This window comes from Ambystoma mexicanum, chromosome 7q, assembly GCF_040938575.1.
Source record: "Ambystoma mexicanum isolate Mex_15411 chromosome 7q, UKY_AmexF1_1, whole genome shotgun sequence".
NCBI lineage: Eukaryota > Metazoa > Chordata > Amphibia > Caudata > Ambystomatidae > Ambystoma > Ambystoma mexicanum.
In genome coordinates this window covers 578273826-578418004 of record NC_090941.1, presented here as the reverse complement: position 1 = coordinate 578418004, position 144179 = coordinate 578273826, and positions in this window count along the sequence as shown.

The window sequence follows — 144179 nt, the reverse complement described above, 5'->3', positions numbered from 1 at the left end:
CCCAAAACACTTGGATAACACAGAATGCAGTGTCTAGCACTTATAGAAAACCATAGCATACTCAAACAAAGAAAATTGCACCAAAAGGCCTAGGTATTGTATAATGAATGTCTGAAGAGGCTGATATTTAGTTCCTTCAGTAAAATTAAGTAGTTTGCGATGCATCTCATGTGGAGGAAGTTTGTGTGGGTCTCTCACCGGGAAAGCTGTGCCGCTCTTTTAGCAAACCTGGCCTTTTCTGATGATTGGATATCTTACGTAGCAAAGAAACCACATTTTCAGGCGAGGAGAAGAGGTGAGTCCCTTAACGATCAACATGTTAGAGAAGGCAGCAGTCAACACAAGATTGTGTACACTGCTGCGGGATGGGTTAGGAAAGTCATTGCCTAGTGGTGTGATGCCACTGCAGTATAAAATTGCTTTTCTTCCTGCTGTGAGAAGCAGGGACCTTCAACTGGCCTGGGTGCGGGTGTCCCCACCAGCCCCCTGTAGCTACTTTCCTGGGAACCAGAAAAAAAGTTAGATACACGTGACAGTGGCTCAATCTCACTGAGCAGACGTGACGGTTTGTAATTCATGGAACAGAGGTGGGATGTAACTCTGTGCATGTGTGCAGGGCAAGAAATGTCACAGGCTTCAGAGGGACATGTGGAGATGTTGACCATTAGGGTAATAGGAACATTACATGGTGAGTGGATCTCATTGACAGGATCACGGGATACGCACCTCTCTCCATGCCCAGACTTGAGGTGATAGGACAAACACTCATCCTCTGGTCCATCAGTATGGCAAATATGATCAGGACCCCATCCGATATACCTTCACTACAATAGAGTCCCTGATTACACACCATGACTTTAAAACAGACCTTGCCCACCCTGGTAAGGCACCTAAAGACTGGGGCAAACTAAATCCATGTCTCTTCATATTTAGGAGGCACGCGGGATATCTAGCCTCACTACTCACATGTCGTTCAGAGCCTGAAGCCTGACACTAGTGACCAGAGACGTGCCCCTGACACACAGGGCACTCTTTCACAATGTTGTGACATTCACATGTGACCAGTGAAAGAAGTGTACCAAAAAAGTAGTGGACAGGGGGGCGGGGGACAGAGTAGGAAGGAAAGGAGCAAAGTGCAACACATTTTTCAAGGGTTGCAGTCTTGCTGGTTGACAGTGAATGTAAGTGTCCCCAGAAACGCACCCCTCTTATTGAGAGGCAATGAGGGAATGAGACCAATACCAAGTGCGGGTTAGATGAAAAGGTTTTTATCTAAATCAATATGGGGCATGCAAAGGACTCTGCAAACTCTGAGAGCGCTCTGTCTGACAATAGCAAAGACAGGCCTACTTATTTACAGAACAACGTCATGGGTGACACAAGTTATAGGGGGCACATAATCGTGGGGATTGGGTGGTGATGTCTAGGGGGTATACATTGTAGACAGTTGCTCCTTCAGGATTGGTGGACGTTGGTGCATGGCCACATGGGGTTGGAAGGTCAGCTGGGCTCATCGGGGTGGAGTGCCGGGCCGGACATGCCTTGTAGTGATGATTGGTAACTAAACTGACATTTGCCCTTGTGGCCACACATTCACACCCATTCGTTACACTTCATGCTTCCGTTGGCTTATAACTCTTGTAGCACTGATCTTAGATCAATAGGCAGGCAGGAACATTGATATGCAATAGGAAGTGTCCCAATACATCAGTTGTAAAGATACCTTAGGTTCAAACAGGGTAGTCCCATGTGCATGGTCAGGGGCATGGGAGGGGTTACTCGATCACCCTGTCTTGTTAGATTCGGTGAGGGATGGTATTACGATCTGTTAGTACAAGGGTGAGCGCCCCCCTTTTGAGGGCCATTAACTTGGGGTCGGCGGAGATACCACTGGCCCGTGGGGAGCATGTAACTGATTTAGGACCAGGTAGCTCGTAAGTCATGGAGCCAGGCTGTGGCGGCCTCTGACATGGGGGAGGCGGATGCTTGAAATGTGTCCAGCAGGGTCGGGAGGGGAGGCGAGGCTGTGCTGTTCGAACACCAGCTATCTCTGGATGGCCTGGGTGGGAGGAGGGGGAGATGGCCTTGCAGCTCAGTGCATGGCACCCTGCACAAAGCAGTGTACTGTCCCTTGGGTGAGGGGCGAATAACATGATGTGGACTCTCTAGGATGACTTATATACATTTGCATTAGAAGGGATACTAACTGGGGGCCATACCTTTTAGCACAACATTTCACATCAATAGTTGACATACGAACATGAGGGATTGTTAAGCAGGTGTATGTGTAAAGAGGGCAACACAGGTTATTGTATATTGTTATCAGTTAGCCAGTCTTCGTACAGCTTCTTATTATAAACAATATATGTTGCATATTACTCTTTACCCATTCTTCTTCACATTAGCAGCGAACGTTAGTCAACACGACATATTACATAAATGGTTTCTACACATTACAAGAGTTCTCGGGGTAGGCAGGGGTATGGGGCACCACACAGTCTAACGCCGGGGGCTTGGTACAGGATCAGGGCATGTAGGTTTTGGGCTGGTTTCAGTTACTTCCTAATGTTCCCGTTCATGGCTGGGGAAATGATGTACTGCGGAAGGTTAACAGCTACAGTGTTTTATTTTGTTGTTTGTTCGTGTCTGGTAGCTCGTGAGAACGAGTCCTCAGCAGATCTGCCATGCGGCAGGGGGTGGGGGAAGTGTGGGCCTCTGGGAGCGCGTCGAGTGGGGGTCAAGCTGCAGCTTTCAGTGTGCACGTTGGCTCTGTCTGGGTTAGATCTAAACGTTTTAACAAAATGGAGTTGGCTTAGTATAAGATGGCGTCTGTGCTCTGCCACATAATGTGGTGGTGCAGCCTCACGTGTCGGTCTTCAGCCGCTCTTCCGCCTGGGCCCGGGGGCCGGTGGGCTGCCGACGAATCATGAGTCTTCACCAGGGTGGGAGATGTAGTGGGAGGGGGGTCCTATTGACCTATCCTCCCCTACATTTCCCCCCTTTCGTTACTTAAGTAACAAATACCTTAGCTCCCGCAACCGCTCGCGCTCCTTCTCTGCCAACACTGCCTCCTCCCAGGCCGGTGTTCCTTTTATTGGCATCCAAGCTCTGCAAACTCCCCGGAGGCTTTCCCTCCTTCTGGCATACTCATCTGGTGTGCAGGTCATATATATATATACATCCCCCATCTCCCTCCAGGTCCACCCATACCTCTGTGTACCATTTAAGTTGCAAGGGCTCTTTTATTGTGGTATGATATAACCTATCCACTATATCCCCGTCATAATATATGGGTACCATTCTAAACTTGGGTTCTAACTCCTCACCAGTTTGTACGTGTGCTTCCTGTTGCATTCGTGCCCCTCCTCTGGCGTTGCCCATTGTCACCATCATCATTGTTCCATTTGGGACTGCGTTTGCGCAGCATCGAAGACCCAGCTGGCACACACAAAAAATCACAAGCAAAAACACGATGAGGGGCATCAGTAGTTTCACGGCGAGCCCCATCCAGGATGGTACCCATGAAAAAATATTGTCAAACCATGTGCTTGATTCTGTACCACCTTCTTTCTTTCTTGTGTTCCCCTAGGTTGTGCACTGCGGCGATGACGTGCAATATTATCAGCATCTTCACAGGGTACAAAAGTGCAACAGGCAAACACCTCCATCCATCGCCGTCAACAGGTCTAAGACATACCTGTTTTGCATTGTCATTAGTCTCAGAGCCCTTAGCTCCACCTTGATCACGTTGAACCCTTCTTCAGTGTCATTAGCCAATTGGATCAGCTCCCACCGTGTTATCTGCAGCCACTTTGCATTTATCTTTGCCTGAATGCTTGGGATGAGGGAGGCGAAGAAGTTTTTGACTGAGCTGAACAACCTGTACCTGTCTAGGATCTGTGCCAAGAGTTCTGAGGAGGCCCTTGATATGTAGTTTGACGACCTCCGTTTTCTGGATATGATATGGCTCTCTGCAGCTGTTGTTGGTCCCACACTGTCATAAGCTTTTCGGACGTCTGTCAAATGTATCCAATATCTCAAGCCCTTCACTTTCACCGCTGTGGGCATGCAAAACACTACTTCGTATGGGCCATGAAATCTTGGAGCTTTCCACCTACGAACGAAACTCCTGACATAGACCATCTCACCTGGTTCTAGCTGGCCTGTGGGGTTTCCTTGTTCTGGAGTAGTTATTTCACTCGCCCCCTCACTTGTGAATGGCGGTGCGAGTTTTGCTATCATGCGGGCTGCCTTAGTGAGTTTTGTCAGGTATTCATTGAATTCTTCTCCTAGTACAGTGGAGCTTCTGTGTGCATCCGAATGTCTGTCTGCGGCGAGGTGAGTGTGCTGTGTGCATTCGTCTCCCTGTCACAATCTCATGTGGTGACAAATGGTGTTCTTTGCTGGGCTGATTTCTCAGTTCAAACAAAGCCAAGGGAAGACAATGAACCCAGTTTTTCTTAAGAGTGAAACACAATTTTGAGAGTCTTGCTATAAGTAGTCCATTTATTTTTTCTACCATGCCGTTACTTTGCGGGTGATAAATCGAGCATAATTTGTGTTTGATTCCTAGCATTGATGTTACTACTTTGAAGAGATCGTTCACAAAATGTGTGCCATTGTCAGAGCGAATTACGTCACAAATTCCCCAGTGGGGGAATACTTCCCGCACTAGAAACTTTGCAGTGCACTTGGCATCTGGGCGGGCACAGGGACCTGCCTCTACCCATCGTGAAAAGGGGCAAACTACCACTATCATATACCTTGCTCCGTTGCACCTTTCACCCATGTCTGCATAATCTATATGCAGCTCTCTGAACGGACCTACCGGCTTGGGTATCGTTCCCCTCAGTGTCCTTAGAGTCATGCCGGAATTGTATATCTGGCACGTTGTACATTCCATTGTTGGAGAGTTGTTCCTGTAACCCTGGAATGAACCAGTGTTCCTGTATCTCGTCAGCGATGTGTTGTCTTGCATTGTGCACTGGGAAGTGTAGCTGCTGGAAGGCTATTTCTAATAACTTAGTCGGCATAACTACCTTACCTGTGTTGTTTTGCCGCCATAATAAATCAGTGGCTGACTGGCTACACCCCCTTTTTGTCCACAATTCCTGATCGTCCTCAATTGCCCCTTCCTGTAACTCCAATATTTGAGACACTGGCATGGCATTGTACCCGTCTGGAAAATCGTCCTCCAATTCTTTCCGCACTAAGTACTCACCTGTTCTTTCTTTTGTTAGATATGACGCTTCTTTGGTGGCTGCGTCTGCTGCCACGTTTCCCAAAGAGACAAAGGGCCTGATCACGACTTTGGCGGTAACCCTTAAATCCGGCAGTCGCGCTATTACTGCCGGATTTAAGGGTCTGCCAATCAGGACTTTGGCGGATTTCGCCCCAGCTCTTGGCTGGGGGGAAATCCGCCGAAAATTCACACTATTACTGCCGGCGGGAAATCCGCCGGCGGTAAGAGTGTGAATTTTCCCCATTGAGCCCAATGAGGAATGGGGCATTCCCGAATGGGCGGAATGGGGAATTACATTACCACCGAACTCGTGATCCGGCGCTATTAGCGCCGGGGAGTTCGGTGGTAGGGCTAATACCGCTGGCGTTACCGCCAAAGTCGTGATCAGGCCCAAAGTCTGTATTATTGGTGTGGGCCTGGCATTTTACTATTGCTACCATGGTGGGTTCTTTCAACGCTTCTATGAGTTCCTTTAGCAGTTCTGCATGTTGTACGGGTGAACCGTCTGCCCTGTTGAACCCCCTTCTTCACCACCTGGCAAGCCCTCCGTGTACTGTTGTGGCCATGTATGCTGAATCTGTGTAAATTGTCACGGCGCACCCCTTTGCCGCACGTAGTGCTTCAATTAGTGCTACCAGTTCTGCTGCCTGTGCTGAAAAATGGGCGGGCAGTCGCTGTTGTATTAGAACCTCATACTCACCTTCTTCCATTTGCACAACCGCCACCCCTACATGCTTTTCTCCTGTTTCTGAATTTATGGAAGCTGACCCGTCTATAAAAAATACCTCACCTTCGGCCAGTGCATTCTCACTTACTACAGTTGTTCCATTTTCCTCACCCTGATATGTTGCACAGTCATGTGCTTGCACATCCTCCACAGTGCATGGTTCTGAGATGAATCTTGCGGGGTTGACCACCTTGCACCTCACTATATGTATATTGGCGCTTGACAGTATTACCTCATATGCAGTGACTCTTTGTGTGGTTAACGTGCTTTTTGATCATTCTAATATGGCAAACAATGAATGTTCTACATACAGTGTCAGTGAGCATCCCATTACTATGGTGGCACTTTTTTCAATGGTGAACGCGGCGGCTGCGAGGGCCTGTTCGCATGCGAAGTGTCCATGCATTACAGCGTCTAGTGTTCCACTGTAATATGCCAGTGGCTTATGTCCCAATGATGTCTTCTGTGTTAGAACTGCTGTCATGAGTGTCCGTTTACAGTGTGAGAACAGGTAGAACTCGTGTTCATAATCTGGGTTCGCGAGTACTGGCGCACTCGATATGAGTTCCTTGAGTGAGGTGAATGCGTTACACACTTCTGCATCCCACTGAATCTCTGTATTTTCTTTCTGCGCTTCTTTGAGTGCCTGAAGCAAAGGGCGTGTGTATGCTGCATAATCTAAAATCCATGCACGGCAATAGTTGCACATCCCTAGGAATTTTTGCATGTCTTTCACTGTTTTTGGTCTCCCTACAGCCGAGATGGCTGCCACTCTGTCTGGAATTATTTTCTTGCCATCTTTTGAGATCAATTGCCCTAGGTACAGCACTTCACGTTGACAGTATTGCAACTTTACTTTGTCAAATTTGTACCCCTTTTGGGCTACTAATGTCAAAAGGGCAATGGAGTCTTTTCTAAATTCTTCCTCGTTTTTGCTCCAGATCAACAAATCATCCACGTACTGTATTATCGTGCTGTCTGCTGTCATGTTCCCAAGATCTTCATGCAATATTCTGTTCAATATGCTGGGACTTTCGCAATAACCCTGGGGCAATCTACAGTGTTCATACCTCCTCCCCCCTAGGGTAAATGCTGTCAGGTATATGCATTCTTCTGCGAGGTGTATTGAAAAGAATGCATTTTTCAAATCCACCACTGTGAAGTGGGATGCTTCTTTTGGGGTGCTGCATAGAATAGATGCAGGGTTTGTGACCAAAGGGAACTCTTTATGAATGACATAATTTAGTGGGCGTAAGGTTTGTGACCAAAGGGAACTCTTTCTGAATGACATAATTTAGTGGGCGTAGGTCCTGGATCATCCTCCAGGCCCCTCCTTTTGCTTTTTTGATTGGGTAAATACATGTGTTACACAGGGAGTTTGAGGCTACTATTATCCCCTTTGTGAGTAGGGCATTTATTGTTTCTTTTATTCCTTCTTCTGCTTCCCGGGACAGGGGGTATTGTTTTACCCAGGGCAGGATTGCTCCAGGCTTAAGGTTGATCTTCACTGGTGTGACTCCGTGTAGCAGTCCTACGTCATGTAGACCTGTTGTCCACAACCACCAGGGCACCGACTGCATGTCATCATTAAAGAACGAAGGTGGGGCCCCCACTACCGCCATTAGCTGTACTGGCACCTGTCTCTGCTGTATCATTATTTCACAAGGGATGGCTATTTCCATAATGATTTCTCCATCACTCTCTGAGTCTGTGAAAAGTTCCTCGTTTGATAAATCTTGGAGTGCAATGTCGGCGTTTATGCATAATACTGTACGCCACTCACAGCCGTGTATGTCCATTGCAATTACAGCTATTCTTTTGGCTGCGATTTGTACTGCATGTATGTCTAGTGACATCACTGTCCCTGGCATTATCTCGGGCGGGCTATTGGGCAGAAAACAAATTCTGCTGGCACTCTCCACTCCAGTTTTTTCAACTCTGGGACTACCAGGGCCAATGTTTTTAACCCATGGAGGAACATGTCTGGGTTCACTGGTAAGCCGCGCACCTCCGAGGCACGTGGCTCGTGAATATATCACTAACATTACTCGCATTGGGCACATTCCTGGGGTGGAGCATACGATTCCTCCTCTTTTGGTGAACAAAATAGTCATGTTGAGCTTGCTTAGTAGATCCCTCCCCAGTAGGTTAACAGGGGATTGCTCATAGTACAATAGGGGTGCCCTCACTGTTTGTCCCCCCACTGTCACATCCAAATCTTCTGTGTAAGGAACTTCGACCACCGCCCCAGAGAACCTATGCGTCTCCAATTTACGATTAGTTAGCCGAAACCGGCCTTCACGTAAACATGACTTCTCGGCTCCCGAATCTACCATAAAGATGAATTGTTTATTTCCTATCTCTGCCCCTATAAATGGTTCCTCGCTTGTATTGAAGGTTGTCGATAGGATTGGACACGCGAGTGCTCACTGTGGGCTGTCCTATGCCGATGCCTAGTTGTACCCCCCTGGCTGAAAACATTACCTGAAACCACCGCTACTCCTCCATATGGGGCAGGCGCGCCATTTGATGTTGTGGTGAAGGGGTTGTTTTGTGTGTAGGGTAGGTGCTCTCTACCTTGAGGGTGTTGTTGAACGTTGTGTGGTCGTTCCCTGTATTGTTCTTGCCCCCTTTGGTCTTTCTGTTCTCTTCCCCCGTCCCGGGGCAATCCGTATGGGCTTCCTGGATGGGGGTGCCCGTAATATCGGTCATCTTGGTAAACTGGGTTGGGTCTGCTTCTACACTTGCGTGAGAAATGTCCCCACCTACCGCAATTCCAACAGTTTCCTTGTCCCCCGTTGGATTTCGGCCCCCCATTTCCGCCATTACCTCCGTATCCCTGTCCACCTCCTCGTCGCCCTCTGTACCCACCTCTTCTGTTGCTGGGGTGCCACACTTGCCACTGCTGCCCTCTGTAATCCTCCTGTCCATTCCACTGTCTTTGCCCGTTGTCTGACCAATTTGCAGCCATCCTCCCCTGTATCACTACCAGGCCCTCCTCCTCCTCCGTGCCTCTATCATGTGGGAGTGCTGCTACAGCTGCAGCGACCTTCACCAGCTTCGTTTGTACTAGCTTGGCCTCATCTGCCAGCCTTTTTTGTGCCACTTCCTTCTCCCTCTTTGATTCTTTTGCAATGGTGCACTATTATGCTCTGTATCTCTGGCCATCCTTTTGCTTCAATCCCTGCTATTTTGTCAAGCGCTTTTTGCACTTCTTTTGGGAGCCCCCTCTTTATTATGAAGTAAAATAACGAGGTCGCCTGGTCATATGGTGTACCCATTTCAGCTCTCCACATCTCCTGTACTCGAAAAATGTAATCCATAACCTCTTCCCCATCGTTCATAGTGCATTGCATCACTGACTGTAAATCTGGCGTGTCTGGGAATGTTTCCCTTAACGCGTCCCAAATGCGCGCACGCACTGTATTGAAGGCAGCGCCATCATGTCTGTCACTATCCAATGTTATTCCCCAGAAACCTGCTTTTAGCGTATACCCGGTCTGATTGGTCACCTACTGCTGACACGAGTAAACTTTTAACATCTCCTATGGCCAGGGGCACTCCTGCGGTGTGCTTCTCAAAGGCATATATCCACTTGCTAGCTCCTCCTGATAGCGGGGGCAGTGAAGTTAGTAGGTTTGCCTTATCCATCTGTGCCCAGGGTATATAATTTGGTCTTCCCGCTCCCCGATGTATTAGTGGGAGTTGTAATCGTCCCTTACTTCCTTTTCCAATACTCACCTTTGTTCCTCTTTCCCACCATAGCTATCCTTCCCATCCTGTTCCTTAATCTCCCTGTCCACTCCTGTTCCATTGCCCTCCCCAGCGGTGTCTCCCCGAACTCCACTAAACTTCCCCCTGCAGCCATTCCCAATCTCCCAGCTTCCTGCTCGTCTTCCTCTGTCACACCATAGCTCTTCTCTCCGATCACCGTCCACTTCTCCTCCTTCCACACTTCCTCCGGTATTATTCGCTCCTCATTCTATCTGGGTGGGCTCCTCTTGTATCCTGAACAGTATCTCCCCTTTTTTCCACCCTTCCTCATTTGACTTATCTAAGGCGTGTGATCGGGACAGTCGCTCTGACCTTGTCGTACCGGGCTCACCTTGTTCACATATACTTTGTATCCTCGACAACTCTTCTCTGGCTATCGAGAGCCTGGGGCATCTAAGTCTTCTGTTAACTTACATATGTTTACTGATGGGGTACTTGCCTGTCCATTTGATCGGGGTCAATCATATGGGAGTGCTGCTGTTGGCCGTGCTGTGGAGGCAGGGGTACTGTTGGGCACATATGTGGGATCACTATAACCCTCAGCCGGTGCAGGCTTATTCAAGAGCGGGTATAATCGGGTTACCTCTACCGATCCCTCTTTCCCCCCGTCCTCCTTACCACCTTCTGCCCTTGCGGATGGGGTAGCAGTGAGGGCGGGTTGATCGAGAGTGGTGTCTGTTTTCTTTGGTGGGGGTATTTCCTCGAATAATCGCCATAGGTCTAGTATCTCTCTCCTGTTATGAAAGTGTTTCCCCTTATATTTTAAGTATATACATGTTGCTGCCATATCCAAAATTCTCTTATCAAAGGACTCTCTTTGTGGCCAAACATGTGGGAGTCGTTCCCCTTTTAGCTCCGTCACCCACTGGTCATGGTACTTGGTTATTCTGTCTGCATGTCTCGGTATGCTTCTACAAATGTGCGCTAGAGGTGTCTCCGCCCCCATCGTCGGATCTGTTTTGCTCTATTCTCTTGAGTCAATCCCCTCTATCACTCTACGTGTGTAATTGTGTATGTGGGGCTCTGCTTACCGTCAGCTCCTGACGATCATTTTATGTTTTGCTCAAATGGAAAACATTTCTTTGTCAAATCTTACCAGGCCACACTTACATTGACCACTTCACCTGAAGATCACTTAAATCAACAATAATTTATATAGACATCAAATTGCAAAAAACCATAAACACACAATGTGCACAACAGATGTTCATCATACCATAATATACACGCATAGCATCCTTACACTCCCTACCTGGCCCTTCGCCTTGTTCTACGGTGATACCCCCTAACCCTCACACAACTTTTTTTTATTTTTTATGCAGACCTTGTTTTACTTCTAATAGGAAAGAGAAGAGAAAGAAAGGCTAGTTCTAACTTATTTTTCCGTGTCTCTTTATCTAGACACCCTCAATTTATTTTTCCATCGTTTCAGTCATTCCCAGCACTAGTCGAGATAGCACTACGCGGCGCCGCCTTCTACCCCCTTGCAGAGTTAGGTGCCCGTCCTCTTTTCCCTTTTTCACTTTTGTATCCTAATGGCCATATGCAGAGAAAGAGAAAGTATTAGAAATTAGAAGTCCCCTCTATGTTCCCAACTTATTTACCCTTGTCCTCTCAATTAGTTTCCCTTTTAGTATCGCTCGCACTTAATACTCACGTGCCCGTCTTCATCCGAGACTCTCCGGATTTGGTCCGTCCAAGCGGCGCAGCCTTGCACTCAATGGCTCCACCCGGCTCCGGCGAGCGGTACTAAGGGTTTTTTCAAATGGGACCCGTACCCTCTCGCCCTAACTGCATGCGCATGACTCTGCGTACCAGTTGCGGTAGGTGGGCGGCTCTGTTGACGCGGGCGCGCCGTGCCAGTTTAAGAATATTAAAAAACAAATCACGTCTATGGGGTCACCACTGAATGTAAGCGTCCCCAGAAACGCACCCCCCTTATTGAGAGGCAATGAAGGACACACTCCAGGAGGGAATGAGACCAATACCAAGTGCGGGTGAGATCAAAAGGTTTTTATCTAAATCAATATAGGGCATGCAAAGGACTCTGCAAACTCTGAGAGCGCTCTGTCTGACAATAGCAAAGACAGGCCTACTTATTTACAGAACAACGTCATGGGTGACATAAGCTATAGGGGGCACATAATCGTGGGGATAATCGTGGGGATTGGGTGGTGATGTCTAGGGGATATACATTGTAGACAGTTGCTCCTTCAGGATTGGTGGACATTGGTGCAGCGCCACGTGGGGTTGGAAGGTCAGCTGGGCTCATCGGGGTGGAGTGCCGGGCCGGACATGCCTTGTAGTGATGATTGGTAACTAAACTGACATTTGCCCTTGTGGCCACACATTCACACCCATTCGTTACACTTCATGCTTCCGTTGGCTTATAACTCTTGTAGCACTGACCTTAGATCAACGGGCAGGCAGGAACATTGATACGCAATAGGAAGTGTCCCAATACATCAGTTGTAAAGATACCTTAGGTTCAAACAGGCTAGTCCCATGTGCATGGTCAGGGGCATGGGAGGGGTTACTTGATCACCCTGTCTTGTTAGATTCGGTGAGGGATGGTATTACGATCTGTTAGTACAAGGGTGAGCGCCCCCCTTTTGAGGGCCATTAACTTGGGGTCGGCGGAGATACCACTGGCCCGTGGGGAGCATGTAACTGGTGCCTAAGAGATGGTGGGATTTAGGACCAGGTAGCTCGTAAGTCATGGAGTCAGGCTGTGGCGGCCTCTGACATGGGGGAGGCGGATGCTTGAAATGGGTCCAGTAGGGTCGGGAGGGGAGGCGAGGCTGTGCTGTTCGAACACCAGCTATCTCTGGAGGGCCTGGGCGGGAGGAGGGGGAGATGGCCTTGCAGCTCAATGCGCGGCACCCTGCACAAAGCAGTGCACTGTCCCTTGGGTGAGGGGCGAATAACAACATGTGGACTCTCTAGGATGACTTATATACATTTGCATTAGAAGGGATACTAACTGGGGGCCATACCTTTTAGCACAACATTTCACATCAATAGTTGACATACGAACATGAGGTAGTGTTAAGCAGGTGTATGTGTAAAGAGGGCAACGCAGGTTATTGTATATTATCAGTTAGCCAGTCTTCTTACATCTTCTCATTATGAACAATATCTGTTGCATATTACTCTTTACCCATTCTTCTTCACATTAGCAGCGAACGTTAGTTAACCCGACATATATTACATAAATGGTTTCTACACATTACAAGAGTTCTCGGGGTAGGCAGGGGTGTGGGGCGCCACACAGTCTAACGCTGCGGGCTTGGTACAGGGTCAGGGCATGCAGGTTTTGGGCTGGTTTCAGTTACTTCCTAATGTTCCCGTTCATGGCTGGGGAAATGATGTACTGCGGAAGGTTTACAGCTACAGTGTTTTATTGTGGTGTTTGTTCGTGTCTGGTAGCTCGTGAGAACGATTCCTCAGCGGATCTGCCATGCGGCAGGAGGTGGGGGAAGTGTGGGCCTCTGTGAGCGCGGTCGAGTGGGGGTCAAGCTGCAGCTTTCAGTGTGCATGTTGGCTCTGTCTGGGTTAGATATAAACGTTTTTAACAAAATGGAGTTGGCTTAGTATAAGATGGCGTCTGTGCTCTGCCACATAACATGGTGTGCAGCCTCACGTGTCGGTCTGCAACTGCCCTGTCGCCTGGGCCCAGGGGCCGGTGGGCTGCCGACGAGTCATGAGTCTTCACCAGGGTGGGAGATATAGTGGGAGGGGGGGGGGTTCTATTGACCTATCCTCCCCTACAACAGCCAATTAAGTTGAAATAGATTTCAGATTAGCTGTAACGGATATCGCTTGGCAAAGTGGAGAAGTGTGCTTTAACGTCATAAAGAACAGTTCCGTAATGGTGAAAATGGTTGCAAAAAGTAGTGGGGCTATTAACAGTAAAAAATAAAGGTAACGCAACACTGCTCCTGACCGTTCCTGCTCACTTCGACCACTATATGTGACTGGACGGGTTTGCATGCCTCGACATCTCCATGTATCAGGCAGTCTTTCGACATCCTCACTGAGGTAGATACAAAGAATCCTAGTGAGGAGCTCCCTCTCCCAGAGTTGACAACCAATGGGTTTCTCTTGCACCTCCTTTCCCACACAATCAAAAAGCAGATATTCAACCAGCCAACCAGCGAATACCTTCCAGGAATCAACTCTTGGACAAGCCTAACCACCCTGAGACTACTGCAGCGGGGATTTGATAAAGAATAAAAACGACTAACAAAACATCAGGATCCTAAAATGGACCTTGCAGCCATGGTTACTATTGATTGTATGGGCTTTACTAGTTGCATACAAACATGAGAATTACATCATGATCAGCATCATGATAAGGTCTATTCGGGAATACAATCCATCGAACCAGCGCAGCAAATCATTTACACCAAGCACAATATCACATGTAAATATGCTTTAAACAGTGTCAGGATGAAAAAAAGATTACAATAATGAATCAGCACATAAAATGAAAAAGTAATAAGCTCCCATAAATAAGTAAAAAAATAAATACTACTTTTAAAACAATACGATTTCATTCCACTCTAGTATAGATATTCACAAATACATACACATTAAAAATCCCTGAGTTTCAAATCTATAAAAAGCATACCAGTAAATAATACAGCACAAAATCAGAATGATTAGACTACCAATCTCAGAACTTTACTGCTCAGCCGCCATGCCCTTTAGAGGAACTTGGCTACTCCTCTAGTCACTTTGCAAATAGCCGTCTTTCTACACAACATTAAAGCACCAGAAATGAAGTGTGAGCCAAATCCTTCTAGACAAAAAGTAGACAAAAAAACATAGTGCACATTATTGCCCTTAACATAAGGCAATGGGGACAAAAACCAACATTATTTCTAGACCAGCTCGCCGTGAATGGGGGAAATGGGGAAAATACCCAGCCTGAATGTAATGTAAAGGGACCTGGCATAAGGTGGCCGAATAAATTCCACCTGCGCATCAAAATCAGGTTGGTCCTTACATGCCAAATACTTCATAAAAAGGCTACCGGCACTACAATTACAAATACGTTCCTTCATTTACCAGTCACTATAACATTGCCCTTTCTCAAGAAGTGGACTGTTTAGGACGATCAGAACCACAAATGTATTTGCTCCTCTAGCCGATCATAAATATTGATGGGGTTTTCTACTAGAAAAGATCTCCCATCTGCTTTGTACTCTAACACAATACAACAGGGTCCTCAACGTAGTGTGAAATATCACTCCATGATAATAAAACTCAGGGAGACCTAGGATACATTTGAAGAGCTTGCGTTCTTGTTGCTCCAGTCCACAGCAGTTAAAAATGCCCCAGATCGACACGCTAATAATGGCGATCAGTAGCATGGGCTCACAATCATTTAGTAAAAGAGGCACTGGCGCGTCCTCGCCTAGGCATAATCAGGGAACTTTGAACACTTGGATAGTTCACTTTAATTTGCAACTATTCCTTCTTTAATAGAATCAAGACAACCTGTGCAACTAGCAGGGGTAATCTTCATTATAACAGGGTATGCATTTTGTTTTTTGTAGATTAAAGATGAAACCCTTGTAATGAAAGATGTCATAAAATGTCCTTAGTTGAAACTGTAAGACCATTGCCATTTTAGAAATAAATAGTGTCATCAGAGAAAAGGAAAATACCGGACTGTTCACTAGCCAGAGATGTACCATCAGCCTCCAAGCACAGACCGCTGTGTGATACGTTTTGCTATAGCAAATGAGCGGATGGTTCCTCCTCCTGGCTCCCCAGTGAACAGTTGCATAGTTATTACTGTAGATGCCCTTTACGGCAGAGACGAAGTCATCTGAAATAGCTAGACCTTTCAGTGTTTCCACCAACGGTATCCGTAGACATTTTTTGAAAAAAAACATAAGATGTAATTGTTCAAATTTCGGCTGTACTAAAATTTCATACAGCTGAATAATTCGAACAATTACATCATGCGTTTCCCCCACACCCTTGTTTGCCATAATGACATTGGGAGTTGAGGGGGTGTCCACTACTTTCTATAAAATGAATTATACAAAGAAAAAGAAAAAAGGCCCCTGTGGCGCGGGCTCCCGTCCACGCAAGTGAAGGGAACTGGCATTGCAGGAAGATAGGGGAGTGGGCGGCACACAAACGACGTGTGCTGCCAAAAGGTAAGTAGGGTGGGAGGGGTGGAGGGGGTAAGGGAATTTGGGGAACTAATGCAGGATTTCACCGAACTTTCAAAATTCGACATTTTCAAGTTTGTGATTTTGAGAAGCAGTGTAATCACGTATATCCTCCCTCAACAGCAAGTGGGGTACAACAAGTGGGGTATGGTCTCCAAAGATGATTTAATATCGAGATATAACCGATAAAGGGGTTCATTACCCAACTGGAAGCATTTCTGAAACAACAGATTTCATCCAAACACTTGATCAACAGTTGACACACTTTTCCTAAATCCAGGCTACACATGAGAAAGAGCTTCCTCAATTTAGAACCAGTTCTCGAGCGTCCTAATTGAAATGTTACCAAATACATCTGAAAGAGTCCAAAAGATAAATGGGACGGTAATTCATAGGCTCATCCATATCGCCTTTTTTGAAGATGGGCACGATCTTGGCACCCTTCCAGCTGGGAGGATATGAACATCGGATGTTCATGCCATGAAACGGCAGCCACATTATGGGCTCTTGTCTGAGAAGGTCAATAGCATGACCTGCAGGTGTTCACATGCCCCAATGTCGGGGTCTGACCACACCTACTCCGTTTCCACTTCTCAGCATCCACATCAGGCTGTCATGCTCTTTTGGGATAAATGAATGGCACCCCTCCATTCAATATGTCCAATTTGAATCAGGTTTTCCCACAGACAGAAATATTATTTTCAGCCTTTATTTCGGGACTCACATTTACACTGAATGTACATTTGCAGCAGAGATATGTGAAATCCCAGAGATCCAACTGGCCAATGCACCTCGACTGTGCCAGAGAGCACATTATCATTATAAATGGGCAATATCCAAACTGGCTGATCAACCAGTCTGACAAAGCAGGCCAGCCCCTGCACCCTAGAGCGAGCTATGGGTGATTACTGTTACGTATGTGGACAGTTATACACAGTTTGTTATCAATCTCTTTATTATTACTGTTATAAATGCCAATTGTATAAATGCTCTTTATCAATCATATTTCTGGTAACTGAAATAAACAAACATGTTTTAGGTACAGTTAACTGAAAGTATAAACGTCTTATGTCTAAAGCAACTTTAAAAGATGTTATTTGTTGACCTTGTTGCCATAAATGGTGTCAGTGGCCCTCATTACGACCCTGGCGGAAATCGAAAAACGATGGCGGAAATGCAATACCGCCATCGAATAGCGCTCGGTGCGACTATGACCCGTCACCGCAAAGTACGAAGCCATTAGCGACACCGTAGTGAACGCCAACGCTAACTGCACCAAGCACGCGCGCGCGCGCCATGCCAAACCGCAAACACCACCATGGTGCAACGGTACGCAAATTCCGACCCTAGCGGACATGTACCTAACGCCATCAGGCATGGCGGAATGTACCATTCCGCCATGGCGAGAAGTACGGCATCGCGAATCAACCGTAAACGGCCCCACTGAGTGCCTGTACACCGCTCCCTGCCCACAAAGTACAACTCCCGGTAGGTGCAATGAAGTCACAATGCAACCATTGAAATGTACAAAGCACCCATGCATGCCAACGAACAAAAGCAACACAAGAGGGGCCAATGGGAGCTGCAGGTCACAGATGGCACGAATACAGAAGCCATCCCAATGGACATGACCACAGTCCCCCACCAAGAAACGCACGCAAACACAGGCACCTGTGCCCAGCAATATTCCGAAAATCACATCATTCCACCAGTCCACCTGGCTGACCGGCATCTGTTACACAAAACCCAATCCCCCGCCCCTGAGCATGACAACATTCAAACTGTCATATAGGCAGCCCCCATCCCTGACCTCACGGGCTTAGTAGGCAAACGCGCCCAGTACAGTACCACGCAACTAAACCCCGAAGCTGGAACCCAATGCAGATCTCCTCACAATACATCGCCCCCCAAATAGGCATATGCCACATCACTTGCAAAGAAAAACGCTACACGGGCCAAATCAGAATAGCAATTTATGCACATCAAAGACACCAAGCCCATACAGCCATCAGGCCATGAACTCCAAAACACTAATCACCATTGTGGGCTGCATCCGCAAGAAATGACCAGCCACTACTTGTGTGTCGCCCTGTACCCCCATGGTACACAGAGCCACATTCACGTACGAAAAGGCAACATGGAAGCGCACAGAACCGCAGGGCTGTCCCAATGGGGAGGCACTAGTCCAGCTGAAAGGCCGAAATGTTGCTCCGAGACACCAGTACTGCGTAAGGGCATGTGGGCCATTGGCGATCGTCCCATAAGATCGTAATGCTGCTCCACCGATTAACACGAAGCAGCAGGTGTCGGGAGTAAAATCCATCTGCAGGAGTGGCATACAGATGGCAGTGGCAAAAGGGGAGGAGATACCTGTCAACCAAAAGAAAAGAAAAAGAACAGAATGGCCATCAGAACTACATTCGAACAACTCACTTCAATGATCACACGAAATCCACAGCCATATGCATGCTAGCCCACTCAAAAGGATCATCACCACCCCAAAACCACTTGCGACTCATAACCATCTATATCGAGGTGCAAACACCATCACAAACGAGTGTACCTGTGCATGCGTCTGTCAAAACAGAATCCATCAGATGGGAATGTCAACGTGCATGGACACAAGTGTCTGAGGGCGCCTCGAGACAGGGAGGGCTCAACAAGGCCAGATAGACGATGGTCCCACTATGGCAGCCCTGCATCACATAGCGTAGGGGAGGCGGATAGATCCCAAGAAGCCCTGTACATGGCAAACTCTGTATCAAATCACCTGCCCATGCATCCATTCATCATTCCCTCATCCCGGGATCAAAACGCCTGAATAATCACTCACATGACATTAGAAACATCCATTGAGTCTGTGCGTTATGCAGCCTGCAAAATCCACAGTGCCCCAGCCCGTAATTCCAGTGTTGTGAAGTAACATGTATTTGGGAACGGCCGGCCTCATCGCCCACGTAGCTAATGCGCATCCCAAACTATTCATATCAATCATTGCTCCCTCGCCATGGGCCCTGTCTCAAGGACATTGAACAATAGAACGTTATATTTGCAGTCAGACCTGTGGGCATCTCCTCGCCGCCAGCTGAAGACCGAAAGCGCCGCCCTTCGAATTCCTCATTTGCAACACCACGTCGGAAAGGCATCTGTGGCCGTTTGAAATCACTAATTATTCCATCGAGTGCGGCTGTGTGTGAAAATGGCAACTGCCTTCACCCACGAATGGGACGCCCCGCCCGTCGTTGCAACTCGGTACAGTGATGCATGAGGGCCCACCGTTACTCGAGTACTACGTTCCACTGACCCTTCACAAGTCTGTTCGCGACTGCACAGATAGAATGGGAAACAATGGGACCATAGCCGAATGAACATAACAACCAATCCAACACGGCCATCGGGTACAAATACATGATAGCAATAGCAAGATACCATTCCCCGAATTGCAGCGTTGTGCGCGTGACGTGCTCGGCCAAAGGGGAGGGCAGTTTGCACAGGTGGAATGAATCACCACAGGTGGAGGCCATACAGCCTGAAAACACATGAATTGCACAGCCAGTCTCCTCCCACAACCACACCGAAATGCTACCGGCAGGACTCGCGATGTTGGCCCTGGGGGACCTGATAGCACTGCAAGTGCTCCAACTCCAAGAGGAAGACGAACACCAACTACAACCGGCCGCACGGAGGAGACGCAGGAGGAGGAGGAGGGCAAGGCAGGGCCAGCAAGGCCCACCAGCACAGCCACTACCACCACGCAGGCAGCCCGCAATCCCACGCCTCCGAGCACATCCGTTCAACCTCACTGATGAGCAGATCCACACCCTCTACCGTTTGGACCGGGACACCATAGCCGCCATTGTGGACATGACACAGGCTGACCTTGTCAGCATGATAGATAGCCCAACCGCCATCCCACCCCTACTGAAGGTGGTGTCTGTACTCCACTTCCTGGCCACAGGCACCTACCAGCACACAGTCGGACAGTTGCATGGCATTTCTCAGCCACTGTTCTCACGGACACTATTGCAAGTGCTCGATGCCCTCCTGCAGCACGCAGACGACTACATCTCCCTACCACGCTTGGAGCAGGAAATTACAAACACGAAAGTGGGATTCCATGCACTTGCCGGCATACCGGGTTGCATTGGTGCCATCGACTGCACCCATGTGGAATTGGTCGTCCCACATGCCATGGAGGCCCAGTACCGCAACCGAAAACAATTCCATTCCCTGAATGTACAAATGGTGTGTGACTCCAACAGGATCATTACACATTGTTGCGCCCGATTCCCTGGATCAACCCATGATTCTATGGTCTTGAGGAACTCTACAATACCACGCTACATGGAGCGACACGCAGGGAACAGATCCTGGCTACTCGGTGAGTCTCATTACATGCATGATGATGTGGGGTATGTGAATTGGCAATGACCTGGCAGGAAGGGGGGGGGGGGTGTGCGTACGTATCAATGGCATTCCACATCATACGTTTCTCGTCCACATACAGGTGATGCTGGATATCCACTGAAGAGATGGCTCCTCACACCAGTCCGGAACCCACGGGACCAGCATGAGGAGGACTACAACCATGCCCACTCACGTACCCGTGTAGTCATAGAACAGGCATTCGGCCTACTGAAGGGCCGTTTCCGCTGCCTCAGCAGGTCTGGCGGGGCACTCCTGTACCGCCATGAGAAGGTTGCAAAGATGGTCATGGCATGTGTCATGCTCCACAACATGTGCGTATGTAGAAATGTGCCCATGCCCCCTGACGCAGAACTGCAAGCACCTGATGATGGTCATGATGAGGGTGGGGATGTGGCAGCACCTCATGGAGTCTGCGAGGCACCGGAGGCCCGTGACATTCGTCAGCATCTCATTGATGTATGCTTCTAGCACTCACGCCTGGTGGCTGATACATGGACACGGGACTCGTGGCACTGCGTGTGTCTGGGACATGCACAATATGGACTGTACGCCTATGATGGCCTAGTACACAAAGATCAATGTCCACACATCTCATTGGTTGATCGTGCACTTTTTATGGCATATGTGATGTCATGTTGAACACCCTATCGACCCGCCACCCAAGTGAGCCCAACACACCCCCTCCACCCCCCTACCTCCCCCCCGAACACCAGTGTCCAAAGATGCTCATTGTCAGTGGGCTGTCGCTATTGCAAGCCCCCTCTGCGGGTATCAGGGGCACCCCTGCCTGTGGAGCGCAGGTTCCTTCCAGATCTACGTTGGGGGCTGCCCTGGACGGAGCTTGCAACGGATGATGTGTCTGCCTGCTCACGTCCATGCATGTCCCTAAGGGTTTGCGAGAGCTCAGTGAGCACACGGCGCACTGCGGCAAGTTCGGCACATACGTCCTTGGCCGTCGCATGCAGTTCCCCCCTGAGGCTCTCGGTGCTTCTCTCCATTTGGACTCTCAGGCTCTCGGTGCTTCTCTCCATTTGGACTCTCAGGCTCTCGGTGCTACTCTCGATTTGTGCCCTAAGTGTCTCAGTTGATGTTTCTATGTCTGCCTTAGTGCCCCCACATTCATCAGCATGGTCCTTGAGGAGCGTGGCCAGTTGCTGCTGTTGTTCGATCAACTGGTCGAGGGACTGTTGCCTCTGCTGGGCCAAGGCCATTTGCGGGGGTGTCACAGAGGGGCTGTTGTCCTCATGTTGCATTGCCACAGGGCTTGTGGGGGATGGCCAGTCGTCGTCTTGTGGGTGCCCCTGCGTGGTATCCTCATGTTGTACGGGATGGGACAGACAGGGGGATTGGGACAGGTCATGGATGGATCTGACTTCGGCATCCCCGTTTTCTGTGTCGGAGCATGCTGCCATCAATGGGGTGTCACCTATGGTGCTGCTGCCACCGGAGGCAGTGCCTTCTGTGGCATCCATTGGGGGGACCTGTGGTGGTGGTGTTGTGGGCATGCTGGCTGCTGGGGTGCCTGTTGATGTTCCCTCCTCTGTGCTGCCACCTGATTTGTGCTGCTGCCGTGTCTTGATGCGTGCAGCTGAGGTGGAGGGTCTCTGGCCGTTGGTCTTGGCCCTCTTTGCAGGTGTGCTGGTAGGGGTGTCCTGTAGCTCGTCGTTTGGATCGGACCCTGTGGTGGAGTAGAGGAGGGCGAGGGTTATTGGTGGGTCTGTGGGAATTGGAATGGCATTGTGTCACATGCATTGGGGTGGTACCTGAGGGTGATTTGGGCCGGGCCCTTGGAGGTGCTTTGATTTGTGTGTGGAGTGAGGGTGCAGTTGTTTGGCAGCCTGCAGTTAGGGTGTGCCTGCTGCACGTGTAGTGCGTGTATTAGGGGTTTTTAATTATTTATGTATTTATTGTGGATTTTAACGTGGGCTATCAGGCCGATGTGTGTGGACGTTCTCCTGGACATGTGTTTCTGTTGCACTATGTGGACGCATGGTACTTCACATGGATGGACTGTGTGGATTTGGCATTGTTTTTTCTGGCCCACCTACCTGTATCTTCGGATGTCTGCACTCCTTTCTCCATCCCTCCGACTCCCTCTATGCTCTCCATTCCGATGGTGGAGGCACAGATTTCTTCCCAGGGGGTCAACTTGATGGGTGATTCAGGACCTCCCCCGGTGGCTGTGGCAATGTTGCGGTTTGCAGAGAGTATGCTGCGGACGCGTATCCGCAGGTCGTCCCATCGCTTGCGGCATTGCTGTGGGGTGCGGGGTGCGGTCCCCACCGCACTTACCCGCTGTGCCACCAGAGCCCATATGGCCTTCTTGTTTGCAAGTGCCGTCCTGGTCATTTGCGTGCAGAAGACGACGGCAGCATTCTCCTGGAGGGTCTCTGTTAGCACGGTGAGTTCCTCACGGGAGAAGTGGACCTGCCGCTTGCGGTCGCACGCTTTCTTCGCTGCTTTTCCCATTATTCTTGGTTTCGCTAGGGTGGTTGACGGGTTGGGGTGTGTTTCAGGGTAGTGATTTTAGTGGTTGTGTGGTTTTAGTGTATTTATAGGTGTACGCCGGGATGTTTCCCGTTCCGGGCCCATGTTTTAACTTCCGTTTCCGTATATTTCCGGGCACCGTACTTTCCGGTAGGCGCACACTGCGGTGACCGCTAAGAGGGGTGGCGGTATTGCACCTGGGGCGCCGTACGGCGGCGGTGTGGGCCGTTTTGGGGTCATTTCCGCCATCGCGGACTTTGCACTTCCGCCATGCCGTGGTGCTCGTGCCCGATGGGTCGGAATGGGCCGCACTTTGCTCCTTCGTGCAATGGCGGAAACGCTATTTACGCTGTGGCGCTCCGGTCAGTCGCTTTCCGCCAGGGTCGTAATGAGGGCCAGTGTCAGAACAATATGTTATTGGGTTACCTGGCTAACCTGGAACCTACAAGTGTTCTAATACACAGTGGGCCTCATTACGACCCTGGCGGAGTGGGTTTACGCCAGCGGTATTCGCGGCGGACCCGTCCGCCCCACTACGAGTTCCCGTAGCGCCATGGAGCGTGTTCCGCCTGGTTTTTCCGGGCGGAGAAATCCATGGCGCTACGGGACCTTGTTGTTAATTACGCCACCGTATTTTACGCTGGCGTAATTAACGCCTTCCCCACTCCCATTATACCCTATGGGGCAAAAATGGGAATGGGGAAGGGTAAAATGGGGAATGGGGATTTACCGCCCCGCCAAGGTCGGAATGGGGCGGTAAATCCGCCAACCCCCATGGCGCTATCGGCAGCTTTCCGCCGTGCTCCATGGTGCATTTGGCGCCACGATTTCCGCCAGGGTCGTAATGAGGCCCAGTGTATGTAAGACTGAGTGATTGTCCAGTAAGTTATCCACCCTGGAACGAAGGGCCTCCTTTACATACATACATACTTATGATATGATAGGTTAAACCTGTGCTTAAAACCTACCTGGACTTCTGGATCTCCTTCACTTCAAATATATTTGTTTTTACACAGTTGTGTGACTTGCAGTGATCTGTTCCCCCACTCACGGAAAAAGTCATATCCTCCATTGGCTCTAGGATATTGGATTGTAGTGGATCTATACTCCAAGCTCCTTCACTCAGGTTACTGTCTTGCTCTGGGCAGAGCCTATTCACCCCCATCTACTGTTATTATTCGGACAATCTGTCCTGTAGGTTCCTACAGGACCATTAAATGGAGCCACCATCAAGTACTGCCAGGGCTCTGTGATACCTAACTAAGTACTGTCCCACTCTTGGTGTGCCTCTGCTACTAGATTTCACAGCGAAGTTCTGTGGAATTTATATATCCCAACAGCATCTGTGGCGGGCCTTTCCCCACACCGAAGGCGGAAACACCTAACAAGGCTCCCTAACAGAAGGGCTCAGTCAAGGGTTTATCTGGATCCCATCCTTCAATTGCTGCTCATCTACCTATCAACCAATGACTACTGCCCATCCTCTGTGCCCTCAGAGTGCTGTCAGCCATCTTGAACAATTCAGTCGTTTGGTACTCATACATCCACATTACGTACCACATTTTTGAAGTGACCTGGGATTTAACGGAATGCATACAAAATAGACCTTAAATGATCTAGACCATTGACTGAGTTAGACTTCTCAGCACACGGTCCTCATGAGAGACCACTCACGGCGTTTACTACCAACTAATCCTTCCTACTCATGAAAACATGGCACCACATAGCATGCTTCAAAACCCAGGTAAATAAATGTTTGTTCTCCTCAGTGGCATTTTAATACACCTGCACTTGTCTGGGTTCGTCTTCCTCATTGGTGGTCCGTGCTACGACTGAAGGTGTGAAACTCCATCTTTCTGGCACAGGGACACCCCACCCAGAACCATAAACTTTGGTTCTCCTCAAGCTCCCTTCTCCACCCCAAGAGATGCTTGGGCCATTGTAAAGCATAACTCCACTATCCTATTTGTGCTATTCAATCTGACCTGTTACTATCTGCCCCCGAAGGGGAGCAGTCTCCTCGATTCTCCTGACAGGCTGCTACAGCCAATCAAGCAACTCTGGGCCTCGAACTGGGTTGACCGCTCAGACATTTGTCCGGAAAAGGCACCACTCAATCTAAGTCCTTTCTGAAGCCAATGTCCTATTCCTGTCGGACGCCAACTCTTCACCTCCCATGTGCACTGGTTTTGGAGTCCAGAGCCCTTCCAAGCCCTCCCTGACCTTGCACCTGCCTTTCTGAACTGACTACTATGGTAAAGTGGGACTGCTTGAGGGGAGGGAGGCAGTGAAATATAGTGCTGGGGTCCATATAAAAAGTATAATAAAAAACATGTGAGCTTATTGGATTGGTTTCACTGGTTACCACGGATGGTCTATATTCTGTGATGGCCAATGCACCCACAGCCCAGTCAGAGGGACCAGATTAAACAGAAGAGGTATCACAACCAAAGAGACTCCACTGCCTGGCCATGTTCACAATGGGCCATGTGCCACATGGGCGTCCTATGGTTGCATTCTTTGAGTCTAAATGTTGAGATTCGGAAGTCAACCTATTTGAAAGAGTAACCGATTTTTGTGTTTTGATTGTGTTTTTCATTTTTGTTGTAGGCCTCTTTCTACAATCCTCTTATCTTCTTTTAACTTCTTTTCCTTCCTATTCTGCTTTTCCTTCTGTTTTTCTCGTTTTCTAAATGTTTTCGTAACCCCGCCCCTTACATTTACCAGACTATTTTGTACTTTTGTATTAAAAACGTATTTCCATGTCCATCTTTGAAACTGTCGACCATTTGGAGGCTCATATTAGGGTGTCTTGTTTTTAAACTCAATCCTTGAACCTTCTACTGTTCCAACATGGCTAGCAAATTCGAGTCATACATTTGAAACACACCATGCTGCCCACAAACGTGGCCCTTTTTGTCACACCTTATGAGCCGTAATGAACAATTCATTCTAGCATCCTAATTTCACAGGTAGTCTACAGGTAGTCTGAGGTCGCCCTTGCTACCCCTGTTGTCTCTCTTGCTACCCCTAAAAAAAGAAGTTGGAGAAAAAAGTATTTCTTATTATTTTTCTTTTTTTTTACATTGAGGCTCATGGGCTGTGGCCAGCAGCATGTGGCTCTGTTTCTGGAGTGGCTGGTTTTCTGATGGCTATAGCCAGTAAAATAGCTCACTGGGTTGAGCACTGGCTGCTGCAATATGTGTGTGCGATGTGCAGGTTGCAGGTTCGACTCCCAGCAAGGTCAACTCAGCCTTTCATTTTGCTGAGGTTGATAAATGAGTACTAACACAGGTTGGGTAATGTTGTATGTATATTTGTTCTATATGAAGCGCTTAAGCGTAAGTGCTGTATAATAACACATCATTATCGTTTGGCATTGGACGTCTGCTTGTATGAAATGTATATCACTTTACAGTAATATCGTAACCATATTTTTCACAGTGTACTCAGAAACAATGCTATGTGATGCCACTTCCTGTTTTGTCGTGCGGTGAAAGGTTGTGTTCCATCGCTTTCTGTGATGTCACTTTGGGGTGGGGTCAAAATGTCATCAGAGGTCAAGGGTAGTGTGATGTCATTTCTGCTACCCCTGGCATTTTGATGAAATGGCATCCCTGTTAGTCTATCTTCCTACCTTCCAGTGTGTCCATCCACTTTGAAATGCCAGACCAGAATCATCTCCTCTCCTGGCTCCCCTATCCAAGTTGGCTAGGGAAGATGCCATGGAGAAAGAGTGAGGAACAAGAAAATGGCAAATGCCCACATTACCCTCCTGAAAGGGCATTGATGTAAAAGGAGGTAGCCCTCTCTACTCTATCATCCACCAAAACTAGACACAGTTCATCAAGCATTAGCTCTAAAAAAATTTCAGTCTGCATGCCCAGACCCCAAGTTGCCATTGCCCAGCCATCCACATTGTGGTCAATAATGAATACTGCACCTTTTAAAGCTATGGATAATTCAGCAAATAGCCAAACAAGTGTGGTCAATGTTCACATTGCAGTTTCCCTATGAAGACTTTCAAGAAGGCTTTCACAGTGTTGTCTAGTCTGAACACATACATCTCCCCCATGGTTGCCTAACTGAATGCAGTACTGCTGTGGCAGGCTCCAACAACAGTAACCTGGGACGGTGTTGGCGCCTTTCAACTTTTTCAGTTGAAATGGGCCCGAGTCTCAGGGGGCTCCTGAGCAGCTGTCCCCATGTTGGAAGTCTTAGTACATAGTAACATACTTCTTGACCTCAGGACATAATAGAGGCTATTCATGGAATAGTCTGCGTGGAAAAAACGGGGCTTGCGTGCGAAATCGCACGCAAGTCCTAATTCGTCGATTCATGCAACACAATGCGTGGCGCTTCCCCGGGACTTGTGAGGAATCCGCTCCGGTCCACCACGTCACTGCGAGTCGACGAACGCCTTCCGCGAGACTCCAAGAGAACGGCAAGCCAGGCCTGTGCAGCTACCTAAAAAGGGGGCGCAACATTTGGAATGAGGAAGAACAAGCAAAAATGTTGGCATTACGAGGGACATCCCACCGTCAAACAATCGCACCGCCCATGCATGCGCAAAACAAAAGTATTCATGGAATTGTACAGGGAACGCCGGTGCACGAAAAATCATGCGCAAATCCAGAAACACCTGCCACACAATAGCAGGTGTAAACGTCAACGTGCACACTAACAAATGCATAAAAAGCATGCACGATCAACAAACACACATATGCAGCCATGATGAATGCACCATTTGTTGCAGCAGTCATCCTGGGACACCGCAGGAGGAGGAGGATGGCCAGGAGCCGGATCTTCCACCCAAGGACCAGCCTTTTTGGGATGCCTGACAACCAGGTCTACGGCAGGTATAGGCCCCCACATATCATCCTAGATCTGGTCACATAGTGGGAAGATTACCTCACATCACCCACCATGTGCTCCCAAGCACGGAGCCCCTTGCAAAAGGTGCTCACTGTTCTGCATTTTCTGGCCACTGGCTCATTCCAGCGTACCACCTCCATAGTAAGTGGCATCGCGTAGGCCATGCAATCCTGCTGCTTACACCAGGTGTTGGCAATCATAACTGCACATCCTTCTGTCTGCCAGCATATCTATATGCCCAGAACATTGGCAGAAAGGCAAGCATTGGTCCAGGATTTCTATGGGGTGGCACACATCCCAATAGTGCTAGGTGCCATTGATTAAACACATGTTGCTCTACGTCCACCTCGAGCAACAGGGCACATCTACCGCAACTGGAAACATTGGCACTCCAATGTTCAGGTTGTGTGATGCTAAGGGCATCATTACTGAAGTGTATGTCAACTATCCTGGCACCACCCATGATAGTTACATCTTTAGGTCGTCCCTGCTACACCTGGCCCTGCAAGCTGGGAAGCATGGCAACACATGGCTCATTGGTGAGTATGAATGGACATGCACATGCATGCATGTTGCACACAGACCAATAGACACTGTCAACAAATGACAATGATATCCATTCTCACCTCTACAGGGGACAGTGCTTACCCTCTGAGCACATACATGATGACGCCTATACACAACCCCAACACACCTACCGAGGTCAGGTACAACACTGCCCATATTGCAACTCGGGGCATAGTGGAGCACACATTCAGAGTGCTCAAGTCACGTTTCCGCTCCCTTGACCACGCTGGTGGTGTGTTTCTATATGCACCACCAGTAGTCTGCAGGATCATTGTGGCAGCATGTGTCCTGCACAATGTTGCAACATGGCATGGCATCCTAGTGGACATAGTGGTGGCACCCCATTCACACCCGCAGGCACATAGCTTGCGTATGGCTCGGCGAAGGGCACATGGAGAGGCTGCACGTACCCAGCTTGTGCAATCTTATTTCACCTAAAATCCTTTCCCTGTGGAGTGCACACAATCCCACCAAATACAAGGTGCCATTCAATGATGACAATGGGCCAATCCATTGTGCCCACAAAACCACCCTGATCAGAGAGAGGAGAGAAAGAGGCAGAGGGGAAGAATAGACATGTGTGCCTCTTACCGGAACAAGCATAATGTCATCATTTGACATCTGGGGATGTTTAGAGAACTCTTTATGAATTCCTGGACGGAGTATAACAAATAATGCATTAGCCTTTAGAGGCCCTCGCTGATAGCAAGAATAGCTTCTAGACCGTAGGGGTTACCAATCTCTAATTTGAAATCACACTGGGGATGGGGCAGAGAGAGAGGAGAGCCCCTTAGACTGAGTTCTTTATTGGAGTTCCACACCAATGCTATTGGAAATTCTATTAAAACATTTGAACTATCACTGGAACTCTGTAAACTACTGAGGCCATCTGTGAAAAATGCGAGAGGATTAAGATAGGTTACAGACCACATAGTTGCACCTCTTTCTGCAGGGTTGAAAAGGCGGTGAAACAATTTTAGTAAAGAGTTAAGGAGTTAATTATTGTGAAAGAGGTTAATTCAGACTGCAATCATACGATTATACCAAATTGTGGCCCACATGGTTATAATCGGTGTACTTAAGCTACTGGGACACTGTCCTATTTCTTCAGATAGCAGAAATCCAATGAATGATTTTCCTCCTGTTCATACTGTACATATTTGCACTTTTCATTTGTAGCATGCACATTTGATCTGGTGTAGACATATGGAAATGCATAAAGCCACCACATAATTCAATGTCAATGTTACCTGGACAGAATTAATTAAAAGGCAAGAATTTAAGATTTTAACTAGAGTGTGAGGAGACATTACACTACTTTTAAATATCCTACTTGGTCAATTCATCAAATTTACCAGCTTGCTGTCATTGACAACCTGGGACTGGACAAGAAAACAGTTAATGCCATAAGTAGACAATGGAAATACACCACATCAAAAATGATGCTGTTGAAACTCATGACATGGGTTTTCAGTTGGTGTGCTCTCATGACTAGCAGTAAATGAAGTAGAAACACATGCTAACTGCTGGTAGTATGATGCTGTCATTCTTTGTCCTGTAGTTTGAAGAATGTCCACACATTGTACTATCTTGCTGGCCTCAAAGGGGCTGGTGGTTGTGCCAGATGTGATGCCATGGCTGCCACTTGCTGATGGTTTGCACTTTCAGATCTGACATGTTTTCTTTGAAAGGTCCTGTACAAAGGTCAAAGAGTAGGTTTGCCCTTCTACCCCATCTCTTTAACCGGGCCTTTAAACTCCTCCTCCGTATCACTGATTTCCTCAATCATGCGTTGATGGTGCCTGGACTCAGGCTGCCATTGAAAACCTGGGGCTGGTGTGTTTTCTGAAGCAACGGGTTAGATATTTGCAATTTTGGAAAAGCAAAAGAAAGCACTTAAGGCCATTAGAAGAAACAGGAAAAATACACCAAAAATATTGCTGTTGAAACTCATAGCATCGGTTTTCGGTTGTTGTGCTCTCATGACTAGCAGTAAATGAAGTAGGAAAAACATGCTAACTGCTGGTAGTATGATGCTGTCACACTTTGTACTTTCTTGCTCCATTTCATGCATTCTTTGAAAGGTCCTGCACCAAGGTCGAAGAGTAGGTTTGTCCTTCCGCCCCATTTCTTTAACAGGGCCATTGAACTCCTCCTCTGTATCACTGGTTTCCTCAATCATGTGTAGAGGATGCCTGGACTCAGGCATGTACCTATCTTACTATTGGTCATAAAAGGAGGTCAGGAGCATCCCACATCCTTCACCTCCAAACTCATTTCTAATGGGGCATCCACAGATTCAGTTTGCAACTATGCTCCCCCTATGCCCCAGATACAATGATTGAACCACCTCCAGAAAACATGTTATTCTATGCAAGCAACAAGAATGTGATCTGGCCACTAGAAGATGTCACAATCACTTACAGTCACTCCTGTGGACCAAGAATATATAAGATATGTTTCTTCTTTATTTTATGTTACCACTGAAAGATGACAGTCAATTACAAACACTTAATGCACTCTCTTGATGCAAAAGCATTTTAGGATTAGTCATTTCCAACGTTGCAAGCAGCAAGTATTTGCTTTCCGCTAACGTATGGGGCATTCAGTTACAGCCAATTAGTATAGTTCCTTCGTGTCTACCAATAATCACACAACATTTTTTCTGCAAATAGTATTTTCTATAGTCACTAAATGTTGAAACACTCCGTTATAGCCATTGAATGTAATTTCCACAGAACTACATAAAATTATAAGACCTTTTGTCCTGAAACCATTATTTGGTATGGCCACTACAAGATGGCACAGTCCCTTACAGACAATGGGCCTCATTATAAGTTTGCTGGTCCGGTAACAACGGTACCGGTAAGCTTTCTGTGCAGTGATTCTGGGAGCTCCTAGAGCTTCCACTGTATTGTTTCTTTATTCTCCGGACTAAATCCTGTAGTTACCAGGGCAGGGGGATCCTTTTTTATCCTAAGTGTTTTATTTTGCTCGATCAGAACGCCCCGCCTTATGTGGAGTGCTGAGGGGAGATATTGTATCCCTTTTCTCACCTCTCCAGTAACTTATTGGTTACTGTGACAAGTCCTCTGTTCCGGCTGGTGGCAGTGTACCTTTTGGCACAATTTGTTGTGGACTTTTGTCCTAGGCTATCTTTGCAGCTGCGGTAGGGGACACAAGGGATACCATTTGCTCAAAATGGTGGTTTTACTTTCCTAAGCCTTGAACATAATGACTTGTCCTTTCTGGGTCTGGGTGGGGGTGGATTCACTCATCCCTTTGTCTTCTGGGGGCTTCCCAAGGAAAGCCTGCAAAGATTCTCTGAGTGATTGGCAGGGCAGGAAGTGGGGGAGGTGACTGAACCTCCCATGTCCTTTGTCCTACAGTGTGCCTGACTGAAACCAGTTCAGACTGGGAGGCTGGCTGTCCCCATTGAACAGCCATCCCCAAATTTTATTGGTGCATGGGTCATGATTGGTGAACTCAGCTGGTGTTCCTGGATACTGTTAAGGATTTCAATAAGGCGACACACACCTTGGTCTCACCCTAGTATGTAGCACCCAACTGAGATGCCTTTCTCTTAATTTTATGCAGATTAAATTTGAGATGGTACACAACTCGTATCACACCCCAGTTTTCAAATACCCTAGGTCACAATGGACCAGGAACCAGGCCGGTTGGTGAAAATACAATATTTTATTTATTTTTAAAATTCAAAAAAATCATACAATTTTAATATGGGGCAGCAATCACCAATGGGGTGATAATTGCAATGAAAATGTAACCAATGCACTTAATTAACCTTCTCCTAGAACATGTACAAAGCACAAGTGAATAGGAGCACTTTTAGAATTAGGATAGATAGCACCCAAGTTAGGATTTCCCCCTGCAATGTTCCCTCAACCCACAATTAATAAAATTCTGAGTGGATAGAAAGAAGCAGTAGGTAGTCAGAAATAAGAGGCAGCAAACAGAATCAAAATCCGACCTTCTAAAATAATGGATTTTAAACCCTTTGCAAAGGGCTAAAATAACACTCAAATTTTACAAATAATTAATTAATGTGTGGTTAAATTATAATATACATATGTTTTATCACAATAGCATGCATGTTATATCTCTGGCAATCACAAGTCAATGGATCAGCAAAAGGCATACAATTTGAAAACGAGTGGAACGTTTAGAGCATGCTGCAGCCAAATGACATGTTAAAATACTTGCAATTTACCTAATTCCCGTTTAAAATATGATAAACGGTTTCTATGAAATACTGGTGAAATACTGATTTGCAATGCAGTGTTTGGGCTGGAGGAAAGATGTATATCACAGGGACAATATAACAGCGAAAGGATAGTGGTAGTTGAAGATTTGGATGAGATTTTCAGGGTGGAATGAGGTTCGGTTTTAGGAAAATAGAGCAGTTAAAAGTGAGAAAATCGGTTTTGAAAGGAAAAGACAGTTTTTGCTCATACTAGTCTTAATGGCTGAGAAAAGAGGAACGCCACCCGTGAATATAAAAGTTATGCTGCAGTTGTAACCCTTCACGCAGTGTACCGCTGTTCTTTAGGGGAAATGTATTAATTTAATCAGAACATTGCTAAGCATTTACAAGATGGCGTGAATAAAAGATTGGCGCTAACACTAGGAAATCATGGACAAGATGCACAAAGAATTATGGCAGTTGGACATATCAGGGTATGTATAGTATTGCTTTGAGAGTGGAATAAATCAAAATAAAGATGGGGTAGACTATGGGTTATGGAATGCAGGATACTCACAGTCCACGTTTGAATCTGGGATTTTGGACAGTCAAAATCCCAGACGGCAGGCGTGCCTGTCAAAAGACAGCTGGGCAAAGTCTGGTCACCGGATGGCAAGGACAGCTGGGCAATTCGGGTCACTTGATGGCACAGGTACCGCTGGATGCAGTTAGTGGGCAAGCAGTTAGTGGGCAGCAAGCCAGGCTAGTTCAGGATGTTTCCCAAAAGAATACCTCACCTTGAGCCTTTTAATGGGATTTAGTGGGTTTTTTTCTGGATCAATGGCCTTGCTGGGACAGGATTAGCAATGCTTTGGCCTTGTAGTGAAAATCTGGAATCAGCAAGATGAATGGAGCAGATCAGGAACGCCGGTGCAGGAATTTCAGGAGAGTGTGTCTATTTATAATGCACAGTGACATCATAGAAGTATATGGCAGGGCAGGCTTAGCTAAGCACGCCTCTAAACAACTGGATTGGTCAGGGGTGATGGTTGACGCCTTGCGATCAGCTGGTTGGATTTCAAGATCATGATGCCAGATTTAAGATGTGAGTTTTACAATCAATGTTCAAAACCTCCCACAGTTACTTTAGCTAAAATCCAATTTTGACACAAATGGTACATTTATACAGTTGAAGTTTCTTAACAATTTACATAAACAGGTAACATATTTTATGCAGACCATGCCAGTCCAACTCTGCAATCTGTAAGACATTGTTTCGCCCTTCTAATACTTTTTAGTCACTTTACACGTGTGTCTGGATTATTATCAGGAATGTCAGTATTAAATTTTACATTGGCATCAGGTAAACTTTACTTGGAATACCCAATCCTCCACCATTTCTGTTCCCAAGAATGCTACAACGTCTTAAATTATAAACCACAAAATCACATTTAAACTGCAAAATGTTCACATTTTTGCAAAGTCCTGCTGCAGAGATAAAGGTCTTAACATTTTTATTAACAACATAGTCCTTGGAGGCACATGTCAGTATTGTTCCCCATATATGGGCATGCCTTTCCAAGGCTACCCCCTCAACTCTGGGTTGTAACAGATTTCCTTTGAACCTTATGGTAAAAGTCACGAAGAAGTGTGATTTTTCACTTCACACTTTGGTGTCCTGGAATTTCTACTGAAAGAGGCTGGAGCACAGACAACAGTCTGTCCAACCTAGTAATTAGCTCTTGTGTATTTGAGGATCAACTGCAGGGTCCTTCCATTGCTAGCATCCTCCCAGCAGACCTGTTTTTGGGCTGACTTTCCCCCATGCAGCCACTACAGTTTGATTTATTTGATTTTTTTTTGCTCGGAATTGGAAGAAGTCCTGCTGAATAAAACCATCTAATACATGTATTTTCACTGCACAATCCCCTTTCACATTGCTAGGCAAGGAGAAGTTTTTATTCAACATAGTACTTTCAAACAGGCATTGTCTTCTTTAGTTTGCAAAGGCCCATTTTGGCACATGTGGTGAAAGCTGGCATATTCCTTTCAAATTCGGGTTTGCCCTTCCATCTGGATTCCCACATGGTTTTGCAGCATAGTTAGTTCCTTTATACAGCAATTTCACTTGAACTACATATGCACTGAAATTGACATAGCCCAGAGCTGGGGTTTCTTTGAATTACTGATCTTTGATACTTTGTAACTCAAAGTACAGCGTTTCCCGTGCGGGTAAAAGTGAAGTTTCTTGGGCCTTTTTTCAGATTTAGCTTGACAGAACCTGTCATTCCGGTGTCATGCTTTCTTTTGCTGAAGCTCAATGGGGTATGAATGGGCATGGCAGGACCTTATTAATAACAGTAGTTTAATGAAGAACAGATGAAACTAGTGTCAGAGCAGCATTTTCTTCAAGGTAAAATATCCCCTTTTCAATTGGACTTTTTGCAGCCAGTAGAGCAGTGCCACTTTGATATGCTTCTTTTTGAGTGCACACAAGAGCCCACACAGGCACCTTTCTCTGTGCGCTCCTTGTTCCAACTCGCCCATTTCGTGTTTGGCAAGATGGTGCAGCCACCACTTTGTCGCGGCAAAACGCTGTTTTGAGGCTATGGTGCTCACAGGAGCCAGCGCAGCCATTTCGCTGTTGACTGCAGCTGCGCTGCTTGGTGATGTGGGGAAGTACTGCTGATTGGGTAAATACATCCCACAATGCATTCTGAGGTCCTGGAGCTGAAACTCATAATCAACCACTGGAACAGAAGCATCTGAAGAGGAGAATGAAGCAAAACTTCCAACGACCGCCAAAGCGTGTTGGGTAACTGCTGCTGCCCGACCTTGACTTCAAAGCGACATGAAAGATCTCAACAAGATGACTCCCTCCCATGGACTGGTGGACATAACCAGTCTCGAGACAAGTTACAATTTGCGCCATCCCTGGAAGAGCTGCGACCTCCATAGCCTGCAATTCACAAAAACCCTGTGACCTGTGCTGCATCGCTTTGCATTATCTCTGGAAATGTGGTTTCGCCTGAAACTCTGTGGGAATCCTTCCAAGCCTGCAGCAATTTGAACCAGCTCCAGAAAGTCCCCTCACCAGAGGCGAGGACTAAAAAATGAAAAAATTGACCGTCATGACTACCGTCACTCCACCGAGCCTGAAAAAGGCACCAACAAGCCAGAACTGAGAATATCCTTTGCTGAGTGTCCGTTTGCATGAGAGCTGTTACCAAATCCACCAAAGTCCCCTTCTTCTCTAGCCAAGACCGAGAAACCTGTGAATGGGTCTGCTGTCGCCTCACCGCTGGAACCGTCCTGCAGCAACTGCTTCTTCACTTGAAGGTACTGTCCTTCTCCAGGTAAACTTACATGGTGCCTGCTTGCTTGATCCTGAGACTCTGGGGGCTGCAGATACCTTGTATCTTGCACCCCTGCAGGTCTCCATAGAGTTACATTGGGGGGGAACCCATTGTGCTCTAGTAGGAAATCCATCTGCCCTGGGACATTGGCCCTTGGGGGCAATCCTTCAGGGGTCAACCTAACCTCCCTTCGCTTGTGAAACCAACTGTTGTTACTTACCTGCAACAGTAGGGAATACAGGGGGATCCTACTACTCTTGACATTGTACTTTGCTTTTCCCAGCTTTTCTTCCTAACCCCTGGACACTGGTGGCCCAGTGACCCTTCTGAACATTAAAGGACTACTTAAACAATAGGGTTGGACTCATAAGACAGGTTAGATACAAAGCTATAAGAGTTTGGAACAGTTTGCATACCTGTTTCAGGTGATTTTATTATGTGATGTTACCCTAAACGCTATTCTGAACATACTTACCTGTGAATGCCTATGGTTTACCTGTGCTAAGAATTTTGCAAGTGCTCTTACTGTGAATATATGTTTTTCTACCTACCTGAACTTAGAAGTATAACAGTGTGCCTTGGTGCATATCAATAAATGCTGATTTTTGTTATATAACTTTACTGTGTATATGTTTTTCCTTGAACCAAGTTGTGCTATGAGTTCTGTGTACCTATTACAGCCCTCCTCCCCCTTAGATTAAGCCTGGCTGCTCATCTATTGCTACCAAACCTTTTGGTAGTTCAGGCCAAACTTAGGAATTGTAACCCTGTTCACCCAAGGTAGGCTTTCCTAAGTTCTGCTGCAGGCAGTACTTTGGTAAAATCCCTGTAACACATTAAGACACTACACTCAGTAACAGTCACTGAGTATAATCTCTTTATGCCTAACAAGAATTTGAAGACTTTCTCTGCAACACATATTTAATATGGCCACTAAAATACAACACACGTATTTACAGACACTGAATGCTCTCACTTGCCTCAAATGAATTATAAGATTTGTTAGTTGTGACTTTACAACTTGTGATAAGTGCTAGCTCAGATCACGAAAGGTAGCACAGTCACTTACAGCCAGTCTACACAATCTCTTCTTTCCTCTCTACTAAGAGCTGTACGAGTATTTATCTACAACTATTAATTAGCATTTGCTCTGACCACTAAAAAAGGCAAAGTCACTGAATATGATTTATTCAACTACTAATTATTGTTTTGTCTGGCCACTTAAATATCGCACAGGCACTTTCAGCCTGTACATATTAACTTCTCTTGCGTGCAAGAATGATTCATTTATTTCTTCAACTAATAAACAGCCTTTGGTTTGCCCACTAAAAGTTCGAAAAGTCACTTAAAGCCACTGAATATAATCTCATCCTCACTTCGACTAGTGTTTGCCATGGACACTAAAAGACAAAACACTCAGTTAAAGACACTGAATGCACTCTCTTGCCACAACATAATTCTGTGATTTCTCCTGTCTACCAACATTTAAAGGTATTTTTCTCCTCTGCAACTATTATTATTATGGCCACTAAAACTCAACACACTCAGGTAGAGATACTAATTGTAATCTCCCTTTGCCTACCAAGAAAAAAGAAGTTTCTCTGCAATTTGAATTTATTGTCTTTAGTGTCCACAACAAATACTATTAAACACTGAATGCACCGTCTTGCCTACAAGGAATTCCAATATTTGTTGCCTCAAAATTTGCAATTTAATACAGTACTTGCGCTCACTAAAAGACCCCACAATCACTTGCAGTTGCTGAATATAATCTCCTCCTGCCTCCCAAGAACGATGCAACCTTTTCACTGCAACTACTAGCTAGCATTTGGTCTGGCCATTAAAAGACATCACAGTCCCTTCCAATCACTGAATACAATTTTCCTTCTGCGTACCCTGAATTTCCATGGCATATAAAATGCCTCCTGTCTATTAAGAAGTAGAAGACTTTTTTGAGCGAATGGTACTAGGTTTGGCCACTAAAAGACATCCTATAATTGTTTGCTGCCTACCAAGAAACTAGCGTTTGGCATGACCACTAAAATATTATACACCAGGTACAGACACTATGGGCCTCATTACAAGTGTGCCGGTATGGTATCAACGGTGCCGGTAAGCCTACTGGCACTGTTTTTACCAGACCGGCACACTACAGGTCTGCTTGCCGGAGTTGCTGTGCCCGGCAGGTGGGACCCTGCCCAGCGGCCACGTTAAGCAGACCTTATTAACGGTGCCGGTGCGTCCGTGCTCCCCATTCCCATTGAGTCCTATGGAACTCAGATGGGAATGGGGATTAACATTTTCCGGTGCCTGACTTCATGGACTGTAATGCCCCAGTGTTTCTGTGAAGCCAGGCGCTGGAAAACTTCACAAGTCTGGCGGCAGCCTGACGGTTTTCTCTTGCCTGCAAAGAATTCTAAGATGTATTATTAGCAACATCTCAAACAACTAGCATTTGGTCCAGCCACTAAAAGCTTGCACACTGATGTACCGAAACTGGATGTAATCGAATCTCCTTCCTGCCTCCAAATAATGATCTGGTCTTCTCCTTACACAAACAAGAAATGCCAAAGTCATTTATGCAATCACATTGATGTTGTAAAGTCAGTAATATTGGTAGAAAGATGTCCTATACTATTTCAACGTTCTACCGCCACATCAGCTAAACATTAATTTAATTGTCTGCCAGCCCCTCAACTGAATCCTATTTTAATTTTTGAGATCTCCCTAAACGCAATCCTATTCATTTTGTATCTCGCCCTCAAATAGTCTGCTCACTCCACTGCTTCAGCAACCTCCTGTGTCTGCCACTGCCTAACAAGACTAATCTCGAAATTGAACTACGCATGCCCTAATAATACTTTGATAATGTGAACCAGCCAAAACACCTTGCCCAAACCACTGATAAAGATCGGAACAGATCGAGTGATCAAAAATGTGCACACATCAGGCATTTTGATTTATGTCTCGCCCAGGTTTATTAAAAAGTAACCCATTAACAGTAGATAAAACAATGAATTAATGCAATATTTCTGGTTCTCTACGATAAAGGTCACTGACAAAGAAGACTTGGGCTTTTTGAGACGCTTCTGCAGTACACATGATTGTTTAACACCAGCTGATCTTTCAGTTTGCAGAGAAACAAGCCTTATTTACTCCTGTGCTCTCTTGAGTTCATGTTTTATGACTTATGTACAGTTCTGAGACACTGGGTTCAGTGTGTTCTTTATTCAGTGGGGGAGGCCTGATCTCTGGCATGAGAGGCGTCCCTTTTTCTTTACCTTTCTTCTTCTGGTTTATGCAGGGCTGGACTGGGAACCAAAACAGGCCTTGGAAATAATTTGCAAAGTGGCCCCATATTACACATTTTCAGCAAGCCCAACCCTTTTCCTGTGTAAATACCCCACAAAAGAGGCCCAGGGTGCAGAGGCCTACTGGGAAATCTCCAGAGTTCCCTATTCACCAGCCCAGACCTGGGCTTTTGGTAAAACCAGAACAGAATAGCTGTGAAAGTTGACTGTTCATGTATTTTCCAATTGAAAATACAACTTTTCATTTGTGCACCCTGCAAAAGATGTTCTCTCTCTTTTTTAAGCTTTTTACACCATACAGTGATAGGCACTGATTTCTTGGCCGCATGATGTATGTTGCATGATAGCCGTTTTGCCCCAGTAGACAAGGGGGGGTCATTACAAGGTTGGCGGTAAGGGGTTAACGGCGCCGGTAAAGGTGCCGGAGCCGTCAACCCCTTACTGCCGCATTACGGGGTCCTTTAGCGGGTTCCGCTAAGGGAGGCTGGTTTTACCAGGCGCCTTAGTGGGACCCGCTAAAGGACCAGCATGCTAACAATGGGCCTGTTATTGACGGGCCCGTTGTTAGCGTGGTCCCCATTCCCATTGAGCCCTATGGGGGCTCGAATGGGGATGGGTTCCCTGAATGGGGAAATACCGGGTCCTCCAAGGTTGGAATGGCCCGGTATTTCCCCATTCAGGGAACCCGGACCCGGTATGCGGTAAGGGTGTAGCCATGGCGCTAACAGCGCCATGGCTATCTCCAACCTCGTAATGACCCCCAAGGTGTGTACAGGCTGTTTCCGGGCTGGCATTTTAGGGTGCTTTCCTGATTTTACAACCAGTCCCAAATGTAACCCCCTGACGCATACTTATGATAACTGAACTGTAGATATTTTTGCCACTATATTTATCCTGATTTTCATCCTTCCTTTTTTGCATCTTTAGACAAATATATTCTGTTGGGCAGATGTGAACTTCACCACACTAATTTAGCAGAGCGGAGTGGCTGACATGAAAGAATGCTATGATGTGGCAGATCACGCGAGACTTCATGTGTGGTATAGAAGAAGCTGTGTGGCATGGAGCACCCTGGGTACAGATGGTACTGTGCATGCACTCGGAAAGCCTAAAATGTTTCCTCTAGGCTCTCATGTGCAGGATATGCTGCAGTGCCAAGGAGACGGTGTCAGTGAATACCCCATTCTGCACACCCATTAATCATATAGGCTGGTAAGATAGTTCAGTGGGTTGAGCGCTCGCTGCTGCAATCTGAGCATGATCTGGAGGTAGCAGGTTCTAATCCCGGCAAGGCCAACTCAGTCTTTCATCCTTCCGAGATCGATAAATGAGTACCGATTTCGGTTGGGTGATATTGTATGTAAATGTGCTCTGTAAAGTGCTTTGGATTAAGGCGCTATATAAATAACACATTGTTATCAATATATAACTTATTGGTGGGAATGAATGGTATCGTGTGCTTTATATAATGTTCGCTGACACTATTTTTCTGGTATGCTGCATGTGATCATGCACAATTCTTCAGAGGAAACATTTGAGGATTACCGAGCACACATGTGCAGTACCCATGTGTGTCATGGTGTGCTGTGTTGCACAGCTTCCTTAACATTGTTCTTATGACATTCTTTTTATAACACATTTTATTGGTTTTGTGCAAACATAACAAAAGAAAGGGGACTCCAAGTTGATTCAAAACACAGCCAGAAGGAAATAAACATTAATAATAGCAACATCATTAATATCATCATCATTGGGTTCCATCGGTTCTCTCACAGAATTTGAGATTCTAAAAGTTCTGTTTCAGCAGTGTCTTTATCATCATATACCTATTGCCTCTTTGGTCTCCTTAAGGTCACATAGCATCCTCCCACCTTTGCCAAATTTTATTGGCCTTCTCCGGGCATCCTCGTGCTCTGTAGACCCTCCGTTCCATGGATATGCAAATCTGGATGTCTGTTACCCATTGTTCGATATCCGGTGACACTGGGGAACCCCATAATCTGGCGATGTTTTGTTGGATCACCGCAGTGGCCGTTGGGAAACAGTCTTTCATATCGTGACAGTTCAACATCACCCTGCCCCTCCTCCCCCAACAGTAACATTTTAGGCTCCCGGGGGATCGACTGGCCCAAGACTTTCGACAGTATGTCGCAGCACTGTTGCCAGAAGTGTTGTATGTGTGGGCAGCTCCACAGTATGTGGAAAAACGTTCCCTCTTCGCTCCTGCATCGCAGGAAGTTGGGTTCTGCGATCTTGCCCCAGCGGTAGAGTGTCACCCACGGGTATTAAATTCTGTGTAAAATTTTCAATTGGATCAGACGCAGCCTGGCTGAAATGGCTACCTCTCGTGGGTACATTAGTATCGTTACAGTCTTCCGGCAGCATAATTCCCATCTCATTTTCCCACTTGGTTTTAAGGTTCACTAGCTCAGTGCTGGCAAAGGATGTGATAGCACTGTACATAACTGTAGTGACCTTAGATGTAACGCATTCCATGACAATGTTCCTTTCCATAGGGGTACAGTCTGGCATGTTGGATAGGGCTGGGGGGTGCTGTTGTAATGCTTGCCTGAGTTGTGTGTAGTGATATCGCTCAGATACAGGCAGACTGAATCTTGATGCCAGGTCTTCAAAGGGAGTTATGTTAAAACCTATAACCACATCGCCCACCTTACTTATACCACTTGTAAGAGGATTCAATTCAGCACTACAGCTAAGTTAACGCCTAGTCTAGAATACTGAATGAAAACCCTTATTGATATATCTTTATGTCCAGTTCATGCGTTCTGGATGACTACCCCTATATAACACCCCTCTCTTGGAATCCCCCTGACCCCACTGAGCCAAGAAGTAGTTCTGTTTTGCAAGTTTAAAAGGTTTATTTGATAATTTAAAATATATATATATCACACTTTATAATAAATTAATAATTGAATAGCACACTTAATCTGATATGATAAAGATCAACAACGGAGAATCTGGCACTAGCACACTTCTTATAATCACTAATGAGTTGACATGAAATGGATAAGGTAGCACACTGGTAAATAGGAACAAAAGTATGTGGTAGAGGATGCTTTATGTAAGCTCAGGTGGATGCAATATTCAATGAATGCAGTACAGAAAATACTCAATATGATTTCAACCAAACAATGTAATCACTTTTCTCTGGCAATCCCCTCCCCCCCTTGATGCAAGGCAAGGAAATGGAAGGAAAACACACAGTTCTCAGAAATGCAATCAATGTAAATCAGTTCACCCCAGCAAGCTTACACGACAGAAAACAGATAGGAGTTTTGAAAACACAGGCAAAATGCTTTGATATGTGCTAGCAATGGATGAGAAATATGCTGGAAATGCTTTTAATTCCCTTTCAGAGGTTCAGGGTGAGTGGTATCTAGTTAATATTAGTCCAGGCTCACACTAGCAATGATGCAGGGATAGTTAGCAGGTTAAACAAATTTCTGGCAAATGGAAGGCAAGCAGCAGCAGTTTTTACATGTGAAGAAATTGTGACACCCAACACACTGGTCACCCATACCGGCCATTTCGGTAGTTTGTCAATTTCAGGGAGGTGTCTATTTTCCCATAATGGTTGCAGTGGTGTTAATCTGTTTCCCGAGCCTATGAAGGGATGAATTTCAGCCCAGATTCAGGATGTTTGTAGCATCATCGACGGGGGAAGAGATGCTGATGTTTTTTGGTGCAACCGCATGGCCGTTGATGCTCGCACATGTGGCAACAATGTGTCATTCACCACAGACAACTGGCTTGCCCAATAATATGTTTGCAGCCTAGCTAGGCCAATACCTCCCTCCCAGCTCTATCGTTGAAATGTCCGAAGTGCTATCCTCAGATGCCCACCTCCCCAAAAGGAGTTTCCTAAGTGTACTCTCTATCGTCTGGAATGCTTGCGTTGAGATGTAGAGTGTTAACATTTTAAAGAGTGCAGCTCGTCCCAGCAGGGTCAAGGGTAGGGACATCCAGTGCTGGCTGTCTCTTGTGAACCTGTCAATAATCGGTTGGAGGTTGTCAGGTGCATAGTCTGCGAGGTCTCTCGTGACCCAAATTCCCAGGTATTGGAAGTGAGTCTGCTCCACTTTGTATGAGCAACCCTCAGGGATGCTTTCCGCCATTTCGTTGAGTGGAAAAAGGATTGATTTTGTCCAGTTTACTCTGAGCCCGTTGAAGGCCTCATAGCGTTTCAGGATTTGTGTCACTACAGGACAAGCAATAGCAGCGTGTTTGAGATATAAGAGTAGATCGTCCGCATAAAGCGATACTCGGTCCTCCTAACCTGTCGGGCCAGGGAAATCCACTCCACATCGGTGTGACCCTGATTAGAACAGCCAGGGGTTCTATTGCCAATGCAAATATTAGAAAAGACAGGGGGCAACCCTGCCTTGTCCCCTTCCCTAGCTCGAAGGGTCGAGACGCCAAACCATTCACCCTGGTTTTAGCCATGGGTGAGCTATATAGGAGCTGCACCCAACCCAGGAACTGTTCACCAAACCCCATCCTGCGTAGTATTCCCCAAACTGCTTCCCAATAAACAGAATAAAATGCCTTTTTCGAAGACTATTGCTAGTAACGCCAGGGGGTGTTGAGATGATCACATGCGTTCGATGGCTTGATGCAGTCTACGTATTTTCATTCTCGTGGATCTCCCAGGCATAAAGCCGCATTGATCAGGTTGTATCAGCGTTGTAATAACATGCTGCAGGCGCAGGGCCAATACCTTGGCCACGATTTTTGCCTCACCGTTGATGAGGGATATCGGTCTGTACGAACTGCATTGTTCCGGCGGCTTGCCCGCTTTTGGTATAACTATTATTGTGGCGGTTCTAAGATCCTCCGGCAAGCAGCCTAGTTCCTTTGCTTGACGATAGATGCGGAGCTAACTCGGGCCCCTCCCACCTTTTTCCAGGTCTCAACCGGGAAACCATTTGGGACCAGTGCTTTGTCGGATTGGAGCTGTGCCAACGCCAATAGTATCTCCTCCTCTCTAATGTCACTTTCCAGCGCGTTTTTTTGTACGGCACTCAGGGAGGAGAGAGTAATGGTTTCCAGAATAGTGGTGTCTGGAGGGGCCTCAGGGGCTCGATACAAGTTTGTATAGTATTTAGCAAACTCTTCTGCAATCTCTGCGTCCATGAGGAGCGGATTAGCATTGTCGGGTGTGATCATTCTCACCTGACTATGGTCTTCATCTCTCTGCTCTAGCCAGGCCAGCATCCTCCCTGCTTTATTACTGGTTTCGTAAATTCTGGCTTTCATTGTATTGTGGGCCAGTCTGGCATTATCTAACGCAGTATTTTGTAGTAGTTTCAGTGCTAGGACCAAGGCCCTGTGTGTATGTGGCTGTCCGTCTGTGAGATGTGCTTCCTCTGCCTTCTTTACCTTTTCTTCTGCATCCTCCACTAATTTTAGGTGGGCTTTTTTTCTGGGACGGTGGTCTAGGACATAATTTCCCCCCGAGCACCAGTTTGAATGCTTCCCACTGCGTTATTGCATTGTCCACTGACCCCACATTCAGATGAAGTATGATTTAGTAGCGGACTGCATGTTTTCGATTAGTTCCGGGAAACCTAGATAGTAGCTATTCAGCCGCCATGTCGGTGCCGGAGGCGGTGTTTCAGCCTCAATCTCTATGAGCAGAGGGAGTGATCCGAGATATCCCTTGGGAGAAAGTGTGCCCGTGTCGCCTTGTGTATCGTGGGCCCCGGCAGAAAAATGTAGTTAAGCTGTGACAACGATGCATGTACTCCCAAGTGTATTTGTATTTGTATTTATTTTAATTTATATAGCGCCTTAATCCAAAGCGCTTTAAAGAGGAACAAGTGACTACAACAAGCAATAGTTAACTATGAATCTAAACCAGAAAACAGTACAACAATTTACATTTATGATGAGGCTAAGTACTAATAGAGGGACAGAAGGTTGGAGGAGAGGGTGGAGGTGGGTTAGTTGGTGAGAGAGGAAACAATTGGTGCTGGGGGAGAGTGGAAGAGATACGATTTTAGAGAAGTGCGAAATAAGGGATAGGAAGTGATGAATATTCCCTCTTACCAGAGTTAAAACCACGCCACACGTACCGAAGTCACAAGGCATCAGCAAACGCAGCGAGCTTGGTATGCCCTTTTGGATACCGCTCATGCAGGTGTGGGCGATCTAGGGTGACGTTGATATTCTCATTGAAGTCCCCCCCCAAGAATCAGGATGTCAGTTGTGTCATTTACCAGTGTCGGTGTGACATCCTGTAACAGTGCTGCGAGCAGTGTAGGAGGAGAACAGACTACCATCGGGGAGATAGTTTTGTTCCATAGTGAACCAGTGACTTATGTGTACCTGCCACTAGTGTCCTGGAGCACCTTTGCAAGAGTAAAGGGAAGCCTTTCATGTATTAGGATCAGCACCCCCCATGAGCCCATATGAAGCCGGCCTGTATAGCAGTACGATAGTGCGTTTGAAAAGGTGACAGTTCGTACCTCCCAGATGTGTCTCAGTCAGGAAGACTATATCTGGGGTATGCCTGTTCAGTAACTTGTAGCACCAGTCTCCGCTTCACGCTACTGCCCAGACCATTGACGTTCCACGTTAGGAGCTTCAGGGTGCGAGAGGTATCGTTACGGAAAGCCATCAGTTAGTTGTAAGTGGGGGCCGGTGGCAGTAGCCATGGTGTAATCGCAGTATCGCCTAGTAAAGATGTGTTGTGGAACCATGACATATGAGTGTTGAACACATGATGTTTGTTTCTGCAACTGACCCGATAGAACCTTCTTATTTCTCTGTTGTCCAGATATATCATAACTTAAACTGTAACTTCCAACCCCATACTTCATCCCAACTCGAAGCATCTGTCGCCAGTCGGGGAAAAACTGTCACTTGCTTCTGACTATAACAGAACAAAACACAACAAGATGAACATCAAACCCCCCAAGAGGCGGTTCCTTCCTTGGCCGCCTATCTTACCCACAGCTATCGGTTCCCTCTCTATTCTGCATCAGGGGATGGCTCGTAGTGGGCCGCCAGCTGTTGTGGACATATGCGATCCATTGTTCCAGCGTGCCTAGGGGAGTTGTGTCTTGCCCTTGTGTTCAGAAAGGTAACGGCAGTTCACATATCTGCAATTCCTATTAGGCATTGTCCTCCTGCTGCATTGCTTCCGGTTGTTGTTGCGGTCTGTCACGTGGTGATCTTTAGAAGCGTGGTCTGTTTCGGCTGGTCTCCTGCCTTCCTTGTGCACTCCAGTCTCAGTCGATATGCCTTTCGGCCCAGTTCCATGCTTCCTTGGGATCCATAAAATGTACTGTTGTGTTATTTTGGAATATTCTGAGCTGTGCAGGGAAGATCAGCCCATATTTGACCTTCATCGATTGCAAGCCCCTCTTGAGCGGGTCAAAGGATTGACAAGCCTTTTGTACCTACCGGGTAAAGTCTGGAAAGAATGTCATTTTTGAACCATTGTATGTGATGGAGCCCTTTGTCCTCGCCATATGGAGTACGGCGTCTGTCCCTATAGTTCAGGAGTTTTGTGATGACTGTGCGCGGCGGGGCCCCAGGTATGGGTCTTCCAGTCGGTACCCGATGTGCTCGTTCGATTGGGAAGAATTTCGAGAAAGTCTTTAGCTCAAACAGGTCAGCGAGCCAACGTTCAAGAAATAATTCCATGCTTGGTCCTTTGTTTTTTCGGACAGGCCAAGAATCCGGATATTATTGCATCTCGACCTCCCTTCACTTTCGTCCACTCTCCCTTCCAGGATTTTAATGTGCTCCATCACACCAGACATTTGCTGATTTATTCTACGCAGGCTGTCTTCTGTCTCTGAGATGTGAGCTTCAGCCTCTCCTGTGCGGGAGGTAGGTTTTTGTAGGTCATGGCGCAGGAGGGATACTTTTGTGCCTATACTGTCCATTTTTCTCTCCATCGATGACCGAGAGCTAGCTATGGCACTCATCACATCCCTGGGGGAGATGTTGTCTTCACTGCTCTCTGGCTTCACAGACGTGGTTTGTTCTGGTGAAAGGGCCGAGGGTACCGTTGTGTATTGTTCCATCTGCTCTGCGTAGTAGATTTCCTGGGTTTATCTTTCCCCATGTCGAGAGCTATAGTTGGTGTTTGGGAGGTGATCCGTCCCGCCACGCATGGCGGCTGTATTGCATGCAGTGCCGGTGTGCAGCTGCTGTCCGCCGACTCAAAATGCAGGACGCAGGAGTGTGGGTCACGGTACTTAGATGGCCGGTGCCGGGCCAGCAATGTAATGCAGTGAGTACGGGTTCTGCTTCCACCGCTGATCCCCGTAGGAGATGCAGGCCACGGGTGATTCCAGTGTTTAGCTCCTTACCATTCCCCATATGTGCAGTGGCTATGTGCGGGTTGGTGGTCTTCCGTCACCTCCGCAGTTATTGTCACTGTGTGCTTCCACTTCAAATCAGGACTTGTGTATTCCTATTGGGAGATGGTGGCATGTGCCTGCCCTGATCCAATAAACGTTACATTCTTTGACGTGTTGCTGCCTCACCGGCAGTGTTATGCAGGTACGCAGCTCCAGTTTCGTGGGTAGGTGCAGTCGAATTGAGCCAGTTCGGGGGGGGGGTGGACACGTGACTTTGTAAGGCTCAATAACATTGATTGCCCTCATGGGTCGGCGGACACCCGTGCTCCACATGGCAGTATCTTATGTCCTTATACTCTCCTTTCTACCTCTATTGTTCCCCTCCGGGTTCACATGAAGAGGCCCGCAGGGCCATACTGAGGGTGGGGACCAACCCCGCAACGGAGTAGATGAAGTTATTACTTTGTGTCCTCCTTCAGTTCACGGAAGTCCCCTCCCTGTGTTTCTCACAGGATCCCCTCTGCCACCACTGTCTGCCTTTACCATGAGCCCATTTCCACAATCAGGGCGCCTGGGAAGCAAGCAGTGGCAATATTGGTTTTTAGGTAGGCAGGGGGGTGGTCTGATCCAGAGGCAGTAAGCGTTGGGATGTTTATCCCTGCAAAGCACTGTACACTGTGCGCCTCTTGGAGAGCAGCACCCAGCCACCTGGGGAGGCACTTGTGGATATCTTTACCTTATTTCACAGGGCGGTCACAGCGTCCGCCGACACGTAGAGGGTCACTGTGGTGTCCTTTCAATGTACGGTCTGTAGGCCAGGTTGTAACTGTGCTTCTGTAAAGATAGTTTGAGACGAACACCTTGTCCATTGTGTGAGCGTTTTGCTTTATGTAGACTCTGAGCTCACGTTAACTAGCAGGGTCCGGTATTCGCTTATTTGACACCACCTCAATGCCAGTAACACCTCAGACCTCCTTGCAAGTATGTGCTATTTTGAGCAGGAGCACACAGCAAGTATGGCCAGCGCGGGAGCAGTGCAACGCAGCAGCTTATCCTGTATGTCCAGCGCCAGACACCCACAGGCCCTCAACAATGTTTTCCTCTGGGCCGCGCAGAGAGATCCGAAGCAAAGTATTGCATTTCGGACTCAGGTTTGCGATGGGTCCACAGCTCCCGATACCTCGCTGTATGTTCCCTTGAAGCTGCTGCTTTCTCTCAGGAGCGCAGAGCATAGGCAGCCTGGACTGCTCTGGCGGTCTCACTTACCGCACCCTTGGGATGCCGCTCCGTCGTCTCAGCAGCGCCAGTGTGAGCCCTGCTCACCCTGCAAGCGGGCAGTATAGGGGACCCACCTCTTCTTCTGGCCAGGGTAGCGTATCCGGCATGGACACGATGGGACCCCCCTAACCTCACTGGGGTCCCGATGCAGCACCAGAGGCAACTCCAGTCGACGGTGTGGGGCGGGGCTGGATTACAGCACGAGGGTCCCACGTGCCTTCCGCAGTCCGATCCGCCGCAGGGCCGCGACACAGCGTGGCCGCAGTCCAGGAACTGTTGGGTCTCACGCCTCCCCGGCAGCTCCCAGTCAGCGGTAGAGCTTGAAAGGGGGAGAATGCTGAGTCGCTGCAGTTAAGTCACAGTGCCTTCCCACCGCTTCATGTTCTCAGCGGGCATTTTGTTTGCAGCTCCGCGTCCGGCACCACCACTCTCGGCAGCCAATATCTCTGTCTCCACGTTCCGATTCTGCTTCTTATTGCTACCAGATGACACTGCAGGTATTCACAGCTGCATAATGGTCTTTTGTATATGCTGGATCAATATTTTTCAGGATATGGGCAGGATATGGCTGTGGAGCCACAGAGCACCGAGGAATCACGTCATCATCATGTGCTGGTTAGCCACATCCCCCGTACTTATGACTTTCTTGACAGCAAACTGAAAGTATCTGAATATACTGCTAGGGGGGTTTTCAGTGAGAGAAAAAGCATTGCGAGGCATGGGAACCCGGGGCGTACAATGGGTTCTCAAACCTCACACTACATCAAGCAGTAAATCCTCTTCAAACTCCACTGTGTACGAAAGTGTGCATGACAGTGACCGATAATGGTGGCCTCCATGAAAAAATATCACCATGGGATCGGCCTGCTTTTAGAACCTGCTAAAAATTATGCAAACTCAATAGTTTGCATACATATGCCTTTCTCTCCATTGGCAGCTTAACACTGAAGCAGGCAGGGCTGCTTCTGGATTCTCTTCACTTAGCGGATAAACACATGGAGCAGAGTTTACGGCGTGCTACCCAATGTAAGTGGTCTGGTATAGTGCCTGACTACCACTACTGGTGGCCTCGCTGCACTTGGCTCTGTAAGAACAAAGGGGGCTGGTCTTCATTAGTGGGACAGGGTGAAAGGCAGATGCGAAATGTGTGGTGTGGATGGGTGCCGGTCGGAGGTCCTCCGGTTCCTGAGCCGGCCAACCTGCTTTCTATGGGTTTGGTGAAAGAGATTTGGGAGTATGTTATGCATGTGCAAAGAACCAAATATCTGATAGACTACAGCGCTTTGGGTCAGGTTAACCGCTGATGTGGGAGAACGCGCCAGGGATAAAGAGGAAAGCTCGGTTATGGCTCAGTAAGTGTTGATGTTCCAACAGCTAGCCCTGTGGTGGCCTTCTGTGGGTGTTTGTGTGCAGTGTAAGGTGGTAGAAGATCTTAGAGGGGAGTCGCTTAATCGATGTAAGGCAGGAGAAGGTCTTACAAAGCCCATCAACCTGCAACCCTAGCCCAATTTGCATGTTGGACAAATCTGATCCAAAATGGTGCAGGTGTGTCCAACATTGTTTAGTTGTTGTTTCATCCATCCGTAACACTTTTGACCCTCATAAAACTGAGGGCTCATCTATTTTTCCTTAGAATGTAGTCTATTCCCATGATAGTTCCATTGCCAAACTGCAGACCACTTTCCCGCAGTGCGGTATCGAGTGAAGACAAGATAAGGCATTTTGCCTTTGTTTGATTTAGTTGCCTATTATTCTCATCAGTGCTGTCTCTTTTTTTCAGCAAACACCCGTCATAGCTTTTTTAAAAATGTTTTTTTTTTAAATAAATTATACATTACCGTTAAAAAAGCTACAATGCACCTACACAGCACAAGGTGTTTCAAGGTGTTTCTTTGTCAAAGAGTTGCAGCATTTGGATAGGTTTCGACTTTAAACAGGTCATAGCAACCCGAAAAGTAGAATGACAAAAATATGTTTTGGCCCAATAGCTGGCAAATGAAATGAAGGTGGACTGAGAAAGATATGACACTTCACTCATACACATTTCAATCTGTTAGGGTCACATTGGGCCTCATTGCAAGTTTAGTGGGATTTCTGTGGTAAATCCACCAAAATACCACCAAGGATTTTCCGTTACCACCACTTGGTCCAGAGGAATTACTGCCAGATTACAGGTGGAAGTGTGGCAGTGTAAATCCCCATGTATGGCGTCAGAGGACTTCATGGGGATTTCCGTGGAATTGCCACTGGCGGTAATTTAACTGGCGGCAATGCCACAGAAATGGCCGTTATTTGGCAGTATGGTGGCGGAATTACCCCCAGCATTTTGCTGGAGGTTTTTCCTCCACCCCACCACAAAAACTATAGTTAGGCAGTGCAGTAACGCAGTGGTAACTCTGTAACCGCCACATTACTGCTGATTTTAGCGGCACAACCCAACTTGTAATGAGGCCCAATTTTCTTTCCCTTCATTGTTTATCATTGAGGACCCTTTACAATATAGGCAAATTAAGCGATGGTCAAATAACTTTTTACAACGAACACACCAAAAACTGAATGGTCTCTTGAATTATAACTAGTGTATGTTAATATTCTTCAGCTTAATGGTACTCCTTATACTGTCTTTGGAATGATGAAGGATTAAGTCGACACTGCTGGGATTCAAAGCAGCAACCTGCAGATCGCACATAGGCCGCAGAACAGACTCTGGATCAGGGATCAACACACTCGGGGCCAAATACTGAGGTCCATGTACAATTAGAAAAGTGCTGTTTCTTGAAGGAGCAACACTTTACCTAAAAGCATCATATTCTGTGAAAGAAAGAATTTGGCGTGCGGACTTCAAAGCCTCCACTCTTGCATGTGCCTGATTCAAGGGCCTTACAATGGCCCTTGTGACCGTCAGTAATGCACGGCAAACAATGCAAGAGCATTCTCATTGCAAGGCCCTACATTTGCATGTAACAAATATGAGTCTGATATGCACCTGTGAGGTGCAGTTAACAGCGACTCTACAGACGTTTCCTTTAAAAGTAAAGTTCCTGGTTTAATGGTATTTATTTTTTCAGTATGTCTATCTGTATTTATGTAAATTTCTTTTTTTTAAACTTTTTCTGTATTTTTTATTTTAAAAAAAATAACAAGTTGTTACGAATCCACATTTATTTAGATGAAAAAAATGCATTAGCACTTGGATGCCTGTAATGTTACTCTCTTAAAGCAGGTTTCTCGCCCATCTGCAGCCATTTAAACAACTAGAAAAGGAATGCATTTCATTTAGAAGCTCGGCTTTTGCTCGGATGGCAACACTGCTTTTCTGATTTACTGAAAGCTTGAGAACACTTTTGTCAATCAGAAAGTGGCAGACTTAGAAATCCTAACAGTTACACTAGTCAACATGATGCCTCCACAACCACTACCGGAAATGGACACACTTTACTGGGGGGACTACCCCTGCCCCTCTTCGCGGGGGAGATGGGGTAGTTGTCAGAGTGATATGTGAGGGGCTGAGGGACGAAGATATGTCTAGAATAATGTAGAATGCCCTGATTCTGATTCTGGCTGCTATGGATCAAAACAAAGTGCATTTTGAGAACAGAAGTATGACCAACAATTTGACAAATGTGTCTGTGGAAGTAACTCAAGCATGCAATCCGTCTGGCCAAGTAATGCACCCTTGGTGTGGTGCCAACTTCAAATGTCCAAATACTCACCCTCACAGTAAAATGTGTGCAAAATATGAGACATATATAAAGCTGTGGACCATTCTATTGTTTGCTCTTGGGCTGTCCTGGTGAGCAAAGGATGACTTTGCATGTGAATCTGTTGCATATTGCTGCACCCCCCCCCAACCAGCCTCCTGGGGCACACTTGCCAACAGCGCACATAATACATTGCAGCTCACTTCCTCAACATGGTGGCCTGGGCCTCACAGAGCATCCCGGAGCACAGCTCTGCCTTGTCCTCTCCCGATTCCTCCCTGGTCCACAACGATAGATTTGATCAGCCTTAGCAGGTAGGAAGTATGACAGCTCCCCTCCAATCCTTCCACCGACCTCAGAATGGCGGTGCTGATAAATGGAGGGGAGAAAGAAAGTCGGCTTTCCAAGCTGCCTTTAAGCAGAGCTCAGAATCAGGCCCTAGGCGTCTCACCTTCTGCTCGGAAGATGACGTCACGGCCTGTTCATGGTACGTTTGCAGTTCTCCTTCCTGGCAAATAAGTTGCAAAACCATAATTGAAAACACATTCCACTGAGAAAGAGTATAAACAAGTCTGTGGAACAAACGTGCGAGCGGAGCGCTTAAACAAGCAGTGCGCACAGCCCTGTGCACTTTGCTCGCCCGCTCGGTTGTGTAAGAGGCCCAGCGGAGGTGCTCGCTTCTGCGCGCTCTGAAACGTGTTTGAAGGGCCGAAGGTCTGGCACCCGCTCTCTGAAGTGCCCAGTCTCGGTGGTGGCCATCGGTTTGTTTTTGTCCTGCGTGACCCATGTCGACCCCGTGGCCCTTCACCCTCTCTGAGTCACGATGACGGAAATCAAGCTGGTTTTCCTTTCTTTCTCCCATGCACGTGCGAGGATGTTTCTTCAGCTAACGCAGGTCTTGTTAAATAAACACCCTTTTAGGAACAACATGCGTGAAACAATCTGTTTTCAAAAACACAATTTTAATCAACACAATGGCAACAAAATCAGATATTAATAGGTGGTCAAAACACTCGTGTCTGCTTTTTTACTTTCTGTAAAAAATCGGCCAAGTGGAAATAATTATATATCTGAGGCGCTGACACGTGCCTGACTTATGATTTGTTTTCCTAAATTTGGGAAATGTTGATAACGAAAAGAATAAGTTACAACAATGGCACCTGCAGGCGCAAGGTTGGCTGATACAGAGGTTCCTGATGACATAAACGGCTTCAGTTCTGACCAGTGGTGTATTGTGGGGTGGGCGGCGGTCACGCGGCCGGCCTCAGAGGTGCTGCGGCCCCGGCACCATGTTGGGATTGCTGGCGTCACCCGGACTTACTTGTGTTGCAGGGCAGGAGCCTGTGAGGCCATGGGGACAGAGCCTGTGAGGCCATGGGGACAGGGCCTGGGTGCCGAGGGCACCTGGGATGCCAGCATCATCCTGGATGGTGGGTGGACTGGGCTGTACCCAGGGCAACAGGCTGGTCTGGGGGACCTAGACCAGCAGGGACCTGCAGGACCGTGATCACACAGTGTGGGCGTGGAGGCCAGGGCTGCAGGACCATGATCACACAGTGTAGGCCTGCAGGCCCAAAGTGAGAGATGGCGACAACAGGACTTCCATTGTTGGAGTCTGCAGCCGTTCTGTCAAACGTTCTTCTTCTTCTTCTTCTTGCTGATAGACTTTTATCCATCAGCAATAATTTTTGGATACCGAGGCTTGAGCCTCATTACTCCATCTTCTGGGTTGAGTATGTAGTCGTGTCAACATCTTAAAAGGGCAATACACTGGGGAGGGACACACATCTTAAAAGGGCAATAAATTTGGGAGGGACACACCTCTTAAAAGGGCAATACACTGGGGAGGGACACACATCTTAAAAGGGCAATAAACTTGGGAGGGACACACCTCTTAAAAGGGCAATACACTGGGGAGGGACACACATCTTAAAAGGGCAATACACTGGGGAGGGTCACACATAACGTGGTGTTCTAGTAATTTGGAATGTTTTGAACAGCTTCTGCAAGGACCAATGAGTGAAAAAATAATATTTGCATCTGCTAACCAGTGTAAAGGTGACCATTTGCACCAGTCGGTCGGGCAAATGTCACAGCAATATGGCTCAGCTCCTTGATCTGGTGTTTCCAAGGAGCTGAGCTGAGAAGAGCCTTAGCCGCCAGGGTTATAGACTCCAAATTTGCCATTGCCTAAGTGCATCAAATATTAGGTCTACTCTGAAACGGGCCCTGACTACCATCGTGAGCAAGTCGGGTAAGGAGAGTCTTCAGTTTCAAACTTTTCAGTCCAGAGAAAGGCAAAACAACTTAAAAAAAGGACATGGGACGACAAAGCAGCATATTGTGATTCAGTAAGAAACCCTTTTGAGCGAAAAATTGAAGTTGGGCTCTGCAGTTTTAATTGGTCACACTACTCACCCTAAAAAAAAAAATCTCTACATTGCAGGAAATATTCACCAGTCTGGACAGCTACACGTATGTGAGGTTTTGTGTGGCTGTTTCTGTATTCAGTTGCTCATGACAAGTCTACTGAACCTGTCTGTTTGTTGAAATGTGGGTTTGGTCATACATGCAGTAACCTGGCTTCAGAACAGATGTCGCTGGGAGCATCCTGTTCTGAAGTCCAGTTGTCACACACACAAGACTCGGCGCTTCATTGAACAAACCACTTTCAGAAGACTAAGCAGTGCTGCAGTCTTCTGAAGGCTGCCTGCTCTTTCAAGCATGGGTGTGAGCGTCGTGGGCAAGCCCCTGGGGACAGGATAGCAAGACATGTTACCAGAGCCCCACGCACCGTCGTGTTCTGGCCCTTTCCTTGGCTAAATACGGCATATTTGCACTCTCCATAGTCAGTGCCAGCCCGAGGTATGGGAAATGTGTGCGGTGGCACAGGGCTCGCTGTCAAAAGCTGTCAGAGGGGCCCCACAAGGCACCAGTGTCTACCTCAACTTCTGCGCAGCTTCTACGTATAAAGCTCGCGTGAGGCCACGGTGTCGCCTCCCAACCTCCTGTGGTTCACTAGGGAGATAGATAGTCCCAGCGGCCCGTCATACGTTGCAGGCCCCTTAATGACTGCTTAGCACTTTCTTTAAGCAGCGCATTATAGTGGGGATGATTTACAAATGATGGCCTATTTAAGAGACCATTATTTAGGAGGAGAAGTTTGTAACATTTCTGTGTTAAGAAATGCAAATAGGCATTTTCATTCTGAAAGCACACACAAAGGACGAGTTAGATGCCTAAATCTACGCTCTCCTCCAGGTCAATTACAATATATTACATAAAGCAAGCAGATTTAAATTAGCCACCCTCTTTTCAGATGTTCACAAAAAAGTTTATTTTTGTTAGAATGTGGTATTTTCATCACATATATGAACCCTTCATTTGTCAAACACTGAAACTCAATGAGGTAACATTCTCACCCATTGCATGTTGATATACGTCTTGAAAATACATTTTCAAAACCCAAAGGCCATTTTTTGTGTGCATTTTGCTGAATTGCATTCTGGTATTTGAAGTCTCCTAGTCAAGATGAGGGAATGCTGCCACACTTGTACACTTTTGCTTAACATGTTTCTGTAATGATTTATGTATGTGGATACCGTATGTGTACTTTTCAAGTCCTCCTTATAAAGCCGAGCATTGTTGAAAGCCAGACGTGGGATTGAGGAAGGGGAATGAAGAGAGGGCAAGCAAGTCCTGAATATTTACCCAGGTTGTGGCAAGAGAGCTTTCAATCCTGGAGATTGGTGCAGCTATTTTTCCCTGAGTGTGGCCATGTGCTGCTTTTCATGGCACAAGTAAAGGATGCATGTGAGTGGACTGCATAACTTTTTTCAGAGGGCGTACACAACCCCCTTGGGTGTTTTTGATGTTAGCAAGCTTTCTCAAGCATTTGGCTACCATGATTTCACCCAGGTTGTCATGTTTTCAGTGCAGCCACTTACCCACAAGGCCCATAAAATTATCATCAAAGCACATGTTCGTATTGGGATTTTGTTTTGTAGGGAATATTTCACTACGTATTGCTGGATTAAAAAGGTGAGCACCTTTTGTATGTATTTAATGAACAATGTCTTCTCTCAGGTTATTTTTCTGTTGTTGATTACTATTTTTGAAAGACCAATGCTCTTCTGTCTGATGTACATTCTTCTAAGGGGAAAGGTCAAGTCAAATAAATGTGTATCTTTCATTTTAAGATATGTTCACTTATGGTGCATATATTCTCGGGTGATTTTCACTATGGGGGCAAATGCTCTAACGCGGTTTGAAATGCGGGAGCCATACTCATCCCCATGTCAAAACGCCACATTTTACAGCAAGTTTATTTTATTTTTACATCTGTCGAAAAGCGCACAAACCCCATGGACATCTAGGCGCTGTTACTGTGGGAATGGGAAAGAAGACATATGATTTACAGGAAGGTCTACATGTATAACATCTCAGCAACAGTCTCCAAACCTGCTCATTTACCTTTGCAACTTGCTATAGGATTCCCTGCTATTCTACACGCGGCGAACAGTTTTGGCCTGCTCACCCCCTCCATCAAGGCTCAGGGGGAACATTAATGAGTCTACCTTGTTGTTTTGTAGTGAGCAGCACTTGATAAACGCATTATTGCTATTTTTTTTTACAGACAAAATATTCCTTGTCTGCAGCTCCTGAAATAAAAGCATATTGCTAATTTGAACAATATTAGAAGTCTGTACAAGGTATTCAGCTGTCTGCTACTTCAGAAAATGCCTCATTATTGATATTGCCACATTGGTAAATGTTAATATTGACAATTCAGATACTGGATGTCAGTGTATTTGTCTCTTGCCTTACACATGGCAACATAATTTAACTTCCCATGATACATTTGCCTACTTAAGACACATTCTGTGATATCACTAATGTCAATATTTATGCAAATTATGGGGGCCACACCTTTTGCCACCCACAGCCCCGCAAATCCTGTCCATAGTATAAAAAACAGAGGGAGAGCTCAGTACTCAGTAAGGGAAGTGTGAGCCATCCATTGTCTCGGGAGGATAGCTCAGGGACAACATGCTCGCCTTGGTAGCAAGACGAGATGGAGCAACACAGGTTCGTCCGAGCTCTGGATATTAAGCATGTTATAAATAACATATCACATAATTTTCAATGTGTCCCCGGTGGTGTTGCAAATTCGTTTTTCACAACGGATGTGCTGCTTGCCTTAGGGGGAATGATGGAAACAGAGTGCACAAATCCCTATTTAATAAAGACTTCTGTCCCAGGGTAAAAATAAAACAAACGGATTTTGCAATGTACTTTTTGCCTAACGTCACAAGAAATTGAGAAAATCAATTTTGCCTCAAGGACAGTCCCATCTTTAACACATGAAAAGGAGGTGCATCCTTTCTGTCCCTTATTATGTAGACAGAAGGGAGATGAAGGAGAAGTTTTACTTGCTCATTTTTCTTGCTTTTGTTCAAAATGTTATGCAATAGGGTTCCTGCTAAATCCGGAGCGGACCTGATTTGCATCATTCCCGTGAACACAGGCACAAACACGCATTGGCAAAGTCAACAGTTCTGACTCTTCTGTAGGCCTGGGCTGGACATTTGAATGGAACTTCCGTGATGGTATTAACAGTCCATTAGATGGCAAGAGCTGGCAAATGGTGACTCCCTTGGTTTAGGATGAGTAGCTGGGCATAAAATGACAGTTCTTGGCACATGCCTATCTAGTACACTGTTCCAACCATTGTTTTTGATCAGTATTCATTGCAAGGAGCAGAAGTGGTGACACACGTTTCTTATAAATCAAGTGGCCTCAGGCACACTTCGTTAAGACATTTGTATTAACCAAGAGCTCATTTACAGCCTTAACTAAGCCATTAACTCTCACAAGATGGCTCAGAAATAATAATGCGAACCCATAAAGAAGCACCATTTGATGTTACTGCGCAACAGAGCGTGCTCAATGACATCCCAGGAGGAGCTTGCACGGCCATGTGCGGGCTATGGGCGGGCACAAAGCCAAACACAACCAGCAAGCTGTGTGTTCCTCCTCACATCCCCTCTCCCTACTCACGGTAGTGCAATGCCAATAGTTATGTCTTCTGTGTGTAGAGCCAACACTAAAGGTTCAAACATCTTATCGTAGGCATAAATGGACCAAAACTTGTTTGTCGCGTTGCCTGTTCCCCAAGGAGCACAAGCGGCGCTAAATCCACTCGCTCCAACTCTTGCACGTCCAGATTCCATGATGCGAGCAGGAGGGCATGTGCACCCACGTGTGCTTGATACCATAGCCCAAAGGCAGCCTCAGCGCACCCTTGCCACTGCTGAAGGCGGGGCTCTTCCGGGCAGATGAACGGTGACATGCTTGCCAGGGTACTTCTCTCTGACCAGCTTGATGAACCGTGGCCAACTTGACTAATTACCCTTCTGCTGCTGGCTACGGCAGCTGCGCAGTACAGTCAGAAATGAACTGTTTCCTGCCGACTCGCTTCCTGTCACAAATGCAGCGTGTTATCAGCAGCTATTACATTGTTAGGAACAGATGACCTTCTGGAAACAGGAAGTGGTATTTAACCATTTTAGCATACTCGAGTTTCAGTTATCTGAATGTCACCTTCCTTTCTAATCACCACGTCCCTTTCTGCATTTTTCCAAATTACTCATCACGACGTCCCCTACTCTAACTCTTTTCTTCTGTCAAATGCAACCAGGCCTACATTTGCATCAGTTTTACTGCTGCTAGTACACAGAATATTGTCCATATTACACAATAGCCACTATCCAAATGAAAACCAGCTACTCGACAATGGCCCTCATTACGACCCTGGCGGAAAGTGATTGACCGGACCGCCACAGCGTAAATAGCGTTTCCGCCATTGCACGATGGAGCAAAGTGCGGCTCATTCCGACTCATCGGGCACGAGCACCACGCCATGGCGGAAATGACCCCAAAACGGCCCACACCGCCGCCGTACGGCGCCCTAGGTGCAATACCGCCACCCATCTCAGCGGACACCGCAGTGAGCGCCAACCGGAAAGTACGGTGACCGTAAATATACGGAAACGGAAGTAAAAGCATGGTCCCGGAACGGGAAACATCACGCCGTACACCTATAAAACCACTAAATCCACACAACCATTAAAAATACTACCCTGAGACACATCCCAACCCGTCATCCACCCTAGTGAAACCAAGAAAAATGGGAAAAGTAGCGAAGAAAGCGTGCGACCGCAAGCGGCAGGTCCACTTCTCCCGTGAGGAACTCACCGTACTCACAGAGACCCTCCAGGAGAATGCAGCCGCCGTCTTCTCCACGCAAATGACCAGGACGGCACTTGCGAACAAGAAGGCCATATGGGCTCTGGTGGCACAGCGGGTAAGTGCGGTGGGGACCGCACCCCGCAACCCACAGCAATGCAGAAAGCGATGGGACGACCTGCGGATACGCATCCGTAGCATACTGTCTGCCAACCGCAACATTGCCACAGCCACCGGGGGAGGATCGGAATCACCCATCAAGTTGACCCCCTGGGAAGAAATCTGTGCCTCCACCATAGGAATGGAGAGCATAGAGGGAGTCGGAGGGATGGAGAAAGGAGTGCAGACATCCGAAGAATCAGGTAGGTGGCCCAAATAAAACAATGCCAAAACCACAATGTCCAATCATGTGAAGTACCACGTGCCCACATAGTGCAACAGTAACACATGTCCAGGAGAACGGCCACATACATAGGCCTGATAGCACACTTCAAAACTCACATCAAATACATAAATAATTAAAAATCCTAAAAACACCCTCTACACGTGCAGCAGGCACACCCTAACTGCAGGCTGCCAAACAACTGCACCCTCACACCACACACAAATGAAACCACCTCCAAGGCCCCGACCCAAATCACCCTCAGGCACCACCCCAATGCATGTGATACATTGCCATTCCAATTCCCACAGACCCATCAATAACGCTCGCCCTCCTTTACTCCACCACAGGGTCCGATCCAAACGACGAGCTCCAGGACACCCCTACCAGCACACCTGCAAAGAGGGCCAAGACCAACGGCCAAAGACCCTCCACCTCAGCTGCACGCATCAAGACACGGCAGCAGCACAAATCAAGTGGCAGCACAGAGGAGGGAACTCCAACAGGCACCCCAGCAGCCAGCATGCCCACACCACCACCACCACAGGTCCCCCCAATGGATGCCACAGTAGGCACTGCTTCTGGTGGCAGCAGCACCATAGGTGACACTGCATTAATGGCAGCATGCTCCGACACAGAAAACGGGGATGTCGAAGTCAGATCCATCCATGACCTTTCCCAATCCCCCTGTCTGTTCCATCCCGTACACCATGAGGATACCACGCAGGGGCACCCACAAGACGACGACTGGCCATCCCCCACAAGCCCTGTGGCAGGGCAACATGAGGCGAACAGCCACTCTGTGACACCACCGCAAATGGCCATGGCCCAGCAGAGGCAACAGTCCCTCGACCAGTTAATCGTGCAACAGCAGCAACTGGCCACGCTCCTCAAGGACCATGCCGATGAATGTGGGGGCACTAAGGCAGACATAGAAACATCAACTGAGACACTTAGGGCAGAAATGGAGAGAAGTACAGAGACACTAAGGGCACAAATGGAGAGTAGCACCGAGTGCCTGAGAGTCCAAATGGAGAGTAGCACCGAGAGCCTGAGAGTCCAAATGGAGAGAAGCACCGAGAGCCTGAGGGGGGAACTGCATGCGACGTCCAAAGACGTATGTGCCGAACTTGCCGCAGTGTGCCGTGTGCTCACTGAGCTCTCACAAACCCTTAGGGACATGCATGGACGTGAGCAGGCAGAGACATCATCCGTTGCAAGTTCCGTCCAGGGCAGCCCCCAACATAGATCTGGGAGGAACCTGCGCTCCACAGGCAGGGGTGCCCCTGATACCCGCAGAGGGGGCTTGCAATAGCGACTGCCCACTGACAATGAGCATCTCTGGACACTGGTGTTCGGGGGGGAGGTAGGAGGGTGGAGGGGGGGTGTTGGGCTCACTTGGGTGGCGGGTCGATAGGGTGTTTAACATGATATCACATATGCCATAAACAATGCACGATCAACCAATGAGATGTGTGGACATTGATCTTTGTGTACGAGGCCATTATAGGCGTACAGTCCATATTGTGCATGTACCATACACACACAGTGCCACGAGTCCCGTGTCCATGTATCAGCCACCAGGCGTGAGTGCTAGAAGCATGCATCTATGAGATGCTGACGAATGTCACGGCCCTCCTGTGCCTCGCAGACTCCTTGAGGTGCTGCCACATCCCCACCCTCATCATGACCATCTTCAGGTGCTTGCAGTTCTGCGTCAGGGGGCATGGGCACATTTCTACGTACGCACATGTTGTGTAGCATGACACATGCCATCACCATCTTCGCAACCTTCACATGGCGGTACAGGAGTGCCCCGCCAGACCTGCTGAGGCACCGGAAACGAGTCTTCAGTAGGCCGAATGCCTGTTCTATGACTACACGGGTACGTGAGTGGGCATGGTTGTAGTCCTCCTTATGCTGGTCCCGTGGGTTCCGGACTGGTGTGAGGAGCCATCTCTTCAGTGGATATCCGGCATCACCTGTATGTGGACGATAAACGAATCATGTGGAATGCCATTGCTACGTACGCACCCCCCCCCTTCCTGCCAGGTCATTGCTGCATCACATACCCCACATCATCATGCATGAAATGAGACTCACCGAGTAGCCAGGATCTGTTCCCTGCGTGTCGCTCCATGTAGCGTGCTATTGTAGAGTTCCTCAAGAATATAGAATCATGGGTTGATCCAGGGAATCGGGCACAACAATGTGTAATGACCCTGTTGGAGTCACACACCATTTGTACATTCAGAGAATGAAATTGTTTCCGGTTGCGGTACTGGGCCTCCATGGCATGTGGGACGACCAATTCCACATGGGTGCAGTCGATGGCACCAATGCAACCCGGTATGCCGGCAAGTGCATGGAATCCCACTTTTGTGTTCGTAATTTCCTGCTCCGAGCGTGGTAGAGAGATGTAGTCGTCTGCGTGCTGCAGGAGGGCATCGAGCACTTGCAATAGTGTCCGTGAGAACAGTGGCTGTGAAATGCCATGCAACTGTCCGACTGTGTGCTGGTAGGTGCCTGTGGCCAGGAAGTGGAGTACAGACACCACCTTCAGTAGGGGTGGGATGGCAGTTGGGCTATCTATCATGCTGACAAGGTCAGCCTGTGTCATGTCCACAATGGCGGTTATGGTGTCCCGGTCCAAACGGTAGAGGGTGTGGATCTGCTCATCAGTGAGGTTGAACGGATGTGCTCGGAGGCGTGGGATTGCGGGCTGCCTGCGTGGTGGTAGTGGCTGTGCTGGCGGCCCTTGCTGGCCCTGCCTTGCCCTCCTCCTCCTCCTGCGTCTCCTCCGTGCGGCCGGTTGTAGTTGGTGTTCGTCTTCTTCTTGAAGTTGGAGTACTTGCAGTGCCATCAGGTCCTCCAGGGCCAACATAGCTAGTCCTGCCGGTAGCATTTCGGAGTGGTTGTGGGAGGAGACTGGGCGTGCAATTTATGTGTTTTCAGGCTGTATGGCCTCCACCTGTGGTGATTCATTCCACCTGTGCAAGCTGCTCTCCCCTTTGGGCGAGCACGTCCCGCACGCAACGCTGTAATTCGACGAATGGCATCTTGCTATTACAATCATGTATTTGTACCCGATGGCAGTGTAACATTGGTTGATATGTTCATTCGGCTATGGTCCCATTGTTTCACATACTATCTTTGCAGTCGCGAACAGACTTGTGAAGGGTCAGTGGAACGTAGTACTCGAGTGACGGTGGACCCTAATGCATCACTGCACCGAGGTTCAACGACGGGCGGGGCGTCCCATTTGTGAGTGAAGGCAGTTGCCATTTTGACACACAGCCGCACTAGATGGATTAATTTGTGATTTCAAGCGGCCACAGATGCCTTTTCGACGTGATGTTGCAAATGAGGAATTCGAAGGGCGGCGCTTTCGGTTTTCAGCTAGCGGCGAGGAGATGCCCACAGGTCTGACTGCAAATATAACGTTCTATTGTTCAATGTCCTTGGGACAGGGGCCATGGCGAGGATGCAATGATTGATATGAATAGTTTGGGATGCGCAATGGCGAAGTGGACGATGAGGCCGGACGTTCCCAAATACATGTTACTTCACAACACTGGAATTACGGGCTGGGGCACAGTGGATTTTGCAGGCTGCATAACGCACAGACTCAATGGAAATTTCACATGTTATGTGAGTATGGAAACAGGCGTTCTCATTACGGGATGAGGGAATGATGAATGGATGCATGGACAGATGAATTGATACAGAGTTTGCCATGTACAGGGCTTCTTGGAATCTGTCCGCCTCCCCTGCCCTATGTGATGCAGGGCTGCCATAGTGGGACCATCGTCTATCTGGCCTTGTTGAGCCCTCCCTGTCTCGACGCGCCTTCAGACACTTGTGTCTATGCACGTTACCAATCCCATCTGATGGATTCTGTTTTAACAGACGCATGCACAGGTACACTCGTTTGTGATGGTGTTTTCACCTCGATATAGATAGTTATGATTCGCAAGTGGTTTTTGGGTGGTGATGATCCTTTGGAGTGGGCTAGCATGCATATGGCTGTGGATTTGGTGTGATCATTGAAGTGAGTAATACTAATGAAGTTCTGATGGCCATACTGTTCTTTTTCATTTCATTTGGTTGACAGGTATCTCCTCCCCTTTTGCCACTGCCATCTGTATGCCACTCCTGCAGATGGATTTTACTCCCGACACCTGCTGCTTCGTGTTAATCAGTGGAGCAGCATTACGATCTTATGGGACGATCGCCAATGGGCCACATGCCCTTACGCAGTACTAGTGGCTAGGAGCAACATTTCGGCCTTTCAGCTGGACTAGTGCCTCCCTATTGGGACGGCCCTGCGGTTCTAGGTGCTTCCATGTTGCCTTTTCGTACGAGAATGTAGCCCCTGTGTACCATGAAGGAACAGGGCGTCACACAAGAAGTAGCTGGTCATTTATTGCGGATGCAGCCCACAATGGTGAAATGTGTTTTGGAGTTCATGGCCTAATGGCTGTATGGGCTTGGTGAATTTGTTGTGCATTAAATTTCTATTCTGATATGGACCGTGTAGCGTTCTTCTTTGCAAGTGATGTGGCATATTCCTATTTGGGGAGCGATGTATTGTGAGGAGATCTGCATTGGGTTCCAGCTTCGGAGTATAGTTGTGTGGTACTGTGCTGGGCGCGTTTGCCTACGAAGCCCAGTGAGGTCAGGGATGAGGGCTGCCAATATGACTGTTTTAATGATGTCCTGCTCATGGGCGGGGGATTTGCTTTTGTGTAACAGATGCCGGTCAGCCAGGTGGATTGGTGGAATGATGTGATTTTCGGAATATTGCTGGTCACAGGTGCCTGTGTTTGCGTGCGTTTCTTGGTGGGGGACTGAGGTCATGTCCATTGGGATGGCTTCTGTATTCGTGCCATCTGTGCCCTGCAGCTCCCATTGGCCCCTCTTGAGATTCATTTGTTCGTTGGCAGGCATGGATGACTAGTACATTTCACTGGTTGCATTGTGTGACTTCATTGCACCTACGGGGAGTTGTGCAATGTGGCCAGGGAGCGCTGTACAGGCACTCAGTGGGGCCGTTTACGGTTGATTCGCGATGCCGTACTTCTCACCATGGCGGAATGGTACTTTCCGCCGTGCTTGATGGCGTTAGGTGCATGTCCGCTAGGGTCAGAATTCGCGTACCGTTGCGCCATGGTGGTAATTACGGTTTGGCATGGCGCGCGCGCGCGTACTTGGTGCAGTTAGCGTTGGCGTTCACTACGGTGTCGCTAATGGCATCGTACTTTGCGGTGACGTGTCATAGTCGCACCGAGCGCTATTCGATGGCGGTATTGCATTTCCGCCATCGTTTTTCGATTTCCGCCAGGGTCGTAATGAGGCCCAATGTATTCCAAAACTGGTATGTATGCATGTTTGAGATTGTCCACGTTCTAATACCATGCCTGTTCATGAAACAAACATTTGAACTATTATTTCTCAATCCACGCAATGTAGGGGATCATCGACATGGGCGCCCCGACTTTGTATCACTTATCACTCACCTCATAAATGCCACACATGGCTCTAGCAACTCCTTCAAACCCTTTAACATTCTACCACCATTCCACAACTGCTAAAAAGGACTGCAGGAGGTCTGTTGAACTACAGACTAATCAGCCATCAGCTGCATTGCCAAGGCACTGGAGAGAGTGCCGACGACCTAGTTTGGTTCTCTGATGTTTCCTAGAGAACACATATACGAGGTCCATTTGCTCGAATTTGTTTAGTTTTTTACTCATTTCACAGCAAAAAAAGCAGGGGGCGACCCCCCGCAACTCCCCACATCCCCCACTATAATAAATACCCAAACCTAACCCTCCATCTACATTTGCAGCAACATGTGTAAAAAAAAAAAACAGAACAATTGGGCGTCGAGCATATGGGCTAGTGCCTCTAGTTTAGAATCTATGTGGAATCTAACAACATTCTGGATTAAGACATTGGGATGAAGAAAACCCTGCTCCTCATTCAAGTTGAGATCAGTATGATACATACATCCATATCCTCCAGGATCAGCAGAATTTGACACTATTGACTGCACATTGCCACCTCCCAGGCTTGAATTGTCAGACATTAAAGGAAATACCTTATCCTTGTTGTCATCGCTCTTCATTACCCACACACATCAGATCGAATCGGGCCATACCCTCTCAATCCACTGTAGGCTTCCTTAAAGATGAATGCTCTCACCTTTACAATTCATTGTCCTCACGTCCTGTGAGCTAAGGTTTTAGAATCCCACACCTTTGGCTTACACGAAGATGCCGATAAAAACACAGGCACAGTTAAAGCTCTACAAAGGTGTCGGCCAATACGAAGGTTTCGCCGACACAAAAGATCAGGCAACTGCCTCTCATGTTACGACACTAGGTGTAGACTAATGAGCACAGTTTAAACAGTACAAAATCTGAGATCCTGCTTAAATACACTCAAGAGCATGAGATTCTGCTGTTTTATTGGCCAGATTATCTATACCCACAACCAAAAGGGTCAGTAGTAGAAGGGGGTCCCTTTTGCATAAGTCAAAATTTTGACAGGTGATCAACCCGCCTGCTTCCGGTCTTAGTCCCTCCCCCTTTTGATGTGCTTTGATATAAACGTAATATAAATTTGATTTCAAAATGATATACCAAATGTTTGATATCAAATTCCTATCAAATGTATATTGGATACAAGTGTTTTCTTATTTATATCCGTTTTGATATAAAGTGAATATACATTTTATCTAAAATCTATATATAGATGGGAGTGACTGGGAGCAGCGCTCACAGATGTTGTTGGGTTGAGTGCCGGGAGCGAAGTGAGCTCTGAAGACAGGGACTGTGAATCTAGGGTTTCGTAGAGTGATGCAGTGATGACATCACAGAGGGGTTCCGCCTTGCTGTGATAGGAAGAGAATATACATTTTATATCAAATTGATAAATCCCCCAAAGTTTTTTGTTAGCAATTTTATTGAACCCCAATAATGTTTGTATACATTTTGGGCCCGATTCATAGAATCAAGCGCAGGAGAGCCGCAAGCACCGTGCACAAGGAAAAAATTGCACGGCACGCTGTGCCAGTAACGCCCCCAACACGCCCCCACACGCAGTAAAAAGCCACCGAAATGACCAGCACAGCGCAAGCCCCCTTGTCATCCCTGGTCCATCATACACCCCCCCCCCAGCCAAATCACGTGAAAAATCGTTGCTGACGGGGCACGCGCCGAGTCTCCACGCGATTTGGCTGAGGTCCGTCCGGGGTACGTGAGGACTTCCCACACGATTTGGCTGGGGTGCGTCCGGGGTACGCAATGAGTTCCCAAGAGAATTGGGTGGGGTGCGTCCGGGGTACGCAATGACTTTCAATGCGATTTGGCTGGGGTGCGTACGGGGTACGCAATTACTTTCCACGTGATTTGGCTGGGGTGCGTCTGGGGTACACAATGACTTTCCAAGCGAATTGGGTGGGGTGCGTCCGGGGTACGCAATGACTTTCCATGTGATTTGGCTGGGGTGCGTATGGGGTACGCAATGACTTTCCACGTGATTTGGCTGGGGTGCGTCCGGGGTATGCAATGACTTTCCATGTGATTTGGCTGGGGTGCGTATAGGGTACGCAATGACTTTCCACGTGATTTGGCTGGGGTGCGTCCGGGGTATGCAATGACTTTCCACGCGATTTGGCTGGGGTGCATATGGGGTACGCAATGACTTTCCACGCGATTCGGGTGGGGTGTGTCCGGGGTACGCAATGACTTTCCATGCAGTTTGGCTGGGGTGGGCACAGGGTACGTGATGACTTTCAATGCGATTTGGCTGGGGTGCGTCCGGGGGACGTGATGAGTTTCCACACGATTTGGCTGGGGTGCATCTGAGGTACGCAATGACTTTCCATGCGATTTCGCTGGGGTGCGTGTGGAGTAATCACGCGGAAACTCAGCGCGTACTCGCGAAACACGCACAAATGTACTGGAAGCTGACCCCTCCTCATGGGACAGCAACACCCATGCCCCATCACCTGTGACCACCCCCTGCAGGCAGCCCACACCATATGGGACCCCCCACAGCCCCCATCACCCATGACCACCCCCCGCAGGCAGCCAACACCACATGGGATGCCCCACAGCCCCCATGCCCACCCCCCGCAGGCATCCCACACCACATGGGACCACCCACAGCCCTCATGCCCACCCTCCTCAGGCAGCCCACACCACATGGGACCCCCCATAACCCCATCACCCATGACCACACCCTGCAGGCATCCCACACCACATGGGACCCCCACAGCCACCATGCCCATCCCAGCAGGCAGTCCACACCACATGGGATCCCCCCACAGGCCCCATAACCCATGACTACACCCTGCAGGCATCCCACACCACATGGGACCCCCAAAGCCCCCATGGCCATCCCCACAGGCAGCCCACACCACATACCACATGGGACCCCCCACAGCCCCCATCACCCATGACCACCCCCTGCATCCCCTGCCTCCGGGGAGTGGTCACAGGTGATGGGACCCCTCCACACCCCCATCACCTGTGACCACGCCCCGGAGGCAGCCCACACCACATGGGACCCCCCATAGCTCCCATGCCCACTGCCCGCAGGCAGGCCACACCACATGGGACCCCCCAGAGCCCCCATCACCTGTGACCACCCCCCGCAGGCAGCCCACACCACATGGGACCCTCTACAGCCCCCATGCCCACCCCGTGCAGGCCTCCCATACCACATGGGATCCCTCACAGCCCCCAACACCTGTGAACACACCACGCAGGCATGCCCCCCTCATGTGCCCCCCCAACACCTGTAACGGCAACCTGCAGGCAGACCATGCCTCATGTTCCCTCCATCCCCCAACACCTGTGACGGCAACCTGCAGACAGGTCCCGCCTCATGTTCCCCCCCATGCCTCAACACCTGTGACGGCAAACTGCAGGCAGGCCCCGCCTCATGGGACAATCCACACCTACCAACACCTGTGACGGCAACCTGCAGGCAGGCCCCGCCTCATCTACCCCCACCCCAACACCTGTGACGGCAACCTGCAAGCAGGCCCCGCCTCATCTATCCCCACCCCCAACACCTGTGACGGCAACCTGCAGGCAGGCCCTGCCTCATGTTCCCCCACCCCCCAACACCTGTGACGGCAACCTGCATTCAGGCCCCACCTCATGTTCCCCCACCCCCCAACACCTGTGACGGCAACCTGGAGGCAGGCCCGCCTCATGTTACCCCCAACACCTGTGACGGCAACCTGCAGGCATGCCCCGCCTCATGTTCCCCCCACACCCAACACCTGTAGAGGCAATCTGCAGGCAGGTCCCGCCTCATGTGACAACCCCAACACTTGTGACGACAACCTGCAGGCAGGCCCCACCTCATGTTCCCCCACCCCCCAACACCTGTTACGGCAACCTGAGGCAGGCCCCGCCTCATGTACACCCACCCCTAAACACCTGTGACGGCAACCTGCAGGCAGGCCCTGCCTCATGTTCCCCCCACCCCCAACACCTATGACAGCAACCTGCAGGCAGACCCCGCCTCATGTTCCCCCACCCCCCAACACCTGTTACGGCAACCTGAGGCAGGCCCCGCCTCATGTACACCCACCCCTAAACACCTGTGACGGCAACCTGCAGGCAGGCCCTGCCTCATGTTCCCCCCACCCCCAACACCTATGACAGCAACCTGCAGGCAGACCCCGCCTCATGTTCCCCCACCCCCCAACACCTGTGACGGCAACCTGCATTCAGGCCCCACCTCATGTTCCCCCACCCCCCAACACCTGTGACGGCAACCTGGAGGCAGGCCCGCCTCATGTTACCCCCAACACCAGTGACGGCAACCTGCAGGCATGCCCCGCCTCATGTTCCCCCCACACCCAACACCTGTAGAGGCAATCTGCAGGCAGGTCCCGCCTCATGTAACAACCCCAACACTTGTGACGACAACCTGCAGGCAGGCCCCACCTCATGTTCCCCCACCCCCCAACACCTGTTACGGCAACCTGAGGCAGGCCCCGCCTCATGTACACCCACCCCTAAACACCTGTGACGGCAACCTGCAGGCAGGCCCTGCCTCATGTTCCCCCCACCCCCAACACCTATGACAGCAACCTGCAGGCAGACCCCGCCTCATGTTCCCCCACCCCCCCAACACCTGTGACAGCAACCTGCAGGCAGGCCCTGGCTCATATTCCCCCACCCCCCCATCACCTGTGACAGCAACCTGAGGCAGGCCCCGCCTCATGTACCCCCCAACACCTGTGAGGACAACCTGCAGGCAGGCCCCGCCTCATGTTACCCGCCCAACACCTGTGACGTAACCTGCAGGCAGGCCTCGTCTCATGGGACAACCCCCACCCCAAAACACTTTGGACCAACATACATTCATGCAGCACATGTGAAATCAAATGCCACCACACGCTGCACACTCCATGTGCACCGCAACACCCATCCATTGGTCATGCACCCCAGTACAAGCCCCATGGCATTGGAATCCAAAAACTACACATGCATGCATGTGTGCACACACCTGAACAACATTGGTCAACAGCAGGGACAGAGAACTGAGTTAAGGAAGATTGAAACTTGCACAAAACCATCGAGACCAGACACCACTTTGATTTCCACGGTTAAAAATGTATAAAAAATCTGTATGAAAGTCATACTCTTTAAAATCAACATATAAAATCAGCATGAAACAAATAAAAAAAAAGAAAATGTGAAAACGGAAAAACATTGGATTTAAAAATGAAAAACTCAAACATGCGGTCCTTGTCCATAATGTAAGTCCAAATGAAAACCCAAATGAAAAGAAAACCATTCCACAATGGTGAACTAAAAATGATCCAGGAAAAAGACAACTATTCACAAACAACCAGGGTCCATTGTCCCAAAACATGCATTAAAATCAACCAAAATACAAAATGTACATTGTGTACAAAACGTGGAGCAAAGTCCATAAACTCCAAAAAAATGAAACCTACACCTAAAGAACTATATACAAAGGCAGCAGGCTAGTCCATCGCCTCATCATGTCCCCTCAAAGTCTTGGCCAGGGCATCATCGAACACTGCGTCAACCTCCCCTAGGCGAGTCTCAGCTCTCCCTTGGAGGGATGCTAACGTGCACCTCTCAAACTCCCTGCAAATCTCCTCGAGGACCTCTGCCTGTCTCTCTGCCCAACGGAGTGTATTCTCCACCCTGGCCATGGTGGGTCTAGCCTCCCGTGCCCGCTGCCGCTCTGCTCCGATCTGCTGGCCCAAACGCTCCAACACGGAAGACATCCTTGTTGGAAGGCCCACATTTGCCTCCTGCCTGATGGCCGATACCTGCCCCTCTGCTGTTGAAAGCCCGAGTCCTGTTGCCTCCTGCTCTGAGCCTGCTGCCGCCAAAATGCCTGGTGCCTGTGCCCAAGGACAGCCACCAGGATGATGACAACCCCTGGGGCTGTTGTGCATGTGCCCTGCTCCTTGGTGCCTGCTCTTCCTCCATTGTCATAGCTCCTGTTGCTGTGGTGACCACATCTGCTGATTCCACCTCAACTCCCGACTCTGGCAGGGATGTGATCTCCACCAGACTGGCCGCCGGGGTTGGGACAGATACACAGGGGGCCCTGGTGGTATCTGGGCCGTAAGACGGCAGGGAGGATGACTGGCGCACAGAGGAGGAAGACGAGGAGGGGGTCACATATGTGGTCAGCCCACGAACCCATTGCGAGACCAGGAACTGTGCTAGCCAGTTCAAGAGATGACAGACCTCATCGTGATGACATGCAAGCCCCCGATTGGAAGCCTTCACCTCATCATGGATGTTGCCTGTACGCCTCGTGATACAAGCTAGCAACAGTTCCACCCTGTCCCGAAATGCAGGTATTGGTGTATCCGTTTGCAATGATACATCTGCCACCTGCGGATGGGTCCGGCCTGAGGCATGCCCGCAGGTGCATACAGATGCAGTCACAGTACCACCGGCAGGAATAAGCACTGGAACCTCCACAGCGACCTGCGCTGCCTCTGGCCCCTGAGTCTGGGCTTCACCAGTCACACTTACATAATCACCTCCGCCGGGCCCCATGGACTAGGCTGATGTGGCCTCCTCCTCCGCATATGCTTTTTTTGTGTTGCTGGGTGCCACAGCATACTGCTTTACGTATAGAATGTACATGTGGGCTACCGAGGGGTCGCGTACACATTTGTTTGTTTTTGCGGGTGCCTGTGTGTTGCACAGCCTGTTCATTTTTCACCAGGGGTTGAACTGGGCCTTGCTGGAGCACACTGGTACTTTTGACATCACACACCCTGCCCCCTCACTCAGATTGCCTAGGCAAATAGCTAGCTGCACTTTCCATAGCACTAATACATCAGTGCCATGTCTGGGAGGTCAACAAGTGGGAAGGGAGGCAAAGGTGGCCAAGGGGGCTGAGGTGGCAGAACTGCCAGAGGTGGGTGAGGTAGTGAAGCTGCCAGAGGTGGCCGAGGTGGCGAATCTGTCCGAGGTGGCCGAGGGGGCCAGGGTGGCAAAGCTGGCAGAGGTGGGCGAGGTGGTCATGCAGGGAGGGCCATGCCCCCCACTCAACAGGTTCAGGGAGATGGAGCTGATGCAGACGTCCCCAACACCCAGGCTCCAGGTCCAGCACTGGCATCTGCTGGCCAGACCAGTCGGGGTCAGGTCGCTGCAGGGGCAGATGCAGTGCCACCCACTCAGGGTCCCCCAGCAGTGCCACCCACTCAGGGTCCCCCAGCATGCCCTGTAGTGGTCCAGACCTGGGGCCAGGGAGACCAAGGGGCACATGTCCATGTCCAAAGGGGCAAGAGGCGTGTGGTGCAGGGACCTACCACTAGCACCAGGGGACCAGGCTCGCACTGGCAACTGCTGGCCAGACCAGCCAGGGTCAGGTCGCTGCAGGGGCAGATGCAGCGCCACCCACTCAGGGTTGCCCAGCATGTCCTATGGTGGTCCAGGGCCAGGGAGACCAAGGTCCACATGTCCATGTTCCGAGGGACGAGAGGCGTGTGGTGCAGGGACCTGCCACCAGCACACAGGTACATATGCCTGCAAGGCTGCCTACAGTCACGGCAGTAGTGGCTGATGCCTCAGCCCAGTCCACCAGTGCTCCAGCCCCTACTGACCCAAGTGGTCCACCTTGCAAGAAGGGGAAGCGTGCAGTAGGCAAACAGGCTCAGTCCCGAGGCACAGCACGGGGACCCGCACAGCGAGGAAGGGGAGCTTTAGTGATGGGGAACTCCAGGTCTTCTTGGACTATGTGTGGGAACACGAAAATGACATGCTTCTGCGGGCAGGTAGCACACATATCCACGCCCAGCGTATGGCCCACTGGCAGTGTGTCGTTGACCGTATGAGTGCCTTGGGCATTGAGAGACGCACAGCTTCTGAGGCAGTGAAGTGTTGGAATGACCTCTGGCGCCGAGCCAAAGATAAGCTGGGTGCCAACTATGCATCCACTCTGGTGTTGGCATGCCTCCCTGCTTCCAGAGCCCGGTGTAGGGCTGCATTCTGAATATGAAACTATCATGGGTGGACGCTGGATAGTTTGCATATGCAGAGGTGATGATTCCCTTGGCATCACATACAACCTGCACGTTGATGGAATGCCGGTGCTTGCGATTGCGATATATGTGCTTGGTGGCCCTAGGTGGACGTAGGGTCACATTGGTACAATCGATGGCCCAAGCACTTTAGGGAAGTGCAGAACTCCATAAAAGTCTGGTACCACGGCATGCATTTGTGCGGGTGTTCGGGGCATGTATATGTGCCTGCGGACTGAGGGGCGTGCAGTCATGACTGCCAACACCTGGTGTAGGCAGCATGACTGTGTGGCCTGTGAAACGCACCCAACTATAGAAGTTGTCTGCTGAAATGACCCAGTGGCCAAAAAATGACATACATTGAGCACATTTTCCAAGGTGCTCAGTGCTTGTAAGCACAGGGTGGGTGATGTGAGGTCATCACCCAATCCCTGACCATGTCTAGGATGATATGAGGTGGAAACCTATTTCTGCCATAGACCTGGTCATCTGGTATCCCAAAAAGGCTGGTCCTGGGTAAACCGATGTGTGCCCCGGCTATCCTCCTCCTCCTGCGGTGTCCCACGATCACGGCTGCGAGAAATTGTACATTCATCGTAGCAGTATATACGCGTCGGCTTTTGCACGCACTTTTTATGCATTGTTTTTTGCGCACAGTGACACTTATGCCAGCTTTCGCATGGTGGACGGGTTTATGGTTTAGCGTGTCTCTTTTCGTGCACAGTATTTTACTGCAGTGCTTCCCACGTAACGCCCACATTTACGCTTGTTGTTCCCCATTCCACGTGTTCCGCCCACATTTTAGGTGACTGCACTAGACGTGTCGGTGTGTGCTTTTTCACTGGGCGTCTTGCGCAAGGCGTTTGTGGTTTCGCAGTGATGTGTTGGACCCGTGCAGATTCAACGCAAGTCTCAGGTAAGCCACACGCAATGTGTTCCATGAATCAGCAAAAGGGGCTTGCATGCGTTATTCACGCAAGTGCCCGTTTTTCAGCGCAATTTTATTCCATGAATCGGCACCTTTATATATTTTAAGGATCCCAAGAATGTTTGATATACATTTTGATCTAAAGGGACGGTCCTAAGGCTATAATGGCATGGGGGAGTGGCTTACAACCCAGATATATAGCCTTTGTGGTAGGCCTGGGAAACACGGGCGCTCTTTCAGCTTTCCAGGGGCTATTCAGGAAATGCTGATTATGAACAGCTATAGTTACGAGGGGAAAACACCTTGTAGAGGAGCAGCTGAATTACTCTGCAGGAAGTCCTGCCCCTATTTTGCCTATATGTTGGAAATCGGAAATTGCGACATGTGCAAACCCGTAATGATACCTATTCCATGAAGAGCTTTTGAGACAAGGGGCCTCATTACACGTATGGAGGTAGCCATGCCGCTATTAGCGGCATGGCTACCCCCATACCGGGTACCGGGTCTGGGTTCCTCGAATGGGGAATTACCAGGCCATTCCGACCTTGGAGGGCCCGGTAATTACCATTCCCGGGAACCCGGACCCGGTACATCCCCATTCCCATTTGAGCCCCTAATGGGCTCAATGGGAATGGGGAGGATGCAAACAACGGGCCCGTTAATGACGGGCCTGTTGTTTGCATCCTGGTTTGCTTGCGGGACCCGCTAAGAATGCCTGGTTTTACCAGACATCCTTAGCGGGTCCGCAAGGAGACTCATAATGGGGCGGTAGAGGGATAATGGGGCCGGCATCTCTACCGGCCCCATTATACCTCTACCACAGACCTCGTAATGAGGCCTAAGGTATCCACTGAGAAAACCCTGAATGATGTATCCCTGAAGAGATGACATTCTCCTGAGGGAGAGCCCCGAAGAAGTGTGAAGATGTGAAAAGGAGAGGCTGGTGATGTCACAAGAAATGAGCGTGACGCACTGAGAAGGATGTCCAAAGAAGAGAAGGCATAGAACTTATAGAACAAGATGGCGAAGTAAGGAATCAAGAAGACTTTCATGTGCGGAATGAAGATTGCACGTGTGAAGAAGCACTGCAGAAAATGCAAGTCGTTTTATAACTGTACAGATGCCGTTACGCAAGTAGACTAAGTAATCATAAAGGTTGGCTAGACGTAGTGAATAGACTACAGGCAATGCCGCCAATATATATATATATATGTAGAATCTGTACATTCAATGTCACAATTGTAGTAAGCTCAACCCATGGAGAAAGGAGCATTGATAGCTGTGTTTGTGTTGCAGCAAAGAAATAAGCAGAGGCTCGAAGATGAACCAAAGGAAGACTGCTTGGCTTGGTGTCAAGCGCTGAAGCAGCCAAAACTGGATATCAGTCCTTGAAGAGTGAACGTGAGATGCTGAGGAAACACCGGAACCAGAAATACTGTGATCGCCAGAACTGGAAAGAGAGTGGCGGCCATTACAAAAATCACAATTCACTACAATCCCCCTGTACCAGAAGCCATCCAGCATCAGTGAGTAGGCCAACACACAGAGAGACATGGCTGAAAGGATACCACAAAACCGCGTGCGCAAGCCACGCTTCTGTGAAGCAGAACTCACCGTGCTGGTTGACAATATTGTGGAAAATGCAGGGGATTTATTCTCTGCTGACCAGCGGCGCAGCACAGAGCAGAGGCGCAAGGCCATATGGGCTGAGGCTGCCCAGAAGGGGACAGCTGTGGGTGTCACAACCCATAGCGTCAAGGACTGCCATAAGCAATAGGATGACCTCTGCCTAAGGGTGTGCAACCTTCTGGCAGCCCACAGGCATCTTTGTACTGCAACAGGTGACAGACCACATTCACCCCTAAAGCTGCTCCCATGGGAAAACAAGTGCAGCAGTGTGCTGCATCTCGAGGGCATTGAGGGATTCGGTGCAGCAGAGGCAGGAGCTGGGACACCCAGTGAGGCGGGTGAGTACAGAAAGTGCACCAAAAAAAAGCTGAATCAAGCAAATGCTGCCCCCCGATCATCGCACAGAAATGCCCATATCACAGTCCACATCACCCCGACCACACCCAGTACTCCCATGCCCCCCTCAAAGAATACAGTGCAAAGGCAGTCGGGTTCCCTGCCCCCAAGTATGACCCATACACACCCACATGATAATGCAGCACACATCAATGCGAGTACCCATAGTGTGATCTAGCTCGATGACTGTGTTGCATGTAATTGTACTATACTCATCCCTTCAGTCCACTAACAGCATGCCTTTCATTCACCCACTGGAACATCATCTGAGACCGATGAAGGACAACCACGGATGTCGAGGGAGACGGGACGTGCACGTCGCACAGCACACCGTCAGTCAACATCTGCTGCAGGCACCTTGGCCCTCCGCGAAGTCTCAACAGCCCAGGTACACCACACCGAGGAGACCGACACCCCTGCTGCCCCTGGGACGCAGCAAGCACCTCAGCCCAACATCCCTGCTGGCCCTGGGACACAGCAAGCACCTCGGCCCAACATTCCTTCTGCCCATGGGACACAGCAAGCACCTCAGCCTAACATCTCTGACGCATGCACAATCCCACAGGGACATGCATCACCACCACCCACCAGGCCGAGTCCCATAGCACACGAACAGTAGTACAGAGGAAGTGGCCGTTGAGGCAGCAGAATCGGTAGCAAGGAGAACCCGAACACCCCTGTCCAGTCGAACATAGCATAAACAATGGCACTGGCCCTACAGGCCATCATGACACGCCTACCGGTCTCAACCACTCAGCTACTCCTTCTTGGAGACTTCAACATCCACCTGGATGCTTCCTGTCCTTCCTCTGGACTCTTTTGCGACCTTTGTGACTCTCTCTCACTCTCTATTCTCCCCCCTGGCCCGTCTCACTCTGCAGGGTATACTCTGGATGTTCTGATCAACTCAGACCTTCCCTTTTCTGTCCCTCTCACCACTCCTTTCTCCTGGAGTGATCATTTTCTCCTTTCCTCCCAGCTCACCCTCTCTACCCCTCAGGCCAAGCCAACTCCATCACTGCCACCCACCTTCTCGGTCATCTGACCCATGAAGCACGTGTCAGTTGAGGCTTTTGCCGCCACTTCTCACCCCCTCCCGCCATTGGCTGACTTACACCCTGACACAGCCCTCTCCATGCTCCACTATGCTATATCTGATACTCTCGATGTTCTTTCCCCTGTCATGAGGATCCGCCTGAAGCCCAAAGCCAAGTGCAACTCCTGGTAGGACTCAGACCTCGTCACACTTAAATGCAAGTGCAGGGTGGCTGAGAGGAAATGCCGTGCTTCATGTACATCCCCTGACAAACTGGCCTGCCGCCTGCTCAAAAGGCAATACCGGCTCTCTGTCCTCACCAAGAAGCAAGCTCACATCCAAGCCTGCATCTCTGCGGCATCTAACAACTTGGCTGAAAGGAACTGGCCAATCCTGCTTCGGTCTCTACCTCTCCTGTCCCTTCCCAGGCCCTCTGCACGGCACTGGCTTCTCATTTCATCTCTAAAACTCAGGACATCCTGTACTCTCTCTCTTCCTCTCCCCTTCCTCCCTCTCCTCCCTGCTCTTCCTCTGGCCCTTCCTCGGCCACCTCTCCTCCCTCCTTCTCTGCCTTTCCCCTGTTCTCGCCAGGCAAGGTTTCTAGACAAGTCCGATCTATGAAAGTCTCGTCAAAACAGGTTCATCCCTATTCCTCCAAAACCATCAAGGACCACATTGACTCCCTGGCTCCTGCCCTGGCTGACTTCTGCAACCACTCCTTCACCACTGGAGTCTTCCCTTCCCCCCTGAAGCACTCCCTTGTGCACCCTCTTCTTAAGAAACCTTCTGCCGACCCATCCTGCCCGGCTAACTATCACCCAATATCCATCACTTCTTTCCTGGGAAAAATCTTGTAAAAGCTGGCCATCTCCCAGCTCAGTCTTCACACTGAATCTGTTGGTTGTCTCCATGATCATCAGTCTGGCTTCAGAACTGCCAGAAGCACGGAAACAGGTCTCCTGAACATCTGTGAAGACCTGCTCTCCAACCTCGATTCCAACATCCCTGTGTCCTCATCTTACTTGATCTCTCTTCTGCCTTTGACATGGTCAAACATGGCGTCCTGCTCAACCGTCTCCGTGATAACCTGGGGATCACTGGTCAGCCCCTAGCGTGGCTGACTTCTTTCCTCTCTGATCGACCCTCCCAGGTTCAACTTGGGTCCTTCCTCTCCTCTATCTCTATATCTACCTGTGGTGTTCCCCAGGGGTCTAACCTCTCTGCCTGGCTGTTCAACCAATACCTGGCACTTCTTGACTACCACATTGATGCGCTCTGCCCCAACTTCCAAGGCTATGCGGATGACACTCAGCTCATTTTCAGGCTACTCTCAGCCACCTCTTCTCCCTCTCTCATCTCTGACTGTCTGTCTGCCATCCAGGAGTGGTGTGGCGCCAATGATCTCTTCCTTAATGCCAGTAAGACCGAGATTCTCTTCATCAGCACACCCACATCCTCCTTTCCTGCCACTCTCTGGCCGGCCTCTCTTGGCCCTCTTCCTGCTCCCACCTGTGAGGCTAAAAACCTGGGGGTCATCTTCGACTCCACACTCTCATTCTCTCCCCAAATCTCCGACATCTCTAAGAAGTCACAATACCAGCTGCACCTCCTCAAAGGTATTCTTCCTTTCCTCTCCTTCCCCCAGAAGCTCACTGTCTCCAGAACTCTGGTTCCCTCTAGGCTGGACTATTGCAACAGCCTCTTTCTAAATCTGCCTGCTTCTACTCTCCGCCCTCTGCAACTCATCCAGAACAGGACTGTGAGACTTGTCCTTGGCCTCAAGCCCATGGATCGTATCTCTCCAGGACTGAAATCTCTGCACTGGCTCACAGTGGCTGCGAGGATTAAGTTCAAAACCCTCTGCATAGTCCACAAGGCCTTCTGGCGCTTGGAGCCTCAATACCTTCAACTCTCTCTTCCTAAATATCTGTCATGATCGCTGCTTCCAAGGAGCCAGGACCAGCCCAACGTCCTTGGAAGCAGGCCCCTAACCCTAATCCTAGGCACCAGCCGGTCCCCACTGGGACCTTTTGGACCTTGTCCTGGCGCCGGTGGCACCAGGCTCATCAAAACCATCGGTCCCGGCACTGGAAGCGCCAGGCTCATAATATGTGTGAAGATGCTTGGGTGGACTTACCTGCAGCAGACCATGCTGCTTACTTACCAGCCACTTAGAAGTCCTCTGTGAACAGGAACTACTTTCTTACCTGGGTGGGGCAAGCTCCACTCCCTGGATACAGCACTGGAACTCTTCTGGAACTGGAACTCTTTTCTTACCTAGGCAGGGCCGTGGAGGAAGACGCCTCATCACTCCAAGGCTATTTAAACCACACCCGATAGATGAAACGTGCTTCGCGTTATTCTGCATCTGCAGCAGAACGCTCACCGAGTCTGTTCCAGCCTTTCTTCTTTCGATCCTGAACCTGCAAGAATTATACTTACCATTCCTGTATCCAGTCAACAGCAGCACCTGCAAAGACAAGAAACAACAGGTTAGCAGGGCAACCTTTACTCGCAGTGCTTACTCACCTGATCCATCGGCTGCGGCCATTTCTTCACGCTGCACCTCCACCTGTGAAGACAAAAGGATTGTTATTACTTACCGGCACTCCGCGAATTCTGGATTTCTTCACGCTGCATCGCCGCCTGTGAAGACAAAAGCATTGTTATTACTTACGGGCATTCCGCGGACTCCGGCGCTGCAACCCAACTTCTGAAAGACAAAAGAAGAGACATTAGACAGGTATTTACTTACGCCCATCGCGCTCGTCGCAATAGAACGCCTGCAAATACTCCGGCGTCTCTTCAGCACGAATTAAGCTGCAAGGGAAAAAGACAATTAGAGCGCTTGCATTTACTTACGCATTTCCAGGTGCTCACTCCATCTTCCATCTCAAGAGTCCTGCAAGACAAAAAGGGAAAAGCATTATACAGAGTCCTGTTCAATGTTAACGTGCCACGCACCTAAAGACTATAAAGACTAAAAAGGTGTCTGGAAACTCACCGCTCGTACAGTTAACGACGGTCACGATCCTCTGAGTTCAAGAGGCGTATGTTTCACCAGTGAAGGAACTGGCAACGGCACCCTGCACCAGACGCAGATGGAGAGTCCAGCATTCACCTATCTAAGGTGAGCACGTTGACCTGGGGGCTCTACGGAGAAGCTAGGAAGAGGGAGAGAGAGGGACATTCAACAACCCAGACCATTAACCCCCATATTCTTTCACCTGCAGAAACCTCACCCTACGAGTTCGACACACAGTGCGAAGAGGTTCGACCCCAGAAGCCAATCGAGTCCTGCACATCACTTTTCGAGTCACAGACACCTTCCTGCCAAGACCAGCGCCTCCGTGGGAATCAGGTGAGCGTTACAGAACGCGAAGCCCACCGCAAAACTCCTACCCAGGCGCAATGGAAACCTCAGACACTGATCAATTAGCCCAGTTGCTCGGGGAATTAAGAGCAGAAGTACATGCAGCTCGTCAGGAAACAAACTCTCTAAGAAGAGAACTGATAATTTCCAAGGAGCGAACAGAGGACCTCGCTAGGCAATTGCTACAAACGCAGGCAGGACAGACACCTCTGCCCGCTCCAGGAGGAAGTTATCCTTCTGCATCATCTTTAAATCCAGTGCAAATCAATCTACCCGGTAATGTGCCCTTGGCTCCGCCCGAACGCTTTTCTGGTGACCCAAAGAAATTTGCAGTGTTCATCAACCAGTGCCGCCTACACTTCTTATGTCGACCAGCTGCATTCCCAACAGACCAGACCAAGGTGGCTTTCGTGCTTTCTTATCTCAGTGGCAGCGCCGCAGATTGGTCGATCCCTTTAGTCACCCAGGATGATCCGGTTTTACATGATTTCCAGGCCTTCCAGTCCAGCATGGAGAAACTGTTCGCAAGACATGCACAAGGGCAGGCCTTGGACAATGAACTTCTTTCATTACGACAGGGTAATCAAGACCTCTTGACTTATATAGCCTCATTCAACAGACTTATAGTGGAAACTCAATGGCCCGAGGATAAGAGAATAACGCTTTTCTACAGAGGCCTGCGTGGAGAGCTCAAGGATGTGTTAGCTCAAGTTGTGAACCCTCCACAAGAATGCTCAGACTATATTGACTTAGTTGTCCAATTGGACCACAGATTACAAAACAGGAAGGCTGATCGTTCTAAATTTGATACCCGAGTGTTTTCTAAACCACAGACCTCTACTAAGGGAGCTGACACTGTGGAACCCATGCAAATAGGGGGCATGAAAGGTCCTTTAACCCAAAAGGAGCGGGAAAGAAGAAGACAGCTGCAATTATGCCTCTATTGCGGGAACTCAGGGCACTTTCTTCGAGACTGTCCAGTGAAACCAGCTAAGAAGGCTGTAGGAGCCGCAGATACCTGTACCACAAGTTCTGAGCAGGGAAACGACCTAGCCCGGCAAGTGTAGAGGTCCTCTTGCCGAGCGTTAAGATCTGTCCCGTGACCTCGCATTTCGTGGTGCCCATGGTCCTCATTAGTCCTGAACGTCCGGATCGTTTGCATGCAATTGAAGCTTACATCGACAGCGGAGCAATCGGTAATTATGTGGACCGTGAAATGGTATCAAGGATGAATCTACCCCTTGTCCCTAAGGCAGTAAAAGACTTCATTACTACAGTGGATGGCACGGAGATAGCCTCCGGACCAGTAACGCACGCCACCCAAGAAGTGACGCTAGTGAGCCAAGATGGACACCGGGAGAAAATCGTGTTCGATGTGATCAAGGCCCCTCAGTTGCAGATCATTCTGGGAATCCCTTGGTTAGAGAAGCACAATCCTCAGATCGATTGGCGAGCAAAGACGGTTCAGTTTCCAGAATGTTTTACCACTTGTTATCCTCGGCCTGATGTTTCACTGGCGGCAATCTCTTCTGAGGTTCCCAAATTACCTCCCGAATACCAGGAATTCCAAGATGTCTTTCGGAAGGATCAAGCTAACACCCTGCCTCCTCATAGGTCTTACGACTGTCAAATAGATCTGATACCCGGAACAACTCCTCCTTGCAGTAGGATTTATGCCCTCACCGAGCCGGAGAATCTTCACCTCAGACAATATCTGGACCAATACCTAGCTAACGGGTTTATCCGTCCTTCAAAATCTCCAGCTTCATCGGCTTTGTTCTTCGTTCCGAAAAAGGAAGGAGACCTTAGGACTTGTATAGATTACCGCGCCCTAAATCAAATCACCGTTAAAAACAGATGCCCGTTACCTTTGATCCCTGAACTCCTGGACCAAGTCAAAGACGCATGTATATATACAAAGTTGGATCTCAGAGGAGCCTACCACTTGGTACGAATAAAAGAGGGCGATGAATGGAAGACGGCCTTCCGCACCAAGTATGGGCTATTCAAATATCAAGTGATGCCCTTTGGACTTTGTAACGCTCCTGCCGCTTTCCAGTATTTTATGAACGATGTCCTTAGAGAACTCATAGATGTGTGTGTTGTTGTCTACATTGATGACATCCTTGTCTACTCATCTGAAGAGGAACATCAGAGACACGTTAAAAAGGTTCTCGAGAGATTGCGTCAACATAACCTTTTTGCTAAGCTTGAAAAATGCGTTTTCAACGTAACTGAAGTTGAGTTCCTGGGATTCATATTGTCACCTAACGGAGTCCATATGGATTCAAAGAAAGTCGATGCAATCATCAAGTGGCCATCACCAACCTCTGTGAAAGGAGTGCAAAGCATGTTAGGCTTCGCTAACTTTTACCGCAGATTCATTCCTGAATTCTCTCGGATAATCCAGCCCATCACCGCTCTGTTAAAGAAGAACAAACGTTTTGAGTGGTCTACTGAGGCAGAACAAGCTTTTCAGGACTTAAAAGCTAAATTCATTTCTGCACCTGTTCTAAAACATCCTCGCCCAGAACTCCCCTACATCGTGGAAACGGATGCTTCTAGTCTTGCTATGGGGGCAGTTTTATCACAGAGATCCGGTCACACACCAATTACATCCTGTAGCCTTTTGGTCCCGCAAATTCTCGGCTCCCGAGATCAACTATTCAATTACAGACAAGGAACTTTTAGCTATCAGATCGGCCTTTAAAGCCTGGCGGCATTATCTTTTGGGAGCCAGGCACACAGTCACCGTAATGATTTATCACCGCAATTTACAATATCTGAAGACGGCCAAAGCTCAGTCTTCCAGACAGCTTCGCTGGGCTCTGTTTCTGGCTGAGTTTGACTTTATAATTACTTATCGACCAGGCAGTAAAAACGGAAAAGCAGATGCCCTCTCCCGGATGGGAGTAGATGAACATTTGACCAATCCAGAACCAATACCCATAATCCCAGAACAAAGGATTTTGGGTTTGGTCAGCGCTCAATCCTTTGAAGACATCAAGACTACAGTCAAATCACTCCTAACTCCGGCCGATTTGCAGGACTGGCAATTAAAGGGAAAAGAATTATCAGTGGATCAAGACCTACCATATTTCCGAGGACGATTGTACTTGCCCTGTGAGAAAATACAAAAACAAGTAATCTCCTGTTATCACGACTCTCTAATGGAGGGTCACCCTGGCATTACCAAAACCATGGAAAAGATCAAAGGACATTTCTGGTGGCCATCATGGAAGAAGGATATTAGAGACTTTGTAATCTCCTGCGGTGTGTGTGCCCAGAATAAAAGTTAGAAGGAGAAACCAGCCGGCCTATTACACCCTCTAGACATTCCTCCCTGTCCATGGCATACCCTGTCCATGGATTTCATCACGGACTTACCTCCATGCTCAGGGTATAATACCATTTTAGTAGTCGTGGATCTATTCTCCAAGATGGCTCACTTCATTCCCCTGAAGGGCCTACCTTCAGCTTTAGTGTTGGCCCGAGAATTCTTAGAAAACATCGTTCGGTTACACGGTTTTCCCTCGGTTTTAGTCTCCGATAGGGGAAGTCAATTAATCTCCCACTTTTGGCGAAGTTGCTGTCGTCTAGCCCAAATTGATGTAAGACTTTCAACCAGTCACCATCACCAAACTGACGGACAAACCGAAAGGACAAATCAGACTCTAGAGCAATATCTACGTTGCATGCTCCAACAAACTGAAAACCCTTGGAAGGATATTCTTTGGATCGCTGAATACGCTTACAACAATTCGACTCATTCTGGAACCGGGAAGACTCCCTTTTTCCTATTATACGGACACCATCCTAGAACCTCTAACCTGGATCCTCCCCAAGAATTCGAAACACCTGCTGTGGATCACTTGCACTCGGAGATCATCCGTGCTTTTAAGGAAGCCACTGTCCATCTGCAAAGAGCTAAAGCTCAATTCAAAAAAGGAGCAGATCGACACCGTAAAGAAGCCCCTCACTACGCAGTAGGAGATCAGGTCTGGTTATCCACTAAGCACCTGCCTCTAAAAGGACCCCGCACCTTCATCCCGAGATACCTTGGACCCTATCTCATCTCTACCACAGTTAATCCGGTGGCTGTCAAATTGGAATTACCTGCGCATATGAAAATACATCCAGTATTCCATGTCTCCTTATTAAAACCAGTACAACCAGAAACCCGATTGACTGAACTCCCAGAACCTGTTTTGGTAGATGGAGAACTTGAATTCGAAGTAAAGAACATCCTAGACTCCAAAATCTCCAAATCTAAGTTATATTATCTGGTTGATTGGAAAGGATACGGCCCCCAGGAAAGGTCTTGGGAACCCTCAGAATATGTCCACGCACCTCGTCTGGTCAAGAAATTCCATCTGAATCACCCCGACAAGCCAAAACCCCCGGAGAAGACACGCTTAGGAGGGGCCTTGAGGGGGGGTGCTGTCATGATCACTGCTTCCAAGGAGCCAGGACCAGCCCAACGTCCTTGGAAGCAGGCCCCTAACCCTAATCCTAGGCACCAGCCGGTCCCCACTGGGACCTTTTGGACCTTGTCCTGGCGCCGGTGGCACCAGGCTCATCAAAACCATCGGTCCCGGCACTGGAAGCGCCGGGCTCATAATATGTGTGAAGATGCTTGGGTGGACTTACCTGCAGCAGACCATGCTGCTTACTTACCAGCCACTTAGAAGTCCTCTGTGAACAGGAACTACTTTCTTACCTGGGTGGGGCAAGCTCCACTCCCTGGATACAGCACTGGAACTCTTCTGGAACTGGAACTCTTTTCTTACCTAGGCGGGGCCGTGGAGGAAGACGCCTCATCACTCCAAGGCTATTTAAACCACACCCGATAGATGAAACGTGCTTCGCGTTATTCTGCATCTGCAGCAGAACGCTCACCGAGTCTGTTCCAGCCTTTCTTCTTTCGATCCTGAACCTGCAAGAATTATACTTACCATTCCTGTATCCAGTCAACAGCAGCACCTGCAAAGACAAGAAACAACAGGTTAGCAAGGCAACCTTTACTCGCAGTGCTTACTCACCTGATCCATCGGCTGCGGCCATTTCTTCACGCTGCACCTCTGCCTGTGAAGACAAAAGCATTGTTATTACTTACCGGCACTCCGCGAATTCCGGATTTCTTCACGCTGCATCGCCGCCTGTGAAGACAAAAGCATTGTTATTACTTACGGGCATTCCGCGGACTCCGGCGCTGCAACCCAACTTCTGAAAGACAAAAGAAGAGACATTAGACAGGTATTTACTTACGCCCATCGCGCTCGTCGCAATAGAACGCCTGCAAATACTCCGGCGTCTCTTCAGCACGAATTAAGCTGCAAGGGAAAAAGACAATTAGAGCGCTTGCATTTACTTACGCATTTCCAGGTGCTCACTCCATCTTCCATCTCAAGAGTCCTGCAAGACAAAAAGGGAAAAGCATTATACAGAGTCCTGTTCAATATTAACGTGCCACGCACCTAAAGACTATAAAGACTAAAAAGGTGTCTGGAAACTCACCGCTCGTGCAGTTAACGACGGTCACGATCCTCTGAGTTCAAGAGGCGTATGTTTCACCAGTGAAGGAACTGGCAACGGCACCCTGCACCAGACGCAGATGGAGAGTCCAGCATTCACCTATCTAAGGTGAGCACGTTGACCTGGGGGCTCTACGGAGAAGCTAGGAAGAGAGAGAGAGAGGGACATTCAACAACCCAGACCATTAACCCCCATATTCTTTCACCTGCAGAAACCTCACCCTACGAGTTCGACACACAGTGCGAAGAGGTTCGACCCCAGAAGCCAATGGAGTCCTGCACATCACTTTTCGAGTCAGACACCTTCCTGCCAAGAACAGCGCCTCCGTGGGAATCAGGTGAGCGTTACAATATCTTCCTTCTCAAGCTCTTCGCTCATCTGCCTCCAACTCCCTCAGGGTCAGTCTCTTCTCCAAGCAACAAGTTGGTGGAAGATCTTTCTTTGGCTGGGGCCTCCCTCTGGAACAGCCTCCCTGTCTCCCTTAAACTTGAGGAGACTCATCTCCAGTTCCGGAAGCACCTCCACCTTTCTCTTTGGTTCTGCTTTTTCTCCTCCTCTCCCCTGCTTACTTCCTGGCTGAAACTGAAACTGCACTGGATACCTGGCCACCCTCTGATCTCGGGCCCAGGTCCCCTCCCCCGCCAGTCGCACACCTGCATTGCCTTCCTGGCAACCCCCACACTTGGGCACTGTTTTCTGTATCCCTACAGTCCCACTACCAGCATTTGCCATCTGATGCCTGCACTTACCCTTGCATTTGCCACCTGCTGGCCTTAGTTTTACTTATTGTTATTTATTCTATTATCCCATGTACTGCACTGCACCTTCCCCCTTGCCCCCCCACACTTTTCCCCTTCCCCCTTCACATGCACTTGTGCAATCTGAATGACACCTGGCTTAGTAGGGTCGTTGTCTGTCTTCCCTCTGTTCCCCCTCCCTTGCCTCGTCGCGCCTTGAAATACTTGTGTATAGGCGTGTTATACATGTCATATCATATCATACTGCCATATAATGCCACAATGCCCTTCACCAGCACCACAGCAACTAGCTCCCAGGCAGGCAGCCCCAGGAGAAGGTCCATGCGGCTTTCTGGGAAGTGTCTGAGGGACAAACATGCGACCAAGTGTGGCAGGAAGTAGTATTGATTGACTACCACTTGTTGCACATGTTGCCATTTTTGGGCTGGGGCCTGGGAGGTGGGTGGGTATGTTTGGGAGGTGGGGGGGGGGGGGTCCATAGTTGGGATAGGCAGCTGGGGCCTGGGAGGTGGGTGGATATGTTTGGAAGGTCGACGGGGGGTCCATAGTACGACTAGGTAGTTGGGGCCTGGGAGCTGGGTGGGTACTTTTGGGCGGGTATTGTTGTACACCTGTTTAATTTTGTCATCATAATACTTTGGGTTGTTAATCTGAATAATGAGTGGACAATCTTCTTCTGTATGTGTATGAATTATTTGATATAAGTGTTACAAATTACGTGTGGGATAATGTGCTCCATGTGCTTGTGATGATTGTTCAGAACAAATTGTGAATAAGTGCTTCCGTGCATGTTGTCCATCTATGGCACCCTGCCCTGGTTGCACACCCATCCCATCAGCCAATCATCATCGTTGTCAACCTCATCCTCCTCATCTGCTGGGTCCATGTCCGGGGGCAGTGCAATGTTCCGGCATATACACATATTGTGCAGCATGGCACATGCCAGCACAATTTTGCCAACCTTTACGGGGCTATACATCAATGCCCTGCTGGATCTGCTGAGGCAGCGGAACCTGGCCTTTAGCAGTCCAAAAGTCTGCTCTATGATGCCCCGTGTACATATGCGCGCCCGGTTGTAGGCCTCCTCATGCCTGTTCCGTAGTCTTCTGACGGGTGTCATGAGCCCTGGCATGAGGGGGTATCTGGCATCACCTGCATGGGAGTGACAGAAGGTGATAGGATTTTTATGGTGGGAATTTGGTGTTGGCGATGATAGCATGTACACAGTCTCAGTAAATTTGTTAGCACACAACATAGTACATGCCACAGATTTCAGAATGCATTCTGCTAAATTTTCTTAGCTCAACATTTCAATATTACACACTTGGCTTACTCATTCTTACTGAGACTGTTTGGCCTGCTCAATGTCTGCATTCGTGATATGGCCTTCTAGGCAAGCACATGTCTTATTCCTTTCAATGTACACAATGGTGTGTTTCTACGTACTAGGTGCCTCATGTCTTGTAAGGTGCTGACAAATTTAACATCATGCACCCGCAGAGCACAGGAGTGAAGACACTGCTGCGCAGAGCGGGAGAAATAGGCATTGTGCACATGAGAGCACCTGCTACTTTCTCACTAGTGCCAATACTCCCGTTCACATATCACCATTGCATGGTGTGCCACTCCATGGTTAGGTGGTATTTCCATTAGCCATTATATGGATTTCCGTGACGTGGCAAACTCTCATGTACCTTTTGCAGTGGTTAGCTGGGTGAACTCTGGTGAGTGTCTATTTGCCCCAGCACTACACAGAGGTCTTGCATTGGTCATTCTACTCACCCAACAGCCAGGTGCTCTCTCCGATGTAACGTGCCATGTACCCTGGCAATGTGGAGTTCCACAAAACCATTGAGTCGTGTGTTGATCCCATGAAACGTGCACAGCAATGGGTGATGAGTTGTTCTGCATCACAGACCATCTGCATGAGGGAGTGGAATTGTTTCTGATTTCTATATACCACCTCAATGGCATGTCTGGCAGCCAACCCCACATGGTGCAATCTAATGCACCAGTGTAATTGGGCATACTGCAAAGGGCATGGAAGGCCACTTTGGTGGCATTGACTTGTGCAGGGGCTCAGGGTAGTGCAATGTGGTCTGACACATGGTTCAGCAGCGCATCCAGTACCTGGGAACATTATCCATAAAATACAGGGTTGTGACAGCACGTGCAGCTCACTGACGGTGTGCTGGTATGTGCCGGTTTCAATGAAGTGCAGTACCAACACTACCCTCAGCAAGGGTGGAATTGCAGTCCGGATGTTTATGATGCTGCAGATGTCGTCATTGATGAGGGAGACTATTGATATGATGATGTCCCTGTCAAGCCGGTATAAGGTGTGGATTTGGCTTGGGGTTAGGTTCCAGGACTAGGCCCTGATGCAGGGTATTGGTGGCTGCCTGCGGGGTGGCACCTGCTACACAACGATGTTTGGGATGGCTACCTCGTTCCTCATTTGCCTCCTGCGCCTACGCCTCCTACTCTGCCTCAGTGTTGCTTCTGACTCAATAGCTGCTTGCAGGTTCCCCAGCCCAATTGCTACTAGACAGACTACCAGCATGGTTGAGTTGGGAGGTGGGTTGGGTGTGGGTGTGGCCCTTTTGTAAGTTCCCAGTGGCCAAGTTTGTGCAGCTGGGCTAATTCCGTACACCTGTGGCCTGTTTACCAGCATGGTTGTGTTGGGAGGTGGGTTGGGTGTGGGTGTGGTCCTTTTGTAAGTTCCAAGTGGCCAATGGTGTGCAGCTGTGCTGGTTTTGGCCACCTGGGGCCTGTTTCTGCTCACCTGGCACTGTTTAACGCCTGGTTCACGGTGGCTGTATTACAGGTGCGGTGGTCACTGTGCTACTGCCATTTTTATGGTGGTGTTTCCATGTAGGCGGGACTCCTAAAGTACCCAGTATACTGCTGTGCCAGTAATTCAGGGACGTCCGGCGGTTCGTCCCACTGTTTGCAGTCACGGTATTACCGAGTGCGGTAGCACCTTGGGGGTCAAAACATGCACAGACCACAGAGTTCAACAATGCATCTATGCACCCACAAGAAGCTGCCTGCAAGACCTCTGTTCAGTACTGCTGCATTAATTTCTGACCCTAAGACATACAGACATTTATCCAAACATTTAAAACCAAAATTAAAATAAAAACAAAGGAGCCCCCTTAAACTCACGGACGCTCGCTTAGCCACTGCGTTTATGTGACTTCTCCAATCTTCCCTTTTAGAGAACACCAAGCCCAGGTATTTGTATTCATCCACCATCTCAATGGGTGAGTTGTTCAAAACCCAATTAGATGATTGTTTCCCTTTACCAAAAATGAGTATGTTAGTTTTTAGGAGATTCAGTTTGAGCCAATTCTCTGAAAAAGTATTATAAGAGTACTCTAAACTGCGCTGTAACCCACCAGGTGTTAAGTCCAAGAGCGCTGAATTCCACACCGTTTATGGCTTGGCCAAAGGTCTACCACGCCTCGTTGTACTATGCACCTGCTCAAAACGGCTCCAAATTGTTAATGACATACATTAATATTTTCACTTATCAATAGGTAATAGGGAAAAAAGTAGTTAGTTTGGATAGCAACACAAAGCAATTAAGGTAGGAAGTTAGAGCTGTACAACATAAACAAAAATATGACCAATTGGAAGATCAGTGTCTGAATTCTCATGGAACAGTAGGACCTCACCAAACCGGCCTGAGGGCAAAGGTCTTAAACCTCCAGTGAATGCATTTGCCTATCCCAAGAGCACAGTACATAATGTCGGCCGATGCTAAGCAGTCCCAAAACTTCCATTGAATCCTTGAATGATAGGTCTGTTCATTGGAAACACACACTGTCATATTCAAACCCGAGAGAATAGAAAGACAATAATTGTATCTGTAAGATACAGGAGCCCCCATGTTACATACAGCAAGGTGGACTAATCCAAGGAGCACAACAACATACCAGCAGGAGATTAACTTCTTTCCATGACTCTGAATAAACGATTAATTTATAGGAAAATAGAGCTGCAATTCTTAAAACATCAAGTATTAAGAGTAAAGGACTTGTTTGCAAGATAATGGAACAACCAAGTCACAGCAAGTTGGACTAATCCAGACAAAGGGAGAATGACTGCCAAACTACCTTAAGAATCTTCATTTGAGACCTTAACTGAAATGCTGGTACACAGGAAAACAACAGGCCCAATTCTTAAAATATTAAATCATTGAAAGAAAATAGACAACACAACAAACATGGTGCAATGATGTGGACTGTGAGTGCATGCTAACAGAAGAATGATTGCAACAAAACCTTAGTCCTTTCTGTCTGTGGGAAATATAGAGCTCTTAAAGTCTGAAATGGGAAATTTCATATATATATATATACTGCAGACACTGTTACAACACGTTAAAGTCTGACTGTTCTTGACAAATTAGGGCATCAGACCTACAGGAATTTACTTAGGTGCATGCCTAAGGCGGGGCCAGAACACAGGGCAGTCCTGGTCGTATTTGACCACATTCTAAATCACCTGAAATTGGGTTTGGGGAGTTGGAGAAATTGAGCTTTTCTAAAATGACTTCAGCATTATGGCAGGTACATCCTCCTTAAAGATTATGAAAAAGGCATGTGAGAATGGAGTTTGCCTTGGAGGTAGAAGCAGGAGGTTTACAGAGCAGTTGAAGGAGAGTTAGACAATAGAAACTGGATCACCAGGGGGAAGGATAGAACATTCAAAAATGATTTTAGTTCAGGGAGAGGTAGAACATTAACGCAGAATTCAGTTAGGGAGATGTAGATCATGAAAATATGATGCAGTTTGGACAAGGTAGAACATTTAAATAGGATAGGCCATAAATATGAGACAACCAAGGAGTAGGGAATTCACTTGGCCACACTGCCTGACCACATTGCATGACATGCACACATGTGACATATCTTGTCAGTGACTAGTAGGGAGGAGAAAAGCTCAGGCAGGCGGAGGTTACAAGTAGTGGCTGTAATGGAGCTATAATGGAGTGTGCCAATATTTTTGATGAGCAGAATACTAGGATCAAGGACAAAATCAAAGAATGGTTTAAAGATAAAAGATTACTACCAGTGGCTGCAACTGAGCGTGTAATCAATTTGTAAGGAGGTAGAATATTAGCGGCAAAGAGGAAATTGTTAAAATTATTGAGACGCAGAACACTACACTCAGTGGCTACCAGTAGTGAAGAGAACATCACAAATACTGTTTGGAGGATGGAGTTTAACCCTCAGTGGCTGTAAATTACTGTGCCATCAAATCATTGTATTGTTTGGTGGCAGGAAAAACAGTTGCATAGAGTTTCACCAAGGGTCCCTCAAAGGAAAAGTACACCTTTTAAGGAGCTTCTCAAAGGAAGCACAATATAAATGAAACTGTTGTAAATGCAATGCTCTGAATGGCTACAGAACAAGCACTTCTTCGCTCTCCATGTGTGGATCAGCCCTGCCCGTCTCTTTAACAGTCAAGCACAACCTACAAGGAACCAGAAAGTGAGCTGGGCCATCAGACTTCCCAAGTAATCCTAAGGTTCCGATTGGTTCACTAAATACCTGTGAAAGGTTCAGTCATTCTGATTGGTCTGCTGGCGAGACTTGAGCCTGTGGCTGAATCTCATTTAGATATTGCATATTGGCCGAATCTCGGATACAGGATTTGGTTTGACTCACAGGTTTGGCTGCTGGGATGCTTGCCCACCATTATTGATGAGCTAGTCAGGGAACCTCCATACATTGGCTGAACCCAAATTTACCAAGCATAGGGAACAGCCCTACAGTATATAAAGTGTATGCACCCCTAAAAACTGTGAAGCAAAGAACTTTATGCCTAATGGATGCTAAAAGGAGTCAGGGAAATATAGAGCTTGTTATCAACATTTGTGATATCGGCCAACGATGCGATGTACCCTTTCCTGCTAAGAGACCCTTTATTTGAGGTAGCAGCCTTCAACAAATTTGCTTCACATTTAGGAAGAGTGTTTACACCCAAGCAAATTGCTTAGGAAATGCCTCGACTACCAATGCTCTGCCCAATTGAGAGCTTCAAGCGTTATCTACCTACTGTATATACTTTCACTCAAATGAAGACCGTAATTTTTATTTTATGAAATGCCTGAAATATAGTAGAAGACAAATTCCTGTCATGCAATGTAAATATTTATTGTGCAGTGTCTAGCCACTGTGACAAATCGCGGAATTCAGTCACTTCTCCTGCTTTTCTTGTGACGCTAGGGAGGTGAGCTCGCTATGCAACATTCTCTCTAGGGATGGCGGCAAGCGGGACCTCACAGGGAGAGATTCTCCCCTGGGGTCAAGGACTCTGGTTTCATCTCACTCAAGAGTCTGATAGAATCGTACCAGTTGACAGAAAACCAGAATCCTCCTACATCTGCTATTGTAATATCTTTGCAGAATATACATACTTGCCAAATACTGAGATGAGTAAAAACCCAAGATTGATAAATAAAAAGTACTTGTTAGGTACTAGGATGAAGAAGCCCAAAGGAGGTATAACGAGCATATCTCTGACACAGAGAAAGGACTACCACAAGAAACTGGGAAGCCCCAGAGCATCAGCATAAAAATGGCAGGAGCAAAAAAAAAAGAAAGGGAGACCCGGGAGTTTCGAGCCAGCTGGAGAAGGGAAGCTGGGAACCCGGAGAAGATGCTGCTATCCACACAGACGAGCAACTAGAATGAGGAAGTGCATGAGTTGCACGGTCCACAGAGGAGACTCGAGGAAGTCTGCAAGTCAGATAACAGTCCCAGGAGGGATGCTCAGGGGAGGCTGAAGGCAAGCCATGGCTGGGAAGTGCCTGAGCTACAGAAAGTTACAGTGAGAGCCTAGCTGCCTAATGGTAGTCCCAGGAGAGAATCGCAAGCGAGAAGTGGTGGCTAGGAAGGAGAAAGAGTGCAGTCACAATCCCATGCTGAAACCACACCGAGAAGATGACACTGAAGAGTGTCAGAGGAAGAAGGAGCGAGAACGAAAGCCATCCTGACGAACCACAGAGACAACGAAGGCGAGTGCCAATCTGGTGATGCAGCCCTATTACATTGCTGGTAATCGGGTAGAGTCGGAGACCCAGTGAGAAAGGCACAGATAATGAGTGGTACAATCATATTCAGTTTAATAGGAGAAACAAATATAACTATAGGAGACAGCCTAATTGTCCCAGTGAATGGTTAAATCCTGAGAAGAGTGAGAAACATTTAGTGACTCAGCCTACTCGTCCCAGTGAATGATTAAATCTTGAGAAGATTGAGAAGCATTCAGGAACTCAGCCTACTCATCCCAGTGAAAGGGTAAATCCTGAGAAGATTGATAAGCATTCAGGGAATCAGCCTACTTATCCTAGTGAATGGCAGAGCCATAAATGTAAGGAGATTGATTACTGGGTACATCATACAAATCCCTGTGAGAAGACAAGATCGCAGCAGATCGGAATAAGCAATAAAAGAGAAAGCATACAACTGGTTAAACTGGTATCAGAAAGAGAGAAAGTGTCAACTACCTTTGAGAGGAACAGAGTAAAATAATATGTAGGTGCCAGAGCACCTCGAGAGTGGATCTTGAGGGACCAAGGAGATATAAACAGACATGGAGAAGCCTCCTAAGAGAACTGAATGAACTAGAAAACAGAGTAAAAGAATATTCAGGTGCCAGAGCACCTATTGAGAGAAACCGGGGGAACTAAGGAGATATAAACAACAGGGTTTGGAGAAGCCTCCTAAGAGAACTGAATGAACTAGAAAACAGAGTAAAAGAATATTCAGGTGCCAGAGCACCTAAAGAGAGAAACCGTGGGAACTAAGGAGATATAAACAACAGGGTTTGGAGAAGTCCCCTAAGAGAACTGAATGAACTGGAAAACAGAGTAAAAGAATATTTAGGTCCCAGAGCACCACAAGAGTGGAACTTGAGGAAGCAAGGAGATATAGACAACGGGGCGTGGAGACGTTCCCTAAGAGAACTGAATGAACTGGTGCAAGAAATATCTGAGAGATATTTGAAGATCCTTTAAAGAAAAGTACTTGCTGGAAAGCAATCCCAGGAGAATGGAGTCATGCTCCCGATCTTTAGTTATGTAGGCTAAGTGGGTAGGGTCAGTGTAATTTAGCTTTGGACAGAGGACTGACGTTTACTTTGGACATCAGAACAGACGACGAGCACCCTAGTTTAGTTGTGTTAGGTAGGGAAACCCTTTGAGTAGGGAAAGTCAAGCATGTTCATATTTTGTATAATGGAGATCTCTTGAAATGGCAAATGCTGGTCTGTCTCCTTCTTCTGATCTACCACACCATTCATTTAGGAAGGTATTTATATCCAGGAGAGTTGCAGGATTAGAGTGCACCATCAAATAAGTATGTGGATAAAATCATTTAGAAGGTACAAATCTGTTTCTAAATTGACTGAAATGCAAATTTCGGTAAAATATAAAATCAAAGGAGAGCATATCTGATGACGCTCAAACCCAGCACCCTTTGTTGATCACAACACCCAGTTAAGCTTTCTGACCTTTAAACCACTAAAGCTCTGTGTAGGACACACACCAGAATGCGCATGTACCGGAGACTGGCGCCTGTGTGAGTTGTGGGCAGGGCATGCATGTCCCGAGGCTTCAGTCCCTGTTGAATGACGAAAAGACACATATTGGTTGAATGATAGACAGCGTTTCTGACAGAGCTGTATCGTTTGGGCGTCGGAGATCATTTGTGGCTTAAAAAGTAGTGACATATATTACTGTGATGAGTTTTGGGTAATAAAAAAGAGCAATTTTTACAAATGTGGCTCTAAAGTACATTCAACTTCTTTCCATTCGCAAGTGTACTCTGAGGTAGGGCCAAGCCTTGTAAATAATGTATCCAACTTGACTGTGGCTGCAATGTCATGGTGGAAGTGGTTCCATATCTTCACTCTGGTGACATTTACAGCGTGGGCCCTTCCTGCAAAGCAAATGCCAGGGAGCTCTTTCCATCACTGTCCACCCCTCTCCCACTTTCCCTCACTGTCCACCCCTGCTTGAAGGGTGGTCTCCCCTTTCGACCCTCATCCTCTGCCGTGTACTTCCAGGAAAGTGTTTACTCTTCAAACTCCTTCCTACTTGCACCCCAACACTTACCTCTGCCTGCAGCCACCAGCCCGGCGTGCGGGCCACGGCCGCTTCCACTTCCTATATATTGGCCAGTGTCCTTCCTTCTGACTACGCCCTCTCCACACCCACCCACCCATCTACCTTCCACGGACCTGTACGACCTGCCTTTCCATTCCACCTGCATTAGGGTAATGACCCATGATGAAAAATTATCATGGCAAAGACCCGTGCTGCAAAGGTGACACAGGTAAGACTGGTCACAGTAGAAGCATTCTTTTTTTCTCTAGTGACAATCTAAGTTCATAAGGCCAATTCAAAATTGTGCCTTTATCTCCCTGCAAACCTCCAGAGTACCCCAAAAAAAACTTTACAAGGCTCCATCTATAGCTCTATCATACGAGTTCAACTGCTGAGCAGAGAGTCATGGAAATAGGCAGACTGGGCGGGCAGTGAGATATCCATGAAGACGCCAAGCACTCTGTTTCACAGTGGCTTAGTGGCTAGGATACTCATTAAACAACTGAGATATGTTAACTCATGAACAGAGCATAGAATATGAGCAGAGTAAATTGTTCCCCTAAACACAACCACCCGAAATCAGTAACGCAAACCGTATGACCAGTGCTGGAATAAACTGTGGGAGGCTGCTAGGCAGTTGAAATGTTGGACTCCCCCCAACGCAAATTATCTCCTAATACGTTTTGAATTTTCTGCACCGCTTTATTTTGATCCGTTGTTGTGTGCTCCTAAAAGGAGTGGGGCCCATAGGCCGGTGCCTACTTGGCCTAATGGATAATCCAGGACGGAGTATGGAAGAGCCTTCTCAGTTACACTTGAAAGTGAGGATCGCCTGAAAACCGTAAATGGTATTGAACACTTATCACAGGTCACAGAAAGTGACTTATTGTAGGGAGCCCAGCACCACCAAGCTACCACATCAGGACATGGTGTCTGCATGCTGGGAAACATCAGCCATGTAGAAATTCTGCTTGTCCGTGGAATCCCAATTCCTGTATGAAGGATTGGAGCTGTCCTTTGAGAATGGGTTGTTAAGCGAGCCTCTAGAGCAGGCCCTCGACTGAAGCCTGACCCAGGGTAGATAAAGGTCTCCTGAAACATGAGGCACTGAATCTGCACACAACCATTGCAATACCACACCTAGAAAACATAGAATCCAGCAACCAGAAGGGGATTGGTCTACGTGATCCCACAAGCTGCATTTCCCCCTGAGATCTAAGAATTGAAAGACCAGGGTGATACCAACTTGCGCCTCCCCAAGATGTGGTTCAGTTTGAAACATGCACTTCGCAAATGATCACATTTAATTCCAGCAAAGTCTCTCCTCCCACACGGGTTCAAAAGATACACAGATCTTTATTCTACAACTGAACAGTTTCAAAGGACAAAGCAACAGATAGCCATCAGGCCCTCAGTAAAACACAGCGAATACCAGCCCTGTTTGGTGTGTTCAGTGAGTGGGGCTGTACATCAGAATAGTTGAACCTTTTATACAATCCAAAACATGATGTCCAACCCACTTGTAAGTTAATGAATCTCAGATCTAGGGTTCATGCCGAGTTCGTTCCTAATTTATGCATCCATACATTTAGGGTTATAATTAATACATTCGCCAACAAGTTACAATAGCAACAGTGTGTCTTTGGATTTCATATTGAGCCTTCATACACATTTATACAATATAGTTGAACAAGTGTTCACATTTGATGCTCAAACAGTATTGTGCATGATATATGTCCATGGATTAGCTTTGTTGGTACAGGTAATCCTCTATACACAGGTCAACGAAGGACAAGGTCTCAGTACATGACCCTAACATTTGGCCTGCGGGCAGTTTACACATTAACTTGTACACAGAGGTCAAGACGTCCATGTTACATTCAAAATGACACTGTCCACCATCTTAGAACACAGGGTGACTTTAGAGTGAGAATCTAAAATGAGAGATGAACCTAAAATGGCAGCTAACACTGATCTAAGGTCAGGACCTTGCAATGCGGATTTCCTCGCAGAACGACTTGGCCTAGGCCAATATATATATATATATATATATATATATATATATATACGATCTAGAGGGTATAATATGATTTCCCATTCGACAAACCCTCCTTTTGGCCTATGCCAAGCGCTAAACTACTTCTAATCACTTTACGAATAACTCCACGTCTCAACGTCCATACACCCTGAATCTCCATCGGAGATATCTATTGCCATTAGATCAGTTACTAGAATTTCTTTCAATGCATATTCATTGGAGTTCTGGTCTCGGGCGTATACCTTGCGTCCTAACGTACCCATCGCCTGTGCGCAACATCCCCCTAGCATCGAACATATACCAGGAAGACATTGTATACAACAACAAAGGAACAACAGAATTCCAAAAATCAGCAAGACCGAGAGTACCTTCCAACCCCAAGATCGCAAGAAGTCCCAGAACCAAGCACTAAGATCCCAGTTTCCCTCAGGAACATGCACTTCTGAACTTAGGACATGCAGATTCTGTATTGCCTTGAAGACAGTTGGGGAGGAATCTGACATGAAAACACAGCAAGCGGACCCTACTAATTTACATACCCCTCCACGTTCAGCCAGGATGACATCTAATGCCATCCGGTTCTGCAGTGCTACTAACCTTATTGCTCTCTGTTCTAAAGTCATATTATAGAGTATGTGTCATGATGCCCGCTCCCGGGGAGCCGGTTCAAGCCCTGCGTCCCCGAAAGCGGACATCCAGTCCCCAAGGAAGGACCCAGCAACCCCATATAGGGGCCCTTTGGACAGTGTCCTGGCGCCTATGGCGCCAGGCTCATAAAAGACATCAGTCCTGGCGCCATAGGCGCCAGGCTCATTATGGGAGTGCTTGGGTGCACTTACCTGATGCAGACCATGCTGCAGGATCCCGGCCTCCTTGAGGCCTGAAAGGAACTACTTTACCTGTGGGACTAATTTACCATCTGGGCATGGTCGGGGAAGGATACATACCTGATTGGAGGAAGGAGGCTATTTAAACCCCACCCGAACAGCCACACGTGCTTCGCGTTGTTCTGCATCTAGCAGCTGGACGCTCACCGTGTCTGCTCCTGCATCCTGACTTCTGCCACGCCTGCCAGCATCCTGAATCACCTGCAAAGGAAGAGAAGAAGAGAACAGAAGAAGGAAAAGTCCTTACCTGCTAAATCCGCATCCCGGAGACATCTCGCCGACGTCGATCGCTGCAGCGCCGCATTCCACTCACCTTTACAGGGCGCCTCCATGTTCAGCAGCGATCATCCGGATTCGCAGTCACGCCCCAGCGCCTAGGGAGAAAAAGACCAGAACAGAAGGTGAGAGAGAGAGAAGGGAATAAGGAAAGCTGAATCTCCATGTTAAGACTTACCTGTTGATTCATTCCCTCTTCATTTCGGGTCCGCGCCGCATCCTGGCATTTCCGGACCCCGGCCCCTAAGGGGAAAAAGAGACAGCAGCGTTAATGAGCGAATGAAAAGACATTACCAAAAAAATGTTCATTAAAGACTTACCTGATTTCTACAAGGATTTCACCTCTCATCTCGGGTCGGTGCCTGTTCCCCGGCATTCCGTACCCCGGCCCCTATGGGGAAAAAGACACTAGCATTAGTACATTAATGCATGCACACAAGGGGAACCTCTTATCAAAAAACTTACCTGGAAGCCAAGCAAGTTTGGTTTTCACCAATCCGAAAATCCAGTGAAGTAACTGGATACCAACGCGCCCCTGCATCAGAAGCAGGATGGAGAGCTTGTCCTTCCAGACCCTAAGGTGAGACGCTACGAGGAATCACAGAAGGGTTTTGAGGAGGGTGAGAGGGGAAAGTGGGAGGCCGATTGCATTACCCCGCAGACAGTTAATCCCCTATTTTCGCCTACAGAAGGATACTTCTGCGAGTCAGACAAGCCAGATTTGGGGGCCCGGTCCGGTCCGTCTTCCGAACCCTGCGCATCACCTTAGAAGAGTTCACAGCAGCGCAAACCAGGCCAGCTCCTCCGTGGGAGTCAGGTGAGCATTACAGAACGCGAAGCCTTCCTACAAATTCCCACCCAGGCGCTATGGAAAGTGCTGAGACTGATCAGTTGGCCCAATTACTGGGGGAATTACGGGCCGAAGTACATGCCGCTCGTCAAGAGACTAATGCCCTCAGGAGGGAATTAATAATATCAAAGGAAAGAACTGATGACCTGGCCAGACAACTTTTGCAAGGTCAAGCTGGGCAAACTCCTCTACCCGGTTCAGGAGGGAACCCCGCTCCTGTGGTTTCCAGTAACCCTGTGCAGATTAATCTACCTGGAAACATGCCGCTGGCCCCACCCGAACGCTTTGCTGGGGACCCCAAACGATTCGCCGTATTCATGAATCAGTGTCGTTTGCACTTCCTATGCAGACCTGGGGCCTTCCCTAATGATCAGACCAAGGTAGCCTTTGTATTGTCATATCTCAGCGGCTGCGCTGCCGATTGGTCAGTTCCACTGGTTACTCAAGATGACCCGATTCTCCGTGATTTTCAAAAGTTTCAAGCAAGCATGGAAAGGTTATTTGCTCGACACTCTCAGGGGCAGGCTCTGGATGACGAACTTCTGTCCCTGCGACAGGGCAATCAGGACCTCCTATCATATATTGCAACCTTTAATAGACGAATTGTGGAAACGGGATGGCCAGAGGATAGTAAGAGTCACGTTGTTTTATCGAGGCCTACGCGGAGAACTTAAAGATGTCTTGGCCCAAGTTGTAAATCCGCCCCAAGAATGCACAGAGTATATAGACTTAGTGGTCCAATTGGATCAGACTTCAAAACAGAAAAGCAGATTGGTCCAGGTTTGAGACCCGGGTGTTGGTCAAGACCCATGCTAATCCCAAGGGAGTTGATGTCTCTGAGTCCATGCAAATTGGAGGGGTTAAAGGACCCTTAAATCAAAAGGAACGTGAAAGGAGGCGGCAGTTAAAATTATGTCTTTATTGTGGGAATTCTGGACACTTTCTATGAGATTGCCCGGCAAAACCGCCCCGAAAGGCAGTAGGAGCCGCTGATAAAAACCATGAAGACTCTGTTTCGGGAAACGACTCCGCCCGACAAGTGTAGGGGTCCGCTTGCCGAGCTTGAAAACTAACTCTCAGACCTCGCATTTCATTGTGCCAATGGTTCTCGTAGATCCAGAACAGCGTAAGCGGTTGCATGCAATAAAGGCATACATCGATAGTGGGGCTATTGGAAACTATGTGGATCGTGAATTGGTCTCTAGGATTAACCTCCCTCTCCGTCCTAAAACCAGCAAAGATGTCATCACCACAGTCGATGGAACTGAAATGGCCTCTGGACCGGTAACACATTCCACTACTGAGGTGACTCTTATTGGTCCCGACGGCCATCGGGAGGGTTTTGTGTTTGATGTAATCAAGGCTCCACAGTTTCAGGTTATTCTTGGAATCCCTTGGTTAGAGACACATAATCCTCGAATTGATTGGCGAGCTAAGAGAATAACCTTCCCGGATTGTACACAAACCTGCTACCCAGAAAACCTGAAGATTAATCTAGCATCTGTAACCTCTGCCTCCATGCAACTACCTCCGGAATACCAAGACTTTCAGGACGTCTTCCAAAAGGAACAGGCCAACACGTTACCTCCTCACAGATCGTACGATTGCCAAATCGATCTGGTGCCCGGTGCACAACCCCCTTGTAGCAGGATTTATGCCCTTACCGAACCTGAGAATCTGCATTTGAGACAATATTTGGATCAATACCTAGCTAATGGTTTTATTCGCCCGTCAAAGTCCCCGGCATCCTCGGCTTTGTTCTTCGTGCCCAAAAAAGAAGGCGACCTTAGAACTTGTATCGATTACCGCGCATTGAACCAGATAATGGTTAAAAACCGTTATCCTCTGCCTCTGATCCCTGAACTCCTTGACCAGGTGAAGGACGCTTGCAAATACACCAAGTTAGATCTCCGGGGGGCTTATCATCTGGTACGAGTTAAAGAAGGCGACAAATGGAAAACTGCCTTCCGTACTAAATACGGATTATTCGAGTACCAGGTGATGCCTTTCGGATTGTGTAACGCGCCGGCTGCCTTCCAATACTTCATGAATGATGTCCTTCGGGAACTCATCGATGTTTGTGTTGTCGTTTATATCGATGACATTCTGCTGTACTCCTCTTCGGAATCTGATCACAGAAAACACGTCAGGGCAGTAATTGAAAAACTGCGCCAACCAAACTATTTGCTAAATTGGAGAAATGTGTTTTCCATACCACAGAAGTCTAGTTTCTAGGTTTCATCCTGACACCCAAAGGAGTCTGAATGGACTCAAGAAAAGTGGATACCATCCTCAAATGGCCATCAACTAGCTCTGTAAAAGGGGTTCAAAGCATGCTCGGCTTTGCCAACTTCTATCGCAGGTTTATCCCGGAATTTTCACACGTGGTACAACCCATTACTGCACTCTTGAGGAAAAATAAACGTTTTTAATGGTCTGAAGAAGCCGAGCAGGCCTTTCAGGATTTAAAAGCTAAGTTTACCTCCGCACCAATATTGAAACACCCGCGTCCAGATCTCCCTTATGTCGTCCAGACTGACGCATCCAGCCTAGCCATGGGAGCTGTCTTGTCCCAAAGAGATCCCAAAACCAAACAACTGCATCCCGTAGCATTTTGGTCCAGAAAATTCTCGGCACCAGAGGTTTAATTATGCAATCACAGACAAAGAACTGTTAGCCATTAAGTCCGCTTTTAAAGCCTGGCGGCATTATCTGCTTGGCGCTCGACATACCATCACAGTGATCACCGGAATTTACAGTATTTGAAAACCGCCAAGGCTCAGTCATCACGGCAGCTCCGATGGGCTTTGTTTTTTGCTGAATTTGATTTCGTGATTACCTATCGACCTGGCTGCAAGAATGGCAAAGCAGACGCCTTATCCTGAGTTGGAATGGGAGAATCTGATAAAAACTCAGAACCAGTACCAATAATTCCCGAACAGAGGATTCTAGGCATGACTTTGTTAGACGCTTGAAGACATTCAAGCCAGAGTGAAACAACTCCTGGACCCTACAACCTTACAGGATTGGATACAAAAGGGATCAGACCTTACCATAGATAATGGTTTACCTTATTTCCAAGGACGCTTATTCCTGCCACATAAGGAATTACACGACTAGTTATTTCCGGTTATCATGATACATTAATAGAGGGACACCCCGGTATTGCCAAGACAGAGGAAAAGGTGAAATGACAATTTTGGTGGCCCTCTTGGTGAAAAGATGTTAAATCTTTTGTGATGTCCTGTGGTGTTTGCGCCCAAAATAAAAGTCAAAAGAAAAGACCAGCCGGTCTCCTTCAACCTCTAGACATACCGCCAGCACCCTGGCACACCCTATCAATGGATTTTATTACGGACCTGCCTCCTTGTTCGGGGTATAATACTATTCTGGTAATTGTGGATTTGTTTTCCAAAATGGCCCACTTTATTCCTTTGAAGGGTTTACCTTCAGCTTCTGTCCTAGCCAAAGAATTCCTCGAATATTGTTCGGCTACATGGATTCCCATCTATACTAATCTCTGACCGGGGAAGCCAATTCATTTCCCACTTCTGGCGCAAATGTTGTCAAATGGCGCAGATCGACGTAAGATTATCGACCAGTCACCACCCTAAGACCGATGGTCAGACCGAGAGGACAAATCAGACCCTTGAGCAGTACTTACGGTGTATGTTACAGCAATCTGAAAGCAACTGGAAAGACATTCTTTGGATAGCCGAATACGCATATAATAATTCGGTACACTCTGGAACTGGCCACAGTCCTTTTTATACTTTGTTTGGGCATCACCCTCGAACCTCAAACCTTGACTCACCTCAGAACCTCGGAATGCCTGCAGTAGAACATCTGCATTCTACAATTACCCAAGCCTTCAAAGAGGCAACTACGCATTTACAACAAGCCAAGAGAAAATACAAGGAGAATGCTGATCTACATCGGATTGAAGCACCTCTGTATCAGATTGGAGATCAAGTGTGGTTAGCTACCAGACATTTACCACTCAAAGGGCCTCGAACTTTTAACCCAAAATATCTGGGACCTTATTCTATTACGGCAATAATTAACCCAGTGGCTGTTAAACTTGATTTACCAGCTAGTATGCAAATTCACCCTGTTTTTCATGTGTCACTTCCGAAACCAGTGGTACCCGGAACCCGACTACTCAAACCTCCAGAACCTATTCTAATAGATGGGGAGCCCGAATTCGAAGTGAAGAACATTTTAGACTCAAAAATATTTAGGTCAAAACTGTTCTACCTAATTGATTGGAAGGGGTACGGACCTCAGGAGAGGTCGTGGGAACCCAGCGACCATGTGCATGCACCTCGATTAGTCAGGAAATTCCACCGACTCTTCCCAGACAAACCAAAACCCCCGGAGGGAACAACCTTGGGAGGGGCCTTGGCGGGGGGGGGGGAGTGCTGTCATGATGCCCGCTCCCGGGGAGCCGGTTCAAGCCCTGCGTCCCCGAAAGCGGACATCCAGTCCCCAAGGAAGGACCCAGCAACCCCATATAGGGGCCCTTTGGACAGTGTCCTGGCGCCTATGGCGCCAGGCTCATAAAAGACATCAGTCCTGGCGCCATAGGCGCCAGGCTCATTATGGGAGTGCTTGGGTGCACTTACCTGATGCAGACCATGCTGCAAGATCCCGGCCTCCTTGAGGCCTGAAAGGAACTACTTTACCTGTGGGACTAATTTACCATCCGGGCGTGGTCGGGGAAGGATACATACCTGATTGGAGGAAGGATACATACCTGGAACTTCTTCCAAGGCTATTTAAACCCCACCCGAACAGCCACACGTGCTTCGCGTTGTTCTGCATCTAGCAGCTGGACGCTCACCGTGTCTGCTCCTGCATCCTGACTTCTGCCAAGCCTGCCAGCATCCTGGATCACCTGCAAAGGAAGAGAAGAAGAGAACAGAAGAAGGAAAAGTCCTTACCTGCTAAATCTGCATCCCAGAGACATCTCGCCGACAATCCTGAAAAGGAAGACTTTTATTTAAAAGCTCATCGCGTCGATCGCTGCAGCGCCGCATTCCACTCACCTTTACAGGGCGCCTCCATGTTCAGCAGCGATCATCCGGATTCGCATCACGCCCCAGCGCCTAGGGAGAAAAAGACCAGAACAAAAGGTGAGAGAGAGAAGGGAATAAGGAAAGCTGAATCTCCATGTTAAGACTTACCTGTTGATTCATTCCCTCTTCATTTCGGGTCCGCGCCGCATCCTGGCATTTCCGGACCCCGGCCCCTAAGGGGAAAAAGAGACAGCAGCGTTAATGAGCGAATGAAAAGACATTACCAAGAAATGTTCATTAAAGACTTGCCTGATTTCTACAAGGATTTCACCTCTCATCTCGGGTCGGTGCCTGTTCCCCGGCATTACGTACCCCGGCCCCTATGGGGAAAAAGACAGAAGCATTAGTACATTAATGCATGGACACAAGGGGAACCTCTTATCAAAAATCTTACCTGGAAGCCAAGCAAGTTTGGTTCTCACCAATCCGAAAATCCAGTGAAGTAACTGGATACCAACGCGCCCCTGCATCAGAGGCAGGATGGAGAGCTCGTCCTTCCAGACCCCAAGGTGAGACGCTACGAGGAATCACAGAAGGGTTTCGAGGAGGGTGAGAGGGGAAAGTGGGAGGCCGATTGCATTACCCCGCAGACAGTTAATCCCCTAATTTCGCCTACAGAAGGATACTTCTGCGAGTCAGACAAGCCAGATTTGGGGGCACGGTCCGGTCTGTCTTCTGAACCCTGCGCATCACCTTAGGAGAGGTCACAGCAGCGCGAACCAGGCCAGCGCCTCCGTGGGAGTCAGGTGAGCGTTACAGTATGTCAGTGGTCCGGTTGATAGTTCTCTCCAGTACTCTCGCTAGTCTCCTGATATCCTCAGAGTTCATTATTTGTCCCCAAAATGGCACAAAGGATTTTGCTACGTCTCCCAGAACTTGTGCTGGAGTGTCACCATTCTCGTCCCGCCGTGGACGAGACTTTGAAACCTCTACAGTACAGGCTATGAATACCCCGGGTAACAGGATCCCTAAATAACAAGTTCCCTGCCAATCCCTGGGGAGCCATGGAAATGCTACATTACCACAAACAAAGTAGACAGGTTCGCCTACATACAAAGGTCTGTCCTCCCCAGTCAAATTCGCAACGTTGGCGCAACCTCTAAAATCACCCACTGACTGAGTACCATTCCTCTGTATGCAGAAAGAAACTGACTCGGGGCTATGGTTGACAGTGTAGGAAGGAGGCGTGGCATCCTTATTGCCTATAGGAGCCATTAAAAGAAATCAAGGATTGAAAAGGACGAGACAGTCTATCAGAAGGCCTAATAGAAGCAACATTAAGCTTACTCCTATTTGCGAAGAGCGAGCACCGCAAGGGAGTCAGAACACATATTTGAAACTGATTCAAATTAGTCCCATCAAAGTTCTCTGAGATGCTATCATTCCAGCGACCAAAGAATAGTGCTCTAAGAGAAGCATAGCATTCAGTTGTCAAAGGTAAAGGATGAATATACCAACCTAGCCCCTTATCCCCGTGTTGCGGTAAATGTGAACAGACCCAACAGTTGGACTTATTAAAGATGGCATGTGTAGCATTCATGATAAGTAATAATGTGTTGTGATGATATCTCTGTCTATGCTGAGAGTCTCTGGGCGATAGAGTGTGCAGATGCACGAAAGGAGTAGAAACAGTAGGTACATTTTCAGTCGGAAACAAATTCTCAAGCGGATGTATTTCTTCTAGATACCAGAAGCCTAAAATAATGACTATTATAAAACCAATTAACATGATCACAAAACAGCAGTACGTTTTCGGGGCCCACATAGTTAAATGTTAATTTCCGTAACTGGTCACACAGTCTCTTCCCATTTCCATACGAGCGGAAGCAGTTGCAGGCATTGTAGTCTTCAAATGAAAAACACCACGGTTTTTAGCTGGCGACCTCCAGGCCGAGCGTCTTCTTAGTCCTTCCACAAACCCTAGCCAACAGAATCCCCTTTTCAAACAATTGATCGGGCCAAAAGCAAGCCCTTGATGACTTTCTTCTTTTCCGAGCGCACAGCCGAACCGTGCCGTAAGTCTGTTTCCTTGGACGCAGATCGTACCTTGTGATCGCTGGTACTGATTGATCCGTGAACAATGTGTCGTCACTTCCCAATGGAAGCGGCGAATGAACGGAAGTAAGGTTAGAGGCACAATTGGGGATCGCCTCTGGAAACAAAATGGTTGGAGAGTGTGGGGGTGGAATGGCTGTTTCCCCAGACCTCAAAGGATTAGGGGGAAACCCTGACACACTTTCGATGCTAGTTACTGCTTCGGGATCGTTGGTTGCAGTACTGGTAAGGGGTTCCGCTTCTTCTGTATCGTATGGCACTGGGTGTGGAATTATTTTGGTGTGTGTCACGTGGATCCAATTTTTCTGGCCTGCCACTCGCACCGCCGTCTGTGTGACCAGTAGGACCTGGAAGGGGCCCCACTAACGAGGTGCAAGGCAAGACGATCGCTCGAAGGACTTTACAAGACCCCACTCCCCAGGTCGTGTACTTTGACCGGGGCCCTCGTATCGTACAGGTAAAGCCTCTCGCACCTGGTGATACATCAAATACAAGTTTTTAGTGAACTGGCTACAGTAATCTGAAAGAAGTACATTTTCAATATTTCTCAAGGAACGACATTTTGGAATGTTCCAGATATTATCAGGCCTCCCCATTACCACCTCAAAGGGAGCGAGCCCAGTCTTAGTTTGAGGGGTTGTACGCATTCATAACACGATCGCTAAGGCGTCCGGCCATTTTAGTTTGGTGCCGGCACACATCTTAGCGAGCTTGTTTTTGATGATGCTGTTATGTCTTTCCACTAGTCCGGCACTCTGAGCGTGTCTGGCCGAATGGACACGTTTATCGATCTGTAATCCCACGCATATCTGCAGAATTACAGCAGTGATAAAATGTGGACCATTGTCCGACCAGCTGACTCTTGGTAGCCCGAACCTTGGGAAGTATTCTTTTAACATAGTCTTTGCAGTAGTCATGGCTGTAGCGTCTTTAACAGGAAAAGCCTCAACCCATTTGCTGAAAGTACAGATGACAACTAACACATACTTCAGATTATTACACCGTTCCATCTCAATAAAATCAAAGTGTATAACCTCAAAAGGGACAGTAGGTGGACCAAAACTTCCACTAGGAGTTGACGTTCCTTTTCCCACATTATGCTGTAAACAGATCATGCAGTCTTGAACAAAGCGTTCAGCTACCTTAGAGATTTTGTCATTTACCCATACGTTTTCGAACATTTGTGTGATTTTGCGTGCACATATATGTGTTGGACCATGGGCCATAACAACCATCATCATAATGTACGCATCGGGAAGTAGCCATTTCCCTTCAACTCTGTCAACCCAACATCCATCATCGTCAAGTTTCCCCAAGCCCACCGCCCATTTCTTAGACACTTCTGATGCGGCATCGGCTTGGATATCCCTTATGGAATCAATACCCTCATCCATAGTACAGGCATTTGTGGCCTCCCTCGAAGTGTACATATCTGAAGAGAGATCAGTGGCAGTCTGTTTAGCTATCTGATTAGCAAATGCGTTCCCTTTTCCTACATCATCTACAATCTTTTGATGCGCTGCGCATTTTACGATAGCCAGCTGAGTAGGGAGTGCAAGCACTGAGAGTAGCCGTACTATCAGGGAGCCATGCTGGATCTTTGGTCGGAAAGAGGGTTCTTAACTTCACATGGTACAAAGTCTCCCAAAGCTGTAAACTACCCCAAAGGCATACTGACTGTTAGTGTATATATTCACAGTAAGCCCTTCGGAAAGTTCGCAAGCTCGGGTCAAAGCGCAGAGTTATGTGTGATTCTCTTGGTTTCCATGACCGTGCTCATTGAAGTGATTGCATAAGCAGCTGTGGATGTACAATCCGGAAGTTTGAAGCAGGAGCCATCGCAAAACAGCTCCCCTTGTGGACTGTTCAAAGGAGTATCTTTTAGATCAATTCTACCTTTTGTCTCTTTTTCGGTAGTCTAAAAGCAGTCATGTGACTCTTCGTCACTGCACGCAGTACCTTGCGGGAAAGGTAAGAGTTCAGCTGGATTAAGAACACAACACCTCTTAATTTGTATGTGTGGTGCAAACAAGATCAATTCATATCTCGTCAACCGTGCGGAAGTGAGGTGTTGCGTTTAAGTTCTGTTCAGTAGTACATCCACAGAGTGAGGTACCATTAGGGTTAAAGCATGGCCTAGGACCATTCCCTCACTCTTTTTTATAGACGCAGGAGAAGCAGCGACAGCTCGCAAACATCTTGGCAAAGGGCATGCTATAGGATCAAGGGTGGAAGAAAAGTTACCGCATGGCCTATTCTTCCCTCCATGTTCCTGCGTTAATACAAATTAACAAGGGGGTCCTGGGAGTCCCTCTGCCAGACATTAGTCCTGGTTGCGAGAGACTTACCCAGAGTCTTTAGCTCACTATCTTTCACAGAGAAGAAATATCCTAAACATATCAGTCTTTGTCCTGCCCTGGGGCAGTCCAGCACCGAAATGCTAGGCAATTCTCCTCTGAACAAGAGTACCAACAGCATCCCCAGACACGTGTTTCGGTCTGGTTGGACCTCATCAGTAGATAGCCTAAATAGGTGACCTCCTGACAACAATATTGAAATTTGTTAAGCAAAGTTTTATGTCTGTGTTTAGCCAGGTGAATAAGTAACAACACAGTTCCCTCCTTACAAGCGCTCTCTGAGTCAGCAGCTAACAACAAGTCATCAACATATTGATGCAGTGTACAAGTAGAGGGCAACTCCAGGGTGTCGAGCTGCTCTTTCAAAGCCCTACTGTAGATGCTAGGACTTTCCGTGTAACCCTGCGGTGCACGGGTAAATGTGAAGGAGCGTCCCCGCAAGGTGAACGCGAACAAATATCTATTGTCCTTGTGTATAGGAATACTAAAGAAAGCATTCTTTAGATCCACAACACTAAAGTAAGTAGCTGAAGCTGGGATCATAGTTAATATCGTCGTCACATCAGGCACAATTGGAAATTGTGGAGCGACGATCTTATTGATGGCACGCAAATAAATTATGAAACGAAAAGGAATTGCATTATCGTCTTTTTTTTGTACACGGGCAAAATCGGACTATTGCACAAACTACCTGAAATTTCCTCAATCACCCCTCGATGCACAAAATCGGAGACGATGCATTTCGAAGCTTGCTCACCATCGATCGAGATCTTATACTGTGGAATACGTGGCAGCTTTACTCCATGTTTCAAGATGATCTTAACAGGTTCAATTCGCAAAACACCGACATCATTGTCGTCAATTGTCCACAAACACTCCGGAACATCACTAAATTCCAGTGGCAAAGGTCTGGTCAAGAATTGAGAGACAGAAAGTTGCTGTGGTGATATCGTCAAACGCACTCCATCCGAAGAACAATGAATTACCGCATTTAATTCCTTTAACAGATTCAACCCCAACAAATTCTCTCCAAAATTCGAAGTCAAAAGGAATGGACAGTGGTCCGTAAAGGGACCCAAAGAAATAGGTACCGGTGAAGAAACCGGACAGACAACTGGTGTGCCAGAAAACGCTATAGAAACATTGGTTTGCCCTGACAGTGGAAAGTTTGGAACCCGAGAATGATCAATGGAACACTTCTGTGCCCCTGTATCTATCAAGAATAGATGTTTCCTATTTCCCACTAACATTTCAACGTAGGGACCTTTCTGATTAACGGGAATAGGCGTCAGTTCCAAACCCTGCTTCGGGCAATCCTAGCAAAACACTAATATCATCAAAAGGAAGTTCTTCAGAGAGGTAAACGGCAGAAGGATGATCGAATATGTTTCTAGTATCCACACTTGGTGTCTGATTATCCTGTGAAAAAGGTTGCTGTGAATCTTGTGCAAACTGACCTCTACCAGGGCCCCCTACATCCGGGCGACCTCTGGATCGTCTACCCATATTCCCAAATGTGTTATTTGACCTTTGTCGGAGGATCGGGCATTGTGCACGCCAATGACCCTCTTGCCTACAATAGGGACACTGGTTAATGTTTACAGGACCCAAGGGCACATTTCCTTGTGGGACATACTGACCTCTAATTTGTGAATTACCTCCTCCAGGGCCTCTAACAATTTGCTGTAATAGTACTTTTGTCTTCAAATCACCTTTCTTCTTTCCGACTCTTTCCTTTTCATGATTGACATGATTCTCATAGTACTGAGCCATGTGCAATACCTCTGATTGAGACTTCGCTTGCCAAGCGCTCTCAGAAGACATAATTTGCGACTGGATGTCAGGCAGCAATCCACGCACAAATTTGTCTACGAATAATCTCTTCCCAGACTCTGTGCCTAAGTCTTGTCCAGTGAAATCCAAGAATACCTGTTTGAACCAATTAAAGAACTCGGTAACACCCTCAGACTTCCCTTGGACACAGGCAGTAAGCTTGTCCCAAATAATTCTCTATTCGGGAATGATAGTTTTCAATTTCGCAACAAATCTATCAGGTAAAGTTAGTATCACCTGAGGCGGTCTCTCGCCAGCTGGCCTTTCTCCATCGAGACTAATTATGTTGGCCCATGTATCTCCTAACCCTGCTACATCATCTATAGTCCTAACCTGTTTCCACAAATCTACGGGCAGGAGTACGGGAAATAACAGATCAATATCACTTAAAGTGAATACTGAGGATTGCAAAACAGACTCTATTTCTTTATAGAACCCTGTCGGATTTTTCCTAATGTCGGGAATAGATTGCCTGATGGTGTTCCCTTCCTGTCTCGAAAACGGGACGTGAACAAACTGCGACACATAGTGTGCAGGGATATCTTGAGCTGGCTTACCTGCTGCAACGTTAGCAGGGATATCTACTTTTGGGACAAATGTCGGAGGAACCTCTCTCATATGCAACTGAGAAGTAGGCAACTCCGAACGCTTACTAAGCAACATAGCCAAATCGAGCGCTAAAGCAGCCGAAGAGGTGTCAAATGAAAAAGCTCTCTTGTAAATACTCAATAACTCTGCGGGACAACAAATCTTTCTTTTTACACACTCATCCTGTACGTATTCTACCATTACCTGTATCACTTTCCTCTGCATTTCTGGCGTATACTGACTATGTGTCATATACTTCAATAGGAGTTACCGATGTGTCTGAGATCCATCTAATCGCGTCTTTCGTGCAGATTCGTATTTCCTCAGATGTCGATTTATGACAAGGAAGGAATCGTTTCTGCACATACATAATGTCCAAACTATCTCCATCTTCATCCTCATTCTGTAACCTTTCCAACTCCTTTCTATACTCAAATACCCTCTCAACATGCTCTTGTACCTTCTCCGCAGTGTCTCTAGAAAACGCTAAAGTGTTCAGATCCGTCAATCCTTGTGGGAGATCTGTATCATTTAATCTGTCCCACATTACACACAAATGAATCCCTAATCCCTCAATAAAAACATGTTTCTCAGGAAAATTGTCCATATTAGAAAGTGTGGCAAAAACCTTTGCTTGATCACCATTCTCCATACAATGCTTAGCCCACGCAATTAACTCACGTTTCTTCTCTGGAGGTACAGTATTACGAGTAACAACCCTCAATCCCATTCCCTGATCTAATACAAGCGGCATAGAACCACTTGGAAGAGGGAGAATAGGCAAATTCAACGGAGGTGTTATCACTGGCGCAACGGGCAAAAGTGGAGGAGCAACAACAAAAGGAGGACCAACAACTGGAGGAAAAGGAACAGCAGCAGGAACAATAGGAGCAGCAGGAGGAGCAGGAGGAGGAACAACAGCAGGAAGAGGCAAACCAGCAGGAAGAGGAACGTACGGAGGTGGCGCAGAGGCACCAGGCCTTCGTTCATTTAACAATTTATCGATAAGTTCATCGGAAACATGAAAGTCTTTAGAAGGATAGATTTTCTGGATACCAAGTGAAAAAGCCCTATCCATATTCTTAGCTGACTCAGAATGTTTATCTTGGTCATATAACAATGCTTTTTTGGCACTTGTCTTATGACGGAGCGCATGTTTTTCTCTACTCTTAAACTGCTGTAAAGCTTCTTTCTTCCAATTCTCCAATTCTGTAATACATCAAATGCTGCAGGCCTAGCCTTTTTATTTAATAATATAAATTCTAATTATGAATGCAAGGGATTTCAACACTACCATTGATTGGCCACTGAAGTTCGGAAGCATGTCTAGTTTGTCTGTGCCAAATATCATTAAACACTATACTACCAATGCCATTCTTACAGTACATACTACAAGCCAGCGACTCCTCCTGAGGCGCCGGATGGCTAAATTCCAAAGATTGTCTGTCCTTGCGGAATAATGCCCTGAAGCAGGCAGACAATTTCCCAGGCATATCAGAATACTGGTGTTACCTGGTCAGTAATTGCACTTGCAAGTGTAATACACCAAAACAAATGATCAGGATACTTAAGAATCGGGTCACGACTCACCTGATCAAGCCTAAGGAGGTCCGCTCGGATTTCAAAGTTTTTCTAACAAATGTTACCTTGTGTTTGGTGATTTTCGGCAAATCTGCCCTCCTCGATAAGTGGACCCTGGTCAAGATGCCGACTCGGACTGCATGCTCACCATCCAGGGATCGGGCCGTGCAGCGCTGCTGAGGTGTCGCTTCTCATTCAGGAAAGGGGCCCCTTTTACACCGTCCGATCCCGGTCTGATAGCCGCGTCAACCTTCAATGAGCTGGCATCAATCTTGAAGGTCCATATTCGGGCGCCATCTGTGAAAGCAAAAAGAAGATATCGAGGCTGAGTACCCCAAAAGGAAATACACCAAACACGGGTTCAAAAGGTACACAGATCTTTATTCTACAACTGAACAGTTTCAAAGGACAAAGCAACAGATAGCTATCGGGCCCTCAGTACAACACAGCGAATATCAGCCCTGTTCGGTGTGTTCAGTGAGTGGGGCTGTACATCAGAATAGTCGCACCTTTTATACAATCCAAAACATGATGTCGAACCCACTTGTAAGTTAATGAATCTCGGATCTAGGGTTTGTGCCGAGTTCGTTCCTAATTTATGCATCCATACATTTAGGGGTTATCCTTAATACATTCGCCAACAAGTTACAATAGCAACAGTGTGTCTTTGGATTTCATATTGAGCCTTCATACACATTTATACAATATAGTTAATCAAGTGTTCACATTAGATGCTCAAACAGTATTGGGCATTATATATGTTCATGGATTAGCTTCGTTGGTACAGGTAATCCTCTATACACAGGTCAACGAAGGACAAGGTCTCAGTACATGAACCTAACATTTGGCCTGCGGGCAGTTTACACATTAACTTGTACACAGAGGTCAAGACGTCCATGTTACATTCAAAACAAGACTGTCCACCATCTTAGAACACAGGGTGACTTTAGAGTGAGAATCTAAAATGGCGGATGAACCTAAAATGACGGCTAACACTGATCTAAGGTCAGGACCTTGCAACGCGGATTTCCTCGCAGAGCGACTTGGCCTAGGCATATATATATATATATATATATATATAGTATAATATGATTTCCCGTTTGACAATACCCCCCCATTCCATGGAGTCCAATATGACTCCATGGAGGGGATTGTCAGAATTCTGGAATTCTTTTGTCGTTGGGGGGCTGGTGCCCCACTGGCAAACTTGGGTTTTCCTGGTGCGATAAAAATGCTGTTACCAAATTTACCGGCATTTTAACTGGCATTTTTACTGCACTGGGAAAACTATAATGGCCCCCTATGGGTTATAGACACTGCCTCCTCTGACACAGAAGGATGACCTGAATGGATTGAGGCATCTCTCTGTTTTTGACTTCATTTGCACAGGTTGGAATCCTGGTACATCGCTCAGTCCTTCATCCTTATGAGGCCCCTATTCTCATCCAGGTGTTAAGTAACAAAGAGGACATTAAAAGGCTTAATGACTTTTCGGTACTTAAGACCTATTCTGAAGGTGGCGCATTCTTCCAAAGTCGGAAGGAAGGCGCCACTTTCGGAATACATGTGGCGGTTGCTAGGATGGGTTGGAAACCTACCTAGCAACCGCCACATTCATTACCTGGCTTTTTGGAAGGGTATTCTTGTGGCACAACCTCCAGTTTAATATGTGCGGTAAAATAGCACAAATATACAGTACCGTTTTGGTGGCGTTAGACTGGAGGAGTGCCACAAGAAGCCTTGTTTGGTGTAAATGAAAGTGTTCGTATACACCCGTGTATTGTATGGGCACAGTTTCATGTACACCAAAGCAAGCAGCTTCACCGTTTCATTCTGCTTATTTTGGTGTACATGAAAGTGTTCATACACAGCTCACGGGTGTATATGAACACTTTAATTTACACCAAAGTAAGCAGCTTCAACATCCTACAATGTTGAAGCTGCTCCTTTTGTGTATAGGAACGTGTTCATGCACACCTGTGTTCTCGGTAGCATTTTTGTAAAATAACAAATATGTAGTTATTTTACAAAAATGCTTGCGAGATTGTATTGCGCCTGTTACAACTAAAAACAGGCGCAATCCACACAGTGCACTATTGTGCACTACGAGGGTGCCCAGGCCCACTTGAGAATACTAGTGGAGCCTGAGCTTCCTCTTTTGGTGCAGTGAATCGTGCTGTTTAGCACCTTCACTGCGCCAAATTCTAGAATAGGGGCCTGAGTGTCATAAAATGACCGCCATTGAGTTGTGTAAGAATAGAGATTTGTTATCAGTGCCAAGATGCCCCCCAGGTGGTTACTGTGAGCTCTATGAATACACCTGATATGTAATGTTTTTAGACTGGAAATAAGTCACTGCCAAGTCAAGACTCAGTAATACCAGCGTGCACGGCAACATCCATGCTTAAAAACAAACACTAAAGTAAAAATGAATTACATACTCTGTACAGCGCTCCGCTGCTCTCGAGCTAGTTCCGCTCTTTAAGCAATAAAATGAAAATAAAATGAAAATATGCATCTTTGAGAGGGCTGCAGAAGGAGGATGCTCTACGGCACATCAATAATGAACATAGCACCAAAGAAGAAGAAAGAGAACTTAGCTTTTTACAGAAGAGCGTTCACCCTAAAGTGCAGCATCTGAACCAGAGGAAACAGGGAAGCAGACCTGGGTGATTGGTCAGGTGCTTTATGCCCAGGGGACGGTTGCCTGTTGGACCGACGTGGGTGATTGGTCGGGTGCTTTATACCCAGGGGAGGGTTGCCTGTTGGACCGACGTGGGTGATTGGTCAGGTGCTTTATACCCAGGGGAGGGATGCCTGTTGGACTGACATCATTGATTGGTCTGGTGCTTTTGCCCAGGGGAGGGATGCCTGCTGGACCAACATGGGTGATTGGTCTGGTGCTTTATGCCTAGGGGCATGTTGCCTGTTGGACTGACATGGGTGATTGGTCAGGTGCTTTATGCTGGGGGGGTGCCTGTTGGACCGACGTGGGTGATTGGTCAGGTGCTTTATACCCAGGGGAGGGATGCCTGTTGGACTGACATCATTGATTGGTCTGGTGCTTTTGCCCAGGGGAGGGATGCCTGCTGGACCAACATGGGTGATTGGTCTGGTGCTTTATGCCTAGGGGCATGTTGCCTGTTGGACTGACATGGGTGATTGGTCAGGTGCTTTATGCTGGGGGGGTGCCTGTTGGACCAACATGGGTGATTGGTCTGGTGCTTTATACCCAGGGCAGGGATGCCTGTTGGAACAACATGGGTGATTGGTCTGGTGTTTTATGCCCAGGGGATGGATGCCTGTTGGACCAACATGGGTGATTGGTCTGGTGCTTTATGCCCAGGGGAAGGATGCATGTTGGCCCAACATGGGTGATTGGTCTGGTGCTTTATACCCAGGGGAGGGATGCTGATTCGACCATCATGGGGATTGGTTTGGTGCTTTATGTCCAGGCGAGTGATGCCTGTTGGCCCGACATGGGTGATTGGTCTGGTGCTTTATACCCAGGGGAGGGATGCCTGCAGACCAACATGGGTGATTGGTCTGGTGCTTTATGCCCAGGCGAGGGTTGCCTGTTGGACCGACATGGGTGATTGGTGAGGTGCTTTATGCCCAGGGTAGGGATACCTGTTGGATCGACATGGGTGATTGGTCTGGTGCTTTATGCCCAGGGAAGGGTTGCCTGTTGGACCAACATGGGTGATTGGTCAGGTGCTTTATACCCAGAGGAGAGATGCCTGTTAGACCGACATGGGTGTTTGGTCAGGTGCTTTATGCCCGGGCCTGGTGCTTGTTGGACAGAGATGGGCGATTGGTCTGGGGCTTTATGCCTAGGCGAGGGATGCCTGTTGGACTGACATGGGGGATTGGTCTGGTGCTATATGCCCAGGGGAGGGATGCCTGTTGGACCGACATGTGTGATTGGTCTGGTGCTTTATACCCAGGGGAGGGATGCCTGTTGGACCGACATGGGTGATTGGTCTGGTGCTTTATACCCAAGGGAGGGATGTCTGTTGGACCAACATGGGTAATTGGTCTGGCGCTTTATACCCAGGGGATTGATGCCTGTTGGACCAACATGGGTGATTGATTAGGCACTTTATAACCAGGGGAGGGATGCCTGTTGGACCCACATGGGTGATTGGTCAGGCGCTTTATGCCCAGGGGAGGGATGCCTGTTGGACCGACATGATTAATTGGTCTGGCGCTTTATGCCCAGGGGAGTGATGCCTGTTGGACCGACGTGGGAGATTGGTCTGACGCTTTATGTCCATGGGAGGGTTGCCTGTTGGATCGATGTGGGTGATTGGCCAGGCGCTTTATGCCCAGGGCAGGGTTGCCTGTTGGACCGACATGGGTGATTGGTCAGGTGCTTTATGCCCAGGGGAAGGATACCTGAAGACCAACATGGGTGATTGGTCTGGTGCTTTATGCCCAGGCGAGGGTTGCCTGTTGGACCGACATGGGTGATTGGTGAGGTGCTTCATGCCCAGGGGAGGGATGCCTGTTGGATCGACATGGGTAATTGGTCTGGTGCTTTATGCCCAGGTGAAGGATGCCTGTTGGCCCAACACGGTTGATTGGTCTGCTGCTTTATACCCAGGGGAGGGATGCTGTTTGGACTGACATGGGGATTGGTTTGGTGCTTCATGCCCAGGGGAGGGATGCCTGTTGGCCCGACATGGGTGATTGGTCTGGTGCTTTATACCCAGGTGAGGGATGCTTGCAGACCAACATGGGTGATTGGTCTGGTGCTTTATGCCCAGGTGAGAGTTGCCTGTTGGACCGACATGGGTGATTGGTGAGGTGCTTTATGCCCAGGGGAGGGATGCCTGTTGGATCCACATGGATGATTGGTCTGTAGCTTTATGCCCAGGGAAGGTTTGCCTATTGGACCGACGTGGCTGATTGGTCTGGTGCTTCATACCCAGAGGAGGGTTGCCTGTTGGACAGACATAGGAGTTTTGTCAGGTGCTTTATACCTAGGGGAGGGATGCCTGTTGGACCAACATGGGTGATTGGTCAGATGCTTTATGCCCAGGGGAGGGTTGCCTGTTGGACCAACATGGGTGATTGGTCAGATGCTTTATGCCCAGAGGAGGGTTGCCTGTTAGACCGACATGGGTGATTGGCCAGGTGCTTTATGCCCAGGCCGGGTGCCTGTTGGACCGACATGGATGATTGGTCTGGTGCTATATGCCCAGGGGAGGGATGCCTGTTGGACCAACATGGGTGATTGGTCTGGTGCTTTATACCCAGGGGAGGGATGCCTGTTGGACCAACATGGGTAAATGGTCTGGCGCTTTATACCCAGGGGAGTGATGCCTGTTGGACCGACATGAGTAATTGGTCTGGTTCTTTATTCCCAGGGGAGGGATGCCTGTTGGACCGACATGGGTGATTGGTTTGGCGCTTTATGCCCAGGGGAGGGATGCCTGTTGGACCGACATGGGTGATTGGTTTGGCGCTTTATGCCAAGGGGAGGGTTGCCTGTTGGACCAACATGAGTAATTGGTCTGGTTCTTTATGCCCAGGGGAGGGATGCCTGTTGGACCGATATGGGTGATTGGTCTGGCGCTTTATGCCCAAGGGAGGTTTGCCTGTTTGACCGACATGATTTACCTATATTGAATAAGGGCCCTGATGAGGTCGAGGAACAAAGTGGTCATAGTTTTTGACACAGAACTGCAGAATGTTTTACGTTAGGTGTTTTTGAAATCTATAGCGTGCTTGAAAAAGGTGTACTCATCTAATGGGTAAGATTAATGGAGGCGTTAAACATGCAGCATGAGTGAAAGTGCACCTTTTTAAAAGGGGCAGGCAGCTTAAAAAGCTTTTCTGACGACACACATATTTACTTCGCCATCGTAGCAGAGTGGGAGGAAGAGGCTTTTAAGCTGTGAAATGACACCTATCCTTAAGGAAAGTGTAAGACATATAAGAAAGCCAGCAGACAAGTCCAGCAGGAGCACGCATTCTTTTCACAAATAATATTCCATTCATACTGCTGCTTCCCCACACAGCTCTGGAGAAGCTATGTAATGTGTTGCATGTGCATTCCACTGACGCATGTGCTAAAGCTGCGTGCAAACCTGGACATAGGGAAATGCAGGCTCAGGCCAGTGCACTGTGAAAGCCAAACCTGTACATTGAAAACAGAAACGATTGGATTTAGTTCCCAAAACATGTGACATGTGGCCCATTGAACTGTGGGCCCGTTGCCCCTTTAAGAAAGAGGATCATGACCACGTCATGACACTCCTCAATAAAAGGGGCTCTGCTGGCACGCGAAGGGCAGTGCAGCACAGCCCCAGGAAGTGGCAATTCGTATCTCTGTCCTTTATTGTCCTTTGTTTGCTGTGTGACCACGGCCTGGTCCTGCAGCCCCGGCCTGGGTGCCCTCAGAGCCCAGGCTGCCAGATGCTTGGTGCCCCCAGCCACTGTAACACGTTCGGTGATCCGGACGCCACAGGGTGTCCCCTGCTGTTCATCTGCTGCGTGTCCGCCGCATTGCTGGTAAATCGGGGCACACTGACATCTGGTGCGGCCCGCCCTGCTGACTGGTGGCGGGCTGCTAACTGAATCCACAGTGCTTTAGAATAGACATACACATCAAATGCAAAGATATACGAAAAGTGAGCAGGGAAATCGAATTTCAGATATGTACTACAGAAGTCAAGCAGGTTATACTTTCGAAGCTGCACAGAAGCCACTGCCAGTTGCCAAAAGATCTCTGAATTCATTTAGGAGAGAAGCTGAAGGAAGGTTGGAAGGTACTCGTCCTAGAGACAAATTTGGAATGCTTGGGTTGGGTGAGGGTACATTGGAGTTTGGTAATATCTTTGTGTCTGTCTAAAAGATGGAATGTTGAGCTCTAGAGCGTTGGTGGTATGTCATGTTTGGGAGGTTGTGTTATACCACAAAACATCAATAAAACTATATAATGATATGTTCTATCGAAAGGAGGCTTTGATATCTGACCAATAATGGAAAAGCAAACCAATCTGCAATAAGAATGTTGTTTATGCCTTCCATTGAAAGTCATATTTCACTGCGGTGACATCACACATGCGCACACCCATCTAACCCCATAACGATCATCCGGTCCATCCATAAACCGCTTCCCGCTGACTCCTCCCAGCACCCCAGCCCATGCTGAAACAGAAAGTGACTGCCTTCTTACAACCCTCATCGAACTGCACTGGCTCCCACTGCAGGCCTGTATCATCTTGAAATCCAGTTTCTTCTACTACAAATTGTCGTCCTGATGTCCCCTAGCAACCTCACTGAGAGACGCAGCGTCTCGGGAGGCCTGCAATCCACCAGAAGTAAGGAAATGTGCGACTTGAATATCGATGCCTCTGGGAGGAACCTACCAGAAGACAGACCTTCTATACGCTCCAAGAGTCTGAACCCTCCTCCCCGTCAACATCAGCTCAAGACCCTCCTCTTCAGGGAATGACCCCTCCTATACACCTAGGTCCACACACCCTGCACTCCCCAACCTACCTGAGACTCTGTGATCTGTTCCCCGCTTTCTCAACCCCGGTTGCTTGTAGATCCCTCTTTGCCAATTGGCCACCTTCGCTGTCCCCTGCTAGTTCCCAGCTCCTTTTTTCTCTGCTTCCCTCACTGTGTTCTTGCACTTATGATTGTAAAACACTCTGTTGCTAGCTCTGCGCTCAATAAATACTCTAATAATAATGGTTCTACGTTATTTAATCGCGGGACTTTTCATGGCGGGGTTTTTTACCGCAAATTATTTTTTCAAAAAAAAAACATCGAATTTTATTTTTTTTGGGGGGCTTACCCCCCAAAATCCCCCGTTCATTTTTTTTATTTGTTTTATTCCCTTAGAATTTTTTTTTACATTTTTTAACCCCCCCCAAAAAAACCGATGAGTTTTTTTTCGAAAATAAATTAGCGATAAAAAACCCCACAATGAAAAGTCCCGCGATCAAAGGACAGTATACCATAATAATAATAATAATAATAATAATAATAATAAAAGGAAAGGACTCTTTCCCCTACTAGCGTTGAAATGGGTGAAAGAGACCCATATGCAAGAATTCAAACTTTGCTCTTGTCTATCATGAGTGACTCTGAACCCCTTGGTGGAATATTTTCCCGTTGTTGGTAGTCAACCATGAACCAATTTTTTTATACCATTATTTTATAAACTGTCTGATGTTCAGGATCCAATCAAAGAAAATAACTTGTAAACATTTCAGCAACAGCATATATTATTTAAATTGGATAAATCTAAATAAAAAATACCCTAAATTAAATGTACATATCCAGAAAGTTAAGCCAGACACTGAAATATCTGCTCCTGCAAGCAAATAAACCATTAAAGCAGTCCCTCACATGAAGAGATCAGTTTTTCTGCCCTTGTGTTTTATGGGATGGCGGGTGTCTATGCGGGTTTCTCTGTGGCAGAGGAAAGCTGCATGAGCACTGACACTGCGTTACCAAGAGATAAAGGCCTGTGCACGGACACATGTACAACACTGCTTATAAGAACTTAACGGGCAATTTACTGAATTCTTTAAAGAGACGAAAGAGGATCTATCAGATATGATCTCAAATCAATATATCTGGAAAGAAAGTTTATACCAAGAGTATACGAAATGGAAACTAATATTGCAGCCTCAAAATGAAAAAAAATATTAAAACTAGGAAACGATAACATAAGCCGACTTTAAAGAGCTTCAGAGGGTGAAACAGGAGACCAGCCGCCAAACTGCTATAAATAGTATGAAAACATCAGTGAACCAGAGGACACCCAAATATATATGGAACTGATATAAATAATAAAAATTAGAGATAATTCCTGTCAATGAGATTAATCACTTAGGGGTTCAGTAGTCACATTTGACAGCACTATGAAGAGCTGTATATGGGATGCAACAATCAGTATAATGTAAATAACAATAAATATATAGGATGCAATAATCAAGGAGCAGTATATGACAGGCAGAGGTTAGTACATGGCATACAATTAATATATCAGGCACAGCAATGATGGCTCGGCTTACAGGATTCAATAATCAGTATATGGGATGGAACAACGAGTACATGTGATGCAATAATCACTCAGGTATCCAGAAGTCAATAGATGGGATCAAACAATCCAAAGAGCAGTGTATACGATGCAATAATCAGGTGTATGGGGTATACAAGGCTATACCAGGCGAAGAGCTTCAGACGCGAGGCAATAATCAATGTATGGGTTTAACAATCAGTAGGGGAGACACAACAATCAATAAGTACTTTGTAACAAACAAGGATGTGTATATGCGATACCTCCATTAATCTATGGGGTGCATCAATCAATACATGGCATGCAACAATCAATAGGTGGAATGTAGCAATCCATGAACATTATAGGTAAGGCAGCAATCAATAAATGGGGTGCAACTATCAAGGAACACTGACAGTATATGGGATACAACAATGAATGTATGCAATAAAGAAATCAACATATGGGGTAATCAGATTGTAATAGCCGGCGATGCAACAATCAGGGATCAGTATGTGCAATTTACTTGTCAGTGTACAGGATGCAGCTATCAAGAAACAATATATCTGACATAATCAATATGTTGGATGTATAAATTCATCTATGCAGTACTTAGATTACAAGAGACTGGGGTGCAAAAAATAAGGGATACGGAATGCAAACAATCAGTTTATGGGATGCAACTGCCAATCTTTTGAACACAACAATTAGTAGATGTGATGAAACAATAAATGCAACAATCAAGGAGCAGCATAGGGGAGTTAACAATCTATGGGGTGCAAGGCTCAACCTATGGGGTTCAACAAGCATGCTATAGGGTGCAACCATCAATATAAGGAGTGCAGTAAACAGGGGACTCAGCTGTCAATATTTGGGACCCATGGTGGTTTGGGATGTAATAATCAAACTATGGGAGTATATGGTATTCCTATAAGGGTATGCATGAGAGATCCTGGAAACTATAAGTGCCATAACAAGGAGGAGTATGCAATAAGGTCTTTGGGAATAAGTTGTGAGGGATAGGCAAGTAAGGTCAAAGACTCTGAGGCAGGACCAGGTGGAGGCAATCCGAGTTTAAATATGCTCAGAGAAACAGGAGCAATGCCCGTCTTATTTGATTTTGATTTTAAAAAATATTTGTAACATGCTGAATCCGGCAAGGTAAGAGGGTGCAAGTTTATGTAGGCATCTAAAGTCCAGACCTAAGATCTTAAAATCGATTCTTTCCTTCACCGGAAGCCAGCGTTAAGATCTGTGCAGAGGTGAAAGAGCAGTTGATTTGGAGACTTGAAAAACTAACCGGACTGCATCGTTCTGCTCTCTCTGGAGCCTAGTCAGTTGTCTCTCTGGGCTGCCTGCTTGCAAGATATTGCCGTAGTCCAGTCGGAAGCTGACTAATGCTCCCACAACTGTGGTATGATTTTTTGAGGTATAAAGGTAAGAGACAAAAGACATAAAGTGTGGAAAACTGATTGAACCTTCGTTCCGACCTGAATTTTGGTCCCTAGGTTCGCTTGCCAGATACATGCCAAGTTTTAAATTTTAGGGGCATAAATTATACTCAAACCCATGAAACAAGGAGAAGGAGGACGCTTGGAGGCATCTGATAGCAGATGTTTGGGTCCAACCAGTGCTACTTCGGATTTATTGGCATTTAACTGCAAACGGTTCTGATACATCGAAAGAATGACTTCGTCCAGACAGGTGCCTATTTTCTGAAATGATTCCTCAGAATTACCAACTTTCAGAAAAATCTGTCATCTGCATTTGAATGGAACCGTAAATCAAATTTCCTAAAGATACTCATTAACAGTTTCATATACAGATTGAACAAAAGAGGTGAAAGCGAAGAACACTGGGCAATGCCACAATTCGCTTGTAGAGTATTCCATAGAGACCCACCACACTTTACATGTTGGGATCGGTTGGTCAAGAAGGAATTGAATCAGGAACAGTCATGAGGAATCGACTGTGGAGTAAATTAATTGCATGGTATATTCCTCGTGGCCTGTTGAATATGATCATGCGACTCCACAAAGATACAAGCATGAGGGTACGTTTGGATGGACAGGGCAAGCTGTCTGAGTCATTTGCAACCAGTAGAGGTGTAAAACAGGGGTGCATATTGGCATCAACGCTTTTTAATCTGTAATTAGCTGATTTAGCAGTCACTCTAGAGAGCCTAGATACCAATCCGATAAAAGTTGGTACCCAAAAAATAACATGGCTAGGGTATGCTGATGACCTGCTTTTGTTAGACCACACACCGTGTGGCTTACAAAAAATGCTTGACGCTCTGGAACAATATGCAAAACTCAATGGGCTTTGTGTTAATATCATTAAAACAAAGATAATGGCATTTACAGGGAAAAGAAAGATTGTTCAAAATTTGTGAGGAAGTTTGAGAATAAACCTGTTGAATGTGTTAGGTGCTACAAATATTTGGGCGTTATAATAGATGACAACCTAAATTGGTATCAACATTGGGAAGAGACTAAGAGCAAGTGCATGATGATAGTACATGCCCTTAGCTCTTTTATCGGGAAACATGGAGGTAGCTCACTACAGACTATATTACTATTCTATTCAGCAAAAATTGTCCCAGTGATACTGTCTGGTGTGGAAGTGTGGGGACATAATCTGACCAATGAATTGAACAAATGTGAAGCTAAAATACTGAAAATGTTATGTAGACTGCCTAAGATGCTATCAGTTGAATATATCCGTTTAGAGTTTGATCTTAAATGCATATTAGCAGACTTTATCAGCAAGGTAGTCATGTGCTGTGAAAAATTGTTGTATCTTAACAATGAAACTATTATGATCAGTTATTTTCAAGCTTTTGGGCATGTAAAAGTTGGTTAAAGTAAGTGTTTACAACTATGAAACCAATTAAATGCAATTGTCTACCAATGTCAGCAGTGGTCTCTATATCCAATACAGAATGAAGCGTGCATTTATACCCAAATATTTCTCAGCATATCACAACAGTTTCATTATCATATCTACTGATGGAATTTAATGTTAGCAATGTTTTAGAGATTAAGGGTGCAAACATTGGAATTGTGAGATCAGATTGTTTGTGTCGCCTATTTGGTGAAAATTAGATTGAGTCATTAGAGCATATTATGATCTACTGTGTGAGTCTAAATAAGATTAGAGATAACTGTGTTAAATCATACAATAATACCACAGATTGGATTGACAAATCCTACATGTGGCAAACATTTTTATCGAAGATGTAATGAAATGTTAGGTGAATTATCACAGGGGATTTTATAGTTATTTTATATTGTTAGTTGAACCTGCCCAATATGAACTGTGAAATTGATGTAATATGATGTGATATTTGTCTTGTTTTATGTGGACAATGTTATCTGTTTTTATTCAATTTTGTTGTATATACAAAGTCTTTTTGGCTATGAGTATATTAATCAATCAAATAAATAAGGGGGGTGTGGCCAGCGCGCATGCCGTAAGGAAGCAAACTTCAGGAGCTCCTGCACGCAATCCTATAAGGGATTGCATTGCACCGCCGAAACAATATAGACCGCAAAGAAAATAATATCTGTTGAAAGGGGAACCTCTCCCCCCAAGCTCGATTTCAATCCTGGGTGAAATGGGAGCCAGCATCAACAAAAATGAAGCAGGAGAAAGAGCGCCCCTGTGGCACTCAAGATGGCGGTGCCCACTGTGAACTCAGACGGCACGGTAGCCTTGACGCCGCGGTAGCCTGGCGCTCGTGAGCGGCAGGCTCGCGGAAAGACCTGAGGGAACTACCCCATGCAGCTAAACAAAACAAAATTTAAAAAACAGCACACCGATCCAACCTTGACGCCACAAAGACTGGCAGCGGCACTCCAAGGCCACGCGGCATCGGGACCTGCAGACCGGGAGCTGCCCGAAGCTGGCAGAGAGGCGAAATCTCTGGAGCCCGGGAAAGTAGAGGAGGAAACGTGGGCCCCCATCTGCCGCCTGGGGTCGGGCGCGCAGGGGACCCTCTGCAACGCGAGGAGGACGCGGAGTGGGGAGGAACCGCCTACAGCCACCTGCGGATGACTGGGAGCGCAATGGAGCAGCCCTGCCCAACGGGACCTGCGATGAGGAGACGGCTGCCCGGGCATAAGGAGAGGAAGATGTGACCTGGGGCTCGGATCGGCCCAGAAAACAGTGAATTGATGACCAAGACCCTCTTCTTCCTACTAACACCCAGAATAACAACAGGTGCCGGGCCCAGGAACACACACGGCTGCCCAGCGAATGCAAAGAGAGGGGAAGGAAGATTGAGCTAGCAGCCCACGGCGGGCCCAGGAACATACAAGGCTGCCTAGCTAACGCAAGGAGAGGGGGAGGAAGATCGAGTTAGCAGCCCAGACACAGGAGAGGGCACCTCGACACGGGTTAACGGACAGCCCCGCAGGAACAATTAGTATGATAAGCGGGTGCTGGGCCCACGCGGCAACAAACAGGCGCATAGTGTAAGGCTCCATCCGAAGCCCACTCGCCATCCGGACACACCAAGCAGCACACAGTACGCCCTCATACTACACAAGGCGGACCGGGGACCGTCAAGCCTGAAAGGTGACCCGCTCAAGGAGCAAACTGAAAGGGCGAGCGAAGACACAAGGATCTTGGATAAACTCCCCCAGGTTAGAGGAACAAAATAACCGGGCTAAACGGCACAGCAACCACACGATCCAAGCGGGGTCTCCTGCACGCCCGACCCTAGGAGATAACTATTAACTCACGCATACTTAACCCAGAAACATCCCGACCCTACATACTACAGCGACCACCATCACACAACAGCCACAATGCAGGCAGATCACTGTTCAGTAAAGTGAATATAATAACCAAGAATACGCCCACACCGACACAGGCAGAGACACAAAAAAGGTGAAGCTAAGAAAATACCAACCTGACCAGGCACGGCCATACACTTGATAACCAAGAGACTTACCCAAGGCATAGCATTGAGTGAGAGAAGCCTCAGCATCACTGATTGAGCAGAAGGAGTAGTACACCAGACCTAAGCAAAGAGATGTCCCCACCCAAAACCAAACCGAAATTGACAACAATGGACTCCTTCACGACAGTTAAGCCCAAACAATTGGCACAACAAGGTGCCACGGTCAACGAAGAACCACCAAACTTGGAAGCAGAACCCAAGGACATGCAAGTTCTTCAGGCCACAGCAGCGCTCCGCACCTTCATAGACAACAAGATAGAAGAGGTAAAGGCGGACATGCAGCTTATGCGTCAGAATGCCCGCAATCTGACAGACCGAGTGAATGCGAACTAAGCCACCCTACAGGACAATGGTGAAAACACCTTACACTTGAAAGCCAGGGTTCAAGACCTGGAGATGAAAGTCGCGAGACTAGAAGCACGATCCGAAGATGCCGAAGGATGCGCACAGCGAAATAACATCAGAATTATTGAAGATATGGAGGGCCCGGGCCCGACAGAATTCATAGAAACAATGCTCCAACAGGAAATAGGGGCAGGAAAACTCTCCCAACGGTTTGCAGTGGAACGTGCCCACATGTCCCTCCAAAAGCGCCGCCCAGCGGGCTCACACCCACGCCCAATAATAGCCAAAATTCAAAGTTTTCGCGATAGAGAAACAATATTGCGATACTCAAGAGAAGGCGGGGAGATCAGAAGGCAAGACTCTACAATAGTCATGTATCCCGACTATACCCCCGCAGTACAACTCGCCAGGAACTCATTCATACCAGTGAAGGCAAGGTTGCGGAAACTCAATCTTAAGTATATGCTGCTTTACCCATCTCGCCTCAAAGTACTCTATAAAGGGAAAGCAGTCTTCTTAGACACCCCAGCTGCAGCAAACATGCGGCTCGAACATAATAATCTAGCAGACAGGGAGAAACCACCAAAAGCAGACATGAGATAAGCAAATAACTACCACTACAAAATATCGGACAGGAGCACAAGGAACCTCAAGCGGACATGACGGTGACCCACCCCTACAAGAAACGTGCAGGCCGAAAACCTACACACCACCCGCACCGAAAGCCTGGAGTGGGCTAGAAGGCTCGGGAACCCCTGAGCGCTGCAAGTTGGAAGCAATTGCTGGGGCAGCTTACAGTTGAACGGTTTGTTTTATTCATTCACCAGAATGACGGTAAATCTCCAGATTACAATATGATGGAAGTAGGAGAAGGGGCGGGGCTGGAGGACCCACTACCACAACATGGGCAGACAGGAGAAGTCACTAGCCATCAAAACGCAACTCCGGGTAACCCCCCTGGGAACCTGCGACGCCTGAAATGCCCTCCATAAGGCGACATGGCGATGAAAATAAAGATAATGACATGGAACGTAAGGGGCCTAGGCACTTACCTCCGAAGGAACAGAATCAAGTCCTACTAACACAGAAAAGGGGTGGGAATAGCGTTATTACAAGAAACACACTGCACCAAGGAGTCCATGGCCAAACTCTTGGAACACTGGGGCGGGCAGGGATTTGGAACCACTTACTCAAAGTACGCGAGAGGGGTATATACCTGGATTCACCCCCAACTCTAATTTCAGCTAATTAAATCTGAGGGCGACCCAGAAGGCAGATTTGTGATAATATGGGGACACATTGAACAACAAGAATTATGTATAGTGAACTCCTACCTTCCCAATAATAACATCCCGGCCCCCCTAACCTCAATGTATACCAGAGTTACGCAATACAGAAATGGCTTTTTCATTTGGGGGGGAGACTTCAATTGTGTGCATAACCCAGAACTAGATAGCTCCCTACCTTAACCAAAAGGTCCATAGGCGGCCATAACCGCACTAAATACTATGACAGATAGACTAGACCTAGCAGACACATGGAGGGAACTGCACCCACAGGCACGAAGCTACTCATACTTCTCGTCCCCACATGGCCTGTACACAAGATTGGATTACGTTTTCATAAGCAGGGAACACCTACCCCAAATAGAAGAGGCACAATACCTGGGAAGAACAGTGTCAGACCACTCAACTTTAGTGGTAGAATAGAACCCCACTGGTCCTAGACCCCCTATGCCCATGTGGCGAATGCCAGTGGAAGCCCTGAAAGACCAGGCATTCAGAGATGAACTACAAGACTCGATCAACGACTACATAGAAGTAAATAGGGGCAGTGTAGATCACGTGAGCACAGTATGGGAAGCCCTAAAAGTAGTAACACGGGGAGAAGTCATAACGAAAGTGGGAGGCATAAGGAAACTGCTGCGAGAAGAACTAACTCAGGGGGAGCGTGAGATTGAGAGGCTTGATACTAACCCCACAGATCCCCAACAGCAGGAAGACAAACTCACAACACTCAGAGATGAATACTCAAAAGCCTGGAATAGGCTAGCCAAGTTTGACTACGCCACCAGAACAAACAGAGCACACATGGAGGCCGACAAACCAAGCAGGCTGTTAGCCTGGCTCTGCAGAAAAGAACACCCCAGACACACAATCACCACACTACAGGATAAGGAAGGCAACATACACCAAACCCAGCAAAGTATAAAGAATACTTTAAAAAAACTATTATGCATATTTATACTCCCACAGGGCTAGAGCCCCCCAATACCGGATAATGGACACCCTAGAAGAGATAGGACTGCCCAGGCTCTCCCCCACACAATCCGAAACCCTAGACGCAGACCTCACAACAGAGGATATAGCCGAAGCAATCAAATCACAGGCTACATGCAAGGCCCCAGGCAGCGACGGGCTACCCTCGGAATTCTATAACACATACGGTGCCTCCCTGATACCACTCTTACACAAGGTTTTCCAAGAAACATATGAACGAGGAGTCCTACCCGAAAGCATGAGGGAAACCTTAGTGATCCCAGTCCTCAAGCCAAATACACCAGCTGATGAATGCGACTCTTACCTCCCACTCACCATGCTTAACTACAATGTGAAAATACTAACCACAATCCTGCCAAAGAGGCTGTCAGACTAATATGAGACATTGTACACATAGACCAGTGCGGGTTTGTGCCAGGCCGTAACACGACCATGAATTTACGCAGACTTCAGCACATCATAACGCACTGAACCATACGCCTTACTGTCGCTCGACGCCATCAAAGCATTAGATTCCATATATTGGGATTGGCTGCTGGCTGTCCTAAAGGAATTTGGATTCAGCCCGGGGTTCATTAGATGGATTAACATACTCTATACCAAGCCAAGAGCACGGGTGAAAACTGGGAGATATGTGTCAGAGGCATGGGATATATGCAGGGGCACTAGGCAAGGATGCCCATTATCCCCCATGCTTTATATACTTGGTCTAGAACCCATCACCATTTATTTTAGGAAACAATTTTTCGATGCAGGGATAAGGCTGGGAGGGATAGATCACATCGTCTCACTCTATGCAGACAATGTTCTACTGTATGTCAGAGACCCGCACCTTAATATCCCAACCATGCTAGAAGTTCTCGATAACTTTTCCAAGGTCTCGGGTATACAGTTTAGCAAGGCAAAGTCCTGTTTCTTTCCACTGGCAGGACTCAAAGACAAACGCATAGAGGAGCTCCCATCATTAGGGATACAATGGCAGACCACTGCATTCCGTTACCTCGGAATAAAGATAATGCACACCCCGGAATTGATGCATGAATACAACACGAAAGCAGTGCTACCTACTTTGCGCAGATCAATGACCTTCTGCGCGAAACTCCCCCTGTCAGTGATGGGCAGAGCCTCAATAATCAAAATGATTGTCCTCCCCAGGTTTCTGTATAAATTCCAAAACGTACAATACTATATCAACAACCCATTCTTTTGCCTACTTGAGACGATAATCCGCGAATTCCTCTGGGGGCAGAGTAGACACAAAATAGCACACTCCACTCTAGTCCTAACATACGCGCAGGGTGGAAGCCAAGTCCTGAATCTTGAAAAATATTACCTAGCTGCCCAACTCAGTTTTGTGTATAAATGGCTAGCGGATGGTACTACATCAGAGACCCCCCTACTACAATCCATGATCTCTCCGATACAATTAAAGGAACTCATTTGGGCACCACACCACCTACTGAGAAACATACCCTTAATAGCCACCCTGGGAAGGAAAATATGGCAAAGAGCGAAGTCGATAAGTCACCTAAAGCATCCATACTCCCCAGAAATACCAATGATCTGGGACCTGTGTAAAATGGACACTGATCTGCTGCAACTCAGGCTCTGGGAGAAAAAAGGGGTCTAAACATAGGGAGACCTAAACGTTGAGGGTTCCTTCAGGGAGTTTGATTCACTGCAGAGGGAGGTTGGTATACACGCTCGCCAATTCCTATGGTACCGAAAGATACGCGAAATAGCACGAAATAAATGGGACACTTGGCCCGAAGAACCTGAGTCAGACGCCCTCACGACATTACTATACAATTTAGGCGAGGGATCAAAAACGTTCTCCCAGATATACACCCACCTCAGTGACAACCCTAACCCTAGAAGCAGGGAATTGAAAAGTAAGTGGGAGACAGACATGAGACGAGAGATGACAGAAGGGGAATGGGGCCGAGCACTAACATTTCCTAAAGCAGTGTCCAGAAACCACAGGTTCCGATTAATAGGATTAAACATGTCACATCGAACATATCTAACCCCCTGCAAGCTGGCGAAATTCAACAAACACGACCCAATTGTCCCTGGTGTAAGGCGGATAAGGCAGACCTACTTCACATGTTTTGGGAGTGCACAGGACACAGTCCTTGTGGGAGAAAATAAAGCAGACATAAGAAAAAGCGGGCACTTCCAGCTACAGTTGGTCCCCTGAAGAGTGCCTTCTGGGAACATACCCCAGACCAGCCAAACTCCACTGGGTGAAAGTAATGGATTTAATGTGCATACTGGCCAAAAGGCATATCGCTATGTCTTAGAAAATGCCTGCAGAGCCGAGGTACAACGCATGGTACAATGAATTGGAGAGATGGGTCAACGCAGAAACAAAGGCATGGGAAGACAGAGTTACCAGGTCCACCGATGAGTCAAGTGTGACTCTTGAAGCATGGAAGGAAATCACGAGAAGCATATTTTACCCCTCAGACGATAAACCCCCATGAACAAACACAGATTAGATCATATGGAACTATACGAATACAACAATTTTATAAGGGGGACCCGCAAAGACTCGAACGGACCCCAGGATGCCCGGAACCCCCCCCCCAATTCCAACACCCCTCCCTGCTGAGAACCAAGAGACTAAATAACAAAGCCAAGACCAGGAGACAGTTAATGTTGTTAAGTTAACTCTAGAATAATAGGGGGAAAAAAATTACCGTTTATTATGAAATGCTGATAATCCTGTAACTAATGGCACACTTAAAATGACATGTGAAGTTGTATAATAACAAATGCCAATAAACAAATTCAAAAATAAATTAATCCAATAAATAAAAGGGCCTTCTCTGAGACTCCCCTTGCTGCCCCTCTAATGGGGTCCCATGAAGGAATATGATGGAATGAAATAACTGCCAACCACGAGTCTGGTGCAGATCCACCCTCAAAATCTCCTATAATAAATAAAGAGGAAAGGTTTCCCACCAGCCAGAGTTCGTCTTTAGAGCCATATAAGCCAGCCACACAGGAAATTTAGCACAGAACTGATACAGCTTGTTTATTTCTGTAAGAGGATTCAATTCAACACTACAGCTAAGTCAATGCCTAGTCTGGGATACTGAATGGAAACCCTTATTGATATATCTTTATGTCTAGTTCATGCGTTCTGGATGACTACCCCTATATAACACTCCTCCCTTGGAATCCCCCTGACCCCACTGAGCCAAGAAGTAGTTCTGTTTTGCAAGTTAAAAGGTTTATTTGATAATTTAAACAATAGATATATATATCACACTTTATACTAATTTAATAATTGAATATCACACCTAATCTGAGCAGTAATCAATAATGGATAGTCTGGCACTAGCACACTTGTGAATAGGAACAGAAGAATAAGGTGGTAGAGAATGCTTTATATAAGTTCAGATGGATGCAAGGTGGAATGAAATGCAGTACAGAAAATACTCAATATGCGTTCAACAAAACAATGTAATCACTTTTCTCTGGCAATCCCCTCCCCCCTTTATGCAATGCAAGGAAATGGAAGGAAAGCGCACAGTTCTCAGAAATGCAATCAAATGTAATTCAGTTCACCCCAGCAAGCTTAGACTACAGATCGGAGTTTTAAACACAGGCCCAAAATGCTTTTACATGTGCTGGCAATGAAGTGAAAAATATGCTAAAAGGCTTTTAATTCCCTCTTGAGGTTCAGGGTGAGTGGTATCAAGTTAATATTAGTCCAGGCTCACTTTAGCAAGGATCTAGGGTGTAACTAGCAGGTTAAACGAATTTTTGGCAACTGAAAGCAAGAAGCTTCTGTTTTCATACGTGGAGAAATTTGCAAATCGCGGCAAATTCGCGAGTGCGTTTTTCGCGATTGCAGAAGAACTACAAGGACTAGCACTATCGTTATTTTGGGATCCTAGGACAGCCTAGGATCTCAGCTTCCAGATGAAAGTTACTGCAAGTCTCTAGGACAAACGGTCATGGAGATATGAGCGATTAATTAAAGGTAGTTTTTCGGATTTGGAATGTTAAAATTCAAAGTGACAAGTGCAGCTTGCAACTAGAAAATGACAGGTGACAGCTTTACAAATGACAGGTGACAGGAGACAGTTCTACTTAGATTAAAATAGATTGAATTATATTATTTTAACTAAGAGATTGGTTCTGCACAATTCTGCTGGGTACTCACACTATATTCTTGAATTAAATGGGCCTCGCCACGGATCTGGTCAGGTTTTAGACTGGACTCTGGTCTGGTCTCTGCACTTCACAGTGATCTGGGTCAGCTCTGCTCTCTCTCTAGCCTCTCTGGATTCTGGAGATTGATGGATTTGAAGTCTGGATCTCTGGATGTGGTATGGTCCGGCAGAGCGTCCTGCAGCAAATGGATTTGAAGGTCCCTATCTGTCCTGTCTGTCTGCTTTTATGTGTTTTGAAAATGGGTGTGTGTGCAGCATCACTAGGCTCTACCCCTCTCCACTTGTCATTGGCCACTTCATCCTATTCCACTTGATTGGGGGAATGAAATGAAGTGTCATCATGATGAGGTCTGTTTATGGTACAGAGAACCCACCCCTGTCAAATTACACACAATCTATATTTTGACCCAAAAGACATATTTCATAGCTACACAGTGGTTTGAAATTACATGCACCCATCATGCATCACAGGAGGTATACCCTGTCCAAATCTGCTCTTCCTGGGAGCTTGCATTCAGAAATGGCAACATTTGCACTTTTTAACTGGTTTCGCAATATCGGACATTAACCCAAATTTACACACATGTGCGCAAGGAGTATGGACATTAGTTGATGAAGTGTCAGATTTTTCACATGCACACATTTTGAGTAATATCCTCTTTTCCGCTAAAACCCCCCTGAACATACCACCGGGTCCTAACACATCTTAAAATGTGGGCAGAAAAATCACAAGAATTATGGTATCATTTAAATAATTTTCACAAGTCCGCTCTATGAATGATCCATCTTTTTCTAAAACCATATTCTGGCTACAGGGGTGTGTCTTTTCAGGTCACATGGTACAGAAACCAGTCTTTCCAGTTTCTGCCAAGCTCAGAGACCCTGCCCCTCCCAGCTTCTGCCAAGAGGAAGCTGTTTTACGACATCTGCAATAAACCATCTGCCTGGGTGAAGGGGGTTGCATTGTTCAGAGCTCCTGTATTCTGTGGGGGCTCCCCTTAATTCAATTATCAGAGAGATGGCATATCCTTAGTGTGGCCAGCAGGAAACAGCCAGGCCTGGGAAGTTACTTGTGAATCAAGTTTCACTCCTGATGGGGGTAGTTGCCAGGCAAAATTGGAATCTCTTTAAGCCAGTTTTTAGCCACATGTCGTTTCTGTTCCCCAGTTTTCTGCATTCAAATAACTAACAATTTTTTTACATATGCAGCTAGAATGCTGATTCTAAGTTTAAAACTATGACATTTAAACAATTGCAGCCTATGTGACACTCAAAAGTAGGTCACTCATTTCTTTTAAACATTTAGATTTTTAGTGTCTTTCAGTCCGAATTTACTTAAACTGCTGAAATCCACAGCTCAGCCAGTCTTGTTATAAACCTTCAAGTCACTTCAGAATATAACTTTTCATCCTCTTTCCAGATTTTGTATGCCCACAATACTTTATTCTGCCAGATGTCCGCTGGTGTTCAGTGAGATTTTTGGATGTTTTGCAAATAGGCATTTTGAGCTGGCATTCAGAGAAACAAAAGGTGATTTTAAAGTGCGGTTTTTCCTTTGGCACACATTTCACTCATGGCACCCCAGCCCATCCTGCTTGCATTGGTGGGTGGCAAGTTAGGCAACCATTTTAGTGTGCACAACTGCGCGGTTTTCATAGATTCTGGCGCACATGTGGGCTTTTTCGGCCATCTTGGATTTCCTAAGCCCACAGCACCAAATGTTGTAGCATAATAGTCCAAACGTGGGTCAGAACACCCAACAAACCCCCCCGCCCGACGGCACTTGGATTGAGTCGAGGGGATGTCGGGTGCACAAGGGTTTTGACCCACGCACTGGTATGTCCGCATAATCTTCTTCCAATTCTGCAAATGGCACAGTTCAGCATCTTTTCCTCCATCCGGTACTGATCGATCGGTTCTCCTCGCCGGTCCTGATGGGAATATTGGGCGGTACACCGGGCCCCTCGCGTCTCTGCTCCCGGTCTCCGGATCATCCTCCTTGGCCCGTCTCCAGGTTTTCTTTCTCCTAGGACGACAAAGGAAGAGCGGCAATACCTATTCATGGACATTTTTCCCCCACCATTGATATAGTGGGGTGGCATATAAATTTTAGAACTCAGCAGATATGAACATGCACATTTATTTTAAATTAAGAGACAGGAACACATAAACTTGAGAAACACAGAATTTGATAGGCTATATGTAGGATCTTTTAAGTTAGAACTGAATTAATCTGAGACAGTACCCTCTAGGATTCCAGAGGATTCCTCCAGTTGTTGCAGAGTGTGCCTGGGATGGCAACACTTCAACTGGTTAATGTGGACCCACTTGTCTTCCCCCCTCTGCCAAACCGCCTTTGGGGATGCGGATCTTATAGGCCACAGGGGAGATCTTGTCTATAATCTCAAAGGGTCCCTTCCATGTAGGCAAAAATTTTCGCTGTTTGGCCTGGTTCCTTTGGAAATTGTATAGATAGACCCGGTCCCCCACCTGATATTCCTTCCTGGAAGTCTTCAGGTCATAGTGGGTCTTCATGCTATCAGCTGATCTTTCTAGATTCCGCTGAGCATAAGCAAAAGCATGTTGAAGGTGTTTCCTTAAATTCTCCACATACTCATGAGTTGTGGAGGCATTTATCAGTGTCTGCTCTTGGGTCCTGTAGAGCAAATGCTGAGGAAGCACCATCTTGCGCCCAGTCATCAACTCGAATGGTGACATTTTGGTTGCAGATGAAGGGGTAGATCTGATGGCCATTAGGACCAGAGGTAATCGGATATCCCAACTTAGCCCAGAATCTGCCACAAACTTCTTTAATATGCTCACAATGGTTCGGTTATATCTCTCTACTGTCCCAGAAGAAGCTGGCCGGTAAGCAATATGCAACTTCCTTTTGACCCCCAGTATCTCCCACATCTTTGTCATTACTTCACTGGTGAAGTGGCTACCTCTGTCTGACTCAATCCTTTGAGGTAGGCCGAAACGGGAAAAGATGTGGTTAATCATCAGGGCAGCTGCAGTTTCTGCCTTGCAATTTGGGGCTGGGAGACATTCCACCCACTTGGTAAACAGGCATGTCACAGTCAACATGTACTTATTCCCCCTAGCAGAGCGAATCACGGGGCCTACAAAGTCGATTTGTAAATCTGACCATGGCAGTGTCATCCCCCTCTTTTGGAGAGGCGCGCGGTGTGTGAGGGACGTCGGCTGAAATTGCGCACACACAAGACACCCCTTCAAGTATTGGTCGAGGTCCTGCCCCATGTGTGGCCAGTATGCAACCTCTCTTAAGATTTCCAATGTTGTGTGAAACCCCCGATGACCGGCGGTGGCCGCATCATGGGCGTGACTTAACATCAGGCTTCGGAATGAGGTAGGAACCACCCACTGATTGTGGCCAGCTTTGGATTTCCTTACCAGCAAACCGTCTTGGATCCGGAACATTTTTGGACATTTCATCAACACCCTTAGATCCTCTTTCCCAATGTAATCGGTATCCGTCAGGGGAAAGTTCTCAGGTGTCCTCAAGGTGCTGGTAAAATTTACCAATTATTGGATCCCCCTTCTGAGCGGTAATCAAATCAGCATCAGGGGTCTCCTTACTCCATTGTGCAATTGAAGGGTCATTGTGAGCATTTGTCTGGGACCTAGTGATAGCAGTGACCTGGATTTCCCCCAACAGGGACTCAATCTCAATTAGATCCCCATGGATGGCCCCGGTTTTGGCCAGCAGATCAGGATCAGCTAAGTCATTTCCAGTTTTGTCTGGTCCCTCTACTTTGGAATGACCCTTGATCTTTTTCCAGTAGATGGTCATCTCATTCGAGGTGACCAGATCATCAATGTTTTGGATCAACTTCCCATGTTTCAAGGGTTTGTTGTTAGCACATAACATGCCTCTGGTTTTCCAATTAACCAGGTGCTCCACGAACCCGTTCCGTACATAATCCGAATCTGTGATTATGACCAGTTCGTGGAGTTGATGTTGGACAGCAATGAGGATGGCTTGATGCACAGCCATCAATTCTGCCACCTGACTACTTTGGGGACCAATTTTGTATCCAGCCGGGGGTTCTGGGAACTCCTTCACCCATGCATTCCCTACGCCAGCCACCAGTTCTTTCTCCCCGTCGTTGTCAACATGGTAAGAGCATCCATCCACATACACAGTGGGCATTCCCTCACACTTGTCTTCTTCAAAGACTTTGTGTGGGGAATTAAGGTATGCCTCCATGTTGACCTTGATTTTTAGACTTTCATCCTCGAGACAGTTTTCTCTGGCACAATCATGCAAGTCAGCCAGACCTTGGGCGAGGGGACTCTTCTTGTTTTGGCCATATCTGACCTCCACAGGAAAGCCTTGCATTGACAGAATCCAGGAAGTAATTCGGGAATTACTCACATTTCCGGCCCGGATTCTATCACTTTGGAGATATTGCAGAGGCTGGTGTGGAGTCTCCACTATGATGTGTTCCCCCTGGATAAACGGGCGGTAATTCTTCAATGCCCACACCGTTGCCAGGAGTGCCTTCTCACAATCGTTGAATTTTTCCTCCACAGAGGATAAAGTTTTGCTCGCATAGGAGATTACTTTATTGACCTTGTCATGCTTTTGGTATAATACTGCCGTCAAGCACGTATTCGAGAACCCCGTCTCCAGGAAGAACTCCTTGTTTCTGACAGGGTAAGCTAGGCAAGGCGCTTGTGAGAGGCTTCTTTTGAGTTGTTTTACCGCCTCGGCTTGTTCTGGACCCCATTCCCACTTGACCCCCCCTTCAGGAGATGAATCAGGGGTCTGGTGATCTCTGCGTAGCCATCAATGAACTTTCTGCTGTAATTAGTCAGTCCAAGGAGGCTCCTTAGTTCCCGCAGAGTTGTGGGGTCTTTCAGTTTCTGAAGTGCTTCCACTTTCTTTTCCTGGGGACAGAGACCTTGAGGAGTAATCTCATGCCCCAAGAAATTAACACTGGTTCTACACCACTGTGCTTTCTGAAAGGAAAGTTTTGCTCCGGCGACCCTCAACTGGGTAAGAACATAACGGATCTCCGCTATGTGTTCCTCCACAGATGAACTTTTGATGAGGACATCATCTACATAAGCCAGGTTACCCCTCGCACCCAGGTCGGGCATGGCCTTATGTAGGAAAATATTGAACTCATTACCGGAGTTAAGGTATCCGAAGGGAGTCCGGGTCCATGTGTACTGCTGGCCCCCAAAGGTAAAAGCCAGCTTGTATTGGTCCTCCCTACTGACAGGCACAGTCCAGTATCCATTGGTCAGGTCTATTGCAGTGAACACCTGTGACCCCTGGATCTGGGCCAGCCCTTGGTCAATGTAGGGCAGAGGCCATCGGGAAGTATGGACCCGTTTGTTGAGCTCCCTGAGGTCGGCGCAGAGTCTCCACTGGCCGTTTGGCTTCAATATTCCCAGCACCGGGTTATTGAAGGTGCTGTGGACTGGACGGATTATTCCCCGGGACTCAAGGTTCTTAATTATTTCAGTAAGGGACTCCATTGATGCGAGAGGCAAACGATATTGCTTCACAAACACTGGAGTCATGCCAGGGTCCGTGGGGATTGTTGTTGTGTGGATGTCGGTGCAGCCACAGTCATATGAGTCTACTGCAAAGAGATCTTGGAAATCCAAGAAAACTTGTTTCAACTTTTGCTTCTGTTCCAGAGTCACACAGGCGTCAGCTAGGTTGACTCTCTCTTCCACCATCTGCCTGAAGCCTGGAAAGACTTCTGGTTTGGCTATTTCAGTGGCCTCCTCCAGCTGGGTGGAGAAGTCCCTGGTCAGAGTGCTGATTTGGACTGGGGGCTTCAGGTGGGAAAGGCAGCCCTCATGGACTTGGAAAATCACCTCATCCCTCCTGAAGTCACAAGTCACATCTTCCTTACCATAAGGGCAAGAAGTGTACACCAGGAAGTTCCCCCCATGCCGGGTAAAAATCCTGTCTGGTGTTGTAGTGTTATCACTGTCACTGTCAAAGCAGTCCTTGGGGATTGGCCCTAACAGTTCATTACCTAAATCAATGGAAAAATGTCGGTCATCAACCGCCATTCCAATAATGGTGCCTGCGGCTAGAGTAATACTCTTTAAGTCGCTGTTATCCACCTCTATTAGAATGGTGTCATGTTCTATGTTGACTAATGGAGTTGGGTTTACCCCCAACCCTTGCTGTTGGAGAGAAGCGTTTAGATGTATGTAAGCATCAGGGTTTTTCAAAAGTTGTCCTTTTTTAACTTTCACTTCCAGGGAGAATTGTCGGGTCCTTTCTGGGATGGAGACTTCCTCTTTGAGCTGAATTTCAACTGCATAAGGTAGCAATTGAGCTGACCTAAATGCTTTTTCTGGATCATCAAAGCCCATGGGATTATCCGCTAATCGGGACCAAGCTTTGAAGTTTGTTAGGTCCAAACTAATGGCAAAGCGATTGAGAATGTCACTGCCTAAGTAAAAGGCGGCAGGGACGTCTCGCACGACCCAACAATTGTGGACTATGCTCTTGTTGCCAATGGAGATTTTGAGCATACACCTGCTTGGCAGTAGATGTTTGGAATTAGGTGCTTCCAGGTCCATTTCCCATTTGTCTATCAGTTTGAAGGTGGGAATGGCTGGATCTTTTGGGAGTTGGCGAAACATGGCTTCGCTGATGAAGCTCTTACCATTGTTCACGCACACTCGAGCGAGAACAGAGTCCTTCCCATCATTTAACTGAACAGGGATGAACAACTGCTCTCCAATTTGCTGAATATCAGCCAGGCTCTGAGCTGATTTCACATCCTTCTGGACTATAGGAGTGGGAGTTTCTGATTGTGGATTAGTATAGAATCTCAGAGTGTTTCCTTCCAGCGTGGAGTACCACTTTAGACTGGAAGGAAGGTTGATTTTCAGAAATAGAGAGGACCCTCCATCACCAGTCTGTTGTCCTACTGCTATTACTGTCACGTCTGGAATTTGGCTATTCTGGAAGTGAAATTCTACTTGGTCAGATTTTTGTTCAACCATGTGGCAGGTGCCGTTTAAACTAACATGGTTGACACTCTGTTTTAATTTTATTGGTCGGCTAGTCTGGGTCCAGAGGACCTTGTTTACGCAATCTATTAGGGGTGACAACCTTCTCAGGAGGTCATTCCCTAGTAAACAAGGGGTGCCCTCTGGAGTCACAACTATGACCGGGTGTTTCAACTTGTGTCGCCCAATTTTAATGTCCAAATCTGCCGTCCCCTCGACGGGAATTTCCTTCCCGTCAAAGTTCTGAAGTTGTCCAGGAAGTGAGGTGAGAGGAATTTGGTAATTCTCTCCCCTTCCTGCATTCAGTTCATCAAAGGCCCTTCTGGACAGAAGGGTAGCTTGAGATCCCGTGTCCACCAGCGCTGAAATCGTACCTTGCCCCTGTACTTGTACCGGGGCATAATATCTTCCCTCCTTCTCCTCAAGGGGGCACAGATAATGCACATTTTTGGACAACTGGTGGGCTAACTTTCTGGTTTTGGACATTGCTAGAGAAGAGATTTGGGCAGAATTCTGTGGAGAGCCTTGGGAATCTGAAAGAAAAATTTGGCAACTGGAGATCAGAGCCATTGTGGGTTCCCCTGGCTCCGGTTCCGGGCCGCCCCCCCCTTTTTGGAGGCAGTCACCAGGATGGGTTAGAACCAGGGGATTTTCTTGCTGTTGGTTCTGGGATGAGATGGTGGGCGGCGGTAGCTCAGTCTCCACATCTCCCCAGTCTGGATTTGCATCCCTAGGGACCCATTTTTCTTTGGGAGGAGTTCCCCCCTCTCTGAAGGAGAAAATCCTTTCCCCAGGATCCTCTGAGGATCCCTCTCCCTCAAATTGGAAGATCTGTACCTCCTCCTCAAACTGAGTCTGTTTGGGTCTTTTGTTTCTCCTACCCCCCCTCTGCTCCTTAGGAGGCAGACTTTCAGGGGCAAGAGATTTTGTTTCCGGTTCCTGGGTTTCCAGGGGCTGTTTACAAGTGAGGAAGGAAGCTTCCTCCAAGGCTTTACACCCCCCTTCCCTTTGTGCCTCCTCCCTGGGAACCGGAGAGTTATCGGGGTGCTGCCCCCGTCATTGTTCTGGGGCACCAGGTCCAGAGTTGGGTGCGTTCTGTGCCGGTATGCCGATCTGAGGGTTCTGCTGAGCCCTCAGTATGTGACCCAGATCCCGCGCCATGTTTTGAACCTGGCGCTCTAACTGGGAAACCCGCTCAGGCTGATACGGGGCCCTGTTTTCTCCTCTGGGCTGATCCCGGGAAGGGTAGCTATCCCTTCTTTGGTAGTACCCCTGGTTAGGAAGATTTGGATACCCCTCTACCCCTAGCCTCCCCTCTCCCGGATTAGGTTGTCTGGGCTCAGGGAATTGGGGAAAGAAGGGTGGAGGATTTTGGGGCTGGAAATTGGGTGGATACCTGGGGAAAAAGTTCTGCCCAGGATTTGGTGAGTTTCTGCCCTCCGGTGGTAAGTTATGAGGGAAGTTCCCTGGGTTAGGTGCTTGACTGGATCCCCCCCCTTGGGCTGGAGGAGTCCACACATAACCCAGGATGGGTTGATTTCCCTTGTAACGGGGACTTACATAATCAGGAGAGCGAGGGACCCCATTTGTGGGGCTGCCTCCTTGGCTCCCTGTCTGTGACTGGCCCGAGGACCTTCTGGGCCTAGCATTATTAGGTGCAGGTAGGTTTTTAGGCCCCCCCATCTCCAAATCCAAAACGGGGGTGACCTTTACCTCTGCCACCTTGGCAGCAGCAGGGGTGCTGTTAGTTTTGGGGTTTTTGGGCTGGTTTTTGTTTTCCACCGGTTTCTGCACCTCATAGATCCGGGTAGCCTGTTCAATGACCCAGTCTAAAGATCTTTTCTCATGAAAATCTCTCACGAGCTGGGTCATTATATATTTGGGCAAGGCATGGAAAAATGTATTGACGAATTCTCTGCTGTCTGTGCGCACCCTTCTGGTGGTCTGCGCAAAGGCACGTTTCAGTTCTTGCACAAACTCTTGTGGGGCCTGATCCTCCCACACTGCAAGTTGTAGGCTGCCTTGCGAGCCTCTTGGGGATTTCTGTGAACAGAAAAATGTTTTAATATGGCCGCCCTATAGGTGGACCACCTGGAATGATTTTGGTCCTCCAGCCCTGCAAAGAAACTGGAGTACTCTGGGGAGAATGTCCACTTTACATATTGGATACAGCTTTGGCTGTCCTTCAAATGGAAAGTCTCCATCATTTGCTCAAACAACTCTAAGTGCTCCCAAACAGAATACTTGGCATTCTTATGATACGGCGTGATGACGCTCCTGATTGCCTTAATCTGCTTTAAGGGGTCCTTAAGCAAGGCCCTTTTTGTCTTATTGGCCCTTTTGGTCCGGGTAACCCTGGTCCATTCATCTTCTGACTCAGAG